The 112,926-nt window shown below is 44.4% G+C and overlaps 3 protein-coding genes across 3 annotated transcripts; 2 read left to right on the top strand and 1 right to left on the bottom strand.

Annotated features, from left to right (window-relative positions):
* Positions 1-3,920: 3,920 nt before the first annotated feature.
* On the top strand, positions 3,921-9,154 carry RPS14 (ribosomal protein S14). The gene is made up of 5 exons (XM_083728711.1): positions 3,921-4,075; positions 6,341-6,491; positions 7,135-7,296; positions 8,355-8,431; positions 9,046-9,154. The coding sequence occupies exons 2-5, from the start codon at positions 6,343-6,345 to the stop codon at positions 9,111-9,113; spliced, it is 456 nt and encodes a 151-aa protein (XP_083584837.1). The 5' UTR covers positions 3,921-4,075; positions 6,341-6,342; the 3' UTR covers positions 9,114-9,154.
* A 6,834-nt stretch (positions 9,155-15,988) lies between these two features.
* Positions 15,989-36,262, top strand: CD74 (CD74 molecule). Its single transcript, XM_083728707.1, has 9 exons — positions 15,989-16,278; positions 22,619-22,794; positions 23,769-23,845; positions 25,270-25,332; positions 27,500-27,595; positions 28,324-28,393; positions 32,026-32,217; positions 34,068-34,153; positions 34,888-36,262. Exons 1-8 carry the CDS (start codon positions 16,214-16,216, stop codon positions 34,142-34,144), a joined length of 816 nt encoding a protein of 271 aa, XP_083584833.1. The 5' UTR covers positions 15,989-16,213; the 3' UTR covers positions 34,145-34,153; positions 34,888-36,262.
* TCOF1 (treacle ribosome biogenesis factor 1) lies at positions 35,228-78,744 on the bottom strand. Its single transcript, XM_083728680.1, has 18 exons — positions 78,468-78,744; positions 73,461-73,516; positions 71,918-72,045; positions 71,500-71,597; positions 66,067-66,424; positions 64,758-64,840; positions 63,367-63,597; positions 62,552-62,800; positions 57,702-57,888; positions 54,301-54,452; positions 52,501-52,734; positions 51,149-51,440; positions 50,075-50,163; positions 46,456-46,663; positions 43,316-43,840; positions 40,531-40,601; positions 38,456-38,489; positions 35,228-37,103 (listed from the first exon to the last, which is right to left on the bottom strand). Exons 1-17 carry the CDS (start codon positions 78,579-78,581, stop codon positions 38,460-38,462), a joined length of 3,105 nt encoding a protein of 1,034 aa, XP_083584806.1. The 5' UTR covers positions 78,582-78,744; the 3' UTR covers positions 35,228-37,103; positions 38,456-38,459.
* Positions 78,745-112,926: the final 34,182 nt, after the last annotated feature.

Raw genomic sequence — 112,926 nt, 5'->3', positions numbered from 1 at the left:
GGTTTAGGGAGACTTGAAGCGGTTGGCTCCCTCCTTGTCTCTGTTTAAGAAATTATTTAAAATATACTTATTTTATCATGTGTTTCTCTCTTGATGATGTTCCACTTGATTCTCTTCTTTTTTCCAATTTTAGGCTAATTGTTATATAACTGTGGGTTGTGTTTTTTTAACTGCAACTTTTGAAGATTCCTTTTAGCCTCCCCCAGCAAGTGAGACATTTTCTTTCTCCAATTCTGTTCCCTTTTGTTGAGCCTGCAGGCAGGACCTGTTTAATATTACGTATGCCCAGCGCCCAGACTAGCAGTCCTCAGTTCCCCACCCCACCACCAGCAGACCACTTGGAAAATTGCTGGGGGTCTCAGAGGAAATCCCCCCCCCCCACAGATCAAAGGACATACGTAACTCATATTTTAATAACCACAGCCTTGTGTTTCATTCAGGCACAGTCAGCACTTTCCGCCTGACAATAATGGAAACAAGCCACGTGAGCTCATAACCAGTAATGCTATGAGCAGGGTTGCAAGCAGAGGAGGTGGGGTTAACCATAAACCTGTTTTAATTCTGCTTAGTTATTAATTATTTTTCATCAGCAACTACAAATTAGCAACTACGAATCATGTATTTTGTACAGAAGCAAGCACTGCTTCATTGACACAGCTAACTCTATCCTATGAATCCTATACAAGTACACAGCTGACAAACTATGACCGATCCGAACAACACATGCAAGTTAGCTGTATTGTATGCAATGGATGCCATGTACACAGGATAGCTGACAAAATGCATCAAAAATGAAAGCCATACATGCGTAAACAACAAAATGCAATCATTCAAAACTAGTGCAGTTTTGGGCAATACTATTTTTTAACCATGTTTTGCTTCTGCAATGAATACAAATAAAAATTAAACATTTTTCTGTTTGTCTGCCTGTTTCTCAGCATCTGCACAATTGTCAAACCAGTGATATTATGAAAATCACAGGGTTGTATCCAACTCATTTCTACTCAGGGTAGACCTCTTAAAATTAAAATACCTAAATTAAGCCATATGCATTAATTTCAATAGGTCTGAGAAGCGCTTAGTTGGATACAGCCCACACGCTTTAGGTTAGGTCATTCTTTTCACTCAGCTATGAGGAACTTTGGTCCTCCAGATGTTGCTGAACTACAACTTTCATAGCCAGTGGTATGTGCAGCAACATCTGGAGGACCAAAGTTCTGTTGTAACTGGCAATTTTCTGGAGGTAAATTAACAGACTGTGTCAGCACCATATTAGGAAAACCACAGGCCCTTCTTTGGGAGCAATCCTAACACTTCCACCCAGCCAGCATGGTGGGGCTTTACAGAGCAGCAGGGTCACTGTCACTTTCATAGCTTTGCTGTGCATCCCAGGTGAAGGGTGCAGGCAGAGACTGGGCCCAGCTCACTCAACACTGCCACATGATGGCAGCATGGTCAACTCACATTCCAAAAGATCCAGGGAACATTCAGCCCCACCTCTGGAAAGCCCCATTTCTTGGTAGGCAGACAAGGGAGATCTGCACCAGAGACACACCGTCCCATCAGCAGCAGCCCAACATAAAAGGGATATGGATTGCTCTGTCAGTATGATATTCTACCACTAGCACAAATGGCAGGGGTCAGCAAACTTTTTCAGCAGGGGGCTGGTCCACTCTCCCTCAGACCATGTGGTGGGCCAGACTATATTTTTTTTGGGGGGGTGAACGGATTCCTGCGCCCCACAAATAACCCAGAAATGCAATTTAAATAAAAGCACACATTCTACTCATGTAAAAACACCAGGCAGGCCCCACAAATAACCCAGAGATGCATTTTGAATAAAAGGACACATTCTACTCATGTAAAAACATGCTGATTCCCGGACCGCCCGTGGGCCGGATTGAGAAGGCATTTGGGCCAGATCCGGCCCCCGGGCCTTTGTTTGCCTACCCCTGGCAAACGGTCTCAATCTCAGAAAAAGAAATTGGTCGTAGGGCCAGGTACAGATATTCTCAATGGTTCTACAGCTTTTTGGCACACAACCCAAAACAAGTTCAACAACTTCACTCACTTTTTGAGATATGTAATATGGCAACCCTACTCTCTAACCCCCATCATATAAGCACTTTTGCAAATAATAAATGCTGATACCAGCTGTGGGGAAGAAAAGGTCTGATCTCTGAATAGGTTTCCCACCTTCTGGGAAAACTACACTTTGGTTATTGCAGAAATGGGACCCCCGGCTGTAGCCATTTCGATTGTAATTGCCGCAACCATTTTTCTAAGTAATGCTGTATATGCAATTAAATATTGCTTTCGGAGCCTAAGCACCCCTCGGCAGAAGCACTTCATCCACTGACCAGATGCTTGGAAGCTGTGGCTGGATGGTTTCGTGGGAGCCAATTGAAACGAAATCCTTCGAAGACAGAGGTCCTATGGCTAGGTCGGGATGGCATGGGGATGAGGGACCAACTCCCTTCTCTTGCGGGGGCCCAATTAGTGCCATTGCCTTCCGTTAAGAGTTTGGGTGTAATCCTTGATGCCTCCCTTTCCATGGAGGCGCAAGTTACAGCAACAGCCAAGGCGACATTTTTCCACCTTCGCCGCATCAAGCAGTTGGTCCCTTACCTTTCTCGCCCCGACCTGGCCGCAGTGATCCATGTGACGGTCATCTCCAGGCTTGACTACTGTAATTCACTCTATGCGGGGCTGCCCTTGAAGCTGTCCCAGAAACTCCAGCGGGTACAGAATGCTGCAGCGAGGCTCCTCACGGGGTCTCTGCCATGGGAGCATATTCACCCAGTGCTTTTCAAGCTGCACTGGCTCCCGGTGGAGTACAGGGTCAGATTTAAGGTGCTGCTTTTGACCTTTAAAGCCCTTCACGGCCTAGAACCCTCGTACCTACGGGACCGCCTCTCCTGGTATGCTCCACGGAGAGCCTCAAGGTCCATAAATAACAACACCCTAGTGGTCCCAGGCCCTAAAGAAGTTAGATTGGCTTCAACCAGAGCCAGGGCCTTTTCAACTCTGGCTCCGGCCTGGTGGAACGCTCTGCCTCATGAGCCCAGGGCCCTGCAGGATCTGATTTCTTTCCGCAGGGCCTGTAAGACAGAGTTGTTCTGCCTGGCCTTTGGCTTGGAGCCAATTTGATTCCCTCCCTCTTTTTTTTTCTTCTTTTCCTTCTCCTCCTGCGATGAGGCTACATTTTAATATTTTAATGTTGCATTTTATTTTTGTTTTTAAGTTGTAATCATTCATATTGTTTTTATTATTGCTTGTAAGCAGCTCTGAGCCCGGTCTTGGCTGGGGAGGGCGAGGTATAAATAAAAAAATTATTATTATTATTAGCCGATGGGCAGAGAAACTCAGGACTGTGTTTCGGCACAGACAAAACACTTGCAGAGCCAGCACATTTCGGCACTGGGAAAACGGGGCCAGCCACATCCGAGCGTCAAAAGCAAGGGATAGCAAGCGCGGTCCTCTCCTCGCGGAGAAAGGCCGGCGCAGAGGAAGCGGCTACCCAACAGGACCGTGAGGTGCGCTCGCGCACAGCGAGGAATCAATGAACGATTTGCGTCTGCCCTTTTCAAATATGTTGAAGTTTATATAAATGCGCCAGTTCCCGCTTTCCTTCCCCGCAGCCTCCATCTTCGCCACGGACACTCGCAAAAGGCGAGGACAACGCACCCCCGTTTTATGTGTGCGGCTGGGGTGGAACGCGCTGACGTCAGAGCCGCCGCCCGACATCTCGAGGAAAGGACTTTATCTAGGCTCCGCCATCTTTAGTGAGGGTTTTCATCACTACCCCCTTCGCCATTTTGGAATAGTTCATTCCTACTCCCGCCTTATTTTTCCTTCCCCCCTTTTTTTCTCTCTATCTTCCATCACTTCCCCAATCGATCAAATTCCGTGTGTGTGTGTGTATCTGCATTTAAAGATTAAGCCGGATTGTCTTTCGAGGAAGTGATCCGCCTTTGTAGCCGTATCGCTTCCGGGTGAAGCGAGGTGACCTCTGACCCCCGCGACGCCCGCCTCTTCCTTTCCGGTGTTGGTTGCTGCCTGCGGAGACGTGCGAGTAAGTGTCGAGAGAGGGGGGTAACTTCCATCCACCCCCATCCTCGGGGACCCGGCTCTCCCCGAATATGTCCGCGGTTTGCCTGGCCTCTCCTCCGCTGGCTGCACGGGGAGAGCGGCGGAGGGGAGGGCCTGGTGCCCCCGGGGTCCGCGGGGGTAGGCAGCACCGCAGTGGGAAGGAGCGCGGCTGGGCAAAGCGGGGATGGAGCCTCGTAGCGCCTTTTGTTTCAGTTGCGCGCCTCTTGCTTTATTAAGAGGCGAAGCAGTAGCTTGAGTCGCTTTCCGTGATGTAGGCCTTTGTGGTTCTCATTAAGACCAAAGTGGACGAGGTTAGAGGTTCCCCCAGGGCCGCCGCTTGGGCCTGTGGCTGAGTCTGCTCTCCGGTAGGCAGGCTGGCTCCCTTCCTTTTGAGATGGTTTGACGTGGGAAAAGCTTCTTTACTTAGTAGCTGCAGGTTGTTTCAACTCACAAATTCCCTCATCCCTTGGAAGTGAACTTTCTGGGTCTGATTGCGGCCTTGTGAGATCAGAGATGGTCTGGCATCATGTTTGTGTTTTCAGGCCGTACTGTTACATTGAGAGAAAAAAGATCCACGCATCACGAAGTTGTCTAAGGTTACATACTGTACACGGCCTAGCTCTGCAGGATTGCAGCCTTAATAGCCCTATTTTTAAAGTTTCCACCTCAAAGGCTGCAATCCTAAAGCCTGCTTACCTAGCAGTAGTTTGCCTTCAATTCCGTAGGACTGACTTCTGGAAATCAGTTGTGCTTTAGAGAGCGAAATGTGCTTGGTTCTTTTCACCTGGAATGCCACACACACATACTGTGTGTGTGCATGCTCTTTTTGGATTGTTCAGTGTTCGGATATTATTTGCTTAAACCGATCGTAACCACAGCGTACTTCTTAATTATAGAATGATTTTTTGTGTTCTAGATGGGCAGGTTGAGCTTTGTACATGGGAGAGACAGCTAACCCTTCTTTTCTAACCATAAGAACAGTAAATCATAGTAATGGCATAGATTAATATATTCTCTATGGCCATGAGAATTCTCAGCCAGACCTGAAAAAGTTTTCAGGATTACTTCTGCAGTCACTTGGGCTAGGAACATCGTTTATTTTGTTTTTTAAGTATGCTAAAGCTGCTTCCATATTCCAGTGATAGCCAATGTGCTGCCATCTAGACACTTTGTGCTCCACCTCCTAATGCTCCTTATCATGCAAGCTGAGGTTGATGGGAGTTGTAGTACAAAGCATCTGGAGGTTACCGTGTTGACTAGCCATGCTGTATTCTTGTCTCTGCAAAATCGCTGCCATCTAGGTTTCCATACATTCTGCCTATAATTCCCTTTATTTGAATGTTGAATGTAGTGACTGGAGGGTTTCTCTGCTGTAAGATACATATCTGTTTTTTACATACCCTTTTGTTTAGAAGTACTTAAGTGCTGAGGGTCCATTTGCCCCTACTCCCATCTTCTTGATGGATTGTCTGTGGAATATATATTGCTAAATATTACAGATAAGAGCAGTGGGGATCTTGCCACATGTATGATGTTGGGAAATGTATCATGCTATAGGCCTAAGCATACCTGATTAAGGAGTGCAGGATTTTTCCTATAGGGATGTGATTGTGGTAATGTGTGCTGTTTGATTAGCATTATTCCTGTGCAAGTTATTCAGGGAGGTTGTTAATCTTTGTAACCTGCTAGCTAGTATAATTAGTGTGGAAGCAACACATTTCACTGAAATGCACACTCATACAGAAGGGATGTGAGAGAGAAGTACCTGATGCAGTGATTTCCTTGTTTTCTGAGGCAAGGAAAAGCTGGGTTGCTGCAAGGGTGAGTGGATGTTGCTGGGAGTGAGGTGCAGTTAGAAGCTGGAACTTCAGACACAGGTGCTTCTTTTGCAACCTTTGCCAAGGTGCTTTGGACTAAGATTCCCTTCTGCCCCATACAGCACAACCATGCTGGCTGGGGCTGCTGGGTGTGGTAGGGCACTAGGTTGGTGAAGGCTGCTGTACTGCCTGACTGAGCTGGAAGTTGGCACCATTACAGAAAAGATTTTCTGTGCACAGAGCTGCAAAAAGGGCTGTCAACTAGCCCCACGTAGCTGCTTATTAAAATAGCTTGCTTGTGTGATTTGGGTCTGAACTACTTACTTTCCTTGCTCTGGAATCTTAAAGTTTTATCAGTAGATCCCTTCCAAGAGACAGCACTTTAAGGCCTTCCATATCCTCCATAATTTGTTGTTGTTTTCTTATAACAGAAATGGCACCTCGTAAGGGCAAGGAAAAGAAGGAAGAACAAGTTATCAGTCTGGGACCACAGGTGGCTGAAGGAGAGAATGTGTTTGGAGTCTGCCACATCTTCGCTTCCTTCAATGACACTTTTGTCCATGTAACTGACCTGTCTGGCAAGTGAGTAGGCACCTGTTTATGACTGCTTTCTTTAACATGTTTATAAAATGAAATATGTATGGGGGCAGGGAATGTTGCTCTATGACGTTTGGTAAACTTTTACACCTCAGTACTCCTGAATGCATCTACTGGACATATAGTGCTGGACATCACAGGCAGACCCTTGATCAAATGCAGAAATCAAGAGACACACTCACATTGGTACAGAAAGGTTCCCTTAGTTTAAAATCCTGTAAGTCAGGACTCAGGAAACAATGTGGGCCTCCAGGTGTTTCTGAACTACAAATACCATTGGCTATGCTGCCTGGCTGGGGCTTGTGGGAGTTAGAATCCAACACAATGGAGGGCCACCAGTTCCCCATGACCTGCTATAAGCTGTTCAGGCATACTGGAGTAAGTGGGGACATAAGGGAAAGCTAAATTTTGTGTGACTGGTTCTGTGTCTTGTCTGCTAGGATTTAGGACTTGTGGGCAGCAGTAGATGCGGTAAGGTTTGGAAGTTGTTGCTTCCATATTTTAAAAACAATTTGGCAAAGAAGCCAAGAATACAATTTATCTGCTTACCCTGTAACTTCGTATCTCCTGTGAAAGTGAGACTAGACTTGGCGTTCCTCAAATAATCTCTCTGTTCCTTCTTTCTCAGGGAAACAATCTGCCGAGTAACTGGTGGCATGAAAGTGAAGGCTGACAGGGACGAGTCTTCTCCTTATGCTGCTATGCTGGCTGCCCAGGATGTAGCTCAGAGGTGCAAGGAGCTAGGAATCACTGCCCTTCACATCAAGTTGCGGGCTACAGGTGGAAATAGGTATGTCTGTCATTCTCTCCCACACAGAGTATCCCACACAGAGTTTATAAAATGTAATTAATCAGATACTAATTAGAATCTAAGGCATTCAGCATTCACCTCTTAACAGTCTACATTATGCAGGAATACCATATGAGAACGTTACTGTATATATAATTTTGTAGCATTCTGTAGACCGGGGGGGGGGGAGCAGAGAGGATACCCTCTTGTCACTGAATGCATATATTGGTTGGCTTAATATCTTTGTGGATATTTTGTTGTTTTTCTCTTACCTAAATAAGCTTTGCATTCAGATGGACTAAGTTGCAGTTTGGACTACCATGATCTTATAAAAAGTATTGTCCACATTATTTGTCAGTGAGATCAGGTTGCAGCTAATATAGCCTCGGGGTCTTCAGGTTTTTTCTTTTTGAAATATGACAACCCTAATATAGCCACTTCTTTTGAATGCTTCTATGTATTTCCCTTAATAGAACAGAGATATTCTATGCCCATTAGACATAGGCCTTGCAGTCAGAAGCAAAAAAGATGGAAGCCTTCTCAGTTCTGCATAGGGTAGAAAAGGCAAGCAGCAGAGATATCTTGAGAATCCACATGGATTATGGCAAGGATAATTCCCAAGGGGTAGCAGGCACCCAAGACAAAAAAAAAGAACATAATTTCATGAATCACAGAAACTGATTGGCATTCCCAGTAGATTAAATGTCTGAATTCAAGGGGGGAACCCTGCTGGTTAATATAAAATGCCTCCATTACACTCTTTCCTTCAACTTCCAGCATAAAGGTGAGCCTATGAATTTAGCTGAAAATGACATAGCTTTTATAAAACTACAGTAAGAGCCCTATTTGCCACTAGACCAAAAGCTTGAAGTTGAACTGCCATCTTATCTCCCTGCTTGTCCCACATTGGTCTTCGTCACCAGTTTATTCCCTCCATATGAATTATTATAGAACCATCCAGTATATATAAACAAATGCAGTGGAGACCGACTGGACATCAGAGATTATTAGTAAATGCTTATCTGCTTCATGTAGTTCTTCATTTTTTTCCTTTGCAGAACAAAGACTCCTGGGCCTGGAGCCCAGTCAGCCCTCAGAGCTCTGGCTCGATCTGGCATGAAGATAGGGCGCATTGGTGAGTTGTCAACCGAAGATGCATTTGAAGAATGCATCTCCTTGGAAACCGTCTCTTTTAGAAAACAGCTGTTTCTTAATGTCCCATTCTTACTCAGGTGTTAAACAAGCCCTCTTGGTTTCCTGTGATAACGCTTTTCAAGATTGTGGGGTACATGTTAAAGGTGCTGAGTTTAAGATATGAAGTACAGAAATATTGCAGATTAGACAAGGAGATGTCCCAACATCAGTTGTGACCTTTAGTTAGAAAGAATTGAAACTGGTGCTAAGCTGCATTTTGGTAACTACCATGGTATTATTAAATGTTTTCCCCTGGTAGTTGTGTCATCCCTTCTTAATTAAGTGGAAGTCCTAAAGCCTCTGCAGGCTTGTCTGAACTTGGACTTTCACATCCTAAAATACAGTTGCTGTAAATTGGAAGTACAGCTTCTCAGTCTGACTTACGATTCTGCAGTAAATTGGGTTCTTAGTGTTAGATTTTGACCACCAGCCTTCTGCATTGGAAAATTGTTTCATTTACCATCTGAAAAGTGACTTAAGAGGGTTTTGTATGTTTGTGGGACCTGTGTATGCAAGAAAGTCTTCTGAATGTGAAATCCTTATTTCTCTCCACAGAGGATGTCACCCCTATCCCTTCAGACAGCACTCGCAGAAAGGGCGGTCGCCGTGGTCGCCGTCTGTAAACAGTAGCTGTTATCTTTCATCATTAAAGCTTTCCAATAAACTTCTGCTCTCATTTGTTCTTTTCTTATACAACTCTAGTCACCGCTGGTATCCTTAAAAGTGCATCCTTGAGTTGGACCTTTTCTCACTAATTACTTACATGAAAAGCAGACTCTTTGGGGGAGTTTTTCCTGTGCATTAACAGCTTCCACAGGATTTCTGTTGTATCACTTTTCCACCGAGTTATTTTTCTATGAAGCTACTCAATACTACTTAGCAAAAATAAAAAAAATCTTGCTACAGTCTAAGGACAATTTTGAAGGTGGTGGATAAAAGTAGAGAGAAAGCATCTCAATTCCATATATAGATTGAACTTTAAAAAAAAAACACACACACACAACCCTGGACAGCCACTTCCCCCAAAGCACTGTTTGGTTTTAGATGCAATAGGCTAGCAATGTGTTCTTTTGATTTTGTATAACAGAATTCTGGACTCATCTTAAGTTGCCACATACACCTTTCAGGGATCCATTTAGAAAAACATTTAAATCTGTATGAAAGGAATAATTTGATTCTTCCCCATCTGCCTTCTTGGATGCACCTTAGCTTTTCATTATTTCAGATTATTTTGTATTCACTAGTGCATTGTCACATGCAAATCGTCAATACAGATTTACCATGGTAGAGCTGTGGATCTGAATTGAGATTTTTCATTTACATTGCATTATTGCTGCACAGAAATCCCAAGCTTGTTTTCTCAGAAGTAACTTGCTACTTTCAATGACATTTACTCCCATGTAAGTGGATAGCATTGCAGTATTAGTCTTTTTGTCAAGAACTAGGGAGAAGCAAAAATAAGGACTTTGTCATAGCTCACTTTCTTATTAACACTGCACTTATTTATATCCTGTCTCTCTTAATTTTGCTAAAAATTCACAAGGCAGCTTCCACTAAAACAGGCACAAAACTGTTCAGAAACTAACTGCATTAATATAAACAGGCATCATGAAACAAGAAAGCAGCAGGGTTTTGTTTTTTAAAAAATAAATCATGGTTCTAAAATTAAACTGTTAATTAAAATCCCAGGCAAATAAGTTTTAACTTTACATTGAAAGTTAGGATTGGTGCTCCACAGGCCAGGAGCCACAGTAGAATAGGGCATATCTCAGGCTACTACCCCTTGGTGTCTGAAGATGGAGACTTTCAGAGCAAGAACTTAGAAAATAATCTTTAAAAATTGTTGCAGTGTTACTTAGGGAAGTTGTAAATGTTTGATGTTTTAGCGTGTTTTTCATATTCTGTTGGGAGCCGCCCAGAGTGCCTGGGAAAACCCAGCCAGATGGACAGGGTATAAATAATACATTACTACTTAAGTCAGGCCATGCCTGGTTCATCAGTCTCTGGTTCCATCATGCCAAATGAATGCTGGACCTTTTCTCAATACAGACTGTGTCCAAGTTGTAGCAACAATATTATTGATAACCAAAAAGCCTGTAAAAGCAGAAAGGAGTTACTGCCATCTTGGACTGTACCTTGGCCTTGGGTTATTTCCCTTTTTATATTATGGGCTGTACAGTTCTGAGTGTTTTAAGCATTTTCTTCAAAACAGGTTTTGGTTCCGCAGCACGGTTTTGGTGGCAGGCTAGTTTCTTCCTGACTTGGGAGAAACAATAGATAAAATGTCACAGGACCTTGCATGTAGCTGAGGTCTACTTCTGTATTTAGGCTGATGAGAATATGCAAGGGGCAAAAGTATATTCTCGGAGCAAGCCCAAAACATTTCACTGCCTGAGGCAGTACAGCAAATGACACTGCTTTCTCCAAATTGAGCTTCTGCCCTGTACCTAAGGGCAGTCAAGTTATTTTGATGCTTGAAGCAATGCTTATCTCCTTGTTATTAATAATGCAATAATAAATAAACTGCTCCACTGCTTTGTGGGACATCATTGGGAGAAGAAGAGGCTAAGGAGTAAACCAGGCTTCCTCAACCTCAGCCCTCCAGATGTTTTTGGCCTACAACTTCCATGATCCCTAGCTAGCAGGACCGGTGGTCAGGAATGATGGGAATTGTCTCAAGACATGGAGGACCAAGGTTGAGGAAGCCTGGAGTAAACCCTACATAAGTATGGAGTGGAGCCCCTAAGGTGGTTGGATGGCACATTGTACACCGCCACCTGACAACTGCAGCCAAGCTGGTGTCAGATGTATTGCTCCGCTATCAGCGAGGTCAAGAGTGGTCTTCTGGGCAGCCCACAACCTCACACACTGCTCAGGCTTGCAGCCCAGAAAGGTAATTTGGGTCCTGCTAATGCAGCAGTTTGACTTCGTCCCCTGAAGCACACAACACTGTCTCTTGAGACAGATGCCAACAAAACAAGCTTTTTCATGAAACCCAAAATCCTCATTCTGCCCACCAGCCCTTATTCTTCTGGTCCCTGGATTAATGACTGCTAACTCATTCTTTGAAATGTCTTCCATTTTCATGATCTCTTTTTGTGCATCATTTCGTGGAAAAGGAACTTGGAAATAAAGACTTTCTTCCTCATTTTCTTTTGTGGTTTTATGTGGAAACCTAAGAAACAGAAAAGGGGAAATGATAACCAGTATTCTAGCCAATCAGAAATTGGCTACTTCCTGATGTTTAGAGTTGCTAGGTAGAAAATGCTTCACAAAAGGCTCAAACTGTACTTCTGCCTTTGTTATGAGAGAGCAGTAGCTTGTTTAGCAGTTGTGTTCCAATGCTTCCTAAGCAAATAGATCATTTTAAAAAAGTGGTGAGGTACTAAAACTTCCACCAGAAGTAGCTAGATAAGAGAAATAAAAAGAATGTGTATTTTTGTACACATTCAGCACAGGATTGTTACAGGGCAGAACTCCTATTTCCTTTTGATCTTGAAGGATTCATGTGCTTGAATCCTGCTTGAATCCTGCTTCCCACAGGCATCTCATTGGCCACTGTGAGAACAGGATGCTGGACTAGATGGGCCATTGGCCTCATCCAGCAGGCTCTTATGTTCTTATTGTCCACACAGACTGGCAGTGGCTCTCTGGGGCTTCAGACAATGGTTTCTCCCATTTCCTACTTGGGGACCAAACCAGGGAAAGCAAGCATTCAATCAATCAATCAATCAATCAATCAAATCCCCCATTACAGTGGTGATGCCACTTTACTTCAGAATAGAGGCATGTGTGTGCCACTGTGTGTTCACACCACAATGTTTGCACATCTAGTTTCATAAGCTGGGGGGTGGAGGAGGCAGGAGATGAATACCAAAGGTATTGTAGGTGGAAGGTTGACTCGCCCTCTCCCACTCTTCCTACTCACCCAATTTCATTAAAACTACATGTAACACTGCTCTACAAATATTCTTGTCAAGAGTGCTTGTGACCTAATATCACTGTTACGGATGAGAGAGTTGAACATCACAGGATGCAAGAAGAAGCCACGCAACAAGTAGTGTGTTATTTTAGAGATGAAAGTATTTGGGGATTTGTTTACAAAATCAGTTCTGTACCAAGAGAAGCTCAAATGTCTGAGCTACATCTGTTGTACAAATCAAGCATATCTTTGCTTATTTTGCATTATTTGGCTTTTGCTGGTCATGTGATGATGCAAGCTGATACACAGGCACTGAAGTTTTACCCTTCAGTATCTGGAAATCTTCAATATGATCCCCGAGAGCCAGTGTGGTGTAGTGGTTAAGAGCGGTAATCTCTAATCTGGGGAACCGGGTTCGCGTCTCCACTCCTCCACATGCAGCTGCTGGGTGACCTTGGGCCAGTCACACTTCTTTGAAGTCTCTCAGCCCCACTCACCTCACAGAGTGTTTGTTGTGGGGGAGGAAGGGAAAGGAGAATGTTAGCCGCTTTGAGACTCCTTAAAGGGCGTGAAAGGCAGGATATCAAATCCAAACTCTAGACGCCAACATACTTTCAAACCTGCTAGTTAAAGACACTAGCCGAATGCAGAGGATTTATCAGCTAATGTGGACTCCAGTCTACAAAGGTCCTGTAATAAATCAGTTAACACTGGTAACAAGCATGGTACCCACAAGTTTGAAATAGACTTCACCAATCGCACCTGGCTGAGGCTGATGGGAGATGGAGTCCAAAGCATCTGGAGCGCATCTGGTTGACATATGTTAGGGCCCAGCACCGCAAGGGAGACGCAGGCCCCATTTCAGTGCAGTGACTGTCCAATGTAAACACAATCCAGCGAAAGGTTCTAGCTGAGCAAGTGTGACTTATTGTCCTGATCCCCTGGCCGATTCAGTCCAAAATGCAAGGGTCAATCAGCATCTGCAAAGCCCACAGTCTGAGATCCAAAGTCAAAGGCTGACTGTCAGGAAACGAAGTTCAGGGTCAATCTAAGCCCAAAGTAGAAATGTGGTGGTCCAGGAGAGCACAAGACAAGGTCCATCACGGCAGTTGAGCAGACATGGCACCTAAGCTCTGCTGTCTTATTATAAGGTGCCTGCTGGTTGTAGCATCTGGGCTTCATCCTCACCTGCTCTCAGCTTGCTCCAGTTGCGGAATCACAAGCCTCCTTCCCCACCTGGCCAGCTAGTGAACTGGCCTGCCTCTGCTTCCTGGAGTGCCCTGCCCGCTGTTCATTCCACCTCAGGACCCAACATGTTCATGGGGGCAGGGGCTCCTCTGGCTCTGGCAAGGGTTTGACTTCCTGTGCACTGGGCCCCGTCCCCTTGTCATCTTCTTTTACCCCATGAGTACTTTCTACACCAAGGACGCGGGTGGCGCTGTGGGTTAAACCACAGAGCCTAGGACTTGCTGATCAGAAGGTCAGTGGTTTGAATCCCCACGACGGGGTGAGCTCCCGTTGCTCGGTCCCTGCTCCTGCCAACCTAGCAGTTCGAAAGCACGTCAAAGTGCTAGTAGATAAATAGGTACCGCTCCGGCGGGAAGGTAAATGGCATTTCCGTGCGCTGCTCTGGTTCACCATAAGCGGTTTAGTCATGCTGGTCACATGACCCGGAAGCTGTACGACGGCTTATATAATAATAATAATAATAATAATAATAATAATAATAATAATAATAATAATTTATTATTTGTACCCCGCCCATCTGGCTGGGTTTCCCCAGCCACTCTGGGCGGCTTCCAACAAAGATGAAAGATACACTAAAATGTCACATATTAAAAACTTCCCTGAACAGGGCTGCCTTCAGATGTCTTCTGAATGTCAGGTAGTTGTTTATCGCTTTGACATCTGATGGGAGGGCGTTCCACATGGTGGGTGCCACTACCGAGAAGGCCGTCTGCCTGGTTCCCTGTAACTTGGCCTCTCGCAGTGAGGGAACCGCCAGAAGGCCCTCGGAGCTGGACCTCAGTGTCCGGGCAGAACGATGGGGGAGGAGACGCTCCTTCACATATACTGGACCGAGGCCATTTAGGGCTTTAAAGGTCAGCACCAACACTTTGAATTGTGCTCGGAAACATACTGGGAGCCAATGTAGGTCTTTCAAGACCGGTGTTATATGGTCTCAGCGGCCGCTCCCAGTCACCAGTCTAGCTGCCGCATTCTGGATTAGTTGTAGCTTCCGGGTCACCTTCAAAGGTAGCCAGCCCCACGTAGAGCGCATTGCAGAAGTCCAAGCAGGAGATAACCAGAGCATGTACCACTCTGGCGAGACAGTCTGCAGGCAGATAGGGTCTCAGCCTACGTACCAGATGGAGCTGGTACACAGCTGCCCTGGATACAGAATTGACCTGTGCCTCCATGGACAGCTGTGAGTCCAAAATGACTCCCAGGCTGCACACCTGGTCCTTCAGGGGCACAGTTACCCCATTCAGGACCAGGGAATCCTCCACGCCTGCCTGCCTCCTGTCCCCCAAAAACAGTACTTCTGTCTTGTCAGGATTCAACCTCAATCTGTTAGCCGCCATCCATCCTCCAACCGCTTCCAGACACTCACACAGGGCCTTCACCGCCTTCACTGGTTCTGATTTAAAGGAGAGGTAGAGCTGGGTGTCATCTGCATACTGATGAACACCCAGCCCAAACCCCCCAATACTGCCCCATTTTTCTTTGTTGGGCTATGCTGACTGAAAATAACACTTACGGTAATACATTTGGCAAAGCTGGCCCTATTGCATGAAAGTGTAATGTGCCAAAGGAATTTGTTGCAACAGGTGGAGCTGGTTACCTCTCTGGACCCTTTGTCATGCCCTTGTTATTTGGTTATACTGAATTCAATATATGGCATCACTGTCTAGGAAGATGGTTAACACAAAAATACCCAATCTCTGCAGTCCTTTTTCTTTAGTCTAAACTTGACATTTACATTGGGACTGGCTGGTACATTTCCGAAGCCTGCTCACTCTTTCCACCTATGAGAGAACAAAAACTGGGGACTTTCATTTGTTCTCCATTTCTCGTGGGGTGATGACACAGGTCCTGCTATTGAATGTTGGAACTGGGAGTTCTCGGCTGTGGTGTTTTAAATTTAGGTGGTGGTTTTGTTCTAGTTTGGTTGCAAATGAGTTAATAAAAGGCTGGTAGTGTATGATCTTCACTCCTTGCGTCTCACTGTTTCAGGGAAGATTTTAATCTAGGTTTCACACCCCCACATAAAAACAGTATTGTTCATCACAACTTGCTATATTGTGGTGCATTGCCTCATAAATATGCAACAATATGTTAAAGATTCACCACATACACTTTCCAAATCTCTCCTCCAAAGCCCAATCTGAAGCAAAATCTCTCTCTAAAAAACAAAAAGTTACTTTATTTGAATAAACCGTGCCATGAGAGAGCAATGAGCTACGTTACAGTGTTCTCAAAACGCACAGTCTATGCAGTAGCACGAAAAGCTGCAGAACTCTGCCTGACAACCGGTGATGTCATCTGAGTAGCCAATGAGATTTTTTAAAAAGTTAAAGCTGGGATAATTTGCTTACGACCTGTGTGTTGGCACTGGTGGGGGTGGAGGAAGGACTTGAAGGGTTTTTCCAATTCTTTAGGTCCTGCAACTTTCACTTCCCATTTCTGTGCTTCTAGAAGCTTCTGAGGAGTGCAACAGCCTTTATAGAGCCCTTACTGGTCCCAGGCAGAACATCTTAACTTGCAGCCACCAAGAAGAACATCAAAAGAGACAGCACCATGGAAGATGACAGGAACAACCTTCTCCCCAATACATACACTGGCTCTGCTCCAGTGCCAGAAAGGTACATAGGATTGCATGTGTGTTCTTTCCCCCCACTACCTTGCACTTTTAATAATTTGTATGGGGTAAATAAGCATCAAGGTTTCCCACTGTAAACTGTCTGCTCCCTAGAAAGGCAGCCTGGCAGTGCCAGCCCCACCATTAGGCAAAGTGCGGCAGCTGCCTCAATCAGTAGGTTTTAGATATCATGAAAGCGCATCATATTGAAAGGCATTTAATGTGTGTTATCTTTTTATCGCTGGGGAGGTGGGAAGGTGTTTGCAGGATTTTCTGTCTCAGGTACCCAAATAACTGGACTGGTCTTGGACATTTTGCATCTTTTTTCCCTTTTATTTTCTTTTTGATGGTGGTAGGGTGGCCCCTTGTGTTGCTCATGATGTTGTATCAGGCCAAGAGGTAGTGTAACTGCGTGTACTTTCTGTGTAACTGCCAGCAGGTCCCAACTATGAGGGCAGAAAGTTAGGGTAAGGTATGGCACTCCGCTTTCAATCCCTCTAAAACCGAAAAAAATATTTGGTAGCCTGAGTTGGGTGGGGGTGGAATTAACTGAAGCTGCAAACCTGTATGCATTTACCTGGGAGTAAGACCCTTTGTACACAGTGAGACTTGGGAATAGGATTGCGTTGCAGAAATGACTCCTGCTTGTTTGCAAACCAGCGAGGTTCGAACAAAGCTACTTTATATTTCTCCTCATGCTGAATTGCAGACCTTTGCTACAGTTAGTTCTGCCACAGTTAGTGTTGTCTCATACCTGGGCTGTTTTTCGTAACTGAAAGGAAAAGTTTGGTGCAATTGATGCCTTTTATTACCTTTTATTCTTGCCTGCACCTCTCCAAATAATGGGTGATTGGTATGTTTTATATAGTCTCAGCCCTATATTTTATAACAGTTCTTTGGAACTTTTGTATTTACCAGCCACCACTTAAGCATTTGAGGGGAGGGGATGTGTTATTTCTTTCTTACCTTTTTATCCTGCTGGAAAGGCTATTTTACTTTTGAGGGAGGAGGAAATGGAAAGTAAAAAAAACCAGAGTGTGAGCTTGATTGTTTAGTAAGGATTTGAGCCTGGGTTTCCACACGCAAACCAACCTCTCTATCCCTTGCACCACACTTACTTTTCTTAGTGTGCCTCCATTTTGTATGGCATGCTTTCAGGTTTCTTGTCTTTTTATTAATACATGGCGAATAATGATTTCTTAACAACAGTGACCATTTCGGGGAATTACACTGCTGCGACTCTGGCAATAGGCAGTACCTGCCAAACCAAACAGCCAAAGCCAATCAGATAATAGAGACATGGTGATGTCAGTTGTTGCTAGGGAGAAAGGTGTTCAGAAAATTAATATCCATACTTTAACATTATAGCAGACTTTCTGTCCCGTATGTTGAGTTATATGGAGCTAAACTATACTGGAGATGGATTTTTATTTTTAAAGCAACAAGCATTATATTCTGCTTATGAATCAGATCGCATTTAAAGCGAGTAACTTCTGCTTGGGCTCTCTAGACTTGAATTTACATGACAGAGTATAACTATTAGAACTTCACTGTTTCATAGAATTATAGAATCACAGAATCATAGAATTGTACAGTTGAAAGGTACCCCAAGGTACTAACCCCTGTAATGCAGGAATCTCAACTAAATAATGCCTGATAGCTGGTCATTCAACCATAGCTGTCAACGTTTCCCTTTTTTTAAGGGAAATTCCCTTATTCCGAATAGGATTCCTCGCAAGCAAAGAGGAAGGTTGACAGCTATACATCCAATCGCTGCTTAAAAATCTCCAAGGAAGGAGAGTCCACAGTCTCCCAGGGCATGGGCGTAGCCAAGAGGGGGCAGGGAGGGGCAGCTGCCGCCCTAAATCAAGTAAATCAGTACAAAATACTTCACTAACTGAGGTTCTTCCCCCCCTCAACATAAAGCCTGCCCCGCAAGTCCCAAGAGAGTCCTTTCCATTATCAAGCAGCTCTTACTGCTAGAAAGTTATTCCTGGTGTTTAGTCAAAATCTTCTTTCTTGTAACTTGAAGCCATTGGTTTGGTCCTAGCCTCCAGAGCAGGAGAAAACAAGCTTGCTCAATCTTCCATATGACAGCCCTTTAGATATTTGAAGAAGGTTATCTCCTCTCAATCGCCACTTTTTTACCAGGCTAAACATACTCAACCCCCTCAACCATTCCTCATAAGGCTTGGTTTCCAGACCCTTTATTATCTTGGTCACCCTCCTCATGTTCCAGCTTGTCAATATCCAGGGCTTTTTTTGAGTTCTGGCACCTCTCAGGTGGGCATCATTGCCGTTGTAAGAGAACAAGGGAGGTGTTCATGGTGAGTTCCACCACCTCTTTTTTTAGAAAAATAGCACTGTGTGATATCCATCTTAAGTTGTGGCGCACAGTACTGGACACAGTATTCCTGGTGTGGTCTGACCAAGGCAGAATAGAGCTGGACTATGACTTCCCGTGATGATGACTTTTCACTTCTGTTGATGCAGCCTTTAGGGTTTGTTTGTTTGTTTGTTTGTTTGTTTGTTTGCTGCTGCTGCATCACACTGTACCTTCTGGTAGATTAAGCAGGTGCTGTAAAGAATTGGGAACTGTTTCTAAAATATTGATTATTGAGAGTATTAATATAAAAGAGCCCCCCCTTGCACTGTATTTCATGATTCAATTTAGATTTTTGTAAGCACCATGTATTCTGCAAATAGGAATAAGAATTTCTGTTTAGCATAATATTCAGTCCCATTGCTAATACAGTGGTACCTTGGGTTTAGTACTTAATTCGTTCCGGAGATCCGTTCTTAACCTGAAAATGTTCTTAACCTGAAGCACCACTTTGGCTAATGGGGCCTCCTGCTGCCGCCGTGCCGCCAGAACACAATTTCTGTTCTCATCCTGAAGCAAGGTTCTTAACCCAAGGTACTATTTCTGGGTTAGTGGAGTCTGTAACCTGAAGCGTATGTAACCCGAGGTACCACTGTATTAAACAGCCAATCCAAACATCTCTTCTATTAAAACAAAAAACAAAATCCTGGTTTTCTTAGCCACCACTAAGTATTTTTTGGTGTGGGGATCTGTTCCTACCCCCCCACCTTTTCCCCCCTGCCCCGAAAAACTACTTTACTTTTGAGGGAGGAGGAAATGGAATGCAACTGCTTTCCCTTTTCCTACACATGCAGTTACTGTGTTACTTGTTTCCCTCAATAAATTCTAAAATACAACATTTTAGCATCATAACAGCCCCATAAAGTTGTCTGAGTTAAAGAGCTAGAAAAAAGCACCTAGTAAGCTTGATCTGAAACTGGGTTTTCACATGCAAGTCAACCTCTCTAATCCCTGCACCACACCTACAAAATGGAGGCACGCTAAGAAATGCATGTCATGTTCTCAGGTTTCTTGTCTTTTCATTTTTATTTGGTGAATAATGATTTTTTAACAACAGTGACCATTTTGGGGAATTACCGAACAGCCGAAGCCAGTCAAATAATAGAGATATGATGATGTCACTTGTTACTAGGGAGAAGGGTGTTCAGAAAGTTAATATCCATACTTAAACATTATAGCAACCTTTTTGTCCTACAGGATGATTTACATGGAGCTAAACTGTACTGGTGATGGATTTTTTTTTAAGCAACAAGCATTACATTCCTCTCTGAATCAGATCCAGAACATTTAAAGCGGATGAATTTAGCTAAGGTTTTTACGTCTTGAATGTACATGACAGGGGACATAAATGGTAGGACTTCAATGTTTAGTAGAATTATAATTCTTCTGATAGAATAATAAGCTGCTGTGAGTGATTGAGTACTCTTTCTAAAAGTTAATTGTTTTTAATAAAAGTAGTCACAAAACAATGTGTGTGACAGGCAGTAGTTTAGAAGAGATTAATATGTCATTATTGCAAAGCTTGCTCGTTAAATAAAAGAAGGTAAAAGAGAAGCATAACAAACATATTTAGAACTACTAAACATTTGTTGATTCTTGGCACTAGAACATATTTTCAAAATGTTAGTTATCTGAAATGTTGCAAATGATTGATTTATATTTAACTGTGTTTGTGTTTATGGTTATATGAGAATTCAGATGGAATTACCTGCATTTGTGTTTTATTTTAAAGCAAATAAACCTTTTTCTTTTTTTAAAATCATTCTCCTTTTAATCACAGAAATGAGTATTTCTCAGGTGGTATCTGCCGCACATAACACATGCATGCATCATTTGAAAGAGAGAACACTTTGTTGTGTGGGTTAAAGTTGCTTTATTCATGTGCAGATTAATGCGAATTTACTCGACGGAATAAAACGCCTATGATTGATCAACTGTCAAGGTATCTTTAATCTGGTGACAGCCCTAATAAATACAGGGAGAATTATTGATGTAACTGAAGGTCAAACTTCACATTACAACAGACATGCCTAAATGTATCTCCATCTCTTTAAAATGTAGCTGTGGGGAGGGGAAAGGGGACATCGAGAGAGACATCCAATATGGAACCATAGCGTATGGAAAATAATTATCCCTTTCCCCTTTCACTATTTCCCCAAGGAACTTCCCCCACCCCACCCAACCTGCTACTTACCCCATTAATAAAATCATACTTAAAAAAATAAAATCAATAAGGCTCATAGCAGCTTCAGTGTGCCTCCTGACTTACTTGCATTGAGCTCCTCCATGTAAGGGGTGAGCTGGATTGGCTCAGGGAACCCCCTGCTCCACTGCTAATGCACAAGAGATCTACATGCCTGTACTGGTATGCATGCAGAATCTCACACAAGGAGATCTGTGGCCACTTGGCATATCCATGTATCCATGGGCTAGTCCATGTATTATTTGAATGTGGGAGTGGGGAGGTTTCTCTGAGCCCCACAGTTGTGATGGCTAATCATAATTATGCGCAGTGCTTTTTTGCTTTAAAAATATTTGGGGATATTCTATTTTGACTCAAGAAAACAACCATTTTATAGTTCAAATCAGGAAAAATAAATAGTAAATGGACAAAAGTGCAAAGATTCACAGAACATTTAGGGGTATGCATACTCCTGCGTCCCCCCAGAAAAAAGGCACGGATTATGTGATACAAGTGAAAACATTTGTATTCTGATGCAGGAGTAGAGGGAGAGAGAGAGAGAGAGAATATTCCTGCAGGGGGTTGTACCCTTGGGGTACTCAACAGTTCTATGATTCTAACACACACACACACACACACACACACACACACACACACGTACGTACAGCTTTTATTGCATTAAAGCCTATGGCATTAGATCCCCAAACATTTCTTCCTTTTCACATTCTGTCTGCCTAGCAACAAGTGACGTGACAAGCAGAACAGATAATGACTGGCTGCAGCTTGGGAATTTCCCCCACGGTGTTTTCCATCAGGATGAAGGGCTGTTAAATAGTGTATGAGTAGCTTGGGGGAATGGAACTGTAAAAGGGAATTGCGGTCCTTGTGGTACCAAGGGGAGAATCCTGATAAGCAGTTGTTCAGCACATCCTGTCTCTATCTTGCCCTCAGGAATTAATCTTAAATTGTGTAGAACTCTTCTATTTAAAAAGTTAACTGGATAACTGATTTTCAGACTGTGTTGTGGGAAACCGTGTGACTCCTCAGAGGCTTAACTGACAGCATAGTCAGTTTGGTGCCCTCCAGTGGTGCTGCAACTCTCATTATGCCTAGCCAACATGGCCAATGATCACTTGCCGTTATGCAGTTTAGAAGACCATTAGTAGTGATGGTTAAGTTGCCTGTAAGGTAGCTTGTCTACCATTCACTAAGCGTCTCACTTGAGGAACCTCTGATAAGCTGAGTAACCTCAAGTCTTCAGAATCATACCTTAGGACCAAAGATGGCAAGAGATCCAGGATCAGATTTCCCACACTAAAAAAAAGTTTAAAGAAGCTATGTGGGAGGAAGGAGAGGTGGTAAGAGCGAAGGTTTATCAGTTTTCCCCTTCTGTGCTATCCCCACATTTTAGATCCCCTCTCCCAGCTACAATTTGACCCATGCAAGAAAATATAAAGGCACACATATGTACTGCCATGTAGTGCAAATGTAAGCTTTGGAAGTGGATACTTTTGATCAGGAAAAGTGTGGGTGTAGCTCTTATTACCATGGCCCAACTCCACTTTCACTCCTTTTCTATGGTGGTGGCTGTTTTTTTAAACAAACTTTTAATAAACCCTTAGTTAACCAAGTCAAAGCATTCTGTTTGTGTTATAAGCAGAAGATATGTCGTGCCTTGGTTATTTGCATGCAGCTGAATCCAAACCTGTTCTAAGAAAATAAGCTCTCAATCTGGACCACTGATTGGACAAACTGACACGCCTCTTTTGTATCTTGCAGGGGTTCTTCCAGCCGTAAACCTGTCTATGCTGCCTTTTCCATCCTGATAGCCTTGCTTATCGCGGGCCAGGCAGTGACTGGCTACTTTGTGTATCAGCACAACACCCAGATTTCCAAAGTAACCAAGACCGCCACTGAGCTGAAACTGCAGTCGCTGGCCAACAATCTCCCTCATGGTTAGTAGCTTCCTTCTTCCTCTTCCCTCCCTCTCCCCCACTCCTACACTGTCTAACCTTTAAATTTAACCATGATATATTTGCAAGCATTCTGAATTCTTAAAACATTTCTCAATTTTGTGTGTTAATTGTGCAAATCAGAGCTGAAGGGACTGAGCCTGGGTCTGTCAGCTGTTTATGCACTTGAATCCTGATAGCCATCTCTTGTCTGCTTGGATAGACAGACCAGATGATAGTTTATTAAATTTATATCCCACCCCTCCTCCCAAAGAAAGGAAGACCTAGTGGATCTACAGAGTGAGAATGCTGACATTTTAATCTGGGGAGCAGTCACCCTGTTCTGATCAGGTTTAGTCATGCTTATTGTGAGTTTTATAGCTTCAGTTTATATTCTGCTCTTGAGTTGCTTTCATGACTGTTATATATTGTACATTAACAGTTTATATCAATTTACAATTAATAAAAACATGAAAAGCATTCTGCCCCTGAAGTCCGACACGGTACAACTTGGGCAAGGTTGTGCACCCTGTAGTTAGCATGGATGAGTAGTTTAGTGCTGTCAGTTGTGCAAGAGCCCTTCGTAATATATTTGGATATGCGAAGGGGTATAGCTCAGTGGCAGCATGGTGTCCTCCATTAGTTTGAATAATCCTTTTTCTACAAAAAGCTATCTGAGCCTTTGGACAGTTTCGAGGGATTTCCCTCCTAGGCGTAGAGTTTGGAAAGCTGTTTCTAATATGAGATGGGGGGGGATGTCTGCTACTGGGGGGGGGGGGGAAACAAGTCAGTTTCCACTTTTCAGTCCAGCTCAGATACCTTGATTGAAGTCATGAACTCTCTGTGCAATATAATTTGTACTCTTGTATGTTTGACTCATCTGTATAAGAGGAATATCCTTGGGGGAGACCACTTTTTTAAAAATAAAAATAAAAATCTTCCTACATGTTTAATTGCACCACTCTTTTCTCCTGCAGCTCCCAAGGCAGTTAACCAGAAGAGGATGGCAATGGCCAACATTATGCCTATGGTCATGAGGGACCCAGATGAAGAGGTAAAGATGACAATTGCTTAACTAGCACAGGGTGGGGAGGTGTTAGGGTTGCCTGCTACCTCGGAACTTCTCCTTTTCCAGCTATGGATGAGGGGGAAGACATTTGCTCTGTCTTCTGGGGCCTTTCCTTTCCAGCCAGTCTGCCAATACAAAAACAACCCCTCCTGGCTAGTATACAGTGCTCCCAGCACCTAGACCTTACACCAGTGTTGGAAATAAATGCTAGGTTCTTGAGACTGACAGGTCCGGCCTCAAATTAAGCTGTGCAGAGAGATTCAATTTGAAACAGCAGCTTCAGAGCAGGGAGAGTGAGTTGGCTCAACCTGACATGAGTCAATGTGACATGAGTGAAGCTGACAGCCTATTAGGCCAGCTCTGTTCTCAGTTCTTATTTGGCCACTTTACAGTATGCAGGAATGGTTTGCCAGGGAATTAGCCTTCCTTGTCAACGTTCCCTACAGGTGGCAGCAACCAGGGAATGCTGCCAAAGCTGGTTTAGGGACACTCCAGAACCCTTGGGAGGAAGTTCATACTAATTGTTTGGATCCCGATTGAAGTTCATTCCATGTTGTTTCCCTTTAAGTCAACGATACTTAAATGAGATCTGGATCACATAAAAAAGTCACAACTAAATTTTCATGTTGAGTTCAGAGAGACCTGGGTGTTAGTACCGGTAAGTCCGTTGTATCTGTTGCAGCATGTGAAGGACAGGGAAGAACCCTTTGTGTAGTCTGCTCTGTGGGATTGGGCAAGAAGCAGCTTCATAGTGTGACAAAAGTTGCATGCCACCCCCAATCTACGCCAAGTGGTAGCAAGATTCCAGGGGTGTTCCAGGCGCTCACCCAGGGCTGTGTTTCTGTTGGGAAAATCGTGGCACAGCGGAGGCTAGCATCTTTAAGAAATAAGGTTTATCGTACACATATTTACACCTGGAGTCTTCAATGGAGGGGGTGCAGAACAGGACACCCCAAGAGTGTTTCTCATTACCTCTCTCATAGCTTTGGGGTTCAAAGCAGCAGTCAGTCATGCATGGGCATAGCCGGGGGGGCGCAGCTACCATCCCAATCAAGTAAGTAAATAAAAATACTTAACTGACCAATCGTGTCACAGATAGCTCAGTTCTGCCCCCCCAACATAAAGCCTGCCCCTGTAACATAAATCCTGGCTACGCCCAGGCAGTCATTGCCAATTGTCCTAAATGGCCCAGCACCCAACTCCCCATTGTTTCTCAATGACTCTGCACTTAGCTGGCCCCAGCAGACTGGTTTGCATACGCTAACCCATGTCTGGCACAGTTCTGCAGCTTCCATTTCCCTTCATATTATCTAAATACTACTGTTTATTAATTTCTACCATTCACTAACAGACTGATACCCTGGATCTATTACGATATTTTAACTTCTTTGTTGTCGTCTCTTCTACAGTCTCCAGAGGATAAAATGAAGCTGACCAATAGCACTGAAGACCAGATCAAACGTCTTCTCATGGTAAGAGCCTCATCTCTTTGCCTGTGCAACAGTTTTGCTTGTCTTAGATGGAGAGTACTCAAGTTTGCAGCTACAGACTCAACTGCTGGAGGCCTAGGGCTGAATCCCACAAAGTCATCCTGTTAGCCCAATAACTTCCACTTGCTCAATGGAACACCCTCTAGGACTCCTCTTCCTGTGGGCCACCCAACCCACTGGGGCAGATTTGAAGAGGTAGGTAGAGGATGCACGGGCACAACTTTGTTGACTGCAACTCATAGCACAGAACAAGATATTCTTTATGTTCCTAAAAATCATTAACCTATTCTTTGTTTTCCAACCACAATATCTGACAGGTGTGTTTGTGTTCTCAGGAAGGATTGGGGATACAGTATTTATGCAGGGATCCAAATGAGGGAAGGGTGGACAGGCACATGGGTTCCATTGCTTTTAGTGCACCAGTTGGTACTGCTCAATTGAATAATTGGTTATTTCTTCAGCATGAAAAGCAGCAAGGCACAACTGCAGCAACCTATGCCTTTCTTTCCCATGTGCCTATACCTCTTTAGATCCAAGGACTGTAGCCTAAGTGTCATAACATTAACCGTGAATACCGCACAGGTTCTGAACTACATATACACTTTGGAAACTTTCCTGCACCCAAAGAAAGCACGACTGCACCAATTAAATCTCCCAAGTGTCCTGAACCCCTGGCCTACCTGGCAGCAAGTCAGTATGCCAAGCTCAAAGCCCAAGGGTCAATCCATACGAAGTCCAAAGATCAGGAAACACAGTCCAGGGTCATTCCAAGTAGTCAAGTCCAGCACACTCCAGAGCCAAACCCAAAGCACAGTCCCGCAGAGGTCCAGGAGCATCCAAGACAATGAATATGGGCAGCTGAGCAGACAAAACACCTCAGCTCTGCTTCCCTTTTATACTCTGCATGCTGATTGCAGCATCTGGGCTTGATGAGGCATGTGACTCTCACCTGTTCCAATCCCACTCCAGCTGAGGAATCACACCCCTCCTCCCAGAGCTAGCGAGCCCCACCTGGGCAGTTAGGGAGCTGGGCTGTGGGCCCTTCCCTGCCTCAGCCTCTTAGAGCACCCCTCTTGCTGCCCCCTACACCTCAGAGGCCACCATGTTCATGGAGACAGGGGCCGCTCTGGCTCTGGGTCCTGCAACTCTGGCTCCTTGCCACCCCCCGTCACTCTGTGAGTACTTTCTTCCTCATCCCCTGCTTGCCCCATTGTGTCCCAGCCCCAGCTACACCCCTTGTCAGAATCCCCATCATCCTGCCAGTTCATGACACCAAATGACTTTGGAGGGTGGCATGGCAAGCATCTGTTAAATGAGAAACTTAGATCAATTGGCATACTTGTAATATGGGGCTATGTGGACAAAGATGGATTAGATAATAGGGAGCTTAGATAAACATTCAGACAGAGTTTCTGGTGCATGCTGTGAATAATTGTCATTAAATTTTAGGGAAAGCAAAGGCTTTTCTTTTTATCTCAGCTTCTCACTGGATGCACTTGCTTGCTTGTTTCTTTGTATTTTCCTCCCCAAACCCATGCCCTGCCCAATGTCCCAAAGAAACCCAAGGTATTTAGGAAATTGGCAGCAAAACACTATAACCCAAAAATAATTTAACCCAATAATACAATCAATTATTGACATAAATTAAAACAAATTTAACTGTTCCAAAACAGCCACCAGAATATGAAAAAGCTATGCCAGCAAAAAAGCTAGGGAGAGGAGCCTTTCTCTCCATTTGTATGTTTCCTTTGAAATAATTCTGCTGTGGCTGTTTTCCTCTTAAAAGGAGTTGCATCCAAACTTTGAGCTCTCCAAGGCAGGGAGGAGCAGTCAAGGGAGGCAGCTTTAGGATGAAAGGGGGGGGGGGTAGAGATAGTTCAGCAATCCCTCCCACCTGTACCTTTTGCCTGCCTTAGAAGATTGTGCTGGTGATTCAACTCCTACAAGTGGGTCTGCTGCCATGCTCTCTGGTTGGACCTCACCATCACTGTATCTGGTTGAATTCATGAGATGGAGTTGGTATTTCACATGCTGCCAGTCCAGACCCAATCCTTTGAGCATAGTCTTGCTTTGCTAGGTGATCTCTTTCTGGGCCTCCAGCAGACTTACTTTCCTTACATAACGTTTGTTAACATGTTCCTCCCTGCAGCAATCAAACCCTCTCATAAAATTTCCTGAACTGAAAAAGAGCTTCATGGAAAATATGAATACTCTGAAGAGCCGCTTGGATTTTGAGGACTGGAAGGTAAGTGCTGCCATCTTTCACAGAATCCTCTCCCCCCGCCCCCTCCCCGTCCTGAAGAGAACATGGTGTCACAATGGATAGGCAATATCTCATTTAACAGATCATAGAGATGGAAGGGACAACGAGGATCGCCTAGTCCAGCCCCCTGCAATGCAGGAATATTTTACCCAATGTGAGGCTTGAACCCATGGCCCTGAGATTGAGTCTCATACTCTAGAAGCTCTCTATCCTGCTAATTTTATTTGCCTTGGGACTTATTCCTGTTGGAGTCTAAGACTTTGGAAGGGATCCTAGTCCTTCTCCTCTTGTGCTCAGGAAGAGAGTACAATACAAGTATCCATTGTCACTTGCAATGCTTCCTCTTGACTGCTATCTAGTGTTTTGAGTTGTTCATGTTTGGGATTTAAATAGGCCTCAGTTAAACTTGCTAAATGCCTGAGATTCTAGGAACTATATTTGGGAACTGGCAGCAGGGAGTTCTTCCGTGAAGGGACCACAGCGCTGGACCTCTGTTAATTATGCCAACAAAGCCTCAGGTTTATTAGTGTAGTTAAAATTGGCTGAACTATATCAAAGCCCTTTCCTGCAGTGTACAGTGGCATTCACCCAGCAGTGAAACATATGGTGGACTTCTCTTCTTGTCATCTGGCAATTAGACAGTGGTTAAATTACATTTATTTATTTGTGGATAGGGATGCCTTTTATTAACTGCATTTGATCTCTTGCAGTCTTTTGAAACCTGGATGCACAAGTGGCTGCTCTTCCAAATGGCCAAGAATGAGATTCCAGCTGAACAAGGTATGCAAGGACTGTAGCACTGAAAGGAATTCTAAGGGTGATGGACGCAAATTCTCTGAGGGGCTCAAATCACAACACAACAGAAAACATTCCATTTGCTGCAGATTCAGATCCTAAAGAGATGCAGGAAATCAAGTGAAACAAACTCCCAATGTACTAGAAACAGTACATTTCTGTAGGAGGGACTGAAAGGGCTCTGCTGCATGCCAGAAGACTAATGTTAATGTATGCTGATGACTTAGGGGTGGAAGGAGATATTATACAGGACGTTGAGCTGCTGCTGAAAATGATGCCCCCCCCAAAGACCCTCCCAATGCAGCTGTGCCTTTTCTTTTTCTTTCATGGTAATGACAACACCACTAGTGGTGGGCGGTTTTATAGATGTATGGTCTGGGGCACCTTATATTGTGGGTAAATTAAAATGGCAGATAGTCATCATGGATAGGAGCAGAGCTTGGATCCCCTTCAAAAGCAGCACAACCACCCATCCACCATTAAAACGGCTTCCCAGAGGCCCAGTGAAGTAGTAGCAAGGCAGCACAACAGGATTGGGCCTGGTGGGGGGTCCTTCTGGGCCTCTAGGGTCCTTGGCCAGTGCCTGTCCTGGGCAATTGCTTGCGCTGGGCCTGAACGCAGAGCATCACTTAACCAGTGTTACATCATCGCATGTTTCCACACAGCCCCAACTCAGAAGTACAGTGGTACCTTGGTTTAAGAACAGCTTAGTTTATGAACAACTTGGATTAAGAATGCTGCAAACCCGGAAGTAGGTGTTTTAGTGAACTTTGCCTTGGAAGCAGAATGTTTCGCTTCCTGTTGAGTGTGTTCCATTTGTAAATTGAGTCCCCCGCTGCTATGGGAAAGCACACCTTGGTTTAAGAACAGACTTCTGGAAAGGATTAAGTTCGTAAACCAAGGTACCACTGTAATGCACAGCAAGAAGACATCACGACACAAAGTGGTTAGAAACTGTTACAGGTGTGCTTGTGGAGGAGAACTCAACACAGTGTTGCTCTTTGTGTCGGCGGTTCCATGTCCCTTGCATTGGTTTGGATCTGAAGGATGTGAGTGGAAGGCCCTTCCTCTCATACAAGGGGACACCTGCAATTTCTGTAGACATCCCTCTTCACTTGCAGTTTCCCATCCTACATCTCATCCAACTTTTCAGGGGCACAGGGGGTTGAAATGATGGGAGGGAAGCAGTGAATTTGCATTAACCTGAGGACTCCCACAGTTGGTTGGATCCAGCCCAATGCACAGCCCCACTAGCCTCAAGCAAACCAGGGTGTGAGAGCCATTCACAGGCAATGCTCTCCCAGCTGGGGTTCATTTGCAAGTGTAAATCTAGTAATTAGTTGGCGAAAGCCTTGTAGCTCCAATTAACCTGGCAAGCTTTGGGCTGGGGAAAAAAGACTGCTCACCCTTAGCACAAAGACCACCCAAGCCCAGTATTCTCACTTCCAGCTGCAGTTCATTCACTATTTCTTGGCCTTTCTATGCAAGGCACAAAGGTTTAGCCCTACAACGTTTTTCAGAACGTAGCTGCTGAAGGAGGCTGCTAAAAGGTGCTGCCAGAAAACGTTGCCCACCTGGGTGCAAATCCTTGGCCAGGACCACTTATTTTCAGTGGTAGATCTAAGCACTCCAAGAGCGATTCCACACGGCTGTTTACTGTGCACTTGACACTGCTCACACGTGCAACTTCTGTGCAGCATCCAGTTGGTGTTTGATCCATATCCACTGTTTTCAGAGGGTGGGTGAGATCACGGAATGGCATTTTGATGAAGATGGCATCCTGTGGATGCCACAAAGAAGGGCATGCATGAACAGCACCGGGTCCCCAGTAAGCTGCTGTGTGCTCTTCTAGTCCCTTCCAGTATGAATCTGTGACAGGAAGAGTTGGGAATGTGCTTAATACGATAATCATGTATATGCCTCTTCAGAAGTAACTCCCAGGATGCTCAGTCAGACTTATTGCCAGGTGAGTGTGTATAGGATTGTGGTGTATATGTCTTTCCTTATAATCAGCGCAACTTAAAAGTGCTTAACTTTGCCTTGTACTCAAAACATGGAAACATATTTGACTTCTGTTGGCTCACCCTCCATTAGCTTCTGGGCCTTGTTTAGCTGCTGGCTTCCATATGGATGGTCTATCTGCAGGAACACTGCCCAGTCTACTAGCTTCTGGGTCATGAGAGATCCGCTGTGCAGACCTTGGTTTTTTGGGGTGAGGTTTCCTTCTTTATCTCAATTGAAAACTCATGGGGCCAAGAGTAGGGCACTCTCAACAATGGCACTGCAGCTCTGGATTTCAGAGAGGCCTTCCAACAACTTCTGTACCGGTTGTCTAGGTATGGAACATCTTTATCCTGCACAGTTGTTTGTTACATTTTAAACCAATTCTGTATTGCCTTGGCTGCTGTTCTACACTGAGGGACCTAATAATGAAAACAGCAAAAAATGAATGTCTTCCTTGGCAGAAGATGTGAAAAACCTGTTTCGACATGTTGTGATACTGACCATTTTACTACTGAAATATGCTTGATGTAGAGCACAGCTTGAGCCCAAAGCCACTTGCTGTCTCTTCAAAGGAAACAGTGGCTGCAAAAGGGGAGCTCTCTGTTGACTTGCAATTCAATGAACGAGGTCTTCATGTTATAGAACCACTGGTTTTTAAAAAGCCTCTTTTCGCTCATCACAGCAGAAGCAAAACACGGTCTGCCCCTGGGAAGAGTGATTGGCAAAGAGCAATTCATTTGAAACTGCAATTATCTAAGCTAAATGATGCACCCATGATGAAAGAAGACCTGTTGTTTGAATTAAGGCCCACTTCAAGTATTTTTTTTTAAAGAAAAAGGAAACCCTACTGAAACAATTTTAACAGTCACACACAGAGAGAGGGAGAGCCTTATTAATGACACACAGTCTTGAATTTGCACACCGACATGGCCAACCACTTTCCTGTCCCAAATTTGGGCACCAATGCAATGCTTTAAAAAAAAAGAATGATTCCTCCTTCTGTGATTTCAGCTGTTTCTGAAATAAAAGCCCACAGCCGAGATTTTCATACTAATTAGCCACTCAGCAGTGGTCGGACACATTCCCATTAGCAGAATTTATATTAATACTGCCTCCATTAAGCAGTACTCATTAGCATTTGCTCTCATTAGGCTAAATGGGTTCCCTGGGAGCCATCCCAATAAAATAGCTGTCCTAATTAAACGGGCATATTGTTACAAAAAGCAGTTCTTTCCTCACATCCCCCCTTTACTTTCCCATGGTGCAGCCACAATGAAAGAGCCTCTTCTCATATTAGGAGGCAGTTGATACATTCAGCCAAACCAAAAAGGATTGTTTCTCCTGGACTTTCAGTTTCAAAGCTGCTTCTGTGGAGCTGGGGAATGCTTCCAGCTGTGCTATTTTTCTATAAGTGGAGAGCATTCAAGTATTTGGTGCCAACTTACCACCTGAAGTGCTGTGTTGCAGGGAAAGCTTTACCTCTGAACTTAGCCATATGTCTCAAGCAAGGCAAGGGAGCTGTTCAGTTGTAGTTACAGTTGCATCAAAGGGCAGTGCTAGCAGCTGGCAGTCAACTGTGCACACTGAAGTTTCTGTTTTTGTTTTGTTTAAAGTGAAAACCAAGTGCCAGACAGAAGAATGTGGTCGGGGTGTCCACCTGGGAAGATTCTGTGCCACGTGTGATGAAAATGGCGACTATCTGCCTAAGCAATGCCATGGTAGCACCGGCTTTTGCTGGTGCGTCTACAAAAATGGCACCATGGTTGAGGGCACTACTAAAGTCCGTGGGCCACTGGACTGCACTGGTAAAGAGCTTCTGTTTCCTATCAAGGGGGAAAGGAGTTAATAAGCAAGCAGGTGTCCTTTATATTCTTGAATAAACTGGATTGTCTAGAGTTAGGGAGCAACATCTTAATGGCCCAAGTCCTAGGAGCTAATGAGTCTCCCCACCCCGACCTGGACTTGAGTCCTAAACACAGCCAGAGTGTTTGCAGTGCAACAGCCATTGTTGCAGCTGTAACGGTGTTCTTTCCTTTTTCTAAATAGAAGAGATGAAGTCAGGCAGTGGAGCTTTTTTGGAGATATAGGCAGGGTGGGCTGGGGTGCTGCAATTCCCAAGAGTCACAACTGTGTGTGAACCACATTGACTACTTTCCACATCCACCATGCCAGACTTTCCTGAGAAGCTCTTATTACATAGGCAGTGAAGTTAGAGCAATTTTGCACAAAATACTTTGGTGGCAGGATTTGGGGCATCTGGTTGTGGAGCCAATACTTGTTGCTTCCAAATTCACATTGTTTTTCCTTACTTGGAAGATAAACCCACTTTGATTTCTGCATGTATGTGTCTTATGTTCCTTGTGGCTTCACCATGGGGATGGTGTTTGGTCAATATTACGAGGCAACTTGATGTGAAAAAATAGCCTTGTTGGTTGCACTTAGTCCTGCTTGATGACTGAACTTATGTCATTCTCTTACCACCACCACCACCACCCACATCAAGAAAGTGGGAAGACTGTTTCCCCTATCTTTGCGCTTCAGATTTCTACCTGATATCTGCCCCTGAGTAAGCTTTTTCCAAATGTAACAAGCAAATGCAACAGCCATGGCAAATCATTTAAAACATTATACCCTTACAGCGCATAGAAATCTCAGAAAACCCAACATCTTCATTTGTGTCATTATCATTATGCCAATCTAACACATTCTCACGAAACAAAACAAAACTTTGAATTAGTCAAATAAAAAAAAACAGGAAAAAATATTGGAATTAGTCACAGCCTATGCAGAAAAAAACTTAAATCTTAATAACATAATAAGAGCTCTGCTGGATGAGGCCAATGGCAGATCTAGCCCAGCACCCTGTTCTCAGAGTGGCCAACCAGATGCCTAAGTAGAATCTGAGTAGAACAGCAATCTCCCTAATGGTGATTCCATTCAACTTGCATTCAGAGGGACAGTGCCTCTCAAAAATCATAAAACCAATATATACCTAAAAGACCCCTGACTGTTAGTTCCAGTCATGGCCGACTCTGGGGTTGCGGCGCTCATCTCGCTTTATTGGCCGAGGGAGCCAGCGTACAGCTTCCGGGTCATGTGGCCAGCATGACTAAGCCGCTTCTGGCGAACCAGAGCAGCACACGGAAACGCTGTTTACCTTCCCACTGGAGCGGTATCTATCTATCTACTTGCACTTTGACGTGCTTTCAAACTGCTAGGTTAGCAGGAGCAGGGACCGAGCAACGGGAGCTCACCCCGTCGCAGGGATTTGAACTGCCAACCTTCTGATCGGCAAGTCCTAGGCTCTGTGGTTTAACCCACAGCGCCACCTGCATCCCATATATACCTACCTGCCAATAAGTACACAACTTTGCGTTGTTGAATGGAGCAAAGATACAAATCGTTCAGTGCCCATTTGTCAGATTTCAAATAACCTTTCTGTCTACAGGCAGTGGAAAATAATATGGCCAAATGTTAATAATTTTGTGTACTACTAAAAATAATAATAAGATAGATGAAAAACAAACGATTGTGCTGCTGGCTGAACATGAGAAAGCACAAACTGGTAGGAAGCATCCTAAAGGTGATGTGGAAACAAGAGGATATCTTAGGGCATTGAAAAGTGCTAATATCTCTTTCCTCCTCCCTTTTCCAGGAAAAGGGCAACTGGTGAATGTGACAGCTGGTGATACTGAGAATGTGACAGCTTCCCAGCTGAGCTTCAGTAACTAAATGATTGAGGTAACTTAAGAATTTTGCTGGCTCAAACCAAAGACCTATCTAAGCCCACCATTGCTTTTTCCCCATAGTGGCCAACCTGATGTCCATAGGGAGCCCACAAGCAGGAGATGAGGATCATCTCTGTTGTTCCCAGTGACTGGCAAATCAGAGGCATGGTGCCTCTGATCCTGGAGGGAGCATACAGTCTTCATGGCAGGAGCCATTGATCACCTTTTCCTCCCTGAAAGTAGCTGGCTTAGTTCAGGAGAGCCTAGGAGTTCACCTTGAAGGCACCTTTCATTTCAGTGCTGGTGTTCTCAGCTACATACACAAGAGAGCAAGCCAAGTACTTTGCTTATAAACGTATGTGCCTTTTTTAAACAGTCTGTACAGATTGAATGGGCCACACAGTTCCTGTGGTTGCCAAGGCCTTCTATGTGCAGATAGTGGCACATCCAGCCTCTGCCTATCTTTTTTTAAAGCCTGAAATACAGATATTCTCTAGGTGTTGAAGGCAGAGTGGGTTTGGTGGGGGGGGGGGTGCGTGTGGAAAACGATAGGTATACAAGCAAAATTAGGATACCTCCCCACCTCAAGGCCTAACAGTTAAAGGCACCATTAACTTTAAGGGGCAGAACAACACAAGTTGTGTGTGGGTTGGCTTTTTTTGTACTTTCCATCAATTTCTGCCTCTGTATTACTAGGAAACATTTCTGGGGCTTGACACACCTTTCTCATTTCTCTTCTTTCTTTAGGAATGCCAAGCAAACAAGGCAGGCAGTAGCACCAGCTGCATCAGCTCAAGAAGCCCAGCTTATCTTCTCCAGTTTGCTCTCATTTTTTGCTTCTGTATTGATTTCCTGAATTATGTTAGCCGCAACCACTTCTAAAATTCCTAGGCTTAAGCATTATCCTTAATGGAGGAGGGAAAAGTAGGTTGATTAAATATAATAGCCTGCTGAGCTGAGCCCTGAATTGCCTTTTTAGAGAAGTAACCCTTGTACAACCACAGCTTTAGCAGCAAAATGCTTCAAGCAAGAAAGGGTGATGTTTTCCTCAATTATTCAGCTCATGCAGAGAGGATCTTTCTCCCCCCTGAATAAACCCTGCAGTGATTCTTGTGGCTAATCAGGCTCCATGAATAGGGGAACATTTACTGAATGTATGTGAATAACAATAGGATTCTGAGACAGTGAGCACATCTTCTGTAATGAAATATCTGTTTTCCTCAAATGGGGGTGGGGGGGAGAATATAAAATTGTTTTCCAAATATATTCTTCAAAGGTTTATTACTCTATGTTCAATTCACTTTACTCTTTCCCCACTGGACTCCTCCTGATTTTAGATAAGTGTTACAAGAGGTAGAAGATTTCTACTGAACCCTTCATTTATTTGTTCTTTGGTGATCGTAGCCGAGTAAGGTTGCCTTCCATGAACGCAGTCTTAACAGTGAGTCCGTAAGTGACTGTGGAGCCCAGTTCTGGATCCACATGTCCTTCCACAGTGAGGACATAGGTTTCCAGGCAGGAATTGATCACGGTGAGGGTTTGCCAAACGTGCCTTCCTCTTAGCCCGTTTCTCCTTTTTGCCTTGAGTTCATGCTTTTTAAAGGGAAATTGAGTGTTCTTTACATATAGGGATACGAACAGCCGTCATCCTGAGTCATGCTGGCTGGGGCTGATGGGAATCAGGGTCCTGGTGGTCTAGAGGAATGGAGGCATTACCTTATGTAAGGTTTAAATATAGTTGCGAATCCTGAAACCCCAAATGCTGTACCCTAAGGAGTTGGTTGTGTACCCTTTGCATTTACTAGCATAGCCCTAGAACTTGCTTTAGTAGAGTTTCTAGCAAGAGAATACTGGAATTGTAGGTAAGGCTATATCAATCTATATGGGCAGAGAACAGGCTTCTCCCGCATCCAAAGCAAATATAAGTGAATGTTTCTTCAATTACACAAGCAAGCCAGCAGAGTGGATATATATCAGTGATAGACGATAGATGAGCACCCACGCTTATGACATATTAATTATACCTTTTGAATATATGATCATTGCTTTATTAGTGAACTCAAAGATGTTTTTAAGTGTAAGTCTTTGTAAAGTTAAAAAAAAATAAAGGATAACCCACTAATACGGGGCTCTTGTCCATTGAGGTGGATGACTGAGGGAAGACTCCAATTAACTGGTTAACAACCAAAGGGAGAGAAACGGAACATACATTTCCATAAACCTCCCTGTGAAAACCACGAGGGCTGAAAGCTTGGCTCTCTTTAAGAACCAAACAAACCACAAAGACATGAGCCGGTTCAACACAACATGACAGCTGTGTGCAGCTGACCAAATCCTTCGGAATTGTTTAGCTGCAGCCAAGAGAATTACACATTTTCAGTTTCCAAATAACACACATGTGCTTTTCCCAGTTACTATGGTTTTATTGTATACTATTATTTAAAAAAAGAAAGAGAGGGAGAGAAAAGTACAAGAGAAAAAGCCAACCTAGAATCAACAGGGTTTTGTACATATTGAACACAATTTCTGGATGGACATTGCAGAGACATAAAACTTATTCCTTTAATGTAGTATGAAAAGAGGGGGAGGCGATCTTTTCCTTTAAAAAATATAACTCTTAAGGGTTGGGATTGGGTGAAGGAGGAAGTAGAGATAGCCGTAAAAGTAATTGCTGGATTCAGGATTGAATAATCAAAGGTGTTTGTCTTCCTCACATTCCGTCAGTTACAGTAGCTGCATCTTCTCCATTGGCCAAGCAATCGGGGCATGTCTTATTCCCAAGCAAACAGCCAGATCAACTGTTAGCAATGCTTAGCTCTAAAAGTCACAGTTAAAAATAGTTATAAATACTGGAATCAAGTCTTCGACATTCCCATTTTCTTTCTTTAAAAATATAAACAAACAGTTTCTTTCCCTTGAATGCTCCCAGCATATTTTTATTCTTTACTTCGCGCTTTAAGCCACTACAGGAAAGGGAGAGAGAAAGAGAAAGAAAGAACACATTAAAAATAAAAAACTACTGCAAAGGAGGGAAATTCTGCCAATGACAGATTTGTCAATGAGTAGGAAAATAATTTTTCAAATGCATCACAAGCATCTTTTCTCACCCTTGTGTTAATGAGGTACTATCACTGCTACCAACCACCAGAAAACACCAATGACCCAGCTCCACCCTAGAGCTATTTGACTTTTGCAGAGGAGGAAAAAAGATGAAAGAACTCGAGGTACTTGAAGATACGATTTATTTCAGGCCTGACACATTCCAAAATAAAACTCCTTCAGAGGACACATTTTTAATGCCAATTCTCATCGAGAGCCTAACCCACTATAAAACTGCTATCACTATGGAACTGCGTTAAATCCTTTTCGGAGTTCTAAATGGCTTTATGCCAGTTTCCCGAAACCTAGTGCTCTCCAGATGTCCGGGCAATTCCCATAAAGTCTGGCCATTGGCAAAGCTGATAGGAGTTGGGAGCCCGATGACATCTGGAGAGCGCCAGGTTAGGGAAAGCTGGTTTATGCTCTTGATAGGAATTTAAAGCCATAAATTAAAAATGCAATTAAAAACAATCCAAAAACCTAGAACAGAATCATCTTCATATATACCTCTAAACTAAAAGTGATCCTGGAAGGTGGGGGGCGCAAGGCGCAGGTGCCCTCCCAGAACTCAATAAAAATACCATATTTTTTGCTCTAGAAGATGCACTTTTTTCCCTCCTAAAAAGTAAGGGGAAATGTGTGTGCATCTTATGGAGCGAATGCAGGCTGCACAGCTATCCCAGAAGCCAACACAGCAAGAGGGATCGCTGCGCTCCCTCTTGCTGTTCTAGCTTCTGGCTTAGCCCCTCAGTCCCTTCCCCCACCTCCTGGAAAAGCCCCCAAGAGCAGCGCTCTCTTTAAAGAGCCACGCGGAGCGTGTGTGCGGCTCTTGGAGGCTTTTCCCAGAGGAGGGAGAAGCCTGTAAGCGCCGCACACACGCTCCACACGGCTCATGAAAGGGAGCGCTGAGCAAAGCCTGGGATGCATACAGGCTCTGCTCAGCGCTCCCTTTAAAGAATAGTTTTTTTCTTGCATTCCCCCTCTAAAAACTAGGTGCATCTTATGGTCAGGTGCGTCTTGCTGAGCGAAAAATACGGTACTTAACTGAGGTTCTGCCCCCAAGAACATGAATCCTGGCTACGCCCATGCCAGCTGCCTCGAATGAGAGTATTTCTCATTGTCATTTCTCAAAAGGCTCTAGCCAGAGAAAAAGAGTCATCGGAATTTGCCAAATTGACACGAACTAATTGGCAGAGTACTTTAAAAAGATACTTACCGGCTCATGCTGCTCCCTCAAGATCACCAGTTTTCTGAAAGAAATCCAGAACAATTTAAGTCTGTTGTTGTTTTTACGCCCCCACCACCCCAAGAACTGGCACTGCCTCCAACGTCCTTGGCTCCCTTCACAGTACAGAGAACACAGACCCAGTTTCAGATGGTGAAACAGGTCCTTCCAGTTCTTCCTAGGCTCAGCCACTCATGCAACCATCTTTCCTGCTCCCAATTTCAAATGCTGGCAAAATAAGACTTAATTCTCTGATTAAGAAACACAAAGCATGCTGGGAAAGGGCATCTCAAGACTTTAGTGCTCCGGTGCAAAACTTAATTCTGGGGTCGGTGGGAAGGGTATCAATCTCAAGCTTGTTTGGACTAACGGAAATTTCAGACTCCCTTGAAGAAATTATGTTAGTTCAGGGCAAAGTGCTCGGTTCAAGCCCATATTCTGGAGAGTCTGGGCAACAGTCGAAGCACAATAACTCATACTATGCTGTCAGAAGAATTAAGTAGCTCTAGCCTGGCTTTCACCTCACAGCCTAGTTTAGCTTTTAGGCCATATTCCAGACAACCAAGCAAAAGAAAAACTACTGCTATGCAAGGCTGAACCGAACTGCGTGTGTGTCACACCACCCACCTCAAGACCCTTAAACTAGTCTGCTGCTCTCAGGTATAGTGGTGAAAGCCACCCTGCCACTTGTGTTGAAGAAATCCCCAGCTGCCAATCAGATCGGCTTCTATAGATGGAATTGGGAGGCGGGGACGCCATCAAGTGGCAAAATGTCTTGGGAAAGCCCTGATCCCCCCGCCTCTTTTTTTAAAGGGATTGCTTCATGAGGGATAAATGCATCCCATAGCCACGTAAACTAAAGGTAATGAAGTTTAGGAGGAACCAAAGTTTCTTGCAATGCAAGTTTCCTATGAGTGGCGTCACATGCCAGGACAGCATCTTACAGTATTAGAATGTACCGCGGATTTGAATACGGCAAAATAGTAAAAAGCTAGTTACTGAAATAGAATATTGGGAGTCTTTCACTCATGTGGCAAGGACAAGTTATCTGAAACTAGCTGAATAATTTGGTTTCGGACCAAGTAAATGAACCCAATGTACAGACAGCACTGTATCCCGCTGTACTTGACTTTTGTTTAAAACTCCCAAGATAAGCAAAGTGAAAAGCTCCTCACAACACTCACAAGGGACAGACAATATATGCGTCCACCTGTATGTGTATATGTGTACATATATACAGTCGTACCTTGGAAGTTGAACAGAATCTGTTCTGGAAGTCCGTCCGACTTTCAAAACGTTTGGAAACCAAGGCACGGCTTCCGATTGGCTGCAGGAAGCTCCTGCAGTCAATTGGAAGCTGAAGAAGCTGTGTCAGACATTTGGGTTCCAAAGAAAGTTCGCAAACCGGAACACTCACTTCCGAGTTTGCGGCATTTGGGAGCCAAATCGTTCGACTCACAAGGTTTTTGGGATCCAAGGTATGACTGTATTTGGGAGGGAGGGATGCACGTGTGAATGTGCCCCAGTGTTAAAATTTCCCTATACACACATAACTAGGGTGGGGAAAGAGAAACTGAGCTGAAAAATTCACTTTCAGATTGTTTTCAAGCTGTACAGTAAGATGGACAATAGGTCTTCCTTCTCATGGATACAAGGAAATAGGTGGAAATAAAGCCACTCCCTAAAACAAAATTTAAGAAGACAGTCAAGACTGTTAACATGGGGCGGGGTGTCACCTGCATTTTTTAATCCTGTATTTGCATCATTGATACGGGTTTGCTGTTTCTACACCCCCTGGATATAATACTTAAGCTAAGGAATGCCTCTGACAAGGCTGTCTCCTAGCAACTTTGGAAATATGTAGACCAAATTGCATAAGTATCCTAGGCTGCAGTCACACCTAGGTTTTGGAAAAAAACAGCATAGTCCTGGAGCCACTTCAAATGCAAACAACCTAACTCGGATGGAGCAATCCTGTATACGTCTACTCAGAAGCAAGCCCCATTAAGTTCAAGTGCTTACCAACAGGTTTACCCCTCCAAAAAAGTTCTCTAGTGTCCTGTTACCTTCTTTTTCTTCTTTTTCTTCTGTGATCCATCTGCGGTAAGAGACTCCAGCTTTTTGCTCTTCTTTTTCTCTATAAAACAATTATGCAAGAAAGAAAATAAGAACATGCTTTTTTTAAAAACCAAAACACACACGCTCTAGCAGCTTACAAAAGCAGCCTTCCAGAGGTTTGACTTCACCCCCAAAGGCCTACTCCTCCATTGTCTCTCCAGGCAATGATGGTGATATTTTTAACATGCCATTTATTTATTTCTAAGAATATTTATAAAACACAATAAAAACTACAGCTGGGTGATGGATGGGTGTCTGAATATGTTCTGGAAAAACCCAACATGGTCAGCTATTTTGCTACCAATCTTCAGCCACAGAAATCAATCCTAAATCTTAAAATCAAACAAGTCCAAATATGCCCAAGGGACTCACTTAAACCTGTAGACATTAGTCAGAAAAGCATTCTGCTGTAGCCAACAGAATGGTTATGGTGTGTGTTTGATTACAGGGTGTGCTTTTTGTCCCCAACAGTAAAAAAATGTTGGCGACCTCTGCACTAGGTGATCACCTGTTGCTATATGGGACCCTTTACAAGATCAGGGATATAACATTTAGACTGCTCTGTGAGTGGAGGCAAGGTGGCATTCTGTTCAGAAATATTGGCAGCTGCACAGGAATTAAGATAATAGCATCACAGAAATTGTTCCTTTTCAAAACCTTTAGTAAAAGCTACAATATAAGGTCTTGCCTTGATTTCCCCCCCATGCATAATTGCCTCCCCCCCCCCTCCACACAATGACTTAGATGTGAGTCTGGCATATAAGAAGCCTTTATATATTAAATGACTTTCCAGTCATGTCTCTGGTTTATAGAGGGAGAAACTGAAGACATTCCTTGCACAGGTATCAGACACCCCATTTCTTTTTTACATTAGTGATTCATTTGCCCAATGCCTGGATCAACACAGCCATATGTATATATCCGTGCACAGCTGATTTTTCCAAAAACTATATACCGTATGTTAAGTCACAGCCTCATCCTTCCCCAACAATATAGCTGTAACTCAGCTTTGTCAGAAATCTCCCCTCCCATCTATTCCATTGCCCTTTCTCATCCTCTGCTGGAGAAGGCTGGGACAGTCTTTCCCTGTGTGAGGCAGCAGCAAAGCAAGAGAGAAATCACTATGGAAGTATATTAGCAACAGGAATGTACCAAATCTTAGCAGGCGCCTCACACAGGCTGGAGCTGCTCTTTTAACAGAGAATGATTAACAGCCATCCTCTCCCCACTCTCTCTGTGTGGTAACAGCAGCTCTCAGCACTTAAAGGCAGCTTTAATACTGTAGAGTCATCAGCACAGATATCCATGGCTTGCTCAATTACTGCTAAATGTCACAAGAACTAGCAGCCCTTGCAACTGAATTTCATTCCTCCTGTGAATCTATGCATGGAACTGGGATGGTACTTTTCCATTTGTTTTTAAAAACAGACCCTTCCCTATGTAGGACAGAAGGCTGTTCCCTAGCTCAGTGGGGCCACACAGATGCCTGGCCATTTAATAGTGGGAACTTCTCCTCTTCCCCCTGCCTTGCCAGGACCAGCAAAATGGGGGGGAAATAGAGCTGGGGGTGAGAGTGCATGCACACAAGTGGAATGTGCAAAAACACCACAACAGCAAGGGCTGCTCTTCTTATGGGACATACCTGCATATGGCTTCTGCCCTTTCCTGCATTTGCAGAAAATGGTCCTTGCTGCTCAAAATTGCACTACAGAAATCCATTACAAGCACAGGCACGGCCTTAAGTTGGAAGAGCTTTGCTGAGTAAAGCAGCCAGCTTATTCACTGGCAGCAAAGAAACTCCAGCCACACGACTGCATTGTTTGGGAGGCAACAGGGAGCAAAGGGAGCCCAGCTTGACGGACCAATATATATGAGGATAAGGCACATCAAGCTGGTCCTAAGTTTAAGATTTATTTTTCATACCCTGCTTTTTCTGTTAAACCACCACCAAAGCAGCTTACTATGCAATGTATCGGAACAAAATAGGGACAATACAACAACAGCAGGCCCTATTCAGATGCTCTACTTCTGCATTAAATCAAAACCCAGAGTAGCTCTTTCCTCTGATATTGTATAGGGCTGGTGTCTGTAAGGAGGCTACGTGCAGCTCCACACATGAAAGCCCCCCTATCTTCCCTGCTTGGGCGGGCACCATGTGGAAGGATTACTCCGAACCTGTGACACAGCCCTGCCCCTGCTGTTTGACCCAGAAGCAGAGCACCTGAATAGAGACTGAATCAAATGGGTGCAACCACAACAACAGGGGACCCACACAGGCTTAGGGGAAACAGGAGGATGAAAAGTTGGGATCGTGTTTTTGGAGACTCTCTGAACACAGGATTCAGAGTCAACCTTCTGCGTAGCTTGGCAGAAGGGTGGAGAAGGGCAGGCAGCCACAGCCTGGTGACCTCCAGATCTGCTGGACTCCCAATTCCCATCAGCACAGGTTAGCATGGTCAACGGTCAGGGATAACAGGACTTTTATAGTCCAAAGCTTCTGGAAGGCACCAGGATACAGAAGCCTATCCAAAGCCCGCTGAACAGACGGTCTTCTGCAGAGAAACCTGCCGGTCTGAAATCTTGCATCCTTTGCTTACTAACACAAACGCACACTAAGCTTTCTTGCCCGCTAGCAATACCGCACAAACCCATCTGGGGGCAGCAGAGTGTGCTGAATAGGGCAAAGGACACCTGGGATTGTATGGTGTGTTTTTGTGTGTGTGATGCTCTTACTCTTATCAGCTTTCTTCTCTTTGCTGCCTTTTTTCTTTGGTGTTTCGCTGCCGGTTGAAGACTTGTCTTTCTTCTTCTTCTTCAGCTTTTTCGGCACTTCTACGCCACTCTTTGCTTTCAGCTTCTTTCCCTTCGGCTCGCCCAGGCCAGCATCCCCAGCTGCCAGCTTTCGCTTCTTGGACGGCTTCTCTTTTGCCCCAGCCTTGGAAGATTTGGTTGCTTTGGGATGCTTGACTGCCGCAACAGGGGTGGCTTGGGGCTCTCCCTGGGCAGCTGCACCAGGAGCTTGGGCTGCGGCTTCCTCTGAGCCAACTCGTGCGGTCTGGGTGCTGGCCAGCAGGGTGAGTGGCAACTGCCCTGCGGGATTCCTTTTGGTGCTGCCGTTGCTCTGAGCCTTTGCGGCAGCTTTCTTTGCAGAGGCGGCTTTGGAGCCGACGCTTCCCGCTCCTTTTTTCCTTGCTGCGGCCCCCTTAGCCCCCTTGGTCTTTGCCACTTCCTTTCCAGAAGATGGTAATGGGCCAATCTCTGTGGGAACATAATTGAAAGAGAGAGTGACTCAAGTGCTCTTGACAGCCTTACTAGCTAGTGAGAAGCTTATGCCTCTCCAATGCCTCCTACTTCCAAAGCACTGCGGCTCATGGGACCAAATTAGGACCAAGCTTCTCGTTGAATGTTTAACAGCAGGAGAAAAAGACCCAACTTATGGAGGGGTGAAGCCAGAAAGTGATGCTGGAGGACTCTTTGAAGCCTTAGCCTTTGGCCTGTGGTCCCTCAGGGTTCTGTCCCTCATGCTATTCAACATTTACATTAAACTGCTGGCAGATATCATCCAGAGTTTCGGGCTTTTGTGTCACCACTATGCTGATGACACCCAGCTATCTGTGTCCTTTTCGCCTAAATCCAAGGTAAGGCTGGACAATGTTGGGTTTTCAACATTGCGATTTATCACCCTCCAAACATTGCGGTTTGGCAATGTTGAAACAAGCTGCATCAGGTCCTGCCGGGCCTTGGCGGGGTGTGTGTGTGTGTGTCTAAAAGAGCCCACACCCCGCAGCTGGCTCCCACGAGCCAGAGGTGATGTGGGGGATCTTTTGAACTTCTCCCTTGAGGGGGAAGAACAGCCACCCCCCTTCAAGGGAGAAGTGTGATGAGCAGCCCCGATCCTGCTTCTGCTGGTGGGCAAGCAGGAGCCGGATCAGGGCTCCCTCAGCTGGGGAGGGGGAGCACCTTAATGGAGCCCCCCCCATTCTCTGGCTCATGTGGCGGGTTGGGGGGCACTGTAAAACTGCTTGGCTGAGGCGAGGGCAGTGGCGCACTCCTCAGGCAAACAGTTTAAAGATGCAGAGGGAGGAACAAGATGTACTGGCAGCTCACTGATGCAGCTTGTCTCTCCCTCTGAAGGCAGACGATGGCCGTTTCACTCAGCGGTGTATTGCTGGTGAAACGTGGCCTTCCGAGTCCCTCTGCCTCCAGCTGCAGCTTGTTTCTCCCTTGGCGCTGGTAGCAGGAGGACTTGGAAGGCGTGGTTTCACCAGCGATATACCGCTGAGTGAAACTGCCATTGCAGTCTGCCCCTCATACTGATATATCGCCCAGGCCTAATCCAAGGAAGTTGTCTTAGTTCTAAAGTGATGCCTTTCATCACTAATGGGCTGGATGAGGGTGAACAAATCCAAACAATACAGAGGTTGCCTAGGCTGACTGCCATCAGAATAAACCCAGAGTTTATCATAGCGTTTATCATGTTTTGCCAGCTTTCAGCAAGAAATAAAGTGTGTATTTTTCCTATTTTAGCAGCTACGTTGTGTGACAGTTTGCTCATTTAGCTGGCCATATAAAAATTTAAGAAAGCAATCAGAAAGAGGAAAGGTAGGAGGACACACTTACTCTCACTAGTAACCCTGGGGAATGATCCACAAATCCAACACCTATTCCCGTCAGGTGTCCTGCCCAAGGGATTCTTAAGACCACACACACACACACAAAGCATGCCTGATGTGTTCCTGACGGATGTCCAACAGGTGGCAGCAGAAGACTTGCTCGTGCCGACTAGCCTATATTTTAACGATTCATGTTTTTGGTCACAGAACTTTACAGAATCCCAGGACACAAACGGAAGCCTTGCACTTCAGACACCATGACTCCAAAGTGCTAAATTTTTAGCTTTTTAGAAGAGATTTCCCCCCACTTGCTTCTGAAAACCACCTTTTTGGTCAAAAACAGGGCAGAGCTCCCTAAATTACCTAAGCCTATGGATGTTGAAAGAGCTAAATATCTCACGTGACACAGATCCCCATTGTAAAATGTCTGCCACCACCCCAGACACTTAACTGAGAAGATGAGCAGAAGGGGACTAGCTGCTTCCCTAAAGTGGCGGGGCGGGGGAGCACTTCCAGGTTACAGGCATCCCTCAGCACACAGGCCTATTTTGGCCAAGCCATGGGTACCAGCCCCTACACCTGATGTCACAGTGTGGGGCAGGTGAAGTCCTGGCTCAGCTGAAAGGGCAGGAAAGTAGTTTCTGGGTCTTTCTAAGCCCCTTGCAAAGCTCTCTGCCAAGAGCAGCGCAGGCAGTATCTAATGATACTGTGCTGTCAAGGTGATTGACAGGTAGGCAGCCCAGGGTGGCGGGGGAAGGTAACAATCTGGCTTGCTGCCCTCCTTTCGTTCCCCATTCCTGTCCTAAAGAAAAACAAACGCTACGCCACACTTCAGAACACAGCTGCCATCTTCAGACGAGTGACCTTAAGGGTGATGCTACGAATATGGCGTGCAAGCTAAGAACAAACACACTGCATGGGGTTAACCCTTCAGTGCAAAATACTGTCCCCACCCACCTGAGGAGAGTCACTAAATATGTCCATGCAGAAATCCGTGGCTGCTATACCCTCTGCCTCCTCCCTCAGAAGATCTCAGGAGTTTCATGCCACACTGAATTTGGGAGGAGGCAAAAGCAGCAGCTGAGACTCACTGCTTGAACCCCTCCTGTTCACCCTGATAAATGGGGACCTCCTCACTTTGTGCTGAATACGAGAGGCAGTTGGGACAAGTAGACCTGTGCCCATATCACATCATGACTGATTTACTTGAACATTCCTCTCCTCCAGCCCTTCTGTAAGGATTCACCCTCCAAGACTAACCTGTCTTCTGCCCAACTTTTTCCTTAGCATCGGCGTCCGAGTCGCTACTGTCACTGGAAGAGCTGTCGCCAGAAGCCATGCTGATGGGAGGACCATGAAGAGCAGAGGCAGCTTTTCTGGAACTCTGTTTGGATAGCGCAGGAGCGGCACCCTTCGGCAGAGTGGGCAGTGGGGTCTTTATAGGGCCCGTGAAGCCCTTTAGGAGGGACTAGAGGAGGGCAGGGGGTGGGGAGGAGAGAGAACACATACACAAGTTAGGAACTGGAAGTTATTGCTATCCGTCTTCAAGCTGAAGAACAAGGAAGTGGTACCTTACAAATCACCACCGGGTAGCCACTTAACTGGATACTTTTTCATAGTCCTGCTGCAATACTGACAAGTGAGAATCCAGGAATGTGGTTCTTCAACCTCTGTTTCTCTTAATTTTAATGAGGCATCAGAGCATTGGTGGAAGGTGGGAAGAGCATGAGCAAGGAATTGTCAGGGCATGTTGCCATCCACCTGTCTCGAGAGACAATGGAGTGTGTGAAGTCCAACTGCTGCGTTAGCAGCACTGAAGTGACTTCCCCGGGGCATAAGCCTGGACTGTGTGTATGAAGTCCTGGACTGCCCAGATGGCAAGACCCCACTCTCAACCTCGCTGATGTTGTCCAAAGGAAAGCAGAGCACTATGCTTGGCACCAGCTTGGCTGCAGGAGTTGCTGGAAGGAGGCATACAAGGCTCCATCCAACTGTCTTAGAGACTCCATTCCAGATTTGTGTAGTTTACTCCTTAGCCCTTTCTTCTCCCAGGGACAGATAGGTAGCCGTGTTGGTCTGCCATAGTCAAAACAAAAAAAATTCCTTCCAGTAGCACCTTAAAGACCAACTAAGTCAGTTCTTGGTATGAGCTTTCGTGTGCATGCACACTTCTTCAGATACACTGAAACAGAAGTTACCAGACCCTTCTATATAGTGAGAAGGTGGGGAGGGGTATTACTCAGAAGGGTGGTGGGAATGGGTGATTGGCAGATAGCTGTGATGAGCCTGTTGATGACTCTTAATGACTGCAATAGGTCTTACAGGAAAAAGCAAGGGGTGAGAAGGTGAAAAATGGCTTTGTCATACATTCTCACTATATAGAAGGGTCTGGTAACTTCTGTTTCAGTGTATCTGAAGAAGTGTGCATGCACACGAAAGCTCATACCAAGAACTAACTTAGTTGGTCTTTAAGGTGCTACTGGAAGGAATTTTTTTTGTTTCTCCCAGGGTTTAGGATCAGAGTTTTCCTTCTCCTAGGTGGGCTACCTTCCCAGGTTGACGAGCCCCATCTGCCCTTGAGAAGACAACAGGAACATAGGCTTTTGGGTCTATGTGGCTCAGCTGAGCCACATTGGATTCCTGGTCATTGGATTCCTGTTCTCATCAGCCCCAGCTCCCATGGTCAATTGCCAGAGATGATGGAGTTGTAGTCCAGCACCATCTAGAGGATACCGGGTTGGCTCCTCCTGGTCTATACAGCAGCTCTCCAGGGTTGCAGGCTGGATTGAACTTGGGACTTTCTGCATGCAAAGCAGATGCTCAACCCTTGAATTATGGACCTTTCTCCAATTAGGTTGCTAATTCCTGCAGGAGGCGGGAAAAGTTTTGCAGGGAGGTGCTATGTACAAGGACATACTAGTGAATTAAGCTTTCAGGTAGAGTTATGACTAGCCTTAAGCCCGCTGGGACCCGGGATCATCTGCACCATCATCACAAAAAACATGGCTCCAAAAGGGTCTAGCATCTCCCCCCTTCCCTTCCTAGATGATCCAGTGGCGTGGTGTCTGTGGCCTAGCTTAGCTCCCCATTATTCTGGCAAGCCCAGGTCATCCCCTCCTTCACAGCCCCATTTTCTGCCTCTTATGAGCCCGTGAAGGAAAACACACGACGAGTCCCGCCCCTGCCCGCCCCAGTGAAGGTAGAAGCAAGGAAGCAGCTCACAGGCTCTGGAGAAAGCATAGTTGGAGAAAGGCACAGGGACAGAAAAACCTGTCCAATGCTTCCATTCCCCCTCTATTGGGAGGCAGCGGGGGAGAGAGAGAGCATTTATGCCAGTATTTTATGGGTTTACAACACATGCAGTAAATTTGCTTCTCTGTTCTCTCCCTGTTAAGCATGCATAGTGGAGGCTGCTGACCATTACCACACTCCCAGGCTCACATGCAAGTCTAATGCGTTGCAGATGTACAGCTCATACTATATGCTGCTCATAAAAGGACATTTTATAGCTTAGACATGGCTTAAATTGCAAATAAAGAATTGCTGCCGTTTGCCTAACACAGCTCCCCTTGTTTAACCGTTGCATAGCCCTGCAGTTTCACCCTGGACCTCTCCCTTAATCAGGCAGGGCAGGTTAACATGAGGTCAGACACAGATATAATCAAGATTCTACTTCCAGGAAGCCCCTCTCATTCCGTTCAGCAGGTGCATTTAAGATGACAACACCTTTGCTGAACCTATTCCTATTCTCAGTTTTCTTATGAGTAATGTCAATACCAATTTTTAATATAAAACGTACAATAAAAGTTGAACCCATTTGTCCTGCACTAATATAACCTTACATTACTTATCTAGTTGCATGCCTCCCTCACCCCCAATCTCTTCCCTTTCATACCCCATGCACTTATCTTACAATGAAGGAGCACGTTTTGTCATTTACAAACAAAATAAAACCACCTCACAAAACCACTGGGTCAAGCCTGAAAGGAAAAAAAACACTGAAACGCCCAAAATTTAGGCATCCAGATAGTATCAGTATGGTGAAAACCCTCATTTAAACAAACTAACTTTATATTATAGGCATAAGGAGGTTTAAATATCATTATTTTAAAAGCCACTTTAAGTTCAAGAAAACAGTGCATCTTATCATGGGCTTATGAGATCAAATCCAACTTAAGACCGGGGGTCACTACAGACCCCAAGTGCTGTTCCTGAATAGTGTAACTATGTCCTGAAACAACAAATTATCCTTAAAGCAGCTTCCTCTTTCTTTTTGTTTTACATTAAATTGGAAACATTTTTTTAAAAAAATATCACTTTTGGTCATGACTACAATACCAGATCAATAAATGTTGAACCCATTTGTCCTGCACTAATATAACCTTACATTTCTTATCTAGTTGCATGCCTCCCTCACCAGCTTGCAGATAGGGGAGACCTTCCTTCACCAGGCTTGACTAAGCAGCTGTAAGAACTATTTTTACCAATCACACTTAACATCTGATGCATTTCCAAGACCAGTAAAATGCCCTTCTTGCTCACAGCAGCCTTCCCTTATGAAACTGTGAGACAGGGCTATTGTGTCTCCAGATGGGGTTCAAGACTGATCCCCAGGCCCAAGACTGCTGAAGTGAGCAAAACTCCAGTCTATATGGTGTTAATAGCAGATAACCATGCAGTTGAATGGTGAAATCCACACCTTGCTGGCATTACTTATAGCTATGAGGCCAAGCCTTATAGTACTACCATCCATCTTAGAAAATCCTTTGTGCAGACATGCACCATTAAGACAGAACATCAAATGCAGCCCAATGGAATGTGTGCTAGTGTTAAGAGCCGTCATCTCAGCATGCAGCCCCCATATATAAAGAAGCAATACCTGCGAAGCCTCCTGGTCTTCATCACTGCTGGTCGCTTCAGATGAGCTCTCTGGCTTCTCCCCCACTCCTTGTTTCTGTGGTATGCTTGCTAAAAGAGAAAGAAAGAGGGGAAACTGCCATCTGTGATATTTCTACTGCTGCAAAACTGTTGTGACACAAAGAGTATCTAACTGTGGAGACAGTGCCAACCCAAGAGCCTTATGAACTTTTACCCGCAGAGTTTGCCTACCTCAACTTTGCCAAGGTAGTCGCTGCAAAGGGTACATAGAAGTTTAGGTGATGGCCACTGGGGTTGCTTCAGCTGTGCTATAGGAGTACCAAACTTTCCTTACTTCTTTTCTTTTTCTCTCCAAGGTAGACAAGTGAGGAAGTTATTGGTACAAGAGCTACGTGAACCTTGCACCCAGCGAAGAGGCAGACCACTTTCAAGACTACTTGAATTACCACAGGCAGACCACGTAGGGGCCACATTTCCTAAAGGAATTGTGCCAAATTCCTTGTGCTCCACATCTCGCGTCTAGAACTAGCCTCCTAAAGAAGGTTCAGAATACTTAGGGTTTCTTTGAGGGCATTTTTTAAAATTAAAAAACAACAACAAGAAAATCTCCTTGTGAGATCAAGAAAACACTGTGAGAAGGAAAACCATAAGGTTCTTCTCTAGTGCCCTTGTAATAAGACAAAATGGAGATATAACCAAGGAATTTCTCCCATTGAGACTTGGCGAATTGTGCTCTCTCTCTCTCTGTCAAATTTCTAATGCGAAATAGCCACTGAGGGTGGGGAGGATTAACTGGAGTCATGGCTTAGCCTCATCACCTATTTCCCTGGCTCAGTCTTGGGATACATGGTACACCCTTAAGGATGAACAAGAATGCCTGTCACCTCAACATCCAAGATTCCAGGTGAGAGGCTGTGGCTTTCAGATGGCTAAACACCCTTTGTAAACATGCCATGAATTGGCTAGGATCCTTCTCAGTTCCCCCTCTCATGGGGGCACTGCTGTCTTGTTGCATATCTTTACTGTGCTTGCCACGTTCAAAGGTGACTGGAATTCCCCCCATGTCGTCTCTTACCAGGCGGTGGGATCTGCTTGGCGGTTGTCAATGCCTCCTCCTCGCTATCCGAGGAACGGCTGCTTCCAGAACTCTCCTTGCGCTTAGGGATCCCATCGGGTTTATCAGGCGGAGCCTGGCTTAGTTTAGACTTCTTGGAGGAGCTCTGCTCCACCTTCCCCGTTGTTACTCCAGCAGGGCCTTGGCACTTGGTGGAAGCAGAGTTCGGTGTACTAGAGCTGGCCTGTGCATGCTTCCCTGGAGGAGCAGGTGTTTTTACTGCTTTCGGCAGAAAAAAGGGATGAATGGGGGGCTGCAGGAAGATACAAAATCAGAAATGTCCATCAGAAGTTAAAAGAAGAGGGTGCAAACTTCACAACCAGCCATTCTTGGAATTAACAGACTATTCTTATGCCTAAAGAAAGCAGGTTCAAACATTCTTGTTTCTATTGCCACCTATCATGCATGAACAATGCAAATCTTCAGGGCAACTCCGTTCCCCGTCACCGGGTATTCCTTAGGAGGCCAGCAACAATGAAGCTCAAATAGTTGATCTTTATTTTTTGTTTTAAAAAAACATGTTAAGGTACCCTGCCCGTACGGGCCAGTCGTGTCCGACTCTAGGGTTGTGCGCCCATCTCACTTAAGAGGCCGGGGGCCAGCGCTGTCCGGAGACACTTCCGGGTCACGTGGCCAGCGTGACAAAGCTGCATCTGGCGAGCCAGCGCAACGCACGGAAACGCCGTTTACCTTCCCGCCAGTAAGCGGTCCCTATTTATCTACTTGCACCCGGGGGTGCTTTCGAACTGCTAGGTTGGCAGGCGCTGGGACCGAAAGGCGGGAGCGCACCCTGCCGCGGGGATTCGAACCGCCGACCTTTTGATCGGCAAGTCCTAGGCACTGAGGCTTTTACCCACAGCGCCACCCGCGTCCCTAAAAACATATTAACAACTCCCAACGCTGATCCCTGTTTCTTTTGTTACTTTTTTTAATGGATTTGTAATTTTTGTAGGTTTTGGGCCACCCAAGTGGCATGTTTATACTAGAAGGATGGGATAGAAATGTTGCAATAAACAAAAGAAAAGAATTTACATAATTGGCAGTAAAGTGCTATCACTTAAGAAAGATCAGAGGTGATGGGAGGGAGGCAAGGGAAATCCATGCCAGAGAGAAGCAGCCCTACCAAAGTGCCTATGGACAATGACAGTCACCATGGACCCTTATGACACTAGTATCACCACTGCCTCAAGAAGCTATTGAGAAGGGAAAGGTGTCATTAGCGCTGGGAACCAGGCAGCTTCACACCTGAAGTCTGAGCCACTAGTACAGCTGCACTCTTTGATTCTGTGCAGCAGAACGGATTCTCTTTTTACCTGTTTCACAGGCTTTGCAGCCGCCACCTCATCCTCTGAAGAATCAGAGCTGTCAGTCTCTGAGCTCTCTGCAGCTTTCTGGAGAGAGGCAGCTGCAGACTTCATTGGGCTTGCTGTCCCAACTTTTCCTGCTGGCTGAGCATTGCCTGCTTTGCCTGATGTGGCACCTGCCATCTTTGCAGCTGGAGCTTTCACAGGAGCGGGTGTGGGTTTCTGAGTTTCCTGAGCTGGTTTCTAGGAAAAGGGAGGATTGTTACATAATTAGATTGTGATAAGAGCAGAAGCTCTATATGCATAGAAAACTCAAGGGATTTTATTTCTGGGAAGGTCTAGATTACCAAACAACAAATACAACATATAACAAAATATACACATATATTTATTTTTTGTTGTTAAATTTCTGCTCCATCTTTCTATTTGCCTTTATGTTGCCATTCACCTCACATTTTTAAGGTTTTTTTTATTTAAAAAAAAGTTTAATTGCTGCCTCCATTAAGAAGACCACAGTTGCTTCCCCCAAGAAGCAAGGTGATAGTAATGGTGCTCATAAGTATAATGGGCTGTTATACTCAGTGTAGACCCACTGAAATTAACAGACATTATTATTATTGATAATAATAATAATATATAATTAGTCATTTCCCTAACAAAACTGACCCAGAGCTGCTTACAAAAATAATACATGGCTAGCTTGGGTACATTTCAGTAACGCTTAGAACATTGAAGACACATTCTGAAACAGAATGGTGTTTTGTTTTTTTGCAACCTGTATGTAAGCTGCAAGCCTTCCTTAGATTTTTAATTTTCAGACAAAATACTATTCAGATTGTTAGTTACCAGCCTCTCCCAACCTGCACCACTGGTTGGAGTTTTTGTGGGGTTTTCATGTGTTTTTCATAATATGCTACATGTGGCATAATAATATAAAATATATTTTATGCATCCAGCATGCATATATTGTATTATATGCTTCAGCCGTGTTGTATATGTTATACTTGAATTAACGAAAACAATATTGTGGGTTTTTTTAAACCCAAATTTGTCAGCTGTGCAAAATAATAACTACTTATTTATTCACCACTAGGAACAGTCTTGGCAACTGCTGCACTGGTTCTACCCAAGCACCTGCCTGTTTCTTCTTTTTTGAGACTTCCAAGGAACAGTGGCTTTTAAGCGTGGAAAGCCCTAGAACTGTTTTCAGAAGCAGATCTGGAATCCAAAATGTGGAACCGAAATTTGGGGAGGGAGAGGACAATGAGGCTACTAGAAAAAAAGCAATCCAACTATCTGCAAGCACTAGGTAGAGCTCCATGCAACCTCAAGGCCAGAGGAGTGTTCCTAGCCGACCACGACCACTTCATACTCACTCTGTGTCCCACAGCCTGAGCTGAATGGCACAGCCGTTGAGTAAACACAAATGCCCAAATCTATAGCTAGGGGCTGTGAGTGCACACAGTCCGTTACCTGAATGAGCAACTGTGAGCAAAAGGGGCCCTGCACACACAGCAACCCCTTCACAATCTCAACGCCAGATCTTTTGAAGAAGCCAACGTCCCACTCGTCAGATTTTCAGAAGCAGGAGGCCAATTCCAGATCCTCATCCTCATTCCATGCTAAACAGCCAATCAGCAAATTTTCGGGGCTTTCTTTTTACATTCTAAAAAAATGGTTCTGAACACACCAGATGCAAGCACACGCCTCAAGCTTTGCAAAGCAAGCAACCATGAGCTTAGGACCAGGATGCAAAGCACAGCCGGAGTTATACAGGTGGGAGTTTCTGCCCTCCTTGCTTTCTGTTACCTGGGTGAACACTTTGTCTTCTTCAGAGTCAGACTCATCGCTAGAATCCTGGCTACTGTCTTCACTCTCCTGGGCCTTCTGAAGTGGTCCTCCTGGTGGGGGCAGGGACTTTGCAGCAGACACCACCTGAGGTGCAGGGTTTGCCTTGGTTGCTAAAAGGAAATAAGGAGGTGAGACAACAGCTCAATGGGTTGAAGCTTAAGGGGGCTGCAGCTCAGTGCCAGAGCATATGCTCTGCAGGCAGAAGGTCGCAGGTTCCATCCCTGGTGTCTCCAGGTAGGGCTAAGAACAATTTCTGCCTGAAACCCTAAAGAGCCACTGCTGACCATTGCAGTCCAGGAACATTAGGCCCTCCAGATATTGTTGGACTACAACTCCCATCATCCTTGACCATTGGGCAATGCTGGTTGAGGCGGAAACTGGAGTTCAGTGACACCTGGAGGGCCACAGGTTCCTCATCTGTTGTGGACAATACTGAGTTAGATAAGCCAATGGCCTGACTTGGTATTGAGGCAGCTTCTTATGATAGGATAGCTTCATCTGTAGATAGGAGCTCATGCACTCTGGACCTGTGGCTGCAGCCATTTCTTCTTAAATAAAAAAAGGAACAGAAAGGATGTGAAACACAGACTCCAGGAACAGCCGCTGCTCTCTTGGAAAGGTCATGTCAGTGCTTGCTGGTGATTTCCTAGTACTGGTTGAAGAAAAACAGGAAGGAATTGGAGATCACCACAGTTCATGATCCCACTAGAAAAGCTGGACCCCGAACCGAGAAACGTCTTCCCCTCCAGCTTCTGGACAAATATGTCAGGAAGTCTGTTGGGATCCAGCCTGTAGCCGTGAAGTCTAGATCTTATTAGCAGCTACCTGCTGGTGACAGATAAGCTGCTGTCTGGTATTCCCCCTCCCCAACTACAAAGCCTGTCAAACCTACAAGCAGGGGAGAAAGATTTTTAGATGCAAGCCTTTTAAAAAAAGCAAATCCATTGCACTGCAATTGAAAAGAGAACTCATTGAAGGACAATTCCTTTAACCTTTAGCTGGTCCAAGCTCCCCGGAAAAAAACAAAATAGCCAAGCCATGCAGTACAGTAATGCCTCATCTTTGTACAGTTAGACCAAACATGATAAAATTGTTTATTGGGAAGTTTCCCAATATCTCCATTAAAACCTCACACACTCTTCTTTTCCATAATCATAATGGCAAAAAGAAAGGCATTGCAAATGCATGTTAACTCAGGGAAAGGGGTCATAGTTCAGTGGCAGAACACTTGCTTGGCATACAGAATGTCTAGGGTTCCATCTTTTGCTGCAGGTGATGGGGAAAGGTACTTTGCTGGAGATTCTGGAGAGCTGCTGCCAGTCAGAGTAGAATATGCTGGGCAAGATGGACAAAGAGCTTGACTTTGGATATGGCAGCTTCCTGCCTCCTGTGCGCTGGTGCCAAGGGTAGCAGGGAAAAGACTAAGAGCCGCACCAGTAATCCTAATAACTCACGCAAGGTCACATTCAGCCATGGTTTACTCAAAGTAAACATAGAAATTATGTTTCAGAGTAAACACTGACATTGATGGATCTAAATTAGTCATTTCAATGGTTCTACTCTGTGTAGGCCTAGCAACAGATGCAACCCATGCTTTGAAAGATGAGAGGTGATGGTTTTAAGGCACCAAGCAGTAGTCAGTGCAGCACACGTTTAAATAATATGCACTATTCAAGCATGCTACAGTGGAACCTTGGTTTTTGAGTGTCTCGGAAGCTGAACGATTCGGAACCTGAACGCCAAAAACCCAGAAGTAATTGCTTCCATTTTCGAACGTGCCTTGGAAGTCAAACAGCCTCTGCAGTGTGTTTTCCCATTTTTTCAATGGATTTTGCCGACCGCCCATTGATCCTCAGTTTTCAAACGTTTCAGAAGTGAGTCTTCTGGAATGGACTACCTTTGAAAACCAAGGTTCCACTGTCACTACATTTGTGTCCCAACTGATGTCACATGCATTTTATCATTAAGCAACGCTGAAATGTAAAGTTAGGCCAAGAATTTGCCCAAAGCTATTTAATAGGTGAGGGAAGACCGGAACTTGAGCTGCCCTATGCCAAATCTCCCACTCTGTCTGTTCGTTGGGTGTAACATGCTTGATCTCTCATTTTTAAGGTTTTGCATGAAATAAGCTTTCAAAAAGACCACGGAATGGCCCAAAGAGAGGGTACACACGCTTCCATAGCTTTTTCTGTTGCTAAGCGTCCTTGAATTCTCGGGTTTACATTGCAACAGAACATCTTACAGTGGGTTCTATTATTTCATGGAAAGAGGCAGCTTCTACAGGAATGTCAAAATTTTGGAGAACATCTAGTCCCTCAGGGCTTCTCCTCCTTCATCACTGTAAGATTCCAGGCATATTTTTTACTGCTCGTGTTATGAAACGGTGAGACCTGCTAGGCAATTTGGGGCATAGCATTTGCTGAAAAACAGTCTCTGAACATAGAGATATCCAGTGTAGGCTCATGCTGTACCACAGGGATGGATGGATAACTCTCCTCACTCCTCGCACTGTCCCACAGGGGCCTGGGAAACACCCCCTAGCCAGTTCCAGAGGCACCATTCGCCTGGGGAGCCTGTAGCCAGGGCTGCTGCAACAAACAGCTGTGCAAGCCTTTGGGAGGCAGAGACGCAAGAGGGCACCAGAGGAGGGAGGGAAGGAAAGAAGGACGGAGATCAGTGTTGCCCACGGCACCCCTGATCATCATTCAAGGCACCCTAGGGTGCCATGGCACACTGGCTGAAAACCATTGGTGTGGAGTAATAAAGTGATAGCTGTGTACAAAAATTCCCAGTCACAAAAACTAAATGCAAAGCTCTCCCTGGCTCTGCAAGCTGTCACGCTGGTTTCCTCCCATGACTTAAGATGGTTTCACACCAAGTCTTTCAACTTCACAGAAGCAGCAAAGCAAAGAATATTCCAGAGAGGGTTTCATTGCTGCTAACAATGAATAGCTCAAGAAGCATGAAGCCATTTTTACTGGCTATTTTCTTCAGCCTCCAAGGGGAGCTCATCACTCAGAAATGGATCTGCTTGGCAAACACTATGAGGAACCAGAAACAATGAGCACCCCCCCTTCAAAAAGTACAGTCCCTTCAGCCAATTTGGAAGTATGTTCTGAAACAAAACAAATACAGAATTGGACCACTGACAAGTTCCTCACATCAGTTTCAGAATAATTGGCATCTGTTCCTGTGTTTTGGCACTTCAGAGCGCATTTTGTGGGCGTGGGTGTGCGCACTTTTACCCTTAGGGAAGCTGTTTGTTACTCCGGAGCCCCCAATGCTCAGGCAAAGAAATTTTACAGAGAAGCTGAAAACAAGAGGCCCCCAAGCACCAATGAAAATCAGGGGCTTCTTACCGAAAGGAGGTGGCAGGTTATGTTGTGTTGGAGGAATCATTTCCTCCTCACTGTCAGATGAGCTGCTGCTGCTCTCACTCTCCGTCTCCTTCCCCTTCAAAGCACTCGACACAGCTTTCGCCGGGGTGCCTGGTTTATCAATCTGATTTTGTCTGGCTCCAGCAGGAGGCTGAGGAGTTTGCAATTTCTGCACCACAGGGAAAAAACAAAACACACACATCCGCCATCAGTGAAGGATTTATTTTCATGGCTGAAGAGTTTATTTGAGTTTCATTGGTTTCTTATGATTTGCCCCCAATCTGTCACCCAAAACAGGATAAAAAAGGGATATTCCTGGATGGGAAAGACTGATAATTACAGTTTTTAAGTGCAACTGATATAGACATGGCTATTTTGCATGACATCACCTTGCCAACAAAGGTCTGTATAGTTAAAGGCATGGTTTTCCCAGTAGTGATGTATGGAAGTGAGAGAAGGACCATAAAGAAGGCTGATTGGCGAAGAATTGATGCTTTGGAATTATTGTGCTGGAGGAGACTCGAGAGTCCCATGGACTGCAAGAAGATCAAACCTCTCCATTCTGAAGGAAATCAGCCCTGAGTGCTCACTAGAAGGATAGATCCTGAAGCTGAGGCTCTAATACTTTGGCCACCTCATGAGAAGAGAAGACTCCCTGGAAAAGACCCTGATGTTGGGAAAGATGGAGGGCACAAGGAGAAGGGGACAACAGAGGACGAGATGGTTGGACAGTGTTCTCAAAGCTACTAACATGAGTCTGACCAAACTGCCGGAGACAGTGGAAGACAGGAATGCCTGGCGTGCTCTGGTCCATGGGGTCACGAAGAGTCGGACATGACTAAACGACTAGACAACAACAATTTTGCATGAGCTGAACTCGAGTTCAGACATGAGAGTTTAGGATTTGAAGTGAAGGAACATTCCTTTAGGTTTGTCTTCCCCAACTGTGGTGTGTATTCTCTGTTGAATCCCCAGGGACAATCCTACAGATGTGAAAGCCCCCTCCCATAAAAGTGGCATCCTAAAGCAATGAAATTTCATACTTTAAAGCAGCCTTCCTGAACCTCGTGCTGTTCAGATGTTTCGTGGTAGAACTCCCGGCAGCCAAGTGACATCGGGCGGAAATTTTTCCGTTTCATAAATGTGTTAGTAACAATGAATAGATGCCAATTGAAAGAACAATTTTAGGCAAGTTTCAAAGTTTTCAGCTTTGTTTATGAAATGCAAGTAAAATAAAGCACGCTAAATTAGATCACTCTAGGCCCTAGGGCATCAGAATTCTTCTTGGAGCAAATTAGTTCAATTCGCACAGGACACATTTCAGAAACGCCTCCTCTCCTGGAGCTCACTGGGCCGAAGAAACAAAGTAGAGCCTTCTCTTGGCATGCTTTGGCTGGCTGCAGAAGCGGGTGGTTCGTGATCCTGCAGAAAACCTGTGCAGCTGTCTGCTACTAGTGCTTCAAAATGCCTTTTATCTTGGCTGTTTCAGGCAGAGCAGCTACATGATTGACATTGTACAGGACATCCCCCACCTGTACTAAATCACTTGGCTACATTGTACTGACTGGGGTAACTGTGCCCCTGAAGGACCAGGTGCGCAGCCTGGGAGTCATTTTGGATTCACAGCTGTCCATGGAGGCACAGGTCAATTCTGTGTCCAGGGCAGCTGTTTACCAGCTCATCTGGTACACAGGGTGAGACCCTACCTGCCCACATACTGTCTCGCCAGAGTGGTGCATGCTCTAGTTATCTCCTGCTTGGACTACTGCAATGCGCTCTACGTGGGGCTACCTTTAAAGGTGACCCAGAAACTGCAACTAATCCAGAATGCAGCAGCTAGACTGGTGACTGGGAGCGGCCGCCAAGACCATATAACACTGGTCCTGAAAGACCTACATTGGCTTCCAGTATGTTTCCGGGCACAATTCGAAGTGTTGGTGCTAACCTTTAAACAGCCTCGGTCCAGTATATCTGAAGGAGCGTCTCCACCCCCATCTTTCTGCCCGGACACTGAGGTCCAGTGCCGAGAGCCTTCTGGCGGTTCCCTCACTGTGAGAAATGAGGTTACAGGGAACCAGAAAGAGGGCCTTCTTGGTAGTGGCGCCTGCCCTGTGGAACACTCTCCTATCAGATGTCAAGGGAATAAAAAACTATCTGACTTTTAGAAGACATCTGAAGGCTGTTTTAATGTCTGATGTTTTATTGTGCTTTTAATTCTGTTGGAAGCCACCCCGAGTGGCTGGGGAGGCCCGGCCAGATGGGCAGGGTATAAGTAACAAATAAATGAATAAGTTATTAATTAATATTAATATTACTGTGGATTAAAGTATAATTCTATCTTTCCAGGCTTTTTCTCCTTACCTTTGCTCTCACCTTGCCCTAACTAAGCAACTCTGCATATAAGCCACTTTCTAACACCCCTACATAAAAACACTTTCTAAACCCCTTCATAAAAAAATGAGAGGCCGCCCATTGGATCAGATCAAAGATCTCTCTAATCCTCTTTCCCACAGCAGCCAGCTAGGTGCTTGTGAGAAACAACCCCCCACAAAGCATGGTATTGCAAAGCTTGCTAAAGTGGCTGCAATCCCAGGAGGAAGGAGTGTCTATCAAACAAAAGACCAGAGCATTCAACTGCTTGAACAGCAAGCACTACAAAAATATTTAAAAAGGACATTATCTATTATAAAAAGGACATTATCTATTATAAAAAAAAATTGTATTACAAGCTATCAGTTGCATTAACAAGCTATCAGTTACTTTTTCAGGCTCAGAGATATAATGGAAAGCCTCGAGGAAAAAATGAAGAAGGGCTAACTGAATTGTCCTTTAATTAAAAATTGTTTCAGAAGAGGACAGTGCTTTGGCAAATTGAAGTATTTTCCAAAGTAGATGGAAAGGACTAAACTGAACTGAAAAAGCACCAGGATCCTTTCCTTATAATTCAAATGCAGATCTTTCATAACGTTTTAAGTTTCATCTCTCCAATTAATTCAGTTGCTTTCTCCAAATGACATGAGACAAAAATATCGGCCAATTCAAAACCCCATTGATTTGTTAAGTGCTATAAAGGAGGGCCTACACACATAGCATACAAGACCTAAGGATATGTGGAGAAGTACATTCTCTCTCGAGACAGACAGATGCCAACAACAACAACAACATGAAAGAGCTCATGAGAACATGAAAGGGGGTATGGGCAGAAAGCAAGAAGCAAGTTTGTCCCCTCCACCAAATTCAGTTTTGCCATTCAATTGCCTTAGAAGGAAGCCACACAGCAAGCAGTGCACATTTATAGTTGGGCTGAATTACACTGAAGTTCAAAGGCCCCCAAAGGAAGCAAAATCAAAGCAGCCATTTCAAAAAGAACCACCAGCCCAGCATCTGGTCTACTGCATTTTTAAGAGCGCTGGGGAGTAGAATAAGGCTCTGGGCAAAAAGAGAGAGAGGTTTTCTGAGCAGCTTTCATCTATTAAGAGAGGCTGATGCCAAGACTGGCGGACGCTTATAACAGCTGGAAGCCTTTCTTAACTTCTCATCCAGTTGTGTCCCAAGAATGAATGCAATAAGTTGGCAAGGAAATCTGTGCAACAACACCTTGTCCAGCTGGCTCATTCTGATCATGTTCTGTGACCAGAATTATTCAAATCAAAAAGAAGGGAGAGTTAGGAAGGAGAAAGCACATATTTGACAGAGCCAGAAGAATGAACATGGGACCCTAGAACTAACAATCATGCTTGCAAAGCGCACATCAGTTTGCCATGACAAAACATATCTGGTTATACTCCAATGAAGTGCCACCCAGGCCCTCCTCTAACCCTCCATTAATAATCACTAAAGTTTATGACTTTGCATGCAGAAGGTCTCAGGTAAAATCCTTGTCATCTCCTGGTAGGGCTGGGAAGGCTCTATCTGAAATCCAGGAGCGCTACTGCCAACCAGCATAGACAGGACTGAGATAGATGGACTCACAAGAAGATAAAAACCTGCTAGATCAAGCCAGTAGCATGTCTAGTTCAGCCTCCTGTTCTCAGTCGCCAACCAGATGCCTGTGGTCACACAAATTATTTGCAAGGCAGAAAATTAACAAATACTACAAAGCAATTAAAAAACCCCAAAATGGGTAGGGTGCAATAATTCAATATAGGAGTTTGAGAGATGTGCTCCCTTTGACATTCCGGGGATTTGTAAGATTGACGCTTTGAAAATTCCAGGAAGTATCTCACAGATCAGCAGTTTTTAGGAAACTAAACACAACCAAATACTGCTAAATACTCAAAGCAGCGACCTTAAAACTGCTGCAGAGGACAGACATACCCCAAGACAGGCCAGGGAACTGAGGCAAGAGGCCAAATGGCAATAAAGGCATTGTGAACAGCAGAGATTTACCAACTGCATTTCTGAGCTTCGAGGTGCCACCAACAGGGGCTATAAACTTATTTTAAGCTTCGTAGTGAGGAGCAATAACACGAGTCCAACATTCGGAAAGCAGTTCCAATAGTAATTGTGTAATAAACGTTATGTTGTGAAGGAAAACATTTTTGCTTCATCAGTCATGAGCTGTTGTTAAAATGTGAGCATCAGAAAAGCAAGCTTATTACGCTTTAGCTAGATTGGCAACATACTGAGGAACCAACTGAATTGGAGACAGCCCGAGAGATTCTTAAAAAGGGTGATCAAGGACAGGGGATTGAGAAAAGCAACCTGTAAAGTGGAGATTTCATGCACAAGACACACACATAATTGTGAATGTGTTAGGCCATGTAAGGAAAGGTGGAGGGGTGGGGCAGAGTCAAATCCATTATTTCAAGTAGAAGCAGTGCATTTCTAACCTTCTGGCTTACTGGAACTGAGCGAGCCTCATCCTCACTCTCAGATGACGACTCGCTGCTCTCTGAGCTCTCTGCTTTCTTCCCCCCACCAGCAGCCTTGGCAGGAGGTGGCTGTTTCACTGCGGAAGTCTTTGGCGTTTGCTTCAACAGAGCTGGAACAGAGGCTGTCTTGGTTGACAGCAGACCGGGTGCTGCTGCATTTTTCACTGGGGATGAGAAGGTCTGAGGGGTTTTTCCAGGTGACTTTGCCTATTTTTAAGATTAAAAGAATGGAATAGAACAGATAAAAGCCAACTCATGAACTCAAGTGGTTCATATGTAAGGCTTTAAAAATAAATAAATCCCAACATAAAAAACAAATCAGCAAGTAGGCTTTGGGAAGCAACTTTCAGAATGGACTTACATAAACACAGCTATAAGTGCCATCAAACCAAACTACACAATTAGAGTGTTTCATTTTGAATTGGCTTATTTTAGGAATAGCAATGCATTTTGTCACTGGCATTTTGGGGGAAATTGATTTCTCCCCTACATCCAGCCAATATACTGCTGAGCCCCCAACCCATGGTTTGGGGGCTTGGGTGTGTGATGGCCAAATGTAGCGCATTTTTAAGCTAGCATCCCTTCTTGGATTTTGTGCTTAGAGGCTTACAGCAGGTATGGGAAAGGTATGGTCCTCCAGATGTTATCGGACTAAAACTTCCACCAGCCCCGGCCAGCATAGTCAGGATGTTGGGAGTTGTAGCCCAGTAGTACCTGGAAGTACCCTGCCTTAGGGAGAGGAAGGAAGGGCAGGTATCCCCAGGATGTCTCACCTGTGTTGCCAAGGAGGGTTCCTCGATCTCAGTGTCAGATGAGTCACTTGTCTCAGAGCTCTCTGCTGGCTTTGTGGTTTTAGCCACATTTCCAGATCTTGCTCTGGTTTGTTGTGCCGTTTTCTTTGCTGGAGATGCCTTTACTGCATTTCCTTTAGACGGTACAGCGGTGGCTGGCACACTTTTTGTCGGCGTCGTGTCAACCTGTCTGCTTTCCGCAGCTGGTTTTACCTACAACAACAGGAAAGTTAAAATAGGTGCACGGCAGCTGAGAGCTGGGAAGTTCTCAAGGAACATGTCTTTGATAAGAATGCAATACATGGTCACAGTCCTCCAAGCACCTAAACTGCAAGTTGCCCTCGGTTCCCAAGCAGTTTTGGAATCTGGCATTGGACCGTGGTTAGGCAGGCAAGACCCAGAATTCAGGGCCAACCAACTTTCAAAATCTCATTCTGGAGAGAAGAGACCCCTCCGCTTTGAAATGGGAACCTTGAATTAAAGAATACTGATAGTGAACAAATATATACAAAGGATCCCAGGACACACATGGAACCAAACAAGGGAAGGAAGATAGGCAGTAATACACCAGGGAGAACTAACATGGTGTATAATGAATGTGACCTCACCACCAGCACCGCACCTCAAATATTTATACTTGCTAACCTACCAAATGAACAAGAGGAACTGTTACAATGCCCAAACAGGCAGGATAAGGATGTTTGGATGGGCCCTAACAATTGGCAGGCCTATTCTCTCCTTGATCCAGTGACCTAATAAGTCATCCCAATGTGTTATGATCACACGATCTCATCACACAGTGCTACCCTCTTGTGCTGCTAAAGCCCTGGAGCTGGCAGTGTGTGGTGGGGAGGGAATACAGAAATGGAAGAAACGGCATGTAGTCACTGTCTCTGCATTCCCTTGAAATCTTTCAGGTGGCAGAAGACATCATGAGGAGGATGCTCCACAATGGAGACTCCTACTTCTCTCAGCCATAGGATGAAGTGTGTGCACAGAGCCTTCCTAGCCAAGGTGTGTGCAACTCTCTTTGTCCTAAAAGGAGCTCTTAGATCAGGAGCGGGAAGCCATTTCTATGACAAGTGTCACTTGCCCTTGGGGCCACATTACCAGGTGTGGGCTGGAGCCAGTGGTAAGAAGGATCAAAGCCAAAAGTTGGCAGGATCGGCTGGTGATGGCCAGGGGATCAATTTTCTTTAGGTTACCCTCTGTTACTCCCCTTCTTTCCCACCCCGTTTTGCTCCAATGGGACCTTTTCCCTCCAAGTATGGTGAACAGAAGTAGGACCAAGAGAGCTGGCTGGATTCAAAAGCGCCATGAGCTGCATCCAGCCTGTGAGTTGGTCGTTTCCCCACTGCAGTAGTCGGAAGTACCTGGATTGTTGCAGTATTTGTTTCTTCTTCCGAGTCTGAATCATCACTGGAGTCTCCACTGCTACTCTCTGCCTTCTTTAGAGCTAAGACACAGAGGAGACAAAAGCACTTAAGTTGAATCCGATAAAACATGAGAGAACATTAAATGCAGCTTTAGAGATCCAAGACCAAAAAAGTAGGAAGCTCTGGGGTGCTTTTTATTATTATTAGGGTATCCATATCTCCAACCATCAGATTTTAAGATACTTGCACAAAGCTGTTTTTAAGTGGGCCACGACCCACAGGTCATCTAAATTACCTTAAAATCTTGCTGTTTGGAAAGATATGCCCTGGCTGCTGACTACTCAGCTCTAGAAAGGAAAGAGAAGCCCAAGATAGAAGAATTGTGTTTCTATTCACATGAGTCATGCCATTAGAAAGTGTCTTTAGCCTCCAGTTGGCATGTTCAGAACATACCAATCATGTACTTGAGATTATACCAATTAATGACACAGCAGCAGGATATTCTTCTGCAGTAAAAACCAATTACGTTTTAAGATCCAAGTATGGAGGGATGTTAAGAATTCACAGCAGAAGTGGGTCATAACTGAGGAGGTTTATGCTCCTGGAGTTGACAGAAGTGATGAGCAATATCCAATATTACTACACACTCCTTGTAGACCCATTGAAACCAATGGACTCAAGTTACTTAAGCCCATTTCAATTACTGTAGTTTACCATAATTTGTAAGACTTTCCAATAGACTAGAAAACATATTATTAAAATTGCTAGGCTTATGAAAACCCATACAGGACAAATTTATGGGGAGGTGAGTGACCCTATTTTGCATGTGATTTTGATTTAGCTAGACACTGGCCAACATCCTCATAAATAAATGAGGAAATCCAGAGAGAAAAATCTGTCGACTGACATCAAAATGGAAATGTATTTATTTCAGGCGCTCAGACAGCTCAGCATGCTTGCCATAACTTTAACCCAAGAAAGCTCCTGTGCTACACACATGCCTGCCTGTATGTGTGCTCATGAACACAACTGCATTTGTGTCCTTTGGATCCTTCAACGTGTTTTGTCTCTTTGCAATGGATACCTGCTTTCACTGAGAGTACTGAACATTTTCCTTTTGTTGAGAATAGTTTTCTTTATATTTATCCCCTCAAATAGAGCTGAAACAATCAAGCCTACAACATGATTTGCAAGGCAATGCGGGCCAACCTCACCGCAAGTCAAAATGAAATATTCAAGTCTGAGAGCTTGGATGATGTTTGTGCAATGCCTTGCGACACGCATCTCAAGCCAGCCAACTGCTTACCTGGCTTGGGTACTGGGGTTTTTACTGCTGCTGGTGTCTTTCCTTCCTCACTTTCAGATGAGCTGCTGCTGCTACTGCTTTCAGAGTTCGTTGTCTTCCTTGCAGCAGCTGCCTGTGATGCATTCTGCCCTGCTATAGCAAGAGGCTGTGAAGCAGATCCTGGTTTAACAGGGAGGGTTTTATTCTGTCCTGCCTTTGTCACAGCCGGTGTTGGTGGCTTAGTTGCAATTGCCTTTTTCTGCTGCCCTTTTGCCTGGACAGCAGCTACAGCCACCCCTTTGCCTGGGAAGGAGTTTGTCTTCTGTGCAGCAAGTTGCAGCAAGTTGCTGGTTTTGTTTCCTGCTGCGGGGATGTTCACCTAAGAGGAGAAGCAATCTCATTACACTTGTCAAGTTGTACTTAAGGCACCACCAATGACTGATTCTTCTACACTGCTTTTAGGCTTTCCTACAATCAAGCAGTATAATTTTATAAATAAAATACATAGCCTATGCAGAGACTCCAAGTTTGCAAACAGCTCCAATAAGACCACATTAACTGGCAGTTCTGCATGTACAATAGAGAGAGGAGAGCTGTGCCCTACCTTTTGGACCAAGTGTTTATTGTTATAGGCTTTCTCCTATTCAATATCCTCAAGACTGATATCGATCTGAAGGTAGATCAATGCTTGTCTAGAACTGTCTACTCTAGACAATTGCCTAGACTGCTGCTGCACTGTGAGTTGGAGAAGGCCGCTCCCTCCTCAGGCTGATTCCACCTGGCCCAGGGGGCGGGGCCCAGCTTAAGAGGCCTCATTGAGGCACTGGGACACCACCGCTGCTGCTGCTGCACCGTGGGGGTTGAGGAAGGCCACTCCCTCCTGTAGGCCCACTCCACCAGGCCTAGGGGGCGGGGCCCACACTCGCCACCGCTTCAGTTTTAAGGACACTGGTGCTGCCACAGCAAATGTTTAAAATGTTTTTATATATTTTAAAGTGCTTTATAGGGGTTTTTACTTTTTACTTTGTTGTACCACCGTGAACGGTGGTTTTTATTGATGAATTTTTATTTTGTTCTGTTTTATTTTGGTTTGGGGTTGGATATTGAGTGGGGTGGGGATTTGTTTTGTTGGTACAATTGTTTTTGGTTTGATTTGTTTTTCTATTTTGTAAATGGAGGTTGGTTTGAGGCTTGGGATTGCTACCGTAGTGGGGCGAGGGAGGTATGGCGGTGGGGGCAGATGTCATAGGCAAAGGGGATCGAGATACGGATATGCTCGTACCCCTTCCAATCTGCGCCCCATCCCGAGGGACGAAGGTAGGGTGAGCAAGGATTACTCTCCTCCGTCACTGGTGTTGTGCAATGCCAGGTCTATAGGCAACAAAACCGCCACCCTGCGAGACTTCTTCACCTCGCACGGGGTTGACCTGGCTTGTGTGACTGAGACCTGGGTGCGCGAAAGGGAAACTGTTACCTTACGAGAGATGGCGCCCCCGGGTTTCTCCGTCCTTTGCCAGTGGCGGACTGTGGGCCGGGGGGGGGAGGGGTGGCATTATTAATCCGAGAAGACTGTTCTTTCAGGGCTCTACCATCGCCATCGATCCCCGGCATTGAATGTGTTGGTCTAGTGTGGGGCTCCGAGGTGAGCTTGGCTGTCTGGCTGGTGTACCGGCCACCTAGCGCACCAGCAGCCACCCTGTCAGGCCTGCTGGAGACAGTGGCCGGCTGGGCCTTGGAGTTCCCTAACCTATTGGTATTGGGGGACTTCAACATAAATGCTGATGCCACTCCCTCCTCACAGGCTCTGGACCTGGTGTCTTCCATGGCGACACTAGGGCTCTCCCAGTTTGTTTTGGGCCCCACACATCAAGCAGGCCACACGCTGGATTTGATCTTTGGCGCCGGTATAGATGTGATCATGTCTCCTTCGATGAAGGTGCCATGGTCTGATCACTACGCGCTGAAAGCTAGGATTGATTTTCCACCCCCACCCTGCTTAGGTGGCGAGCCAATTTGGGCTCGCCCGCAGAGGCTGATGGACCCTGATAGATTCCGTCAGGCCTTGCAGGACCTTGCTTCCCCTGGTGACTCATTGACTGAGCTTGTTGAGGGCTGGAATATCCAGCTCCTAGCTGCCATCGATGATATGGCACCTATGCGCCCTCTGCGACCCCGCAGAAACTGGGCTCCCTGGTTTACCGAGGAGCTTCGGAAAATGAAGCGGGACCTCAGACGGCTAGAGCGAGTATGGCGGGGTGCCTGTGACGGAGCTTCAAGAACATCTTATAGGGTTTTTATGAAAACCTACGAGATGGCAGTGAAGGCCGCTAAGAAGTCCTACTTCTCGGCCTCCATTGCCTCCGCTAGCTCTCGCCTGGCGCAATTATTTAGTATAATTAGGTCTTTAATGTCCCTTGAAGGACAGCCAAATTTAAATAACAATTCGACACACAGCATTTGCGAGCTTTTTTGCGGAGAAGGTCCTGTTGCTCCGCCATGACCTCCCTGCCAATTTGGATACAATAAAGGAACTGGAGGCCCCTTGACTGTCCTCGGGTCCAGTATTGGACCACTTTGACCGGATATCCCCAGCCAATGTGGACAGACTCCTCCAAGCTGGAAAGCCCACTACCTGTCTTCTTGACCCGTGCCCGTCTTGGCTGATTAGAGCGTGTCCAGACGAGGTGTGGGCCCCCCTGGGTGATATCATCAATTTGTCCCTTGGCACTGGGATATTCCCAGGGGAACTGAAGGAGGCAGTGGTGCGTCCGCTCTTAAAGAAAACATCATTAGATCCTTTAGATATATCCAATTACCGCCCGGTTTCGAATCTTCCATTCCTGGGTAAGGTGATTGAGAGAGCGGTTGCTGAACAGCTTGGTAGGTTTCTGGATGAAACATCGGCTCTCGATCCATTCCAGTCCGGCTTCCGCGCTGGTCATGGGACCGAGATGGCTCTGGTCGCCGTAACAGATGATCTCCGCAGGCAGCTGGATCGAGGCGGGTCGGGGCTGCTGATTCTTCTAGACCTGTCAGCAGCCTTCGACATGGTCGATCACGAACTCCTGGACCACCGCCTTGCCGACGTGGGAATCCAGGGCACAGTCCTTCAATGGCTGCGTTCGTTTCTCTCTGGTCGGGGACAGAGGGTGGCGCTTGGGGGGAAATTGTCATCGCGCCACTCCTTGGTGTGTGGAGTGCCTCAGGGTGCGATTTTCTCCCCGATGCTTTTTAACATCTTTATGCGCCTCCTCGCCCAGCTTGTCCGGAGCTTTGGGCTGGGTTGCCATCAGTATGCCGATGACACCCAACTCTATCTGTTGATGGACGGTCATCCTGACTCAGCCCCAGATACACTGACCAGATGTCTGGAAGCTGTGGCTGGATGGTTACGTGGGAGCCGGTTAAAGTTAAAACCCTCGAAGACAGAGGTCCTCTGGCTGGGACGGAGCGATATGGGATTGAGGGGGCAACTCCCATCTCTTGCGGGGGTGCAATTAGTGCCAGCATCGTCCGTTAAGAGTTTGGGTGTAATCTTCGATACCTCCCTCTCTATGGAGGCGCAGATTACAGCTATAACAAGGTGGCATTTTTTCATCTCCGCCAAGCTAAGCAGTTGGCTCCTTATCTCTCTCGCCCTGACCTAGCCACTGTGATCCACGCGACGGTCACCTCCAGACTGAATTATTGTAACTCGCTCTACGTGGGGCTGCCCTTGAGACTGACCCAGAAACTCCAGCGGGTGCAGAATGCCGCGGCGAGACTTCTTATGGGGTCTTCGCTGCGAGATCACATTCATCCGGTACTATACTAGCTGCACTGGCTCCCGGTGGAGTACAGGATCAGGTTTAAGGTGCTGGTTTTAACCTTTAAAGCCCTAAACAGCCTAGGACCCTCGTACCTACGGGACCGCCTCTCCTGGTATGCCCCACAGAGAAATTTGTGGTCTGCAAATAAAAACATCCTAAAGATCCCAGGCCACAGAGAAGTTAGGCTGGCCTCAACTTGAGCCAGGGCTTTCTCGGCCGCGGCTCCAATCTGGTGGAACGCTCTGTCACAAGAGACTAGGGCCCTGCGGGACCTGACATCTTTCCGCAGGGCCTGCAAGACAGAGCTGTTCCACTAGGCCTTTGGTCAGGGCGCAGCCTGACCCCCTCCTCTGGCAATCTGCACAGAATTTTGCTTGATGGTTGCCATTAATCTGATCTTAATTTGATTTTAATTAATTTTATAATGAATGCTTTTAGAATGTTGGACTATTTTGATTGTTGTTAGCCGCCCTGAGCCCAGCTTCGGCTGGGGAGGGCGGGATATAAATAAAATTTATTATTATTATTATTATTATTATTATTATTATTATTATTATTAAGCTTGTCCAGAATTTACCATGTAAAGAATGCAACTTAATGTAAAGAATGTAACTTATTATGCAACTAACAAGGTGCATTTGGATGCATTTCAAACAGGGAATGGTTCCTTTTGCCATAGGGATTCTTGGTAGGTATGTTTTTTCCTCCCAAATCTTACAATATCTGCTTGTGAGCCTTCAAAGCAGACACATCTCAGTTATTCCAGGCTCTCATGACTTTTCCTATATCTCTGAATTAAGCATTTTGGGGTTAGGTTTTTTAACCCTCAAAGCTGTGCAGCATATGGGCTTTGCCTTTCTGGTAGGTGAGCAGAGGCAGCTCAAAACTTCCTCTGTTCTCTTTCTAAAAAAAAAAAAAAAAAAAAAAAAAGGACTTTTCAAAGTTTACCTGATGAGAGATTTTGAAAATACAGTGGTGCCTCGCAAGACGAAATTAATTCGTTCCGCAAGTCTTTTCGTCTTGCGAGTTTTTCGTCTTGCGAAGCACGGTTTCCCATAGGAATGCACTGAAAATCAATCAATGCGTTCCTATGGAAACCGCCTTCAGACCAGGTCCGGGGACAGTCTGTCCCCCGACCTCTTCTGAAGGCCGGCGGGGGGCGAAAGTCTTTGCTTCCACCCCGCCTGCCTTCCCGGGACAGCGGAGACTTCCCAGGGGCGATTTTAAAGCCCCCGGGAAGGCAGGCGGGGGGGAGCAAAGACTTTCGTCCCCCGCCGGCCTTCAGAAGAGGTCCAGGACCTCTTCTGAAGGCCGGCGGGGGGCGAAAGTCTTTGCTCCCCCCTGCCTGCCTTCCCGGGAGAGCGCGCTGCCTTCAAAAGCCGTCCGGGAGAGCGGAGAATCGCAGCGCGTTTCTTCTTGCGAACAAGCCCATAGGGAAAATCGTCTAGCGAAGCGACGCAAAAACCGAAAAACCCTTTCGTCTTGCGGGTTTTTCGTCTTGCGAGGCATTCGTCTTGCGGGGCACCACTGTACACAAACAAAGCAAGTTCTATATTTGCAATCATGAAGTCTGATTTTCCACAACTATCCTATTCTCTCACACACCGTTTACAAGCCCTAGCAATAACAGTAACTGCCTTCTCACCTCCTTGCCAGCAGCTTCTTCCTCTTCAAAAGATGACTCCTCGTCCTCACTGCTGCTCTCCGCTTTAGCTAGGGAACTGTTATTCACAGCCACATTGCCTGCAACAGAGAAGAGATGTCAGCCTATACGAGTCTGAAGGATTTCAGTGTCTCCAAAAGGAGGGAAAACTGAAGTCGCAGGAAAAATTTTATCCTGTCTAAGGACACCATGTGACAAAATTCTAGACAGTATCTCAAAGTTCCACAGCACTCCTCATAGCAAAACCTCTTTGCAAGCAAACTGCATGTGTCAAGGAAAGAGATGAGTCGGTCCCTCAACGGCATTTGCTCTTTTCAAACAGCATCTAAGGTGCAAATTACACATCACAAAATAGGTAGTAAAGTGCTTGGGGATATGGAATTAGACAAGTGCGTCTTACTTTTTATGGGTTTTGCTGCTTCCTCCTCCGAGCTCTCAGAGCTGCTCTTGGGATCAGGAACTCTGATCTTTGCTGGGCTGCCTTGCTTGATTTCCTCCGCCTTTCGTTTCTGGGCTTGTGAGGAAGTTCTGTTGAACAGATTTTGCAAGTACGTTGAATAGGCATTAAACGAGGATAGTTTAGTTAGTCTTCGAAGCTACCAGCATGAGTTTGACCAAACTGCGGGAGGCAGTGGAAGACAGGAGTGCCTGGCGTGCTCTGGTCCATGGGGTCATGAAGAGCCAGACATGACTAAACGACTAAACAACAAGTTAGCTTAAAAGGGTTCACTCAACAACTTTCTGAGTCTTATGCCTCTGTAGTACAAGAACCACCACTGTCACTCATGAAATATTACTTTGCTATGGATATAAAACAAACTGGGTACTTTTTTTAAAAAGTTTGTAGTTCAGGCAAACTGTCTTCCCAAGTTAACTTTTAAAATTAACTTATTAGAGGCAGTAATAGAAGTAATCATACCCAAGACCGTGAAATTAGGGTGAGGAGCTTAATTAAAACCTAGTAATAGCTTCATCCTATCTGCGTGGCTAATTTGAAGCTGGAATTTTCCAAGCCTGTCACACTGATCACCTAACTGTCAAGAAAAAAAAAGTTGAGTCTAAACTTTATCCAAGAGAAAAACAATTAAAGAGAAAAGGGATCAGCTAATGGATCTCTCGCCCACACACAAGAGTGAATGGATCATAGTTTAAAACTCCCCAAAAAGGGGTAAAGGGGGAGAATGAGCCCCACACAGAAGGATTGCCATTGTGGAGGCGGAAGGAACCACAGAGAGAGAATAAACAGGGGGCAAAACTTGACAGTATCACTCAGTAGGAAAGTTGGCATTTCCTAGCAGATCCCTGCCTTACACGGCATTTTATATCGTGTAGGTGTCATTTGTCTAACCATTTAGCTAGAAGGGACAGAGAGGAAGAGTGTGTGAGATTTACACAATACTTAGAAAACAACTTTGGGGGAAACCTGGAGGTAAAAATGAAATGAAAGACTGAACAATTCAAAGTTGTGACCCACTTTTAGTCAAAATTATGTAGCCTATGTGTACTGTTACTTGAGCATGGTGATTTATAGACAAAACACTAATCTTTCTACCTCAGGCCAGACTACTTTGCATTATCAATTTATCAATGTAATATCAATATTATCAATATAATAAAGGATACACAGAGCAAATGAAGTCCCAGATTGATGGAGTGAAGCAGAAGGAGCTTCAAAGTTTTAATTTGAGCAAAAAAGAATAGGGACATAATATTCCACTTTTCATGAGCTGGGGATTCATGAAAGGGATTTTTCAAAAAAATAATTTGGGGGGCTTGCTTTAAAAGTGCTTTCTGACCCTTCTACAGTACAAAAGGGTTAAAATGCAGAAAATACTAATACTACTATTATTAAAATGTATTGCTAACAAATACTAATTTAAAAGTGTGTCTATCAGGCACAGTATAAGACAAAAACACACTTGTTTCTTTTTTGTTAAACTTACTTTTTCCACTGAGTGAAGATATCTCCGAGGGGGACTGGGGATGGTAGGAAGGTCTTCTGTACGAGAAAAAGAGAGGTTAATTCTGTCCTTTAACCCTATCAAGAACAGAAACCCCATTCTTTGGCCCCACATTTTTTAAAAAAACAACAACAAGAAAGCAACTGTAGAGTTGCTCCAAGTACATTACAGGCCCAGAATTAAGAACCACAAAAAAAAGGAAAACAATTTGGCCAAAAGATGCTCCCAGGACACAACTCATGTCTTCTCATTGTAGAATATTTGCCAAAAAACCCCACTGGTTATATATCCCCCAAAAGGTAAAAAGATAAGCCCAACATAATGAAAAATAGTATTTCTGGCCCAGATTAAAATGTATCCAAAGGTTTGTTTTTTTCTAGAAGTCTATATACTTATCAAGTACAGTGGTACCTTGGTTGTTGAACTTAATCCATTCCAGGAGTCCGTTCAACTCCTGTAACCATTCGAAAACCAAGGCGCAGCTTTCGATTAGTTGCAGGAGCTTCCCGCACTCAATCGGACATTCAGCTTCTGAAAAACATTTGCAAACCAGAAAACTCACTTCTGGGTTTGCGGCATTCGGGTGCCAATTTGTTTGGGAGCCAAGCTGTTCGACTACAAAGGTACCACTGTACTTTCATAAAATCCTCAAGAGAAGTGTTGGCAGCAGCTACACCCAAGTGCCTAATAAATGCCAACTATGACAATTGGAAACATACTATTACCAGCACTGATAAATATATCATATACCCAACTAGGATGTTGAAGAAACACACACATACAAAACTGCCAGCGGTTGCCAACTCTGACATCAACTAACACAACACTGTAGGTTTCCTGTAATATGCTTTTTGCATTCTTACTCTCCCTCTTGCATGTTACTTAATCCACTGTCAGTACAGACAATTTTGGCTCCAGACTTTATTTGCCTCTCACAGTTGCAATCCAAATGGAGATGTCCAAGCAGTGGGCACCCACAAACAAAAGTGCCCACAACACAGCTGGATAAGCATTTATCATATTTATCAAACAGTGCTATGTGCATTTTAAAGTACACACACCGGCCTCCTCTATACGAGGATAAGTGGGAGGAACTCACGTATATTTAAATATCGAGAGATGCTTCTCACACAAAGCCACTTATGGGCATTGGGTTGGGGGCCACATTTAACGCAGCTCCTCAATGCATGAGAATGGCTTACAGTGCTGCCCCGCAAGACGAAAGGGTTTTCCGTTTTGTAGGTGCTTCGCAAAACGAATTTCCTATGGGCTTACTTCGCAAGACGAAAATGTCTTGTGAGTTCCTGCGGGGTTTTTTTCCTCCCCCCCCCCCTTTCCCAAGCCGCTAAGCAGCTTATCAGCTGATCCGCTAAGCCGCTTAACAGATCATCCGCTAAGCCGCTTAAAAGCTGATCCCCTAAGCCCGCTAATAGCGCTAATCCGCTAAGCTGCTAATGGGCTTGCTTTGCAAGACCAAAAAAACGCAAGACGAAGAGACTCGCGGAACGGATTCTTTTCGTCTTGCGAGGCACCACTGTATCTGAACACCCCTAATAGTAACAGTCACTGCTCTACAATGTTATTTCTAGGTGGAAAAAGCCCACATGACTACAGTCTGGATGAGAAACAAGTGGATACCTCTGAAACCATAAAGATTTCATCCAACATTGCTTTCAGTGTAATTTCATGTTTAGGGTCTTATAATCTCTCAAACCTCCAGCTTCAAGTCTGGCTACCCCAATCCTATATACACGTAGCATCATTCTCCTCTATGCCACAAAATACCTTCAAGTTGCAACCCTGTCTGCCTAAATTATTTGTTTCAGTCTGATAGCTTAGTAAAAGTAAAGGTAAAGGACCCTGACAGTTATGGTAAGTCCAGTTGCGAATGACTCTGGGGTTGCGGCACTCATCTTGCTTTACTGGCTAAGGCAGCCGGTGTTTGTCCACAGAGTTTTTCTGGGTCGTGTGGCCAGCATGACTAAGCTGCTTCTGGCGCAACGGAACACCGAAACCAGACCAACACATGGAAACGCTGTTTACCTTCCTGCCAGAGTGGTACCTATTTATCTATGTGCACTTTTTTTGGCTTGCTTTCGAACTGCTAGGTTGGCAGGAGCTGGGACAGAGCAACAGGAGCTCATCCTGTCATGGGAATTCAAACCGGTGACTTTCCGATCGGCAAGCCCTAGGCTCAGTGGTTTAGACCACAGTGCCACTCGCGTCCCTGATAGCTTAGCAGTACTTCTCAAATGGCAATGTTCAAAGATGATGTGTATCAAGTCTTGCTAGTGCTACCACGAAGCTCTGTATACCTGTCACAGGTGGGAAGAAAAGGTTTCATACTAAACAGAGAGCCCAGACAGCAGAACCACATTGGAGATTCTCCACTTAGAAGGTTACAGCATTGGGGGAATTCTGTGTTGATCCAGACATCAGGACTACAGAGCCTCCAAGGAGAAAATGATTCTGTATTAGAGTTCAGGGCTGTAGATTCATTCATTCATTCATACCCCACCCATCTGGCTGGGTTTCCCCAGCCACTCTGGGCAGCTTCCAACAAAAGATTAAAAATACATTAAAACATCAGTCATTAAAAACTTCCCTAAAAAGGGCTGCCTTCAGATGTCTTCTAAATGTTAGATAGTTGTTTATTTCCTTGACATTTGATGGGAGGGTGTTCCCCAGGGCAGGTGCCCTGTAGCTTCACGTCTCATAGTGAGGGAACCACCAGAAGGCCCTCGGTGCTGGACCTCAGTGTCTGGGATGAATGTTGGGGGTAGAGACACTCCTTCAGGTATACTGGAATGAGGCCGTTTAGGGCTTTAAAGGTCAGCACCAAGACTTTGAATTGTGCTCGGAAACATATGGGAGTCAATGTAGGTCTTTCAAGACCAGTGTTATGTGGTCTCGTACTTGCACTAGGCCATATTTTCCATACATACACCCTGCTAGATGACCATTAGTAAAAATATTCAGATTGTTCAAGTGTGTTGCTATTTTAAGCTATAAATTATTTTAATATTGGGTGGTGAAGACCATCTGCACCTGCAGACACATCCTCAAGACCAAATGCAAATAATTAATCTTTACAGAGTCAGTGGTTTCTGGGTTGTGACCTCAACCATCCCAACTGTAAACAAAAATTAGGATAGGTCACAAGTGGCTTACTGCAGTACAAGAGAACGTAAATATCAAGTTTTTTAAAACCGTCATTTCCTGAGGCTATACTCAAACAACTCACTAACCCCTTGCTTCCTCTATAGGTTATATTTTTAATCTATTCAATATTTAAGCAGTTGCACACACCCATTAAGTAGATAATGTAAAACTCACATACTTTTATCATGAGCTTGCTTTGGGTGTATAAACCTCAAACCCAAACTCTAGTTGGAACCCTTGAATTTAACAGGCTTAGGGCAAATTCACACATGCATGCATATTTTTGAATAAACCTGCATCCATGAAACAGCCTCAGGGATTGGACATGAGTGTTACTAAATCCCTTGCTTTCAATAAATCTATTCCAACGATGACTAACATTGTATAACAGCTGGAGCTTTCAGTTTCATTCCCTTTCAGGCTCCTTGCACACAGTATTTTCTTCCGTATCTAGCAGTCACACATTCAACGGCATGTCACTAAATAATATGCATGTGTGTGTGACTCTGTTGACACTGATATCAGGACAATGCTAGCTGAAGCGGAGTAAATAATCAGCTAGGTTTAAGGGTACTAGCATAAAACAGAACATACAAGAACATGTTACTCTTGATAATCTGTAATAACTGTAATAACCGACTCTCAACAGTCAAAATGTGGACTGGAATTCACAATCCATTCCTAGGACTGCCCAGAAAGGTTAGAAAAATCAATGAATTACCATTCCCAAATACTCGACTGTGAGAGGTAATCTGGATTTATAGGCAATACTTCCCAGAGTAAAATGAAAAAGCAAGGCTGCTTATCCTACATATCTAGATAGCACATTATCAAATACTGTTTTGTTTTGACTATACAGGGTGGCCCAAAAGTAGGTATACAACTGAATCGAAGTGGCAGTTGGAAAAAATAGTGGAGCCAGAAAAATGGATTGTTTTTCTTTACTTTAATGACGACAGCAAACTTGCGTTAAGAACAAAAAGTGGATTCTAAAGCAGCATACCTACTATTGGGTCAACCTGTAGAACATAACCAGCAACATGGGGGTAGAGGTTCCTTCAGCCAAGTGTTACTCTTTTTCCAGAACACGATCACACAATGAACACCTTACATTTTAGGATACCACAGCTCCTTAGGATTTCTTAGATATATATATATATATATATATATAACCACACCCACCATGTTCCAAGTGTCCAGAGTGCTTCATGTACATAAGGACCACCTGATTCCTTGTATCTCTGCCTGAGGTGTTCAGGGGAGCCTCTGTTAGTGGCCCCCACCCAGGCCCAGTTCTGAAGAACTTCCCAGCTCAGATCAGGGAGGCCCACCTTCCACTTCCACCACCTAGTGAAAACCTTTAATTTCAAATTGGGACTTTTAAGCTTTCTGGTAAGCATCCACTGGTCTCGTCTTCATTGCATCTTTTTAACTGCACCGTACGCCACTTAGAGGATACAAGCCACTGAAATAAAATCTCAGAAATCCTTTTAATAGGAGCCCTGGGTGTTCTGAAGAGCTGCCTAGAAATAATAAACTGAACAAACCCTTGCTAAGGCCTTGTGAGGCAAGGAAAGGCTACTGCTATGAAAATGGGCTGCTGGACGCCACAAAACAAGCTTCCCAATACGAATTCGTCCCTGCTGCAGGATTACCGGGGGGTGGGGGGTGGAGTGAGGGCAGCTGCCTTGTTAGACCAGAAAGAAAAGACTTTACAGGGTTGCAGTTTCGTAGAGTTATTGGGAAGGCTTGCTAGTGAGGCGGGGGGAGAGCAAGGCTCGTCAGCCCCCCCGCCCCCTCCACCCACGTGGGAGCCCGTGCAGTTACCTGCCCACTCTGTGCCAGCAGCTCCTTTGCTGCTCTCTCATAGCCAATCTGGACCAAGTGCTGGTGCATCAGAGCCAGCAGCTCTTTCTGCTCGCTGCCTCCTGCTGCTGCCATGCTATAGCAGCTCCAAGGTTTCCGGTCCTTAGCCCGCGTACACTGCCATCAGCGGAGGCGCGGGGTTCACAGCGAGTAGCTGATAAGCCACATGCTCCCTGCCACTTGCTCCTCTAACCCTTTGACCAGGTAGCGGCGCGGAAACGTCACTTCCCGTTCCGCAGCCCCGGGGGCTCCTGGGAAGTGTAGTCTCTTATCGCCGAGCATCTCCCCGGCGCTCTTGCTTGTAATTCGCTCGCTTTGTGCCTTCTATGCTGCTGTGTCGCGTTTTAGATGCGGGGCTTCAACGAGCGGCTTCCTGCCTAAAGCGCGACGCAGTATTTTTAAGGGCACAGCCGAAAGGACAAGCACGGCTCAAGTTTTAAGAGGCTGCATTAAAAAAAACAAAACCAAACAGCGGTTTTGTTTACTTTGACTGCTCTGGATTTCTGCAACTTGCAAGGTATATACAGTATAAAAAAGGCAAAGCAGCTCCTCGCTCGGTTTCTTGGGACCTGCAGGGTAGCTCAATAATTTCTAAGTTCCTCTGTTTGGAAAGACTGCTCGCCCAAGTGTAGATTGCATTCCGCATTTAGCTTTTTTGTAAATATTGCTCTATGCAAATAGCGCTTCCGTTTACTTAAACACCTGATTGTATCTCAAAATTCTGGACACCTACCAGACCATCTGTTTAAATTAGGTTGTTTTTTCAGGCAGGTGGTTTTAGAGTTGTTTTCTTACTGAATAAGGTGTTCTGCTCTGGGTAGCTGCTGCCATTTAGTGTCTGTGTTGCTGCATTTAAATTTATATGTAGTTATACATAGGGACAAAGCAGTTAGATGAGGTGAGTGGTTGCCACAAGCCTCAAAGTTGGTACTTTATAGGAGAAAGTTGGCTCTATGCACTCTCGGTAATGAAATGCCTCTATTTTTAGACAAGTTAATAACGTCCAGTGCAGGCTTTTGCAACTCTAAAATACAGAGCCCTTATTTGTGTACAGTGAAGGCTGCAGACTTGTACCCACTTACCTAGGAATAACCCTTTTACCTAGGAGTAAACTCAGTGGGGCTTGCTATGAATAAGTATGGGCTGCAATCCAATATCCACTTGCCTGGGACTAAGCCCCGTTGTAAACATCTGAGTAGATATGCATGGGATTATTAAAAGAAAATTGGCCCTGCTTCAGGAGGTTCTATAGATTTTAGTTATTTGCTGCATGTTTAGTCTGTTAGGGTGTGAAACCTAAGACGCTGGCAAGTTAGCAATGTCATGTGACTTTAAGTAGTCAAGCTCGTTAAGTTGTTAAGTTGCTCAGTACATAAAGAGTGTTTGTTTTCTCTGCCTGCGGGGCGTGAAGCAAAAATGTCTGAAAGCTCCGGAGGTGTTTCTGTTATCTGTCTGCAATAAACCTGTCTTTGGAAAGACAGGCTTCCCTGTGTCGTTATTTCTTTGCTGCTGAGACTCTGAAGCTTGTACTGCAACAAGAATCTCTGCACTGGATTTAATTAATGCTCTGCAAAGAGAACTGTTGCTGGTTGCGCAGCGGAAGCATTTACTGGACCAGTACACAGACTCTCTTAGGTTATGGCTCCTTCTACGTTTCTACAGCTGTATTGTGTGCAGAGAAAGTGAAAGCAGCTTTCGGATGAGAGAAGACCGGCTTGGTCGTAAATCCAGCTCTTAAAGGAACTGAGAGGCTGCAGAAAGTTGAGAGAGCTGCGTAAGTGAAGATTTACAGCTTCATTAGCTGCAAAAGGCTAGCCTGACCTCCCGTTGTGTTTTTGTTTTGTTAATAAAAACAGAGGACGGTGGTAGGTTGCTAGTGAAGAGACGGAGGGAAAAAAGTTTAAAAGGCTTCAGAGGAGACTGGAGGCGTCTGAAAAGTGAGTAAAACAAATCCCAAGGGGAAAGAGAAGCAAGGGCACACAGAGGGAGTAGCAGCAGACCCCAAGAATGGCAGTGGAAAATTTCCAGGTTCCCTTTACAAAGTTGAACTCTGCTAATTACGTGCAGTGGTCTAAGAGGGCTCAAGTCTGGTTGGAAGCCAAAGAAGTGTGGGCTGACTATGTCCAGAGGCGAAAGCCGTTTGTGGCTGTTGCAGCAGATGCCACAGCAGAGCAAGAGGCTGCTGCACATGCTCAGAACAGGGAACATGATAAAATGGACACTAAAGCTAGATGCATGTTGATGGTATCGATAGAAGATTCCCAATTACCTCATGTGGAAAATTTAAGGTCTGCATTTGAAATTTGGGAAGCTCTTAGGCGAATTCACCATAGAGCCACCATAGAGCGTGGGGGAACTAGCAGGCAGAGCTGTAAGGAAGCCTCACAAGTGTCTGCTATGGCCAGCAAGTCATGTTTTCGATGTGGCAGCAGGTTTCATTTGATAGCAAAGTGTCCTGAAAAGCAACAGGAATTTCAACAGTCCAAGGTCAGTTTCCGGAGCTACAGGGGAAGACGAAGTGAGAGCTACAAGAATCAACGATCCAGAGGGGGAGCAGGTGCTGATAAGGGACTATCTGCAATGGCAGCACAACAGAGTCCTAAAAGGAGCCAACAAACCTTGAAGTGGATAATTGACAGTGGAGCCAGTCACAGTTTAGTTCCAGCGACATCTAGTGGCAGCTTGAAGAACTGCAAGACATTGCCAGTTGCAAAAACTGTGACTATAGCAGACAATAGTAAACGAGAGATGAACCTTAAAGGCACAATTTATGTTAATTGTTTGCAAACTAACCTTCCTGTTTTCGTTCTTCCAGGAATGAAGAATGGACTTTTGAGTGTGTCATGCCTGGTAAAAAGTGGTTTTAAGGTTGAGTTTGAAAATGATGTGTGCACCATTTCGAAACAGGGGAAGGAGCTAGTTAAAATTCCCTGTGAAGATGGGCTTTTTGTTTTGGATGAAGAGCAGTTAGCAGCAGGTAGATGTTCAACAGGTGAAGCGCAAGCTAAGTGTGTAAATAAGGCTCCTCATACAGGTTGTGCACATCTACTACACAGAAGGTTAGCTCATATATGCTTTAAGTATGTAAGCAAGATGCCAGATTTAGCTGAGGAGTGTAACATTAAACCCTGTCCAAATTTTCTGGATTGTTGTGCTTGTAAACATGCTAAGGTTAAGACATGTAACTATCCTAGATCTGACAGAGTAAGCAAGAAACCCTTTGAACTTGTGCACACAGACGTGTGTGGCCCTATGCCAGTCAAATCGCTTGGAGGTGCGAGATTTATGCAAATTTTGGTGGATGATTTTTCAAGGGCTAGTTGGGTTTTCTTTCTGAAAGAAAAATCACAAGCAGCTTCCATCCTGATGGATTGGATTGAAGAAGTCGAATGTAAATTTGACACCAGGGTGCGTAAAATACAATCAGATCGTGGTGGGGAATATGTGAACCACACGCTGGAGACGTGGTTAAAAAGGAAAGGTATAGTTCATAGACTTACCAATCCCTATTCACCACAGGAGAATGCAGTTGCTGAAAGAAAATTTCGAACATTACAGGAAGCCATTGCTGCTTTGCTGTTTGATTCTGGACTTCCACAGCGGTTTTGGGCTGAGGCTGCACTGTATGCGAATTATACTTTTAACAGAGTGTACAATAGCACAGTAGGCAACACTCCTTACTTCATGCTATTTGGGAAAAAACCAAAAATTGATCATCTAAGAGTTTTTGGATGTCGTGCTTATGTGCTGGTGCCTAGGGCACAACGTAGGAAAGGCGATCCTAGATCTAAAGAAATGCTTTTCTGTGGTTATCAAGCAAACACAAAAGGTTGGAGATTTGTGAATGTAGAAGGCAATCAAACGAAAATCACAATCAGCAGAAGTGCAGAATTTTGTGAACAGGATGGTTGGAATAAAATTCATGGAAATCCTGACATACTATTTGACGTGGTGAACAGTAACAATGAAACTCAGGCCCCAGGGCAGGTATTAGTTCCAGAACAGGCTGAGGAATTTGAGTCTGAGGACAAGGGTGAGAAATCGTTTAGTTCACCCAAGTCTGTAAAGTCAGAATCTTCTAGCTCTTCTCGTTCACCTGTACAGCAAGAGAGACCTGTAAAGTCAGAATCTTCTAGCTCTAAAAGTTCACCTGTACAGCAAGAGAGTGTAAAGTCAGAATCAGAAAGTTCTTCAACTACTAGTGACAAACAGGTGACGACTAGTGATTCTGGGTCAGAGGGGGAAACTGAAGGAACATCACAGGAACTGTTAAGGCGTTCCAAGCGTGCCAACAAAGGTATACCTCCTGAAAGGTACCAAGCTATTAGTGTTTGGGCTGGTTTGGCAAATTGCGAACCTGAAAGTTTTGAGGAGGTTGAGCAATTACCCCAGGAGGAGGCCAGTAGGTGGCGTGAGGCCATGCAAAAAGAATTGAATTCTATGAAAGAACTGGGTGTGTTTTCCATCACCAAACTGCCAGAAGGTACCAAGGCAGTAAGTTGTAGGTGGGTGTACAGGATAAAGACAACAGCGATGGGGAAACCAGAGTACAAAGCAAGGCTTGTAGCTCGAGGTTTTACGCAAAGAGAGGGGTTACATTATTCTGAAGTCTATGCGCCCACTTCAAGGAGTGAAACCCTATGGGCACTATTAGCAGTTGCTGCTCAGAAAGGGTTCAAAGTGAATCAATTGGATGTCTCTACAGCTTATCTTCATTCAGACTTGGCTGAAGAGCTCTATATGGAGCTTCCGCCAGGATTGAAAGTTGGTAAATCAAATCAGGTATGGAAACTACATAAATCTATTTATGGACTCAAGCAATCTGCTCATAATTGGAATGAGTGTTTGAATGACGTTTTGGTAGGCATTGGTTTTAGCAGGAGCAAGGCTGACAATTGCTTATATTTCAGAGGTTCAGGAGATGCTCAAGAATCTTTGCTTGTTTATGTAGATGACCTGATTTATACTTCAAAGACACAAGAACAAGTAAAAAAACTAGCCAAAGAGTTAAATAAACACTTCAAAGTTAAGAATCTTGGTGATGTAAAGGTCTATCTTGGTGTTCAGATAGATAGGACCAAAAATGGCAGTTTTCTACTGAATCAAAAAGGCAAGATATTGCAAATGTTGAAAAAGTTTGGCATGACAGAGTGTGCAGGTGTTAGAACACCAATGGAAATGGGTTTTGTAAAAGACAATGAGTTCAAGGAAAGTGCTGAATTCAAGCGTGCTGAAATCTTTCAGTCAGCACTGGGAAGCTTACTTCATCTTTCGCAATGGAGTAGACCAGATATTGCTTACGCTATTAACTTACTCAGCAGAGAAGCTTCAAAACCTAGTGTAAATGCATGGAAAGGAATTCAAAGAGTGTTAAGATATTTACAATACACCAAAGATTTTTGCCTTGAATTATCTTCTGAAGGACAAGCACAGATTACTTGTTGGGCAGATAGTGATTGGGGAAATTTAAAGGATAGAAAATCAGTGTCTGGCTGTGTAATAAAATTTGGTAACTCTCTGATTGGGTGGAGATCCAAGAAACAGAACCTGATTGCTTTGTCGTCAACGGAAGCTGAGTTCTGTGCCTTATCTGAGTTATGTAGAGATCTAGAATTTTACAAATGCTTGGCACAAGAGATGTATGAAAAGGCCATCACTCCAATCACTGTATGGGGTGATAATCAACCGTGTCTTAAGTTAGCACAAAATGGGCAGTTTAAAGGTCGTACAAAACATTTGGATATCCGCTTTCAAAATGTTTGTCAAACGGTAAAAGCAGGAATTGTTAAATTAAATTACTGTCCCAGTCATGAAAATCAAGCTGATGGTTTTACAAAACCGCTTGGGTTTCAGCGGCATGAAAACTTTTGTGAAGAAATGGGTCTGAAGTAATTTTGTTTTTGTATTGCCAGCGAGAGGGGGTGTTAGGGTGTGAAACCTAAGACGCTGGCAAGTTAGCAATGTCATGTGACTTTAAGTAGTCAAGCTCGTTAAGTTGTTAAGTTGCTCAGTACATAAAGAGTGTTTGTTTTCTCTGCCTGCGGGGCGTGAAGCAAAAATGTCTGAAAGCTCCGGAGGTGTTTCTGTTATCTGTCTGCAATAAACCTGTCTTTGGAAAGACAGGCTTCCCTGTGTCGTTATTTCTTTGCTGCTGAGACTCTGAAGCTTGTACTGCAACAAGAATCTCTGCACTGGATTTAATTAATGCTCTGCAAAGAGAACTGTTGCTGGTTGCGCAGCGGAAGCATTTACTGGACCAGTACACAGACTCTCTTATAGTCCACTTTTCAAACAATTATTGCCTCCTGAAGTAGCTCGCATCAATATATAAAGTTTAAAAAGGAGAGAGACAGGACCTTCCACCAGGCTTACAAACTAAAATGCATAACACACAATGAATGAAGGATGGAGGCAAAACATGGAGGATGGAGATTAGTTCTCCAAGGCAAAATGGTGAGCTACAAGAGTTTAAGCCAGGCCAGTCTTCACTTGCTAGTGTTCTTCCTTGAATAGCAGTTGGTGGCTCTTGTTCCTTTACCTCACAAATGGGGTCAGAGTATCCTTCCTCTTGCTTCTGAGTAGTCCCTGGACAACTGGCAACTTGGAGCTGAGTGCGTATTCTTTCTAGTGGGGCAGGGAGACTGAGCTCTGCACTAGCTCCATGTCAAGGCCTATGGGTGGGACTGAGTTGGTCTCTCTTTTGGCTTGGCATTACAGTGGTGCCCCGCAAGACAAATGCCTCGCAAGACGGAAAACTCACTAGACGAAAGAGTTTTCCGTTTTGGAGGTGCTTCGCAAAACGAATTTCCTATGGGCTTGCTTCGCAAGACGAAAATGTCTTGCGAGTTCCTGCGGGTTTTTTCCCCTCCCCCCCTTGTTGTAAGCCACTAAGCCGCTTATCTGCTTATCCGCTAAGCCAATAAGCCGCTAAAAGCCACTAATAGCGCTAATCTGCTAATCCGTCAATGGGCTTGCTTCGCAAGACGAAAAAACCGCTAGACGAAGAGACTCGCAGAACGGATTCTTTTTGTCTTGCGAGGCACCACTGTATTACTGGGAGATAAGAGGAGCAGCTTTCTAGTGGCCCAAGTACAGTGGTACCTCGTGTTAAGTACTTAATTCGTTCTGGAGGTCCGTTCTTAACCTGAAACTGTTCTTAAGCTGAAGCACCACTTTAGCTAATGAGGCCTCCTGCTGCTGCCATGCCGCCAGAGCACAATTTCTGTTCTCATCCTGAAGCAAAGTTCTTAACCCGAGGTAATATTTCTGGGTTTGTGGAGTCAGTAACCAAAGCGTATGTAACCTGAAGCATATGTAACCCGAGGTACCACTGTATGTCATAGTTGGCTCACTACCAGGCCTGTGGTTTTATATCTATAAGACAGGATTTTGTAGAGGGAGGAACTGCAGGAGTGATAAACTAAAACCAGGTGGGCTGGGTATAAATAATAAAATTACTATTATTAAGGAAGTAGTAAGAGCAGTGTAGTTGCTCTTGCTTTGACAATAAAAATGGAAACTTCATTCACTTCTTGTTTACTCATTTTTTTCTGTTTGCATCCAGCCTTACTTTTAATTGTCCCATAGGGCTCTGCACAAGAATAAGTGAGGGATGATAAAGGCAAGAATGGAGAGATAACCAGCTTCTTGTTCCCTTTCTGCATAGCTGTCAACGTTTCCCTTTTTTAAAGGGAAATTCCCTTATTCCGAATAGGATTCCTTGCAAGAAAACGGAAACGTTGACAGCTATGCTTTCTGGGGAAACCTGACACACACTGTCTGAGAATCCAGGATATAGATGGTGGTGTTTCTGTGCTTGGTTACTGAATTAGAGTACAGAGTCTTATTATGTTTCAAATATGCCAGTGTAATGCTTGCAAATTAGCACTTGATGGCACTGTAGTGCTGTTTTCGCAGCTAAAACATGAAACATAAAAAGGAAGGCCACCATGGCGGGGGGGGGGGGGGATAGCCCATCCTTCAATTAGACTATAGTAGAAGCCTCATTAGAAGGTGCCCCTAAAGTGGACAGCAAGTCTCAACCAAGAATATGCTGGATGGCAAGGATCCCAAATCAGGGTGCTTTGCTGGGTAAAGAAAAAAATCCATTTATGAATTATCCCATGTAGCAACATCTGTAGCACTGGGATCAGATTTTGATCCTCTCCCTTCTCAGTTTCCTCAGCTGTTTTTCTCCCCTAAAGGAATATAGTGGAAAATCTGCTTTGGAAAAGGGGAAACAGAGACACCCCTTTAAGGATGTTAATGGATGAGGCAGACATATGATTGCTACTGCTTGAGTTGAGAGGGTGGTCGCTGGTCTGGTCCCTGGCACTCTCTCCTGTCCAAGAGTTCTGACCAAAAAAGAAAATGGAGATTGATAAATCTGACAATGCTGCACCCCAGAATTGTGCCCTTGTTTTGCACAGAGCAGCAGTTACATGCTAAAGAACCAGGTGCAGAAAGAGATCAGTCCCACAAAGGGACATTTCAGGAAACAATTGGTCAAAAATTGTGCTGGAAGATATTTGCAACCAAAAAGATTGTTGTTGTTCTATTAATCTTGCTGTGTCACCCATCTCTGTTCAAATAACTTGGATCAGGATTAGGCAACCCATGGATACAACCATCCGAGATGTCTCTCTATAGCCTGAAAAAAAAACCCAATTCTGCCAATAAGCCTTGGTAGACCAGAAACATCCCACAGTCCTTGTGTTGCTTTAAACCCCTGAGTTACACTGCTCTTCTCCTCCTCACGGTATTTTTCTCCTTTCTCCCTCATTCCCAACAACCTTCCTTTGTCCTATCCTCAGAAAGAATATTGCAATTCTATCTAGCAGTCCAAGCCATGCATGTGGGAGCTTGAAGTATTATAAATACAGTGGTACCTCAGGTTACATACAGGTTACATATGCTTCAGGTTACAAACGCTTCAGGTTACAGATTCCGCTAACCCAGAAATAGTACCTCGGGTTAAGAACTTTGCTTCAGGATGAGAACAGAAATTGTGCTCCGGTGGTGTGGCAGCAGCAGGAGGCCCCATTAGCTAAAGTGGTGCTTCAGGTTAAGAAAAGTTTCAGGTTAAGAACGGACCTCTGAAATGAATTAAGTACTTAACCCGAGGTACCACTGTATCCCAACTGGCCTCTCCAATGTGGGAGTTTTAGTAGCTCTAACTGAAAATTATGAAAAGGTAATAGGATACTCTAAGTGTACTGAGGAGACCATCTTAGGTCACATGTTAACTAACATGTAAGAGCACATTTCTTCTGAAGTGTACTGAAATTACTCTCTGCTTGGCTTACTTAAAAGCACAGTCCATCCGTATAGAATCAAACTATTGAGAGGGAAGGGACAGGGTGGAGGGAGAGGGGATCATACCTTAGAGCTAACCCAAGACACAAAAGGCCAAGATGGTCTCCCTGGCACCATTTCCAGGTACAGAAGTATCAGTGGCAGAATGACATCCTCTCTCACACCTGAGGGTAGCAGGTTAACATAAGTTTTGCAGGGCAGGCCTCCAGCACCTCACTGCTGCTTCTCATCTTCCAGCATCAATCGCCTGGGGTCTATTTGTCCATCAAAATCACTACAATCTAACCCAATGTTTGCTACTTTAGCTTTAGCAAAGGGTTTACAGCCACCTCTGTTCTTAGATGCATGGGTCCAAGACTGTTAATTCCAATAAGACTCAGTATGGAGAGCAGGAAAGTAACAGATAGATAGATAGATGCATCAAAGACAAATAGTACACTTACCCAGATTGTTGTAAAATGTTGTCAGCCTTCATGAAGGCAGCTATAAAATTAGAACTTTGCTTCCTACTGAGGCTCATGATAAATTAATTGCAATTGCAGCCTGATGTGCTTCAAGGTCATATAAGTCCAAAAAGGCTCATGGGTTTCATTCATGAATAGTCACCAGCAAACTACGGGGGGGGGGGGGCGGAAGAGAAGCATTACAGCAACAGAACCCACTTAAATGGATGAATCCGCAGTTTTTTCGCGTCCCATAGTTACTGGCACAGAAGGCATTTGAGTGCTTTTGTAAACATGGCAAATAATAAATAGAGCTATTCAGCTAAGCAAACATTTGCATCATTATAAATAGGAAAAAGCTGCCGTGACCAAACTCTGGCACGGAAGGAACAACGCCAGGTAATTATTAAAAGGTGAGGTTTTCGATTCATGTTGTTTCAACTGGAGGTGGAACTATTTTGCCCTCTCTGTATTTTAAGGAAGGTGGAATGTCCCTGCTGTATCTCAAGAAGTCAGTTCCTTAGGTATGCAATTTCAGTGCCAGGAGTGACCAGTGACTCATGAAGGGAATTGCAGGAAGCTGTTTTACAGCCAGAAGGGAAGGAGGTCAAGCAGGTAGAGCTTTATACACTCATAATCAGGACTGTGGTCTTGTGCCTCTCGTCTCCCTGGGTTACATATTTTACTTTTAAAACCACTTATGTGGCTCTTCATTCAATTTTAAATTATTCAAGTGTGCCAAGTTTTGAAACTGGACATGTCAGTGGACTGGAAGCTTCTGTCAGAAACATATGCAAGTGTCCACCTCATGGTGATTCCTTCAAAAGGCTGCTTAAGCCTTGAGAGTTGATGCGGTTCTGGTGTTCATGTTGCATACATAAGAACCAGGGCAATTAAATGCTCATATAACCTTGGCAGCCTTTGCTGTCTTATCAGAGTATCTGGAACTTTCAAGTTGTTTCAATGAGTTAAGGACCATTGAAAAACCATCTTTGTTACTGGTACAGCATTTTGTCGTGTAACATGTTTTCCAGTCTTCATTTCATTTACCCTCAGAAACGCTGTGCAGCAGGTTACTACAATGAATGTTTGATTTTACTTTTATTTCATTTACTTACATCTTACCTTTCTTCCAGGGCTTTTTTTCAGCCGGAACTCAGTTCTGGCACCTCTCAAGTGGGCATCATTGCCATTATAAGAGAATGAGGGAGGTGTTCATGGTGAATTTCAAGCACCTCTTTTTCTAGAAAAATAGCACTGCTTTCTTCCATTATGAAATTCAAGGGAGTTTCCCAAGTACTTGGGAGTTTCCAGAAAGTCTCCCATCTAAGCACTGTTCAGACCCCCCCCCCCAAGTCATACCTGTTTTCTATTACTACGACTTGCAAAGAGCCTGCTTGCACCTACATCCACCCACCCACTTTCATCACTTTGTCTATGCTCATACTCATCTAATACTGGAAGTTGGATCAGCTTCCAGGCATTCATGGCAGAGTCCCTGATTTCCACACTAACAATCAGAGGAAGAGAAGAACATGCTGTTGAGGCAGTGCCAGCCTTAGGTGGGGATGTCAAAGTAGCAGCTGAGTATACGCAGAGGAATGCAAAATAACACAAACAGAAGAAAGAAACTTTGGGAAGTATTCACTGATAGGGGAATGCTGAGGAAACCCCAGGCATGACAGCAAATTCTACATAAAAAGAGGCTGAAAAGGGCCAGGCCAAACTACTGGATGATATACATGTGGTCATTTGACTGGTGTGGTAAGAATTCACCTCTACATACACCACCTTGTTCGTTACCCAGGTGAGGAATAACCACTTTTTGAATATACCACGGAACAAAGGAAACTGTTTTCAAGTCCAGCATCCGGATTTAGGGACCCAACGTTTATTATAGGTCTTGGAATAGGACTGAGCTCACTGGACTCAACATGCCAGTTGAGATGGTCTGTCCCAAGACACTTCAGAACAAAAGCTTATATAGTAGTTCAAACACAGCAAACAAAGAGTCCTAAAACATCTTCACATATATCAGGAAAGGTTACAGGTCACGAGAAGTAAAGCACACATGGCTTCATATTGGTATCTTCACCCCTGCATCACCTTGGAGTGGCCCCAATGTGCCCAGGCCATTTGTCCATTTTAGGTCTCGGACGTCTGGCGTTACCCTGGCAACCTAGGCTTCAGTGAGGGAAGAGCATCAGAAAAGCCTCTTCCTGGGTCTTCAATAGCGTCAAGGATTTCTGATTTATACAGTGCTGCTAAAACATCCTGCCATTGGTACCACTTTCAGGGGTAGATTAAGGAGAGATGGAATGCAAGCGTAGGAGAGAGGCTCACAAATGCAGAACACACAAAAAGCAAGCCTAATACATTCTAAAAGGCAATTAAAGTAAAACATTATTAAAATAATAAAAATGTATACCTGGGATCTCTAATTCTTATGTCACTGGTTTCTGATATCTTCAGAAATATAGGGTTGCCATACACCTGGAAATTCCCAGACATGTCCTCTTTTGGGGGTTCTACATGCCCATCCAGGGGGAATTTTACATTTAAAAGCAAATGACCTGGATTTTGGGTTTTTATAGGTGACCTGGGTGCGGGCTTTGGAGTGGGTGGCTCAGGCTCTGTGGTGACAGAGGGGTTATTGGGCAATTGCCCTAGAAAAGCTCACCAACTTTCTTTTTGTGTCTGGATTTTTACCTCATGAAATATGGCAACCCTAATAAATCAGCTATTCTCCATCTCTGGATTCAGTCATTGTCCTCTGCATAAAACTAAGCCTTGTTCCATTGCACAAGAGGAAATGGCCACATAAAAGGAAAGAAGGACAGACAAAGAGAAAGGAGCAGAGCACCTGGTTAGCTCAGTGGTACAGCATCTACTTGGCACTCAGAAGGCCCCAAGTTCAATACGCAGCATCTCCAGGTATGTCTGGGAGAGACCTCTGTCTGAAACCCTGAAGAGTCACTGCCAGTCAGTGTAGGCAATACGCTGAACTAGATGGAGCAGTAGTCTGACTTGGTACATAGCAGCTTCCCATTGCCCTAAAAGAATAGCAGAAGAAAGGAGCAATGATGAAGATCCACCTTGAAACTGAATGGGATTTTGCAAAAAGAGAAAAGGCTTTGTAGTCTTAAGGTGAAAGTGGGTGGTCAAGAATGGAAAACATGGACAGTGTACGGAACAGCCAGCAGCAAAGCAGGGTATTTTTTAAAAAAGAAACTGAAGAGGAAAGAGAGAAAGACAATCCAGGGAGTGTAAAACAGAAAGGAAAAGGAAAGATCCAGGTTTTAGCTGCATGTTTTTAATGTATTTTAACTCAATTTGCCAGTGCTTCCCTAGCAGATGTTCCCCAGATGGGTGTGCTTGAGGGAAAATGGAATGCGCTGTTGTTTCTGTGGGGATTTAAGTCTTTCTGTTATTTGCTTTAATATAGCTGCAGAGACTATATATTTAAATAACATACCTAGGTATGTGTTGCTAAGGGTGGACTTCTGTGAACAGCTGGTGACTGTTTGATCAGGAAGTAAGCACTGTCTTTTTTAGGTCAAGCAAGAAGGGTGGTTTTAATTCTGAAAAGGCACTATTTTCTACTGTGATATTGTAGGGGAATTGTCCCCCACTCTTTCGTCTGCGAATGTGCAACAGATGGGAGGAAATGCCATTTTAAAATGTCACAGCACCACAGTGATACTGAAAAAATACACATAATCTTTTCTCCATCGAGTACACAGAGGATCACATTTTCATGTTCACATTGCTTGCATGTGTTCTTTTTGCATAGGAAAATCTGCAGTCAATAATCAAGATTCAAAATGCAATTAATCTGCAGTTCCGGGGGGGGGGGGGAGAATCCATGGAACTGGCCAGAAATAAATAGTATGAGGACTGCGTAACTTCAGCTGGATATTTGCAAGTGCAACAAGCTCTTTCCAGCCTCATTCTTACTCCCCACAATTGTTCAGAATTCCCGCTGATTTCAACTGACTGTAATCCCAAGCAAACTTGCAGAAAATTGCAACCGAGCATTGGGCTTGCTCCAGCAGGAAATAAAAAACACAATAATGGGAGAGTTGGGGTCAAGAATAAAGCAGCAGTGATGCTTCTTTCAAAGGCCAAGCAAGCTGCTACTAGAGGGTTGGTGGTGTTTAGGAGGGTCAGTGCAGCAAACAGCTATGACGAAGTTATACTTAATCTTGCATACTGTAATCCTATTATGTCATAGCCACTTTTATTGATGCTTAGGTTTTTGATCCCACAAGATTCTGTGTATAACGTGCTGATTTATTCTTGCTATTTATAAACTGAAGTGTATCCACTGGTCTTCTGCTGATGTATTTGAAATACAGCTTTCCAAACAGATCATAGCTTCTCAGGCCTTGTTTGGTCACTACCCTCATGGTGCTTTCAAAGGTGACTTTCTTTTTTGTTGTGCTCTTTCACCTGTTTTGTAGCCATAGGTTTGTGCTAGCAGTGGAGATGGAGCAACCTGCAAGGGGGCATAGATTTCCAGCTACACTGACCATTGCTTTTCCTCCACAATACGCCAATCCACCATTGCCCCCTCTGCTGGCCTTGGCCTGCTTCCTTTGGTCCAAGTTTTATTAGACCCAATGCTCTTGCAATGTTGGTGCAACTTCATTATGTTGGTATATCTTTGGGTTGCACACATGAGGATTTGGTTTCGATCCTAACCCATCCCAGCTGGCATAACTGGAGGATAGGCTCACTCTGTAAAAAGAGGCACAGGCAATTTTTTATGATCTCATGTCGAGTCAGGACCATGCTCTCATCAAACTACTGGCATAAAAAGACAAGGCCTTTTTTAAAAAAAACATCTGGTTCTTAATGATTCTGTATATGTACAAGCACATATGTGAATTGTATATATTAAATTCCACTGTTATATTCGTGTGGTTTCCTCATTAGGTAAAAGAATTTGACTTTGACAAGCCATCAGATTTCAATCAAACAACTCCTGAAGGCATGTTTTTAGTACCATTCAAAATCTTTGCCAAATTCTACATCTCAGCCTCAGCTCTGGGGCTCTGCTGATATGCCCTCTCAGTCTTTGTGTCTGCAAATTTCATTTGAGACTGCTCTAGTTTGCCAAATTCAAAGCAGCTTTTGTGTCTTGCGTACTTTTGAGTTAAAGATGTGCCTGACATTGTCAGCTTGCTTTATTAAAATTATGAAATGTTTAAATTACTCAATGGGCTCACAATTATGACCAGTCTGTTGCTGCATTAGAAGCCACATCACAGATACTTCATATCCCGTTAGTTACTACAACCATAGTTGATCCAATATTGTTAACTGGGATCAAAATCTACCTCCATTCCATAAAATACACTTTTAATTTAATGTCTGGAAGAAAGGTTTTTGAAAACTGAAAAAACCCATAAAAACCCTAATGTTATAACAGTGAAAAATACTGCTACAACTACTGTATTTCCAGCCATGCTTAAAATGTATCCCCATACTTTAGGATATGCAATAGCTTGTCACCCCATGCCAGTTATTTCAGGCTGATACTCCAAGTTTAGCTGCAACTAGCAATTTAATTTTACATTATTTTAAAACGAAATATAGGCTGCTTCTCTGCTGTGACTACAGGCTTATTATTATTAATTGCCCTTAAAAAAAATCAGGTTTTACCAAAGCTTTACCTTGGGGCTAGGTTTGTAAGTATTTCCTCATTAAAAGACTTGGCAGCCATGCTCAATCCTTCAGGCCAACATCAATAGTTACAACAGCACTTGTGTGTTTATACAGATTTCTGCCGTTCCACGGTTATGAAGTTTAAAAGTTTGACATAAGGGAACTGTGTTTATGTTTGAGAAGTGCATTTTTGTAGTGCTTACTTTGTGGAGTTGAATTATGTCAAACACCATCTGACAGTAAGGGGCGGAGGGAAAGAGAGAAAACAGGTATTGCATTGCAGACTGGGGGAAATCAGAGTTTAGGGCAAGTTTGTGTAACCATAGTGTATGTGTAAAAAACTGAAGAGGAGGCCAGAAATGGACTTTGGAGGTGCTGTGACCGCTCTTGGAAACACTATTGCTATTGACCTCATCACAGCCAAGATGTCGAGGGGTCTTCCTTCTCAGGGCCAAAATGCATGTTAAACACAGAATGTGTATAACTGCAGCCTAACAGCTGTTACATTTGTTCAGAAAGCCACTTCAGCATGATGTGGACTGATAGCAAAAAGGAGGACAAAAGACATAGGCGCAGCTGGGGAGGGGGGCTAACTGACCAATTGCATTGCTGATAACTCAGTTCTCGCACACAGAGTTCTCACACACAGAGCCAGTGTGGTGCAGTGGTTAAGAGTGGTAGACTGGTAATCTGGTGAACCAGGTTCGCTCCTCCGCTCCTCCACATGCAGCTGCTGGGTGACCTTGGGCCAGTCACACTTCTTTGAAGTCTCTCAGCCCCACTCACCTCACAGAGTGTTTGTTGTGGGGGAGGAAGGTAAAGGAGAATATTAGTCGCTTTGAGACTCCTTCGGGTAGTGATAAAGTGGGATATCAAATCCAAACTCTTCTTCTTCCCCACCCACCCCAAAAATCCTGGCTAGGCCCATGTGCTGCTACATGTCCAGACATGACTGGGATTTCTAAGGTGGGAAAATTTCCACAAAGCAGTGCTTTGTCCTGGATCTTAGGCAAGTCAATTCAAAAATCACACACACACACATGCTCATCAGCTGTGGGGGTTGTCTAAATAAAGCTCAACAACTTATGAGGTATCCTGGTTTTTACTTTTTGAAATATGGCAAGCCTATCTTAACCCCCCGATTCCTAACCCCCCCAATTCCTAACTCCAAACAGCTCCCCTCCCCAACAGTTTGTTGGATTTCAAATACACATTAGCCCTAATAATAATAATAATAATAATAATAATAATAATAATAATAATTTATTGTTTATGCCCCACCCATCTGGCTGGTTTTCCCCAGCCACTCTGGGCAGCTTCCAACAAAACATTAAAAGATAAGAATTCATCAGATATTAAAAGCTTCCCTAAACAGGGCTGCCTTCAGATGTCTTCTAAAAGTCCGATATTTGTTAATTTCTTTGACATCTTATAGGAGGGCGTTCCATAGGGCAGGCACTACTACTGAGAAGGCCCTATGTCTGGTTCCCTGTAACTTTGCTTCTTGCAGTGAGGGAACCGCCAGAAGGCCCTCGGAGCTGGACCTCAGTGTGCGGGCAAAACGATGGGGGTGGAGACACTCCTTCAGGTATACAGGACCGAGGCTGTTTAGGGCTTTAAAGGTCAGCACCAACACTTTGGTGCTTTTAACATGTGGTCTGAATGCATAGATATTGGGAGTGCATGTACATATTCCTGCTCGCTCCACCCGAAACCAGGAAGGTCTAAAAGGGGCTTCTAAGAGTGGTTGAACTGGCTCTATTATAATATCAGAGTTGACGATCAAGAGGAGGCTTTTAAGCACGTTCAACCAATTGTGCTTAGGAGCCAACTTATAAGCCAATATTTTAAAATCTTGATTCCCCCACCCATTTAACTACGATATTTAAACTGTGCTTCAAAGAAGTGTCCTTTAATTTCATCTTACTGACTGCATTCCCCCCTTCCTTAGTGATCAGTTTACCTTTGGGCTGCTTTAAAATACAGTGCCAGAGCACATTGTTTCTCATTTAGAAGAAGAATAGATTCACTGGCTTAATTTTAAGTCAGTCCCCCCCCCCCCCTTCAAAACATCACAGCTTGCAATGAAAGATTTTGCATTTTGCTCAAAATAACTTGGCTGCTCTCTTGATCAGATGACCACAAGTGAGCCAGCTGTTGCTCGGACCCTTGGCTACTCAAATATATCAACCTGCTGTGAAACCTATTCAACTCTGTCCAAGTTAAACATCGCATGTGACAGTGCTGTCAAACTACTGGCAATGACAGGACCAAATATATTGTAGAATACAGTCGTAAGGTAAACGGAGACCCCAAATAAAAACACTACAGTATTTGTCTCAACCACCTTCTATAGCTCTTTACTTCAGCCATTATAAGCCCAAATAATTAGCATTAAAATATCTACAAGCTTTCTCCTCCAAATGCAATGTTGAATGCATTTTGCCTATCGTGCCCTGTTTACAACATATCTGGACCACCATAATATAATAACTTGGTAGTTTGGTGGGTAGGCATTTTCTGAAAATCCAAACCATGCTAGATTTTTCACTAAAGAAGACATATTGCCTATGTTGCAGGTCAGTCAAAAGGCAATGCAGTTCCCACAGTGTTGCGGGCATTTGGAAAAAGGCTTCCCAGTATTCACCCATGTTAGGGCAAAACCAGAAGTAGGGGCTGTGCATCCTATTGCGCCGCCTGTCACATGAATATATCTGTTTCACTCTTTGGCCCACACATCCTCCCTTTCCTTTCCTGGCGCACTTCATGCTAAACTGGAAGCGGATGCTTCCACTCTCCTCCTTATGGCTGGGAGCAGAGTGGGGAGGCTGTGAGCCCAAATCTCAGCTGGCTCATTTATACACTAAACTATGGGTTCACATTACATCCTGGCATAAGAGGCAACCCAGATCATTCTGGTGATTTAACAACATAGGATAACCCTTTGTTCCTCTTGAAAGAAAAGCAGGATACAAATGTAATGATGAAGAATAACAAGGTTATGTTTTTTGCATGGCAAGTCAATGTAAAAGGGGGAAGCTCCACTTTAAAAAAAATATTTGGAACGGCCCTTGGGGGAACAGGGAGGAGTGAGATTTTACAGAGGAAGAATTGGATTTTCTCTGTCTATGACTTGGCATAGCCTTACGCTCCACATTACTATTAATTCCTTCCCTCCTGGTCTGCTGCTCTTTCATTCCGCTTGCCTCTCTCTACCTCGCTGGCAAATTTGGCCAAAACTGTTGATACCTGTCACCACTGAGACTGGGGGACATTTTATTATTTTTTTATTTGGAGCAGAAATCTAATTTCCTCCAGCTGTAAGTTATCTTGGCTTTCATGTATCTGGCTTGGCAGAGTAAACCAGAATAGGAAAGCAGGAACTATCTCGCAGAATAAGGATCTGCTTGTAAAGACTGCACTGCTGGGTGGGGTGAGAAAACAAAGTGTGAAATTAAAAGGCACAAGGCAGACAAATAAAAGAGAATCAGTGTAGCAGGCAGGTAGCGATGGTGAGAAAATGTAGTCCATCTTAAAAACAAAATAAAACAAGATATTTTCCCAGCAGCACTGGGAAATGTCATAGGAAAGTGGGGGGAAGTGTTCAAACGCTTCAGCTTTGGATATCAAATGCACATGAATAGGAACATTCAAGTGACATATGTTTAATGGAAAGTCTAACATATGGAACCTTTTTATGCTACAGGCAGGGTTGACATGTTTTGTTGCATGCAGAATTCATTTGTATCATCCATGAACAGAAAATGGGGAGAGGTACATACATTGAATCCCTGTGACGGGGTGAGCTCTCATTGCTCGGTCCCAGCTCCTGCCAACCTAGCAGTTCGAAAGCATGCAGTGCAAGTAGATAAATAGGTACTGCTCCGGCAGGAAGGTAAACGGCATTTCTGTGCACTGCTCTGGTTCACCAGAAGTGGCTTAGTCATGCTGGCCACATGACCCGGAAACTGTACGCCGGCTCCCTTGGCCAATAAAGTGAGATGAGCACCGCAACCCCAGAGTCGGCCACGACTGGACCTAACGGTCAGGGGTCCCTTTACCTTTTTACATACATCTCATACCTGCGGATCTCGAGATATTTCCAAACCATACCTCCCACTATTCTTTGCCACGGGTGATGCTGACTAGGTACAGAGGAGAGCTCTCATTCTGTAACATCTGGTAGGGCACCACACAGACCAGTTGTGCAGTCTTGTGGCTTTCTTCGTTGCAGCCAGTGCTATTTTTATTGGGGGGGGGGAGGTGCTGGAACTCACCATGAACGCCTCCCTTATAATGATAATGGCACCCACCTCAGAGGTGCCAGAACTGAGTTCCATCTGAAAGAAAGCTCAGCTGCAGGCCTGCAGAACCTGTGGCTCATCAAGGCAAATGCAGCAAACCAGCCAAATACAGCAGCCTACAAGGCACTTGCTGAACCTCCTCTTTGCTTCTTATGTGTGGTTGCAAAAATAAGTGGTTGTTAAGCCCTTGGCAAGCCACCATATGTGGGCTGTGCTCAGCTTGGTGGGTCACAAGTCACACAGTCTTTGCTTACTGCGGTTCCTGACACATTTGAGTTGGTGGATTTATCTTCTCTAAATTAATTGTTCAAGGAGTTAATCTGAACTATTCATTTAGGCATCTAATCATATGGAAAAGCAAGGGATTTCGTATAAACCGCCCACCCATTAGTAATCTGCGCTATTCTGCTACCAGTTCCTCCACATCTACTGAAGTGATGTTCTAGTGGCTACTAGGCAGATGACTAGTTGTCATAGCAATATACTCCCTCCAGTATCAGTATGCCTCTTAATGCTGTTTTCTGGGGATCACAGCAGGGGTTTTCTGTGTTCATGCCCAACTTGCAGACTTTCCGTAAGCAACTGTGGAAAACAGAATGCTTGTACCCCTGCGTGCAGGCAGACAATTAGGGATGCAAATAACAACGTTAATAATAATAATACTGAGGAGTTGACAGAGGCTTCTGCCTCAATACGTGTGTCCAAGGTGTCATAGGAAGAACTTGCAATGTAATTCATTCCATCTGTATTGCATTTTCCTGCCCTTGGGGGAATATGAGGATATCTCACAAGATTGAGCGAAAGTACAGCGCAAGCCACATAATACACTAGAAGCAACTAAAGGGCAATTGTGCATAAAAGGCAAAGCAACAGGCCTCACCAGCAGCTGAAGTCAACCCTCCCACCAGACTGGGATCTGGAACCAGTGGCATAGCGTGGGGGGTGCAGGGGGGGCCGGCCGCACCGGGCGCAACATCTGGGGGTTAGGGTTAGGGGGCGCAAATCCACAGGTTAGGGGGCACAAATTACTTGCCTTGCCCCGGGTGCTGACCTACAACAATATTATATTATACCACTTTTTATCCTGACAGGGACTTTTTATCCTGACAGGGACTCAATGTCTGTATTGTTAACGAAAGTGCATACTTCTGCTTGTGTATTCAATTTTGTTTAATAAATAAATATATCAAAACAAGTGTGTATTTGATTATATATATTCACTTAAATATATTGTGTACAGTGGTACCTCGTGTTAAGTACTTAATTCGTTCCGGAGGTCTGTTCTTAACCTGAAACTGTTCTTAACCTGAAGCACCACTTTAGCTAATGGGGCCTCCCGCTGCTGCTGCGCCGCCGGAGCACGATTTCTGCTCTCATCCTGAAGCAAAGTTCTTAACCTGAGGCACTATTTCTGGGTTAGCGGAGTCTTTAACCTGAAGTGTATGTAACCTGAGGTACCACTGTATATGTATATTAAATAATATTAACTACTATATTTTTCCGCCTATAAGACACCCCCATGTATAAGACACCCCCTATTTTGGGGGACTCTGATTTAAGAAAATGGGGGGAGATGTATCCGTTTATAAGAAGCCCCCAAAATTTTGAAATTCTTTTTTAGGGGGGAAAACCTAGTCTCATACATGGAAAAATACGGTATATTGTAAACGCTTTATGATGTGGAAATTTAATTCATTGTGTGGTCTGTGGGTACTCTTGCAGCCTACTTGGTCTGAGATGCTGGCCTGCCCTGTCCTAGATATTCAGACAAATTAGTACAGGACAATGTTAAGAATATAAGAAGAGCCTATGCGATCAGGCAAGTAGATTATCTAGTCCATCATCCTGTTCTCACAGTGACCAAACAGTTGCCTGTGGGATGACCATAAGTAGGATCTCAATGCAGCAGCAGCAGCAGCTCTCTCCCCTCTTGTGGTCCCTGGCAACTGGTATTCAGAAGCATACTGTGCTTCCAAAGTGGAGGTAGAACGTAGCTATCAGGGTGAGTAACCAAATTTCTAGCCGTTGCAGTAGCTCAATCCCTCATTCCATCTGGGCACAATTGTTTTCAAGTCATCTTTCTTCTCTTTCCATATTAGGTTTTGTGCTCTTTTTCCTAGCTGTTTAATTTTATGACGCACTTAAATCTGCTCTGTTTCTCATGGTAGACTCTAATTGCAAATACATTCAAAATATACTAATTATTGCACATCACTTTTGTCCTTGGATGTGTTAGATTCTTGGATGTGGTTCCTAATCTTGCACATTTGATCAGCCAATCTTTGTAATGCAGGTGAATCTGACATCAAAATGAAATAGCTGAACTCCTGGCTCCCCCTTCCTCTGCTTAATTCCTTTTTTGAAAAAAAGAATGCAATAGTTAAAAATAATTACGTAACTGTCATTAACAGTACACTGCCATTATCACTTAACAGTAATTGTCATTATCAGTTAATTCACTGAAGAAAATAGAGCACTTCTCCCTATGGTAACAGGAGTGAAATCTATTGTTTAACTTAGCATCTTCTTGCTAATGCCGAGGTTAAGGCAATTTCCTGGTGTAAGGCTGCTGATTTAATGTGTAAGCAAATAACAATGTAAAAGGACCTTTTATGCGTATGCCAGATTTTATGACAAAACTCTTATAAATAGATTAGCAACTGCATTTTGTCTCTGGTTTGTTCAGTACACAACTGCCTGAAATTCTAAATTGTTTATAAATCTCAAGTGTTTATAAGTCTTGAATGTCTCCAAAATTTCTCCACGCAGCAGCAAATAAAGCATTGAAAATAGTCACGTCTGGACAAACCATGGCAATTTCTCAGCATGGCTCTGGTCAAAGAATGAAGGCCTTTGGAGAAGAGCAGCTCCCCTATGAGGAGAGATTGCAGCACTTGGGACTTCAGTTTAGAGAAAAGACCAAGTAAAAGATGTCATGCAGAACGGAGAAAAATAGAGAAAAGCTTTCCCTCCTCTCTTATTGTTATGTATGCATGCACTTCAGGCCTCCTGGAGCTCAGGAGCTTAATCTGCATAACAAAAGACAGAGGATTCTAAAACCCTCCAATGACATTGTAGTAGCTGGCAGGCCGCCAATCCCTGCTGAGATAGGGCCAGTGTTGTGATTCGCTAATTGCAGCATTAAGGCAACCTATCACAGGCAACCTGTGTGTTTTGCCTGGGCTGGCTTAAGGTAAATATACTGGGCCAAGGGCCCCTGTTTGTCAGTCTTGTTCTTCTTGTTTCTGCTGTTCCAGCAAATACTTTTTGAGCTGAATCTCAGACTTGGGTTCATGCCTGAAGCCACCTACATATCACTTCTAACACTAGAACTTGTGGATAACCAATGAAGCTGTATGTTGGACGATTTGCAGAAATTTGGGAAATTGTATATTGGCATTAAGCCAATAGGCTTCCTTTGAAAGTAGGAATTGTTTTGGCTTGGTCGCATGCTGCCTGCCCCTCAATTCACCTCACACCCCCCCCGGCTACAAACATGCACATTCTTAAGAACCTCTACCTAAACTGTACCACATCTGACTGTACATGGTTCATATGACAAAATCATGACCAAGCTTACAATTCAGTGATTTCTTTTTCTTCTGACTCACCTCCCCTGTTCACCACCTCTCAGCCTCCTGGCTCTCCTGCAGGACTCCACCCATCCACATTGGCTCTCACCTAGGGCCCCAAGTCACAGATCAGCCCCACCCCACCCCAAATCTCACAACAAATAGAGTTCTTAGAACTTGGTGACATTACTATCATCTATCTAGGATTACTTTTGTGGGCAGGTAAACTAGCCTTTGACTGTGTCAACCACAGCAAACTATGGCAAGTTCTTAAAGAAATGGGAGTGCCTGATCACCTCATCTGTCTTCTGAGAAATCTCTATGTGGGACAAAAAGCTACAGTTAGAACTGGATATGGAACAACTGATTGGTTCAAAATTGGGAAAGGAGTACGGCAAGGCTGTATATTGTCTCCCTGCTTATTTAACTTATATGCAGAATTCATCATGCGAAAGGCTGGGCTGGATGAATCCCAAGCCGGAATTAAGATCGCCGGAAGAAATATCAACAACCTCAGATATGCAGATGACACAACCTTGATGGCAGAAAGTGAGGAGGAATTAAGGAACCTTTTAATGAGGGTGAAAGAGGAGAGCACAAAATATGGTCTGAAGCTCAACATCAAAAAAAGGAAGATCATGGCCACTGGGCCCATCACCTCCTGGCAAATAGAAGGGGAAGAAATGGAGGCAGTGAGAGATTTTACTTTCTTGGGCTCCATGATCACTGCAGATGGTGACAGCCGTCATGAAATTAAAAGACGCCTGCTCCTTGGGAGAAAGGCGATGGCAAACCTAGACAGCATCTTAAAAAGCAGAGACATCACCTTGCCAACAAAGGTCCGTATAGTTAAAGCCATGGTTTTCCCAGTAGTGATGTATGGAAGTGAGAGCTGGACTATAAAGAAGGCTGATCGCCGAAGAATTGATGCTTTTGAATTATGGTGCTGGAGGAGACTCTTGAGAGTCCCTTGGACTGCAAGAAGATCAAACCTATCCATTATTAAGGAAATCAGCCCTGAGAGCTCACTAGAAGGACAGATCGTGAAGCTGAGGCTCCAATACTTTGGCCACCTCATGAGAAGAGAAGACTCCCTAGAAAAGACCCTGATGTCGGGAAAGATTGAGGGCACAAGGAGAAGGGGACAACAGAGGACGAGATGGTTGGACAGTGTTCGCAAAGCTACGAACATGAGTCTGACCAAACTGCGGGAGGCAGTGGAAGACAGGAGTGCCTGGCGTGCTCTGGTCCATGTGGTCACAAAGAGTCGGACATGACTAAATGACTAAACAACAACAACAAACTAGAATAAGAGATCAAGGTGATGTCTGCAGGTTCCAGGAATCCACTTTATTGTTTTGGGGTCCCATATCTTTAGCAGTATAGGAACAGAAAGTAGGGAGCATAGGTTATAACAGTGCCCAAAGCATTTCCACCCCACCCCTATTTTAGCATCTAATCACAGTGTCTGACTGAAGATAGTTGGCCTTTGTTTTTCTTTGAGACTTTTAGGTGCATGAGCAACATGAAATGCATTACACATACCACATGTGAAAGTTGACAATCCCAAGACAAATTATGTATTCACTCTGTGAATTCATATTGAATGGTGTGTGGGGGCTTGTAGGGGAAAGTTTTGTGCTTGTGTGGGTTCCGGGAGTATATTCAGGAATACAAAAACATTGAAAGACAGATTATTTGTCTGCTGGTATCCCTTGTGACCTAAATCTGTGTTTAAAATATGCCTGGTTGTATCCGGAATAATATGCACATCTTTCATCAGGAAGAACTGTAATTTCCTTAGCTTCTACTCAACAGAATACTCATCGCTGAGTTAGTACTCTAAGGAAAGCTTTCTATTTTCTCTTTAAATATAATATGGAATTAGATCCTACTTCATGCCAAAGCCTTTGATTTTTCTAATAGAAGAGATTCTTTTTCACTTAGTACAAATAAATGTGTAAATGGCAGAACCAACATTTTCCATATTTGGCAGAACTAGCAGTATTGGCAGGAAGGATAAAAATGTCAGTGTCTGTCTGAACTAGGAGCCAATCTGCATGAATTTGCTCTTGATGCTGGAAATGAGGGTTGGGGTTGAAGGTCTGCTAAGCATAAGATGACCCACCCAGAAAGAAACAGGCAACTGGCTCAGTCTGGGCAACCTTGCAGTAGAAAGAAATGCCTACCTCACAGAGTTGTTGTGAGGATAAAATGGAGAACCATGAATGCCACTTTGAGATCCTTGAAGGTTGCAGGAGGAACCTATTGAAGATTCCATGTAAAGAAATAGCCCACTTCACGTACTGCAACTTCATAGGACTGTGGAAAGTGAGTGGAAAGTGAGTCTGAAGCTATGTGTATGTATTTTATTTTGAAGTAATGGGTTTCTGTGCAGTCAGTGTGAAACGGGATCCAAAACCCCCCTTTTCTTCTTTCTCCAAGAGAGCATTTCTAAAATGCCTTAACTTGAGCTGTTGAGCAAATGCATAACAAGAACACAGCTGTATAAACAAAGCTCTCTCCTTTATCAGTCACGGCAATGGACGACCTTGGCTGTTCCAGTGGAGTAAGGATGACATGTCTGGGTCTTATCTTACCACACTCTGACACACAGACCTAGTCCGGGAACAGCGCCAGAATGTGTTCTTGGAGTTGGTGGCCTCTTGCTCCAAGATAAGAGTATAGGAACAGGAATACCCTTTTATGGTCAGAAGTACAGGAAGGAAAACCCTTTTATGGTTAAGAGTCAACCTACGTGTACAAGCTGACGTGGCTGGATTCCTGGGGAAGGGGGGAGAGGGTGCCTGGAGGATACATATACTGCATGAAATTTCTCATTTCTTTGGACTTGCTGTGGACTGACCACACGTGCCTTTCTGCTGCTCCGGAGAGCAGAAATAAAGAACTCTTTCTCTGAATCAACCCTCAGTGTCATTTGACTTCCTTCCTCCTGTCCGGGAGCAACGCAGAGCCCACCAATCGGTAAAGTCTAATAAGGCTACAATTTGACACACAAAATTCCCTGTCACCATTTCCTCCTTGCAAATGGGACTTGTAGACATGGATTTTTATAAAACATTTTTGTGTGTGTAAGTCTGACAGACTTGATGTTGGAGGTTTGCTAATTTATATTAGCCCCTTAGCCTGCTCAGTCTTTCTTTCAACATTGTCTTGGACTACTCTTCACTATAAAAATATATTGATATGGAGGATTTATTTTTTTTAAAGCACAGCACTTTATTATAGCAAAGTACCTCCCAAACTTTAGATAGCTAAGATTAAAAATAGTGGCATTCTATCTATCAGTTTATTAGCAAGGTTGTTAATAGAGATATTTGTTCACTGATTAAAAAATATACATATTGAAATTCCACTTCTCCAGCAATCAGTTTTTAAAATGTGCGACTGAAAATTGTCTTGATTGCCTAAGCTGTAACCTTGCCTGTCATGTGAGCAGCTGAGCTGTGAAGCCTCTCAATTTGACAGTATTTCATGAAAATGCTGACAGTTGGTCTTTTGCTCTGAATCTGGAATTACAGCAAATTATCCTAGTGTCATAAAAGCTCTGTAAACTTCTAGTTGGGTTTGGCTCCTAAATGCTTTCTAAATTGTTTGCCTCTTCTAAGGAGCGAACTTCTCTGAGTTATAAATGGAAAGCATGTCAAACTTTTGCTGGAATTGCATGCTGATTTTAGATTATCATTCCAAAGCAACTCAAGGAACAGGTTTGGGTGCATTTTGTGGAATTTAAGCACATGAAGTTTCTCACTGTGAGAATTCTGAGAGCATTTTTTAATTCATAGAAACAAGAAGTCTGTAAGCAAAAGGGAGATAAGGGAAGTGATATGCAAAAGAATCACAATTTTGAAAGGTCAAACAACATTGCCTCAGACAGACTCATGATCCTGAAATTAAGAATTTGAAAGAGGCCACCAGTTCAATCCTGATGTTGTGAAATATGGACTGGCATTTAATTTTGTTGTTGTCATATTTTCCAAGAAATAAATTAATGTTCCAGAAAACAGATGAAGTGCTAATCCAAATTTTTCTGAGCTATAGAGACATTACTGTCCCCAGTCTGGATCTAGGGCTGATATTAAGCAGATCAGATCTTCTAACGTTTGTAGGCACACACAGGACATTTTCTGCTGCTGTTTTATGTGGCTTTGGCCTAACAATAAAGGATTCAGCCATATGGCTATATGGAGACTGTAGACACACCATTTCTTTGCATCTAGTTCCTACATAACATTTACACAGGGCTCTCTGCCAGATTGTGTAAGACTCTGAAACCTAGGCACTCAGCTAGATGGGTAAAGAAAAAGTGTTTAATATGTGTTGTATATGTGATATAACACTGTGAAGCCAGATGGCGCTGTGGAGTCCCATCATTCTCTCCCGGATTTCCCTGTATGAGTTTGCAACATGTTTAACTGAATCCCTTCTTTGAGGTGTCTAGATGCAGCCCTAGTCAGTTTTCACATTTAAGGCACCAGGGGCCTTGAATCAGGAACTCTGGCAGTGAGTAATAATAATAATAACAGAAATAAAAAACAAAAAATCCACAAGCTTTTTGCAGTTAGGAAAATGCACTGGAAATTGACCAGTGATAATGAATGCTCCATAAACATCAGACATCATATAAGTTGGGAAAGCTCATTCAGTAGCAGAGCATCAGACTCTTAATCTGTGAGTCGTGGGTTTGAACCCCGCGCTGGGCAAAGGATTCCTGCATTGCAGTGGGCTGTACTAGATTACCCTTATGGGCCCTTCTACCTCTATATTCTATGATTCCCTGCAAACTTTGCAGAAACAAATCAGGAAGAACGCGCCATGAACAAGCCACCTGGACATGACTTAAGACAGCTCAGTTGTGACTGGAAAACAGGCTGATTCCGTAACAGCAGAAGGTGTCTTATGAGAGTGCTCCTGATAGTTCTCAGAGCTTGTGTTCCTGAGGGTGAAGACAGGTATAACAGGAAAACAAAACTTACTGGTACTCAGCAAATTTTCAAGCTCTACTATTGGTCTGCTTTCAACTTGACAACAGAAATGGCAAGACATCCATATCAGAAAATAGGATACTAGACCAGTGCTGCCTCTCTACCACCCTACCCTGCTTCAGATATACTATCCACGATGCGGGTTTGTGTATTTAAAAGAGCATTTGGGACTTGATTTGTACATTTGTTGCTTGATTCAGTTTGTGGTTTGTTTGCATTTTAAATTAAAAGTGCAAAACTGTTCCCAGGACTGGGGAAGTTTCTGTTTAACATCCAAGGGCACCAGCAGGTCAGTGGACAACTCCGCAGCTTCTGTCTGCTTAAAGTTTATGGAACCACTGTTTCTTTCAGAGCTCGATTCTGAAGAGAAACAGGTACTTTTGAACTCCTCCAGAGTGACTCTAAAAATGTTACTTCGTCCTCAGACACCCACTGATGGCATGCATACATAAAGAACACCAAGTGATCAAATGAATGAGCAGTAGTGAGCAGAACCTTTAGTATGCAGACAGACTAAAGGAAATAAATTCACTTAATGATTCTGCCTGCATGCGTGTCTTAACCACAAAGCCTGGAAGTGTAGAAATATATTTTAGGATTGGGAATTGCCAACACTACATTCAGCTCAGTCTGCAAAGGTAAATACAAGAGAGGCCTGTAACTCCTGCTGTTACATCTGGAGAAATGCTTACCAAGCTTTCTAAGAGTCCTGTGCGCCTCTTGCCATAGTCGGGTGTTGGAAATGGCATAAGGCCCCGTGTTTCCATCACACACAAACACCCCCCCCATGCATGCTTCATTTTTTCTCCTTAGACATATGGCAGTGCGGATCATAAAGTTACATCATTCCAAGTACTTTCTTGCCTCTAAGGAAATTCTCCTTCAGTAAGTAAATAAAACTAGCAATAAACGTGAATTAAAACTCTTTTGTGGATAATGCTGAAAAAAATCTGCACAGCCAAACACATGGAAGGGCGGGGGCAGGTGCTGGAGGGGAGGTAGAGAAAGCCATACTGCTTTCCTGCACAACTTTAAATGTTGACAGAAATGAATTGCGCTGTCAATGGTGCTAGTTCAGTATCAGATCAGTGGGACTTCATAATTCTGTTTGTTGTTGTTGTTTAGTCGTTTAGTCGTGTCCGACTCTTCGTGACCCCATGGACCAGAGCACGCCGCTGCCTCCCGCAGTTTGGTCAAACTCATGTTCGTAGCTTTGCGAACACTGTCCAGCCATCTCGTCCTCTGTTGTCCCCTTCTCCTTGTGCCCTCAATCTTTCCCGACATCAGGGTCTTTTCCAGGGAGTCTTCTCTTCTCATGAGGTGGCCAAAGTATTGGAGCCTCAGCTTCACGATCTGTCCTTCTAGTGAGCACTCAGGGCTGATTTCCTTAATAATGGATAGGTTTGATCTTCTTGCAGTCCAAGGGACTCTCAAGAGTCTCCTCCAGCACCATAATTCAAAAGCATCAATTCTTCGGCGATCAGCCTTCTTTATAGTCCAGCTCTCACTTCCATACATCACTACTGGGAAAACCATGGCTTTAACTATACGGACCTTTGTTGGCAAGGTGATGTCTCTGCTTTTTAAGATGCTGTCTAGGTTTGCCATCGCCTTTGTCCCAAGGAGCAGGCGTCTTTTAATTTCATGACTGCTGTCACCATCTGCAGTGATCATGGAGCCCAAGAAAGTAAAATCTCTCACTGCCTCCATTTCTTCCCCTTCTATTCAGCTTAGCGAAGACCTTACCCTCACCCAGGGAATGCAGCAGGTGTTGGACAACAGGAACCGGATAAGCGTGCTACTGAAGTGTATGGTTGATCGTGCACTTGTAGTCAGCGCAGATTATCACCGACCCGTCTGGCTTGACAGGCGTGACGATGGGGGTTTCCCACTTGGCGTGGTCAACCGGCTCCAAAACTCCTTGGGCGATCAGCTTGTCCAGTTGTTCATCCACCTTAGCCTTGAGAGCAAAGGGAACCCGGCGTGGCTTTAGCTTGATGGGGGCAACTTGTGGATCAAGGCTAAAGGAGATGGGCGTACCTGTATAACTCCCCAAAGTGCCGTCAAAAACCTCGGCAAAGTCTTTGACCAGACCCTCAGTCTCTGCGTTAGAGATGCAGTTGATGCCGGTGACTTCCAGGCCGAGGGCATCAAACCAGTCTAGCCCTAGGAGGCTTGGCCGCTGACCTTCGACCACCACCAGTCGGAGCAGGCCCGAAAAATCCTTGAAGGCAATCCGGAACCGGCCAACGCCTACCACGGGAATGTCGTTTCCCTGGTAGTCTCTCAGGTGTACGCGGTGAGAGTCGAGTTGCCTTTTGGACACTCTGGGTACCAGTCTTTTGATGGTGCTCCAAGACACGATGGACAGGGCAGACCCGGTGTCAATCTCCATGTCACATGGAGCTCCTTCAATGAGCACCGTGACGTTCAGCTTGCGTCGCGTAGGCGAGTCGGTTTGGCCAATCGTGGTTCCAGACGGGTAGCGGCAGTTGGTGAGAGCGAAACAGCTTTCCTTGGCAGACTGGAGTGAAGACTTGGACTTGCGAGTCGGTGAAGGGGGGGTGTCAGACGGAGCCGATCGGCAGACCTTAGCGATGTGGCCCCTTCTGGAACACTTCCTACAGATGGCGTCTCTGAATCGACACTTGGCACGGGAATGGTTGCCTCCGCAGCCGGCACATTCCGGTTGGCCCTTGGACTTCTGTTGGAACTTCCTGCGCTCCCGCTTTGTCTGGTGCACGTCATCGTCTTCATGATGCACTGGAACTGGCTTCCTAGCAAGACACGGGCTGCTGGACTTGCGGATCTCCTGGGCGGAGCGTTCAGCAGCTTCTGAGGCCACAGCCTCCTCAATGGCTTTCTGTAGCGTGAGGTCTGGCTTGGCGAGGAGACGCCATTGCAGATGGATGTCCCGGACCCCGCAGACGATTCGATCCATCAGGGCATCTTCTAAGTCTCGGAACTCACAGTGCATGGCAGCCTGTCTGAGGGCAGTGGTGTAGTTGCTGTTTGACTCCCCCTCTGCCTGGTTCCGGTGATAAAACGCATGGCGGGCAGCAATCTTGGACAGCTTTGGTGCGTAGTGGTTGCAGAGCTTCTCTTGGATCGTGTCCCATGGTGTTGCCTGGACTGCTTCAGGCACAACCAATGCTCGGGCCGTCTCAAACACCTCAGACCCACAGAGGCTGAGGAATAGGCCCCGCTTCCGATCCTTTGATACTGCTGTCAGCTCGTTGGCTTGGAGGTAGCAGTCAAACCGAGCGAGGTAGGAGTCCCATGATTCAGAGGCTGGCGCAAATGGCGGTAGAGGCACAAGTGAAGCCATGATTCCGATGCCGGAGAGAAGGGCGATGGATGGAACACAGTGCTCTTGCCAGAACGGTCAGCTCTGAATTGGTTCTGTCCAGTGATTTCGCTCAGTGATTTCGCTCTGTGATTCAGCTCAGTTCAGAGGACAGCCGCATCTGGCTGTGCTCTGATGTCCACAGATCCCATCCTCGTCGCCAGTGTTAAATAGTGGGTAGACATGGCAGACGACACAGCGATTTCTCCAAAGCAGCTACCTTTTTCTACCATGTTTTAGAGCTTGGTTATAGTTTACTGCAGTACTAACAGTTGACAGTTCTTCATGAGGTGAAAAAGACTGTTGTCCATTTTGAAAATGTCTTCCGCTATTGCTTATTGTGAAGAAAAGCATGCTGGGAGGTAAGGAACAGACTTCTTGACAATGTGTTCCATCTGGTTAAGAGACAATTGAATCAGTATATCCAGTTATTAATAAAACAGAACACACACAACACATGCCTTCACCACACTCTATTGAAAAGGCACTGGGTCCATAAGATTTCAGAGAAAAACTTCAAAGTATCCTGTGTGCTAGTCTTTCTACCACTCTCAGAAGCGCTAGAGGATTAATAATACACTAGGTCCTCCTACTCATTCTCTAATCTACCATTCTCTATGGAAAGGAAACTGCTCTGACACAAGAATTGAATTTGTGCTCCTGGCCTTGTCAGCAAGAAAAGAGAGCTCTCATTATGTAAGTTATTAATACCTCTCACATTAAGTATCCCGTCTTCTAATTTAAACGTTTCTTACGCTGTCAAAATAATCTATTATACAGCACATTTTTGCATCTTTCCATATACCACAATCGCAGCTACATTTAAAGCACTATGATACCATTTTACACATTCATAGCTTTCCCCAAAGAACAATTAATTTGTTGGGGGGAGGGGCTGAGAGTTGTTAGGAGACCTCTACTGTACTTCCCTTTGCAGAGGTACAATTCCAAGTTCCTAGGAAGAGGAATTGATTGGTTTTTGTTTTTTTCTTTGCTGTTAATGTTTTAATGGGGTTAAAACAACGGTTAAAAAGTTAGAACACATCCTGGATGGAAATACTTGACGGTTGTTTTTTTTTAAGGGGATTGAAGAGGAATTGATTGTTAAGCCTCTCTGGAAATCGCAGAAACAGCTAGTTTCCCTTTAAGGCTCCCATTCTAAACATTTTTCTTCTGAAGGAAGGGCCTCACTACATGTTGCATTAATTGCATGGCTTGCAGCCACATCATAGATTATTATTATTTAATAAAAACCTAGGCATGGGGAGGGCAAAGCATTTCCATAGGAACTGCAGTACGTGGGGGGCAGGGAGTTAGAGGGCTCATTCACACTTCCTGTTGTCCCTTTTTGCACTCAGTTGTAGGGTTTTCTCCGGATTAACGTTTCTACTGATTTAGGACTAAAGAGTAGGCTTTCCCTTAGAATGAAACAAGGGGAAAACCGCTAGGACCCATGCTTGGAAAGTGTTTGTCAAGTGGAAAACACCTTGGACTTGTTCTTTCTAGGCCCAGGACAAGTGGAAGGTTGGACAAGCCCTAAGACTTCTTTCTGCAGCCACAGCCGCGATGGAAATTGCTCCCTCACTAGTGGTAGAAAAATGTTCTCATCTCTTTAGCTTTCAACTAAGCATGAAGCCTTCTTTTACTTTTCAGGCTGATTAACTGGTAAGTAAAATGCTTTTCTTTCAAATAACCACAGGGGTTTAGCTATGGGATGTGTTGTAAACAAAAATTGCCCTTTTCCCTTATGGGGTATCTAAGAGCCCATATAGAGTCTTTACATAGGTTCCCTATTGGTAGGAGAGAATAACAGAGGCCAACCAGAGAATATTGAGAAGTAAAGCAGCTAGTAAGCTTATCTTGATCTGTTGCAACAGGGTGCTCCCCTCATCTGCAGGAGAGGAGGAGGAACGGAGAAAAATGGTGCACAAGGCCTTATAAAGAATTTTGAAATTGCCACCCTGTAGATCAAGACCACCCCCAGAAACATCATAGATACATCACAAAAAAGGCAGTCTAAAACAGAAATTTTGAATGTTGTTTTTCTTCTGTCTGTTTATCTCCTGTCTGGCATGTTACTTGATTGGATTGCCTGGGGAGCCTGGTCATTCTTTTGTAATGATAAATACTTAGTTCCTGAGCCATGTCACAGGCTCACAGCCTATTCATATCTTAAATGTGCCCTTAAGATAGGATTTGTGAGGAAAGAGACAATGGGAGGTTTCCCACTTTGACCTTGCAGAGAAAACATATGCTCAGTTTAGGAATCAAAATGGTTCCAGGTCAGTCTTCCTGTGCTGATCTATGTACGTGCTTGGTTGGTATGCTTATGAACATTACCATATATCTAAGACCTCAAAATTCCTATCACAGATGGGATGGAGTAGGGGGTGAGTTGCTTCTCTGGGGTGCATTTGTCCCCCTCTCAGACCAACAGTGCCTATGCCTCTCCCCCCGCTCCCATTTTTAGCCATCATATCAACTGTATGGTTTTATGAAATTATTTAGGCATATTTCTTTTTTGTTGTTATTCAGTGACACCTGTAAATTCTATAATCTGAGAATTAGCAAAAACAAGTCACCTGTGGACAGGAGGAAATCTAATTAGCAAACAGGTCTGTCATTTGCCTGCGGGAACAAGTCAAACTGAAACCTACGTGAGTATTAATAGCTTGTTACCTTTTTTAGTACTCTGAGTACTTGTTTCTTCCTGATAAAAGAGAGATGTGAAACTCAAATGCTTACAGTTTGTTTTAGGCTACAA

Source organism: Podarcis gaigeae (assembly GCF_964106915.1).
Source record: "Podarcis gaigeae genome assembly, chromosome: 2".
Classification (NCBI taxonomy): Eukaryota; Metazoa; Chordata; class Lepidosauria; order Squamata; family Lacertidae; genus Podarcis; species Podarcis gaigeae.
The sequence above is the reverse complement of the archived record's forward strand: the minus strand, read 5'-3'. Positions and strand labels throughout refer to the sequence as shown.

Excerpts from the sequence above, each read along its gene's own strand:
- RPS14 (XM_083728711.1), top strand. The coding sequence starts at position 6,343 with ATGGCACCTCGTAAGGGCAAGGAAAAGAAGGAAGAACAAGTTATCAGT. Across the intron at positions 6,492-7,134 it reads GTAACTGACCTGTCTGGCAA|GGAAACAATCTGCCGAGTAA; the intron begins GTGAGTAGGCAC and ends CTTCTTTCTCAG. Across the intron at positions 8,432-9,045 it reads CATGAAGATAGGGCGCATTG|AGGATGTCACCCCTATCCCT; the intron begins GTGAGTTGTCAA and ends TTCTCTCCACAG.
- CD74 (XM_083728707.1), top strand. The coding sequence starts at position 16,214 with ATGGAAGATGACAGGAACAACCTTCTCCCCAATACATACACTGGCTCT. Across the intron at positions 22,795-23,768 it reads GGCCAACAATCTCCCTCATG|CTCCCAAGGCAGTTAACCAG; the intron begins GTTAGTAGCTTC and ends TTTCTCCTGCAG. Across the intron at positions 25,333-27,499 it reads AGATCAAACGTCTTCTCATG|CAATCAAACCCTCTCATAAA; the intron begins GTAAGAGCCTCA and ends TCCTCCCTGCAG.
- TCOF1 (XM_083728680.1), bottom strand. The coding sequence starts at position 78,581 with ATGGCAGCAGCAGGAGGCAGCGAGCAGAAAGAGCTGCTGGCTCTGATG. Across the intron at positions 50,164-51,148 it reads CAAGCAGATCCCACCGCCTG|CAAGCATACCACAGAAACAA; the intron begins GTAAGAGACGAC and ends TTTCTCTTTTAG. Across the intron at positions 40,602-43,315 it reads AGAGAAGAAAGCTGATAAGA|AGAAAAAGAAGAGCAAAAAG; the intron begins GTAAGAGCATCA and ends ATTGTTTTATAG.